This window comes from Giraffa tippelskirchi, chromosome 5, assembly GCF_054371585.1.
Source record: "Giraffa tippelskirchi isolate mGirTip1 chromosome 5, T2T-mGirTip1v1.2.pri, whole genome shotgun sequence".
Classification (NCBI taxonomy): Eukaryota; Metazoa; Chordata; class Mammalia; order Artiodactyla; family Giraffidae; genus Giraffa; species Giraffa tippelskirchi.
In genome coordinates this window covers 111,988,933-112,130,170 of record NC_137279.1, presented here as the reverse complement: position 1 = coordinate 112,130,170, position 141,238 = coordinate 111,988,933, and the positions used below count along the sequence as shown (strand labels likewise).

General features: G+C 48.8%; 3 protein-coding genes and 3 long non-coding RNA genes across 14 annotated transcripts; 4 read left to right on the top strand and 2 right to left on the bottom strand.

Annotated features, from left to right (window-relative positions):
- Positions 1-2,738: 2,738 nt before the first annotated feature.
- Positions 2,739-35,641, top strand: PROK1 (prokineticin 1). The gene is made up of 6 exons (XM_081492802.1): positions 2,739-2,861; positions 3,765-3,850; positions 4,356-4,486; positions 29,499-29,656; positions 32,638-32,763; positions 34,500-35,641. Exons 4-6 carry the CDS (start codon positions 29,585-29,587, stop codon positions 34,617-34,619), a joined length of 318 nt encoding a protein of 105 aa, XP_081348928.1. The 5' UTR covers positions 2,739-2,861; positions 3,765-3,850; positions 4,356-4,486; positions 29,499-29,584; the 3' UTR covers positions 34,620-35,641.
- Positions 35,642-51,772: 16,131 nt separating this feature from the next.
- LOC145507029 (chymosin) lies at positions 51,773-62,109 on the top strand. Its single transcript, XM_081492801.1, has 9 exons — positions 51,773-51,834; positions 54,783-54,933; positions 55,716-55,833; positions 56,619-56,737; positions 58,100-58,299; positions 58,879-58,992; positions 60,294-60,438; positions 61,027-61,125; positions 61,835-62,109. The coding sequence occupies exons 1-9, from the start codon at positions 51,773-51,775 to the stop codon at positions 61,970-61,972; spliced, it is 1,146 nt and encodes a 381-aa protein (XP_081348927.1). The 3' UTR covers positions 61,973-62,109.
- Positions 62,110-81,712: 19,603 nt separating this feature from the next.
- KCNA10 (potassium voltage-gated channel subfamily A member 10) lies at positions 81,713-91,671 on the bottom strand. 6 transcript variants are annotated; one of them, XM_081492793.1, is made up of 2 exons: positions 89,600-91,671; positions 81,713-83,590 (listed from the first exon to the last, which is right to left on the bottom strand). In XM_081492793.1, the coding sequence occupies exon 2, from the start codon at positions 83,353-83,355 to the stop codon at positions 81,823-81,825; it is 1,533 nt and encodes a 510-aa protein (XP_081348919.1). In that variant the 5' UTR covers positions 83,356-83,590; positions 89,600-91,671; the 3' UTR covers positions 81,713-81,822. The 6 variants fall into 6 exon arrangements, with proteins under 6 accessions (XP_081348919.1, XP_081348918.1, XP_081348922.1 ...); XM_081492792.1 differs by having other exon boundaries at positions 89,792-91,671; XM_081492796.1 differs by having other exon boundaries at positions 91,175-91,653.
- A 1,546-nt stretch (positions 91,672-93,217) lies between these two features.
- LOC145507039 (uncharacterized) lies at positions 93,218-120,298 on the top strand. Of its 2 annotated transcripts, none has more exons than XR_014054518.1 (3): positions 93,218-93,370; positions 117,824-117,962; positions 118,470-120,298. It is a non-coding gene; the product is annotated as an uncharacterized LOC145507039 (long non-coding RNA). The 2 variants fall into 2 exon arrangements; XR_014054519.1 differs by lacking the exon at positions 93,218-93,370 and adding an exon at positions 108,765-109,049.
- A 6,623-nt stretch (positions 120,299-126,921) lies between these two features.
- Positions 126,922-129,270, bottom strand: LOC145507033 (uncharacterized). Of its 2 annotated transcripts, XR_014054511.1 has the most exons (4): positions 129,018-129,270; positions 127,679-128,077; positions 127,426-127,506; positions 126,922-127,101 (listed from the first exon to the last, which is right to left on the bottom strand). It is a non-coding gene; the product is annotated as an uncharacterized LOC145507033 (long non-coding RNA). The 2 variants fall into 2 exon arrangements; XR_014054512.1 differs by lacking the exon at positions 127,426-127,506.
- On the top strand, positions 129,009-136,656 carry LOC145507034 (uncharacterized). 2 transcript variants are annotated; one of them, XR_014054514.1, is made up of 4 exons: positions 129,009-130,379; positions 130,598-130,706; positions 133,258-133,455; positions 135,886-136,656. It is a non-coding gene; the product is annotated as an uncharacterized LOC145507034 (long non-coding RNA). The 2 variants fall into 2 exon arrangements; XR_014054513.1 differs by lacking the exon at positions 135,886-136,656 and adding an exon at positions 134,069-134,428.
- Positions 136,657-141,238: the final 4,582 nt, after the last annotated feature.

The following is a 141,238-nucleotide window of genomic DNA, read 5'->3' as shown; positions in this document are numbered from 1 at the left end:
GGGGAGGCGTCTTTACTCATTGTAGAGGCTGAACCAAGGCTGAGGTGTCCCGGTCAGAGAGTCGGGACCGCTGAGATTCTGGGAGGGTAGAGGAGTGGGCCAGCGCAAGGCCATGGGTCACAGCAGCATGCAGGGTGCAGGCTCTGCTGAGGCTCTTCTGGGTCACAGCTGTATGTGGATTCCCCTGGAGGAGAGGGAAGCCAGTGACAGACTCTCAGCAAGACAGAAGCTGGGACATCCAGCATCCAGCCACAGGCAGGCTGCTGTGGCCGCTGAGCCTGAGGGAATGCCATGGCCATGGGCAAGGAAGCTCAGGTGGGGAAGTCCTGGGGACCACAACAAAGTCATCTCAAAAATCCAAGGAGACATGTGCACACCTGAGATCCCAGAAAACCAAGCTTCAGCATTAAATTCCACCAGGGGCAGAAGCACCCTGCAGAGTAAAAGGTCCCCAGAGAGAGGGGCTTCGCTGCCTGCCGTGGCTGCGGACGCACTGCTGAGACAAAGGTCACTTGAGGGCGGCAGTTCTCATCCTCCGAGGCCAGAAGTTAAGTATTCTAATTAATACCACTCTGGATCTGACAGAGATGACTGCTCTGTCCCAGGCTTGTTTGTGGTTTATCCCTGTGATTGATGCTGGTAGCATTTAGATTCTGTCAGGGAGATATTTCATTGATGCCCCATGTGGTGGGAAGGAGACAGCCAGGAAATGCGGTTCCCTGGTCAAGGCATAATCGGAGACGAATCTAAAATGGGGAGAGAAAGGCCCAGGCCTTTCAAGCCTCTCATTGGGGTAGGAGAAGGGGGTGAGGTAGAGGTGGAGGCTCAGGAGGAAGGCACTGACCTGGCACTGTGGCAGGATTCTGTTGTGAAGAAAACGACATATGGAAGAGGCAAGAAGCTTTTTTTTCCCCAAGACTTTTTCATAAAAAGTATCAACACCTGTGTTGGCCAATAGACTTTGCTGGCTAAGACACACAAGAAAGGAACAGCCAGCAAGGAAAACAGTCTTCCTGCTGTTTCTGGGGTCTTTAATGTTCACCCCAAACCACCATGTCTATCTGCCAAGTCTAGCCATTAATCATAAGGCTGATTTCAAAAGTGAAAAGGTTTTTGAATCCCTCAACTAGAAATGATCTTCACCCTGACACCCACAGCACTTTGTAGTCACTGCCAAAGCATAATATTCAAATGTTTAAAAACATGATTTTCATAAAACATGGAATGGGCAAGTTTCAGAGATTTAGAAATTCACGGATGAGGGAACCAAGAAGATGGTAAAGCCAGTTCAAAGGCATTTTGAGGAACTGGGTATTTATAAGCACTTAAAAGGAAATGTTAGTAAAATTTCTAAATTAAAAACAAAACCAGTTGCCCTCACGTATATAGTCAAATGATTTTTGGCAGGCATGCCAAGATTATTCAATGGAGAAAGGACAGTTTGGTTTTTTTTTAAACAAATAGTGCTGGGAAAACTGAACATCCACATGCAAAAGAATGAAGTTGAATTCTTACCTTATACTATGTACAAAAATTAACTCAAAGTGCATCAAAGACCAAAACGGAAAAGCTAAAACTATAGAACTCTTAGAAGAAAGCATAAGGGAAAAGTTTCATAACAGTGGATTTGGCAACGATTTCTTGGATATGACACCCAAAGTATAAGAAACAAAAGAAAAAATAGATAAATTGGACTACACCAAAATTAAAAACTTTTGTGCATGGAAGCATGCTGTCAACAGAGTAAAAAGATAGCCCATGGACTGGGAGTAAACATTTCTAATCATGTATCTGATAAGGGGTTAATACTCAGAATATATAAAAGAACTCCTACAACTCAACAACAAAAATTGAACAACCTGATTTTTTAAAAAGGGCAAAGAACTTGAGTTGGAATTCTCTGAAAAAGACATACAAATGGCTAATAAGCATATGAAAAGATGCTCAACATCGCTAACCATTAGGGAAATGAAAATCAAAACCATAATAAGATGCCTGATACCCATTAGAATAAAAAAATCTCCAAGAAGTAGCAAGTGGGAAGGATCTGGAGAAATTGGAACCCTTGTGCACTGCTGGTGGAACTGTAAAACTGTATATTTGCTGTAGAAAACAGTATGGAAGTTCTACAAAAAATTAGAGTTGTTATATGATCCATCAATCCCACTTCTGGATATATAGCCACAAGAACTGAAAGCAGAGTCTCAAGAGAGATTTGTACACCCAGGTTTGGAGTAGTAGTATTCACAATCGCCAAAAGGTGGAAGCAACCCAAGTATCTATGGACAGATGAATGAATAAGCTAAAAGTGGTGTACATGTACAGTGAAATATTATTCAGCCTTAAAAAGGAAAGAAACTGACACATTCTACAATGTGAATGAGACTTAAGAACAATATGCTAAGTGAAATAAACCAGTCTCATGGACAAATACTGCCTGACTCTGCTTATATAAAATATGTAGAGTAGTCAAATTCATGGAGGCAGAAGGTAGACTGTGGTTGCTAGGTGCTGGCAGGAGGGGAGAGTAGGGAGTTATTGTTTAATGGGTACAGAGTGTCACTGTTGCAGGATGAAAAGAGGCTGGGAGATGGATAGTGGTGATTGTTGCACAACAATGCAAATGTAGTTAATGACCTTGAACTGTGCACTTGAAAATGGTTAAGATGGTAAAATTTTATGTTATGTGTATTTTACCACAATTAAAAAACAAAATATAACTGGTTAATGTCCTACAGGGCAATTAAAAGAATCAATCTTTGATGTTATGCCTTCTATTGGATCAACATTATTTACACCTTTACTTGGCATGATCTACGAGTCAACATGTAACTTCACAGAGTCTGAGCCCTTCATTAATGGTAAATAGATATTCAACAAAGATACATTCCCCTAGATAATTAAATAATCCTTGGATGGGCTTGAGAAACAATGACCAAATGACGTTGGAAGGACTTACTGTCCTCTCATGGCCTGATTTCCAGGTTGTAAATTTTTAGTATTATTTTTTAACATCACAGTCACTTACATCCTTGCATTTCCCACCAGTCCCTCGGGGGAGGGCAGGGGCTCTGTCTTATTCAGCTCTGCCTCCTCACTGTGTGCTCTGGTTTCTTGAATGGGACTGAAGTAGGAATGTTGGGGTAGAGCTGTTGGGAGCAGCAGACTTGTGGTTAGAATGTGTGACCATGACCTTAGTCTCACCCATCAAGTGAGGATATTGCACCTGAGTCCAGGATGCTGTGCTGGGCACTGGGGGGTGCTGTCTAATCTCAGGGTTTCCTTCCAGCTCTAAAATGCTTGGGTCCTACTTTGATCATCATCCACACAAGAAAGGAGTTACTGAATGCAAATACATAAATGAAACATATAATGAACAAACACAAGAGCCCTTTTCAGATGCACATAATACACAGAGGCTTTTTTTTTCTTTCTTTCCTTGCTTTTCTTAGAACCATCCTTGATGCCATGTGATGTCTATGGCCCCAGCTCCTGGGTTGGCTTGGGAGGTGTATAAAGATGTGCTGTTTGTAGTTTTTCTATAGAGGGAACAGCTACAGTTTGCTGGAGGCAGGAGCACCTCCTCTCAGCAACTGGGGGGCCTTGGGTCAGCCATCCTCAGGGGGAATGTACCTGAACCCTCCAAGGCTGCCTCTGAGAAAGGAGACATCACTGTCTTATTACATATACATGAGACTCTCATTGCTGCTTTCAGATAATTTCTTGACAGATTCCGGCTGTCAATCTTGTTTTTCTTATGACAGGAGAAACTCCGGTGATCTATCAAGAAGGTGAAATTATGTGTCCAGCTGAGAACTCTGGACACTCTGGAGCTCATGCAGAAATTAACGTGAGTGATTTGGAGCCAAATTTACACAGCAGAGTGGCCCCAGGCCGGCTCCCTTTGGCTGGAGCTGCTGGGCCACTGGATGTCTTGCACGTGGTGTACGGTATCCCCAAAGGCCTTTGGAGCTGTGCTCAGCCCCATCCTGGTATGCCCTGTGTCCCTGTGCCTCTGCCATGAAAGCCCAGCTGCTTTACTTGGATGTGGGACTTCCACCTTGCAGGGGAATCCGTCTGTCCCCTCTCCTAGCCTGACTTGGCCCCCAACTCGTAAGCACCTACACAGTGCTTTTGAAGGAAATGTCTGCTGGCTGTTTCTGGAGACTGGGTCCCAGTGAGTTGAGTGTCAGTTCACATCAGTCATGGCTACACATGGGCTGGAATCTTGCTGACTGGAGTCCCCAAAGTCCCCCGTGGTCAGCTCTCCCCATGCTTGGGTTGGAGGCATTGCAGGGGGTTTGGGTGGCGAGCTTGAGCGCCTCCCAGCTGTACCATTTCTTGGCATTCACCAGGCTGCCTCATGTCCACTCTAGACCCTCCGTCTCAGCAGAAGAAACCACAAACCTCTCCCGAGCACCACAACCATCTTTTGCTGGCTGCTAAGCACCCCTATGAAGCCAATAACCACCCACCATAAAAAACAGTAAGTCTGCTTTCTCTGTCTAAGCATGCACTGTGGTTAAGGGAGAGGAAACAGAGGCCAGGGGAAGATAATTTGTCCAAGGACGCCAGCTAAAAAGGGACAGAATGAGGATTCCTATTAGTTCTAAATAATTCCAATACTCATGTTCTTTTTCGTTTTCCCTTTCCCACCCTTTTATAATTATTTTAAAGTAACTTTTACTTCATTTCTATTACAAAAGTAATGTGTGCTCAAATAAAAAACAGAAAATGTGGAAATAACATATGAAGACAAAAGAACCAACAAGACAAACCAAACCCAAGGTCATTAGTAATTCCTCCTTGCTGAGATGAAATGTGGACAGTTTAGTTCCTTTCTTTTCCATCTTGTTCTTTGTGTGTGTCCATAAAATGGATTCCCCTGCAAGTTGGAAGTCCCACATCCAAGTAAAGCAGCTGGGCTTTCATGGCACACACATAAAATGGGGTTACATTGTGCATTCCTTTTTTGTATACAGCTTTTTCCACTTAGCCATATAAAGTTAACCTTTGCCCATCAATAAGCCATCTTCAGTCCCAAGCTCATTAACTCATCCAAGTCATGTTCTGTCCAACTTGGTTTTCTTCTGTGTCCAGTCACATGCCTCCTCTCTGGACTGTGCTCCAGGGGACACTGAGCCCTTTTCAGTAGATTGAACTGGTTTGTACATGAAGGGCTTGCTTTGCAAGTGACACATCCTTCTTTTGCCTGTAAATCTATCGAACTCTATTCAAGAGGGACCTGTTATCTTGTTCAGACCCTATGAGAGAGAGGGAGAGTCTTTACCATAAGGATGCTTCAAGGCCATGCGCCCCTACTTCCACCCCTGCAGTGGATGTAGAACCAGAAGGTTAAGTACAGAGGATGAGGCATGGCCCCATTAGGATGGCTGACCCCTTGCAGCCACTCCAGTGTCCATTTCCTGAAGGGAATGAATTGTTGGCCTCTGGAAACAATTCTTAAAGTGATGTTGCATGGATGAACAAGGTAGGAACCATTGACCTTCAAACCTGTATGTGCAAAGGTCTTATTTTCAGCTCAAATTGAAATGAATCACTAACTGAGGGGAAATAAACATTATTTCACTTTGTGGCAAATGCTCTGAGCCTATAGAAATCATCTTGGCCCATGTGTGTGTGTCACACAGCCTCTGTCCAGGGTGGCCACCCAGGTCGGTGACCTCCCTTGGAGGTACTGGTAGCCCAGGGGTGAGGTTCCTAGGCAGGCTTTCCAAGGCTCAGCCCTGGCCTCTTTGCCAAGAGGTATTTGTTTGTTTTTAAAGCAGTTTGTTTCATTAACCACTAGATACCGGAAAGCAATCATCAGCCATAACTCCATTCCCAGCACCAACAGCTCATAGCTCTCAAAGGAAGAACGGTGATTCTGACTTGTTGACCTGAATCAGGATAACAAATACATTGTAGAATTCATTTCTGTGATCAGAGACAAAAACGTACTGGGATTTGAAACTTCCTTGATCCTGAGCCTTCAGTTGTTATCTCATTGACATTTTCTAGGATACTCCCAGCATAAATGAATTATTTCTGAATAGAGTCCCCTGATTAGAAAATACGTGGCATGTGTGGCAACACTTTCCCATCCTGTTCTCATGGCGGACCTCACCGCTCAGTCTCTCTCACAGAGCCCAGAGATGACTTCAGATCTAAGCCTCAATAAGTTTTTCTAGGCAGCCACTATAATCAGTCAGCATTGGCCTATGGAATGAATTCCTTTGACTTTCCTAAATTAGTTGATAATCATAAGCAGGAGCTGTGTGTCAAGTTCTCATTGGAAGGATACTTAGAAGGCCCTCAGGATGTCTTTTTTTGGTTTGTTTGTTTTTCCCAATGAGAATGAGGGCAGAATGTGGAGGTTCCTTAAAAAAGTAAAAATAGAGTTGCCATGCGATCCAGCAATCCCGCTCCTGGGTATGTATCTGGAGAAAACTGAAATTCAAAAAATTCACGCACCCTAATGTTCATAATGGCGCAATTTATAATAACCAGGACGTGGGAGCAACATAAATGCCCATCAACAGATGAATGAATAAAGATGATGTGAGATATATACACAATGAAGTGTTACTCAGCTATAAAAAAGAATGACATAATGTCATCTGAGGCAACAAGGATGGACCTAGAGATTATCACACTAAGTAAAGTAAGTCAGAAAGAGAAGGACAAACATCAATGATATCACTTATATGTGGGATCTATAATATAATACAAATGAACTTATTCACAAAACATAAACAAATGCACAGACATAGAAAATAAATTTATGGTTACCAAGAGGGAAAGCGGGGGAGAGATAAATTAGGAGTTTGGGGGTTAACAGAAACAAACTACTCGAAATGAGACAAACAACAAGGTCCTACGGTGAAAGTGAAAGTGAGGTCGCTCGGTCATGTCTGACTCTTTGCGACCCCATGGACTGCAGCCCACCAGGCTCCTCTGTTCATGGGATTTTCCAGGCAAGAATACTGGAGTGGGTTGCCATTTCCTTCTCCAGGGCATCTTCCCGACCCAGGGATCGAACCCAGGTCTCCCACATTGTAGGCAGATGCTTTACCGTCCAAGCCAACAGCTCCAGCCTGTATAGTACTGTATACTACACTACACTATATACTATACTATAGTACGTCACTACTGTATAGTACAGGGAGCTATAGTCAATATCCTGTAGTAAGCCATAATGGGAAAGAATATGAAAAAGACTATATATATATAATATATATATATATATATGCACTTGCCTGCACATCAGAAACTAATGCAATATTGTAAATCAACTATATTTCAATTAAAAAAGAAGAATGTGGGCAGGAGGTAGCTGAGAAGGGTGGAGGTAGATGGAGAAAGTTGGGTTAAAGAGAGCCACGGGTCTTCATCTGGTCCTACCATTTTCTGATTTAAGACTTGATATGATTCTTCTCTGCTTCCCAGGTAGCACTAGTGGTAAAGACCTGCCTGTCGACACAGGAGACATAAGAGACACGGGTTCCATCCCTAGGTCAGGAAGATTCCCTAGAGGAGGGTATGGCAACCCACTCTGGTTTTCTTGGCTGGAGAATCCCATGGACAGAGGAGCCTGGGGGCTACAGTCCATAGGGTCACACAGAGTTGGACATGACTGAAACGACTAAGCATGCACGCACTCGTGATTCTTCTCACTTGCCACAAGCAACCTCTGTTCCTATCTGTTCCTAAATGAAGCCCTGGGACTTCTCCCATCTCCAGGCAGGGCAGCTTGAAGTGGGGCTGGGGTTTCCTTCTTCCTGAGGGGCGGCAAGGGGCAGAGCTCTGTCCCTGGTGCCTTGCAGCTGGCCCATGCCCTCAGGTCACTGGCCAGTCATGCCTCCCAAGACCCCCTACTTTAAAGGAGTCAACCGTGCTCCATACTCTGCTGACCTCAAGATTTCCTCAAGAAAAGTTGTGTTCAGGACTTCCCTGGTGGTCCGGTGGCTAAGACTCCTCCACGCTCCCAATGCAGGGGGCCCAGGTTTGATCCCTGGTCAAGGAACTATATTCCTCATGCCACAGCTAAGCTGAGTTCAACATGCCACAACTAAAGATCCCTTATGCCACAACTAAGACCTGGCACAGCTAAATGAATACATAAATATTTTTTTTTGAAAGAAAGAAGAGTTAATGTTCGGTCACTAAATCGAACAAGAGGAAAAAAATAGAGGAAAGTAGCACAGGTCCCTCAGCTGAAGAGAGTCCCCAATCTGCCACCAAGAGAATTATTTGTAATTTAACTGCTTTTATTTATTTTAATGAAATATTTCACATGCATGAAAGATCGTGGGTTGAAGAATAATATTAAAACTGTCACCCACCTACTTGCTGCAGCTTCAGAAAATGAAGGATTATTCTTTAATGAGAAGAAGAGAGTGATTCAGGCCTGAGCTGGGCCAGCCCCCCTGTCCCCTGCTTCCCCGGGGCTCTCCAAGAGGATGCAGCTGAGTTATGTTAGTGGGAAATTGGCAAGCTCAGATTTATGACCCAATATATAGCAGCTTCCGTGTATCGCCTTCGTCAATCAGCACCAGCTGGAAATAATACCTGCTTCCTGTCGGCAAGCCCCCTGCCTCTGTGTCCTGACCAGTGGGGCAGGCAGATGGCTCCTGCGACTGTCTGCTCTGATGTTCCATCATCACTGTGTTCAGACCATCCTGAGTTTTATTTTCCACGTGTTTCCATGGCTCATCCTGGGTGAGGGACTGTGGAGTTCTCTCTTTTCCAGGGACTGGTAGACAACCATTTGCTTCCTCACAGACCACAACCTTTTGGGTTTGTGATAGCAAAATGCAGAGTGGGCAGGAGGGCTTGGGTTTTGAGCTTACATTATCTTCTCTAAGCGGATGGATTCCTAATATGAGATGAATTGTTGCATTTTTTCTTTTTCATGTTTTTGCCCTAACCAGGTACCTAGACTTTGTTCCCCAGAGTTGTTGGGACCTTGCTGGTATTTGTAAGTACAAAAGCTGCATTAAAAGAAGCTTTTCACAGTAATTATTATTATAACAACTGTCTGGATGCTGCATACTGAACATCCCTCTGCAACAGACTACTCCCAAGCACACATGACTGTGTTCTTCTCCTGTCCCCATTGCTTCAAACTTGATTAAAAGTCCAAGTTTGGGCACTCAGGTCCTTCCTGAATTCCTGCCTGCTTACCTACCCAATCTAGCCTCTCACTCCTTCACTAAATCGTTCAGTTCAGTTCAGTCGCTCAGTCATGTCCGACTCTTTGCGACCCCATGAATTGCAGCACGCCAGGCCTCTCTGTCCATCACCAACTCCCGGAGTCTACCCAAACCCATGTCCATCGAGTCAGTGATACCATCCAACCATCTCATCCTCTGTCATCCCCTTCTCCTCCTGCCCCTAATCCTTCCCAGCATTAGGTTCTTTTCCAATGAGTCAGCTCTTCACATGAGGTGGCCAAAGTATTGGAGTTTCAGCTTCAACATCAGTCCTTCCAATGAACACCCAGGGCTGATCTCCTTTAGGATGGACTGGTTGGATCTCCTTGCAGTCCAAGGGACTCCCAAGAGTCTTCTCCAACACCACAGTTCAAAAGCATCAATTCTGCGGCACTCAGCTTTCCTAACTGTCCAACTCTCACATCCATATATGACCACTGGAAAAACCATAGCCTTGACTAGATGGACCTTTGTTGGCAAAGTAATGTCTCTTCTTTTTAATATGCTATCTAGGTTGGTCATAACTTTCCTTCCAAGGAATAAGTGTCTTTTAATTTCATGGCTGCTCTCACCATCTGCAGTGATTTTGGAGCCCAAAAAAATAAAGTCTGACACTGTTTCCACTGTTTCCCCATCTATTTCCCATGGAGTGATGGGACCAGATGCCATGATCTTAGTTTTCTTGAATGTTGAGCTTTAAGCCAACTTTTTCACTCTCCTCTCTCACTTTCATCAAAAGGTTTTTTAATTCCGCTTCACTTTCTGCCATAGGGGTGGTGTCATCTGCATATCTGAGGTGATTGATATTTCTCCCGGCAATCTTGATTCCAGCTTGTGTTTCTTCCAGCCCAGCGTTTCTCATGATGTACTCTGCATATACGTTAAATAAGCAGGGTGACAATATACAGCCTTGACGGACTCCTTTTCCTATTTGGAACCAGTCTGTTGTTCCATGTCCAGTTCTAACTGTTGCTTCCTGACCTGCATACAGGTTTCTCAAGAGGCAGGTCAAGTGGTCTGGTATTCCCATCTCTTTCAGAATTTTCCACAGTTCATTGTGATCCACACAGTCAAAGGCTTTGGCATAGTCAATAAAGCAGAAATAGATGTTTTTCTGGAACTCTCTTGCTTTTTCGATGATCCAGCGGATGTTGGCAATTTGATCTCTGGTTCCTCTGCCTTTTCAAAAACCAGCTTGAACATCTGGAATTTCACGGTTCACGTATTGCTGAAGCCTGGCTTGGAGAATTTTGAGCATTACTTTACTAGCATGTGAGATGAGTGCAATTGTGCGGTAGTTTGAGCATTCTTTGGCATTGCCTTTCTTTGGGATTGGGATGAAAACTGACCTTTTCCAGTCCTGTGGCCACTGCTGAGTTTTCCAAATTTGCTGGCATATTGAGTGCAACACTTTCACAGCGTCATCTTTGAGGATTTGAAATAGCTCAACTGGAATTCCATCACCTCCACTAGCTTTGTATATATATATATATATATACACACACATACACATACACACAATGGAATACTACTCAGCCATAAGAAGAATGGAACAATGCCATTTGCACTATATGGATGGACCTAGAGATCATCATACTAAGTGAAGTAAGTCAGAAAGAGAAAGGCAAATGTCTTATGATATCACTTGCATGTGTAATCTAAAATATGACACAAATGAACTTATTTACAAAATGGAAATAGATGCACAGATATGGAAAACAAATTTATGGTTACTATAAGGGAAAGAGGAGAGAGGGATAAATTAGGAATTTGGGGTTAACAGATACATATTACTACATATATAATAGATAACAAGGACTTACTGCATAGCACTTACTGCATATAAGGACTTACTTATATTCAATAGCTTATAGTAAACTACAATGGAAAAGAATATGAAAAAAGAATATATATATTCGGAATCACTTTGCTGTATACCTGAATCTAACACAACATGGTAAATCAACTATACTTCAACAAAAATAAATAAATAAAAGAGTGCTCCTCTTGGCCTCCCCGTTCATAACAGAGTTACTAGGAGTGCATTGTAGAATGCTGGAATGTGGGAGAAAAATGCCTACGAAAGGGTCTGATTTTTGTTGCTGCTACTGACTCAGCCCCAGGCCTCTCCCCGTTTTCCCAACCCATTAGCCTACTGTCCCCAAAGCTGGTCCCCACCCAGGCCTTCCTGGAAATGAAGTCACGGCAACAGCCCCGCAGGACAGTGTTTTGTGACTGCCTTTCCGAGGAGGTTATGCAGGATTTCAACATGCTGTTGCCCTGCCCTGCTGCCCTCAGTGTCTTTCATTTATCTTACTTTCCTCCTTTTTCCTTTTGGTGGTAAAATAGACATAACATAAAATTTTCCATTTTAATCATTTTTGAACATACAGTTCGGTGACATCAGATACTTTATTTCATTCTTGCTCTTAGTAGTCTAAATGAGAACCTCTTTCCTGGGCCAAAGGGGAAAGCCAGCTTGAATGCCCAACGTGTGCATGCTAAGTTGCTTTGTGACCCCATGAACTGTAGCCCACCAAGCTCCTCTCTCCATGGGATTCTCCAGGCAAGAATACTGGAGTGGGTTGCCATTTCCTCCTCCAGGGGATCTTCCCGGCCCAGGGATCGAACCTGAGTCTCCTGCATCTCCTGCATTGGCAGGCAGGTTCTTTACCACTAGTGCCACCTGAGAAGACCTAGATACCCAATATCTCCCATTTATAAATTGGGTTTCTATTCTGTGTTAAAAAGAGACTGAGGCATGTTTTTTTGAGTGTATTTGAACATGTATTAATTTGAGTAAGTACCAAACCAAAGGTGATTAGGAGCACTCCACTGACAGCAGCTGGGGCAAAGTCTTTATAGAGAAGATGCTGAAGCAAAGTGAGATGATTTGCTTGGCTGTAGCCGAAGCGGTTGCCTTACTTGGGAAAGCTGAGTTGTCTGTGAGGAGATCTCCTTAAATGTGTTTTTCTCAGAGTTGAGTGGATTGACTCTGACTTAGGCATGGGGGTGCTTATGTAGCTGCTAAGGCATCAAAGCCACCCCAGTTTAGTGGCCTCCTTGATTAATTTTCCAACCATCACCCGTTTGATAGATGTAAATTTCCTGCTATGCCTGATTTCTCTTAGCAGAAGACTTTTCAGATAAAAACTGAAGTGAGTTCGTCCTGATTTCAGAGTGTGCCAACCTACTCTTGTCAGCACATGTGAGTGAGGGAAGACCGGAGCCTAACATGCCCTTGAAGGCCACTGCTTCTGTGGGGTGGGTACCCCTGATTGACGGGGCACTGGTCTGTAAGTGAGGGGTTTGGGGGCCCAGGTTAGTTAGAGTGAGCATGGATCTTTCCCCAGAAGCTGGAAATTGTTTGGAATGGAGCAAGTTTCCATCTGTGGACAGGGGCCCAATAGTCCTAGTGGGCAGCCCTGGTGTTGGGTGCTTTTGGCCACAAGAACTGGAAAGACCAGACTCAAAGTGGTTTAATATGTGGTCAAATCAAGAATCCAGGTGGTTTTTATCTTTCTGCTCTGTCTTCCTCAGATTGGGCTCTTCCTAAGACTGGTTACCCTGCCAGGCCCAATCCTCCAACCCCAATGGTGCCAGGGGAGACAGGCACAGTGCCACTGGGTATCACTCAGGAGAAAGAAACCACTCCCCAGGCATGGACTTCACATCCTTCTCTTTAGGCTGATTGGACCAGCTTAAGTCCTGTGTCTACGCTGGAGCTACAGTGGTTAAAAGGTGACTGGCGTGTTGAGCTGTTGTGACTGATGAGTATGGTCACTTTCCTGAGTTGCAGTTTATAAGTTCCCTGGGGGTTGTGCTACATAAGAGGAGGTATGCACTGAACACAATTTGGTTTCTGTTAGGGAGAAGGCAATGGCACCCTACTCCAGTACTCTTGCCTGGAAAATCCCATGACGGAGGAGCCTGGTAGGCTACAGTCCATGGGGTCGCTAAGAGTCGGACACGACTGAGCGACTTCACTTTCACTTTTCCCATTTATGTACTGGAGAAGGAAATGGCAACCCACTCCAGTATTCTTGCCTGGAGAATCCCAGGGATGGCGGAGCCTGGTGGGCTGCCATCTGTGGGGTCGCACAGAGTCGGACACGACTGAAGCGACTTAGCAGCAGCAGCAGCAGGGGGAAGAATGTGGGGAATGATCTCCTGGAGCAGTGTTTTTCAAACCATGGTTTATTTAACCCATTGGTGATCATGAAATCATAAATTTATGGCCCATGGGCCAAATTCAGCCCACCACCTATTTTTGTAAATAAAGTTTTATCGGAGCACAGCAGGGCCCATTTCTTTCCTGTTGTCTATGGCAGCTTTCTCACCACAATGGAAACCTTGAGTAGTTGCAACAGAGATTATATGGTCCTCAAAGCTTAAAATACTCACTATCTGGCCCTTTACAGAAAAAGTTTGCTGATCCCTAACTAGAAAGTTGCAATAAGCATTAAAGGATGAATCTGACTAGACTAGAATAGGAACTATCTGGACACACTGCACGTGATAAGAATGAATATTATTGCACGAACCCTTTCTTTCAGTTTTATATGAACATACATCCAGATAATCTGATCACACGGACCACAGCCTTGTCTATCTCAATGAAACTAAGCCATGCCATGTGGGGCCACCCAAGACGGATGGGTCATGGTGGAGAGGTCTGACAGATTGTGGTCCACTGGAGAAGGGCATGGCAAACCACTTCAGTATTCTTGCCTTGAGAACCCCATGAACAGTATGAAAAGGCAAAAGGATAGGACACTGAAAGATGAACTCCCCAGGTCAGTAGGTGCCAAATATGCTAACGGAGATCAGTGGAGAAATAACTCCAGAAAGAATGATGGGATGGAGCCAAAGCAAAAACGATACCCAACTCTGGATGTGACTGGTGATAGACGCAAAGTCCGATGCTGTAAAGAGCAATATTGCATAGGAAGCTGGAATGTTAGGTCCATGAATCAAGGCAAACTGGAAGTGGTCAAACAGGAGATGGCAAGAGTGAACGTTGACATTCTAGGAATCAGCGAACTAAGATGGACTGGAATGGGTGAATTCAACTCAGATGACCATTATATCTACTACCGTGGGCAAGAATCCCTTAGAAGAAATGGAGTAGCCATCATGGTCAACAAAAGAGTCCGAAATGCAGTACTTGGATGCAATCTCAAAAACGACAGAATGATCTCTGTTCGCTTCCAAGGCAAACCATTCAATATCACGGTAATCCAAGTCTATGCCCCGACCAGTAACGCCGAAGAAGCTGAAGTTGAACGATTCTATGAAGACCTACAAGACCTTCTAGAACTAACACCCAAAAAAGATGTCCTTTTCATTATAGGGGACTGGAATGCAAAAGTAGGAAGTCAAGAAACACCTGGCATAACAGGCAGGTTTGGCCTTGGAGTACAGAATGAAGCAGGGCAAAGGCTAATAGAGTTTTGCCACGAGAACGCACTGGTAATAGCAAACACCCTATTCCAACAACACAAGAGAAGACTCTACACGTGGACATCACCAGATGGTCAACACCGAAATCAGATTGATTATATTCTTTGCAGCCAAAGATGGAGAAGCTCTATACAGTCAGCAAAAACAAGACCGGGAGCAGACTGTGGCTCAGATCATGAACTGCTTATTGCCAAATTCAGACTTAAATTGAAGAAAGTAGGGAAAACCACTAGACCATTCAGGTATGACCTAGATCAAATCCCTTATGAGTATACAGTGGAAGTGACAAATAGATTTAAGGGACTAGACCTGATAGACAGAATGCCTGATGAACTATGGACAGAGGTTCATGACATTGTACAGGAGACAGGGATCAAGAAAATCCCTATGGAAAAGAAATGCAAAAAAGCAAAATGGCTGTCTGAGGAGGTCTTACAGATAGCTGGGAAGAGAAGAGAAGCGAAAAGCAAAGGAGAAAAGGAAAGATACTCTCATCTGAATGCAGAGTTCCAAAGAATAGCAAGGAGAGATAAGAAAGCCTTCCTCAGCGATCAGTGCAAACAAATAGAGGAAAACAACAGATTAGGAAAGACTAGAGACCTCTTCAAGAAAATTGGAGATACCAAAGGAACATTTCATGCAAAGATAGGCTCGATAAAGGACAGAAATGGTATGGACCTAACAGAAGCAGAAGATATTAAGAAGAGGTGGCAAGAATACACAGAAGAACTGTACAAAAAAGATCTTCATGACCCAGATAATCACGATGGTGTGATCACTCACCTAGAGCCAGACATCCTGGAATGTGAAGTCAAGTGGGCCTTAGAAAGCATCACTACGAACAAAGCTAGTGGAAGTGATGGAATTCCAGTTGAGCTATTTCAAATCCTCAAAGGTGATGCTGTGAAAGTGCTGCACTCAATATGCCAGCAAATTTGGAAAACTCAGCAGTGGCCACAGGACTGGAAGAGGTCAGTCTTCGTTCCAATCCCAAAGAAAGGCAATGCCAAAGAATGCTCAAACTACCGCACAATTGCACTCATCTCACATGCTAGTAAAGTAATGCTCAAAATTCTCCAAGCCAGGCTTCAGCAATACGTGAACTGTGAACTTCCAGATGTTCAAGCTGGATTTAGAAAAGGCAGAGGAACCAGAGATCAAATTGCCAACATCCGCTGGATCATCGAAAAAGCAAGAGAGTTCCAGAAAAACATCTATTTCTGCTTTATTGACTACGCCAAAGCCTTTGACTGTGTGGATCACAATAAACTGTGGAAAATTCTGAAAGAGATAGGAATACCAAACCACCTGACCTGCCTCTTGAGAAACCTGTATGCAGGTCAGGAAGCAACAGTTAGAACTGGACATGGAACAGACTGGTTCCAAATAGGAAAAGGAGTCCGTCAAGGCTGTATATTGTCACCCTGCTTATTTAACGTATATGCAGAGTACATCATGAGAAACGCTGGGCTGGAAGAAACACAAGCTGGAATCAAGATTGCCAGGAGAAATATCAATAACCTCAGATATGCGGATGACACCACCCTTATGGCAGAAAGTGAAGAAGAACTAAAGAGCCTCTTGATGAAGGTGAAGGAGGAGAGTGAAAAAGTTGGCTTAAAGCTCAACATTCAAGAAAACTAAGATCATGGCATCTGGTCCCATCACTCCATGGGAAATAGATGGGGAAACAGTGGAAACAGTGTCAGACTTTACTTTTTTGGGCTCCAGAATCACTGCTGATGGTGACTGCAGCCATGAAATTAAAAGACGCTTACTACTTGGAAGGAAGGTTATGGCCAACCTAGATAGCATGTTTAAAAGCAGAGACATTACTTTGCCAACAAAAGTCCGTCTAGTCAAGACTATGGTTTTTCCAGTGGTCATGTATGGATGTGAGAGTTGGACGGTTAAGAAAGCTGAGCGCCACAGAATTGATGCTTTTGAACTGTGGTGTTGGAGAAGACTCTTGAGAGTCCCTTGGACTGCAAGGAGATCCAGTCAATCCATCCTAAAGGAGATCAATCCTGGGTGTTCATTGGAAGGACTGATGTTGAAGCTGAAGCTCCAATACTTTGGCCACCTCATGCGAAGGGTTGACTCATTGGAAAAGAACCTAATGCTGGGTAGGATTGGGGGCGGGAGGAGAAGGGGACGACAGAGGATGAGATGGTTGGATGGCATCACCGACTCGATGAACATGGGTTTGGGTAGACTCCGGGAGTTGGTGATGGACAGAGAGGCCTGGCGTGCTGCAATTCATGGGGTCGCAGAGAGTCGGACACGACTGAGCAACTGAACTGAACTGACATCCATATCTGGGGGTGCTGGGCTATAATTTATTTCTTAAGGTGGATCGTGGTAAAAAAGGTTGAAAACCTGCTCTAGAGCACTGTTCATCTTTCTTTCTTTCATTCTTTCTCAATGTATTATTGATACATTAGTTTCAAGTGTACAAAGTAATGATTTTATATCTTGTATACATTGTGAAATATAAGCCCTATTCATTTTTGACATGGAAGTAACTTCTTAAAGAGGTCTGTTTGTAATAGTGCTGTCCCTTGGGTTGGGCGTCCCCTACTTGCCTGAGAGGCTAGGTGCTGAGAGGGTAGGGTAGGAGCCTTGAGTTAACAAGAGGGGCCAAGACACTGTTTTTTGGTAGTGACCGAGGAGTGCTGGGTGAACAGGCAGAGAACAAGTAGGAGTCTGGCCAGGAGAAAGCTGGCAGTGGAGTCAGATTCAGGAGGGTGCATGCTGGGAGGCAGAGGCACACTGGGCAGGGGGCAGGGGTCCCGGCCCTCACTGCAGGCTCTGCCACAGCCGAGTCCAGTAAGTCCCCTGCCTCCTGTTGAGCTGAAGAAAGACTTCAGAGCGATTTCTGTCCTAGCAGTCTGTGATTTTCATAGGGGCATCCCCTTCATTCCATGGATGGAAAACCAAGGACCAGGGGAAACCCCACACCCCACTGAGAACTCAGAGGCAGGGTTAGGGGCTCTGGTCCCTCAGGGACTCTCTACCTACCCTCCTCCTGACCCTGAGTTTTCTTTGGCTCAGGCTCCATCTATGCCTAGGAAGGCGCTTGTGTGAACTGGACCAGATGGGAACTGGCTGGGAGTACTTACCCCTGAATTTCCCTCTCCTGAGAACTCTGCTCTGACTTGCACAAAGAGGAGGAACTCTCTCCAACTGCCCAGGAAAGGGGGTCTAGCCCACCACAGGTTTCCTTGTTTCTAGGCCTCTGGCTTTTAGCAATTGGCCTGCTTGTCTGCCAGCTCTGGGCCATCTTCCTGCTTAACTGGGAGTAATTAGAGTGCAAGTAGGCCGGAGTCACACCACTCTCCCAGACCTCCATGCCCTGCCCTTAGCAAGGCAGCACCAGGGCTGTTTATGGCTGCTGCAACTTCAAAGACACAGTTAGGCTTCCATAGAGGAGTGGCTTTGACATTTATAGGAGAATCTATCAGCTAATGAACCAGAGAAATTTCTGGTGCCTGGGGGATCCTCTTATGGGAAGAAGAAACCCATCCCAGATACTAGGAATGTCCAGAAATTTCTTGGAAATATCCAGGCAAGAGCACATGCTAACCCCATGCTTATTTTTGATGTGACCTCATGACTAGACAGTCAGAGGGCTTGGAGTATGTCCTGGTATAGGAGACCTCAGTAATGACACTCAGATGAGGGGCTCTACCTTAGCAGATGTCCTGGGGGACTGAACTCTCCTTTCTAAAACTGCTTCTAGGGCTTGGAGGGAATATTCAAGACCCAGTGGTCTTTTAACAAGTCAAAGCACAAGTCCTTTGATTAAGTGAATTCATGTGGAACCCCAGAATATGACAGCTGAGAATAGCTGCTCTCTTGGACAGGGTGGGGGACACTTGGTTGGACCTCGTTAGCCATTGGAGGCTCCCCCTTCCCCAGTACAGTCCCTAAGGCACAGTGTCTGCAAATCCCTATTTTGTAGAGGGGTTTTCTTTGATGGCTCAGCTGGTGAAGAATCTGCCTGCAATGTAGGAGAACTGGGTTTGATCCCTGGGTTGGGAAGATCCCCTGGAGAAGGGAGCGGCTATCCACTCCAGTATTCTTGGGCTTCCCTGGTGTCTTAGCTGGTGAAGAATCTCCCTTCAGTGTGGGAGAACTAGGTTTGATCCCTGGGTTGGAAAGATCCTCTGGAGGAGGGCATGGCAACTCACTCCACTATTCTTGCCTGGAGAATCCCATGGACAGAGGAGCCTGGAGGGCTCTTTTCCTGCTGGAATCATCTTCCTTGTCCTGGGTTAAAACCTCCTCCCAGTAACTTCCATACTTTCCTCCCACTTTCATCCTCTGAAGTAACACAGAACAAGCTTCAGCTACCCTCCTTCTAGCATCCTTTCCCCTAAGTAAGAGGCCGGGTAGCATGGTGTTTGGGAGCAGGCATTTAAAGTCAGATTTGGGGTCAGATTCCAGCCTTGTGACTTACCATCTGTTTGACTTGGGTAATTACTGAGCTTCCATTTTCTCAGCTGTGAAATGGGTAATTATATCTCCTCAGGACTGTTGTAAGAATTCAATCAGATGATACTGCAGACAGCTCAGTAGTGGATTACTGCAATGGAAGGTGGCCATCCTGGCTGCTTTTCCAGGCTAAGAATCTGAAGCCCCCTCACCTTGTCCTCACGTTTGGTTGCCATTTCAAAACCCACCCTAAAACAGCCTGCCCACCCACTCTGGCTGCAAATGATGAAGTAGGGAACCAGTGTGGTTCTGGGACTGCCGTCTAGAGCTAGAGGGTATGGAAGCTGATGGGTGACTGGATGGTGGGAGCGAGGCCCTCTCGTGGGCTGGCTGGGGAGACAGGTGACCGGGAAGCTGTGCTTCTGGGTGGGACCCGCGGGCTGCGAGACAGGTGGGATAGGACACTGTCCTGCCAATCATCTAACTCCCAAACTTAACACTTGCATTCCCACTGTTTGGGAACACAGACAGAGAAAGAAGGGCCCCCCAGGCTCTTTTTCCTTTTTTCCTGGGCTGGGCCTTATGGGAAAACTTTCCCCAGGTCTAGACTGTGGAGCATGTCTCTGGGCTCAAGACCCCAGGCTGTCCTGTCCCTCCTGTGTCTCAGAGTCCCTCAAATACAACCCTCCATGGAGCAAGGAAGGAGCTTGCCTGGACAGCAATAAAAAGCCTGGCTTTGGGGGTGAGTGGGAGAGCCCCAGAGGGAAAAGGGGAGGAGGATGGGATGGAATAATGTGGTGGGGTGGGGGGAGACCATGGAGTTTATTAATATCCACTGTGCCCCTTCTTACTGGTTGATCTGCCAGCCTGGCAGTTCCTAGTGCACCCCATCCTGTGTCTGACACTGGCCAAGCACTGATGAGGTACAAACACTGCTTAGGAGGGACCCGCCTGGCTGCCTCCTCTGCAGGGTTCTGCCAAATCAGCATGAATTTTCTTTAACAAGAGCCCCACCCTGAAGACCTGAGAAGATGGTTGCATTACTATGGTTTTCCATGTTAGAGCTACATGATGGGGGCTCTTTCCGGGCCAAGGACAGATATCCCACTTAAGGGAAAGACATCGCAGTTGGCAAGCATGTTAGCACTCCCTTGCCCTTCAGTCCTCTTGAAAACAGGAGGTTGGGGTGGGGTGGGGAGTAAGAGAATCACTGCTGACATAAGCAGCAGAGACAGGATTTGAAACCAGGCTTCTCCATGCTCTACTTGCTCCTCTTCTTCCTCTGCCATATCTGGGTGGAGAGTTTGGGCTCTGCCGCTGTGGCTTCAGGAGATTCTGTAACCTTCTGGGCTGAGCTCATTCTCTGTGGAATGAAGAGGTAGGGAGGGACTAGGTTGTCTTGGGACTCAGACTTGAGGATGAAAATGCCAAAGGGTACCTGCTGTGGATGCTGGTGAGTGTGGAAAGAAAGGCCTTTCTCTTCTATGGTTGGCTTCTCCTGGACACTCTCAGCCAGCCCTGGCCTAGGTATCTCTGGACAGTGATGTCAGTGTTCTTACAATGTCTAGGACTTTATTTTTTATTTTTGAATATTTATTTATTTGGCTGCATTGGGTCTTAGTTGTGGCACGTGAGATCTTTGCTATGGCACACAGGTTTCTCTCTAGTAGTGGCTCGCTGGCTCGGTAGTTGCAGCCTGCAGGCTTAGTTGTCTTGTGGTATGTGGGATCTTAGTTCCCAGACCAGGGATTGCATGGCACTTGCAAGATGGATTCTTAACCACTGGACCACCAGGGAAGTCCATGCCTGGGAATTTAAGCTCCTATGTAGACCATTAGGAATTGTAATGGAGGAGTTTAGCCAAAATAATCAGATGTCACTGAGTCCTCAGATTTCCATAGGGAAAAAAAAAGTGTTCCTTTTTCCTAGAAGAGGTTAGGAATAAACAAATAAACATAAGCTGCAAGTCCCTGGGCCATCTTTAAGAAACCAAGATAAATGAGAGCTTGTCATCCTGCCCGGCCCCTGAGCTATGAGGCTGGGGGACCAGCTGCTTGTTTCTGGTCCCCTGGGTTCATTTGCTCTGGGCCATCTGGGAAGCTTGTTCCCTTTCTGAGATGAGGGTGGAGCAATGTCTCTATTCAAACTCGTTCTTCAGAGAGGCCATCTCTGTGGTGATTGCTTGTAGAGGAGATGGGGTATTTTGATACGCTGTTGGCTGGCCAGAACCTGGCTGTGGGGGTCCCCAGTCCAGGAGCATCCCTGATGGAGCCCCTGCTGGACGGGATGAGGAAGGAGGAGATGAACACCCTTTGTATGAGTGTCTGTGCTAGTTTCCTATGGCTGCCTAACAAGTTGCCACAATTTGGTGGCTTAAAACAACAAAAATGTGTTCTCTCATAGTTCAGAGGCCACAAGTCTAAAATCAAGGTGTCGGCAAGGCTGTGCTCCCTCAGAGGTTCCAAGGGAGAACCTTTCCTTGCCACTTCCAGCTGCTACTAGCTCCTAGCGTTCGTTGGCTTGTGCTAGCGTAACTCCAATCTCTGTCACCATCTTCACATGGCCTTCTCCTTTTCTCTCCCTGATGAGGACACTTGCCAGTAGATTTAGGACCCATTGGTTCACCCAGGGTGATCTTGTGTCAAGATCCTTAACTACATTTGCAAAGATCTTTTCCCTAAATAATTCACAGTTTGGAATGGCATGGGGTCATGACTTTTGGGGGACCACCCTTCATCCTGCGCTAGTGTCTAAGCACCCTGCCCAGTCGTGTCATGTGCTTTTCACAATGCACCTGGGAGAAGGGTATCATTCTCATCTTTCAGAAGAGAAAACTGAGCTCCAGAGAGGTGTGATAACTTGTTCACGTTCATACCTCAGTAGGTGGCTGGACTGGGATGGAAACCTAGGGCTTGTCCATCTAGACGAGAAGAAGGGGGACCAGAATGTGGGAGGTATGGAGGGATGAAGCAGGTTGGCCTGGGGAGGAACTGTGAGTGGTTTCGTGTTGCTGGAGAGGGAAGTGTGTGAGGATGGGGAGTGATGGGGATGAAGCTGGAAGGGGAGCAGAGCTGGGTCATTCATGCCCTTGGCTGCCAGCCCTGGGAGTTTGGGCTTGATCCTGAGGTTGGCAAGGATTCCTTGGAGAACTCTGAATCTCCAAAAATGAAGAGAAGATCTCTGGGTTGTGTGGAAGATGGGTAAGCCTGAAAGGAGGGGGCCGGTCAGGAAGATGACAATAGACTCTGGTGGTGAAGGTGGAAAGCAGGGGAGAGTCTGAGGTCCAGGGAAGGGCTGAGTGACAGAATTACATTACTGATGAGAGCAGGGAAATTCAGGAATCTAGGAAACTCCCAGGTTCAGCCACACACTATGTTGTGGCCACTAACAGAGTAGGGGACACAGCAGGAAGGATGGGGCGGTGGGTGCCCATGCTTTGTAGCTACCTAAGAGCTCTGAACATCTTCTCTGTGTTCAGTTATGAGTCGGGTCCTTCCCAGGGTCCTAGCAGAAGGGCAGGCGTTGGATCTATGCTCTGTAACCAAGCCACGCTGATTCCATTCTGTAGGAATGAAGTTGCAGGAAGAAAGAGGCTCCGTGTGGGGTATGGATGTCAGCAGAGCTGCCCTGAGGGAGATGCCTTCCTTGTTAGCTGACTCTGTGGTGTGGTTCTGGGCATTATTCCTGGACATGCAGTTCCAGTCCATTTCTCAAGACCCCAAGCCACTCAGTGAACTACTTGCTAATCTTTATTAAATTCCCTTTTGCTTAAGCTGGTCAGACGGATTCTGTTATTTGCAACTAATATCCCTGAACAGTATGAGGAGGTACAGAGGTAAGAGTGATGATAAAGGATGCTGGAGGACAGGGGCATGTGAAGGTGAGATGCCCAAGTATCAACCTGTGACATCCAACAGGATATTGGCTAGATAGGCAGGGATGAGGGTGGCTCAGGTGGGGACAGGTCTGGGATCATCAGCACTTAGGTGACCATGAAACCTGTGGAGGGACAAGAGGCTAGTGAGTGTGCAGCCCTAGGGCACCTCTAGAGGAGACTGAAAATGGTGGGGGACTTAGAGAAAACAATGTTGTGAAAAGCAAGAGAGAGGGATTTAAGGAGAGAGTAGGTGCCTTGTCAAAGGCTACAAATGTGCAAGTGAGATGAGGATTGAAAACGGAGTTTTGTATTTGGCCTTTTTGGTTTGTTTTTGTTAATTTTTTAATTTAAAAAATTTTATTGACATATAGTTGATTTATGACATTGTGTTACCTTCTACTATGTATTTGGCATTTAGAGAACAAGGGCGGCTTAGAGGAAGTGGTTTCACTGGTGGGGTGGGAACCGAAGAGAGGCTGGAGAGAGTTGAGGAGGAGACAGGAGGAGAGAAATGGAGCCTAACTTTCTAGAAACCTACACTGCAAGGAAGAAGAGGAGCAGGTGAAAGCTGAAGGAGGGAGTGGGGTCACATTCAAGGGCAAGCTCAAGGGCAGCTGCTTCGAGCAGTGAGCTTGTGCTGTGGATGGTGTCGGGGTGACTGTGGGTGGTCAGTCCAGGTTGCCGAGTGTTTCTTCTTAGGTACTTGATAATCTCTGATACATTGTAGTTGTGTCTTCTCCTTAATTGCATCTTCCAGTTGTAGAAGAAAGAGGTCTGGTGATCAATCATTGTCAACCCACTTAGATAGTTGGGATGGAAGTAACTTGGTGGGGACTTAAGATGCAAGGACTGATTGGAACCTGGTCCTTGGATTTTTAATCCAATTGAGTTCTGAGGATGAGGTAGATAGAGTACAAGTTGTCTGTGGGTTAGGGAGTCTCAGGGGCCCAGTCTCCTTAGACCCGGATCGGAAGCCAGATCACCGTGTGACCCCTTCATGTGGGAACAGCCACCAACAGTGTTAGTCCTGCTGGTTCATCTGACTGCAGACACAGCCCTGTGCCAGCTGTGGCTGGCTGCTTTAGCTGTGTCTGCTTCTTTCTTTTCTTTTTCTGACTTTTTTCCATTTTTTTTTTAAATTGGAGGATAGTTGCTTTACAGTGTTGTGTTGGTCTCTGCCATACAGCAACATGAATCAGCCATAGGTATACATATGTCCCCTCCCTCTTGAACCTCCCTCCCGCTCCCACCCCACACCACCCCTCTAGGTTGTCACAGATCTGCTTCTTTTTGACAATTTCCCCCCCAGATGTGTCCAGCCTAATGATCTAGCTAAGTTTGGCTAGCCTGAACTTATGACCCCATACCCCACCTAAGTCTCCTCACTCTGCCTCAGGAGTTTTTAGCTATTTTTGTACCACGGACGCCTTGGAAGTCTGTGACTCTGAGTGATGCTTTAAAACGTATAAAAATAAATATGTAAGATTGCAAAGAATTATACGGAAATTTAGATGTTGCAAATGATTATATTAAAAACAAATTTATGATATGGTAGCATATGTCCATCTTTATTAATGTATCAAATAACATTGTTGCTGTTCAGTCTCTCAGTCACGTCTGACTCTTTGCAACTCTATGGACTGCAGCACGCCAGGCCTCCCTGTCCTTCACCATCTCCTGGAGTTTGCTCAAACTCATGTCCATTGATCAAATAACATGGCCTGGACTTATAACTACCATAGTTTCAATGTAGTGATGAACAGAAATATTTTGAGCTATTTACCACAATAGCAATACGGTATTAAAAGATCTCTAATTTCTCTTGGTGACAAGGACCCAGGTATGATTAATACTTCCGTGTTTGTGGCCTATGGTTAGAAGAGAAGAATGTTACAATTCACTTAGCAGTGAGTGATAACAGGATGCAATTGTTTTCTCTGCCCAAGTTCATGGATCTTCTGAATTCTGTTCATGAACCATTTGGGGAGCTGTGATCCTTGCTTAAGAACTGCTGGTTTGGATGTGTGGGTTTCCATTGTTTTATTGCTTCTTTCTTTCTTTTTTGGCCGCGCTGCACAGCATGTGAGATCTTGATTTCCTGATCATGGATGGAACCCATGCTTCCTGCTGTGAAGAACAGATTCTTAACCACTGGATGGCAGGGGAAGTCCCTGGTTGCTCCTTTCTTTCTTCACATCTCTCTTAAGTGGGTCAGAGGCAGCTCTCGTTTAATCATTAGCCACTAATGAACCACTAATAAAGTGATCACCTATGTCACAGGCAGGAGCTGTGTGGCCTGTGGACATGCACTCCCTTTCTAGTTTGCAGAGCAATGGCCTCATGGTAGATCTGGAAGGGGTTGCCTCAGATCCCCTAGGAGTCCAAGTTATCCCACGTGTGAGGATGAATGACCTTGGGGACTGTGTCAAGTCAGGCTTCCTGAGCATGTGCCTCTGTCTCAGGGCGTACCTATGCCTGAATGAATGGTTGTGCTTACCACACAGACACACACACCGGCTGTATAAACAGTCCTGTAAAATGATGACATCCGCACCACAGCACTAACGCAGAGAGAGGGAGAAGGTGGCGTTGTGCTGGGTGCTGGGAGGATACTGCTGAAATCCATCTGTGCACAGGAACAGGAGAGCCCTCAGTTCGAAGAGAAAGCAGACCCATTCTGACCCTGACATATGGGAGGCTCTGTGTGAACATCTGCTGACGGGAGTTATTGAGTCAAGAACCCCAAAGCTCCCTAGAGTTTCCTTTGGTATTTCTACCAAGTTGCTGTCGATCCCTTGCGTCCCTCTAACTGGCTGCTTTCAGTTGCTGTTATTCATCCTGCTTGCAGCAGCATTGCTCGCTACCATTCTTCACGCCACTGTGTGTGATAATTAGTTTTGTGTGTTGTGGAGAATGAGGGAAGGGGTGAGAATGGGGGATGAGGTGGAAGGTGGGTGCCAGCCTGAGATCGCTGTTAGCTAACATTGTCTCTTACGAAGTGACCTGTGTGAGACTGGCGACGTGTGCAGGGCACTTGAAGCACACAGGGGCCTCTCTGCCCCTCCCAGCACCCGGCACAATGCCACCCTCTCCCTCTGTAAATTACTGACAGGTGGTGGTCTCTTGGTTCTCCTGTGGCGTGTCTGGCTCAGTGCCATGGTGTACAGATGGGCCATAACCATATCATTTTGATTCCCACCTGGAAGAAGAATTTTACATGAGGGCAGACAGGCCCATCAGTTTAAAAAATTTAATTGAAGTATAGCTGATTAACAATGTTGTGTTAATTTCTGCTGTCCAGCAAAGTGATTCAGTTATACAATATTCTTTTCCATTATGGTTTATTACAAGATATTGAATACAAGTTCCCCATGCTATACAGTCTGACCTTGTTGTTTATCCATTTTACATATAAATGTTAGCCTCTGATAATCCCCAACTCCCAATCCTTCCCTCTTGTCCCCCACTCAGGCCCATCTAATTTTTTTTTAACTTTTCTTTTGTATTGTAGTGTAGCTGATTAAAAATGTTGTGGTAGTTTCAGGTGAACAGTGCAGGGATCCAGCCATACAGGCACATCTATCCATTCTCGTACAAACTCCCTTCCTGTCCAGGCTGCCATATAACATTGAACAGAATTCCCTGTGGTGTACAGTAGGTCCTTGTTGGTTATCCACTTTAAATATAGCAGTGAGTACATGTCCATCCCAAACTCCCTAACTATCCCTTCTGCCCATAGGCCCATCTTTTTAATGATAGAAAATGGCAATAGTTGCAAATGCTGCTGTGTGCTAGGCATCATGCTGAGCACTTCAGCAGCATCATCTCACTTAATTCTCCACAAACCACCAGAGAGATCCTTCAAAGTGTAAATCACATCCTGGCCCTCCTCTGCTCCAAACACTCCAAGGGTGCCCATAACCCTTGCTGTCAGGCCTCCACCATGCCCTGCAAAGTTGGCAGGGTGTGGCCCCGGCTCCTGCTCCAACAGCATCCCTCCCTCTCCCTTCCCCTGTTCTCCACCCTCCTTGTTGCTTCTGGAACTGGCCAAGAAGGCCCTACCACAGGGCCTCTGCACTGCTTCCTCCCCCCAGGCTCTGCCCAGTGCATCCCTTCACTTCCTCAGGGTTCTTAAGTGTCTTCTCAGAGAGACCCTCACCCCATCTAAAGCACCATACCTTGTCATGCTCTGCTGTCCTCTCTGTCTTCCTTTTTATGTTTTTATTTTAAATATTTATTCTTATTTATTTATTTGGCTGCACATGGTCTTAGTTGTGGCATGTGGGATCTAGTTCCCCAACCAGGGATCAAACCCAGGGCCCCAGTATTGAGAGATTAGAGTTGTAGCCACTGGACCACCAGGGGAGTCCCTCTGTCTTCCTTTTTAATAGCACTCAGCACCCCTAGCCATTTTACTATAAATCTATTTGTTTATTTGTCTATTATCTGTCTCCCCCACGTAAGGGTGAGGATCTTGTTTTGCTCACAGGTCTATTTCCAGCGCCAAAAATAGTGCCTTCAATATAGTGAAAAGAAAGTGAAAGTGAAGTCATTCAGTCGTGTCCAACTCTTTGCGACCCCACGGACTGTTGCCCCCGAGGCTCCACCATCTATGGGATTTTCCAGGCAAGAATACTGGAGTGGGTTGCCATTTCCTTCTCCAGGGATCAAACTTGGGACTCCCACATTCCAGGCAGGCTCTTTACTGTCTGAGCCCTTTAATACAGTAGTTGTGACTAAATATATAGTCAATGAATACATAAATAAATGGAAGAATACTCACAAAAGCCCATGATGTAAGAGCTATTCTCACCCTCATGTTACAGATGAGAAAACTGAGGCTAGATTTAGATTCTCACTCTGCTAATGGCTGTGAAGCTGAGCTGCTGTTCTGTTCCCCACTCTCTCACTCATAAACGCTGGTCAGTGTGTCTACCTGGGAGTCACATTCCCTTGAGACACTCTAAGGAAAAAAGTGTTGGATGGATTAATCTGTTTAGGAAATAATTACAAATTGCATTTCCCTGCTTGGTGTTTCAAGTGCTTACTAGTATGTGAAAGGCCCTGAAAAGTCCTGCGGTTAAAAAACAGCTGGTGAAACTGTGTAATCAGTTTCCCAAAGCTTCGACTGTGGAAATCTCATATGTTTGTGTTTGTATGCACCTAACACCTATTAACATACTGCAGCACGAAGAGCTGACTCATTTGAAAAGACCCTGATGCTGGGAAAGATTGAGGGCAGAAGGCGAAGGGGACGACAGAAGATGAGATGGTTAGATGGCACCACTGACTCAATGGACATGGGTTTGGGTAAACTCCAGGAATTGGTGATGGACAGGGAGGCCTGGTGTGCTGTGGTTCATGGGGTCGCAAAGAGTGGGACACGACTGAGTGACTGAACTGAACTGAGGACATATCTTGGGCAATAATGGCTTTTATCACTGTGGAGAGAAGGGACTTTTATCATTGTGGGGATTGTCTGATAAAAGGTCCTGGGAGGTCTCTGGATCAGTTGGTAGGAGAGGCCGTGCCCAGATTCACCTTCCCCAAGACTGGTGTCCAAGCCCACCATGTTTGTCAGCCCCTGGATAAGGTCAACCTCAACCCATAGAAAAGGGAGGCACGTGGCTCCTGGTACCTTAAGCTGCAACCCAGCTCAAGCATGCTTTTCCTCAGGGAACTGTCAACTGGCTCATCCTCTGCCCCCTGGTTCCTGAGCCAAGTGACACTTGGTGTTTGTCCAGAGGCTCTTAGAGGGCAATTCCTTATGAACTTCTCAGGAACATCAACCCCACAAGCCTGGCTTTGTCTTCTCACTGTCTTACATCTCCCTATTGGAATTTTAACCTTCTAGGGCAGCGGTCCCCAACTTTTTTGGCACCAGAGACCAGTTTCATGGAAGATAATTTTTCCATGGACCAGGACCAGGTTGGGGGGTTGGTTTGGGGATGATTTCAAGTACATTACACTTACTGTGCACTTTATTATTATTACATCAGCCCCACCTCAGATCATCAAGCATTAGATTCTGGAGGTTGGGGACCCCTGTTCTAGGGGACCAAGGACACCGCCTTCTCACTATGTTCTCTCAGCCCCTCACTTCGTGCTGAGCCGACAGGAAGTGCCCAGATCATTCTTGTTGGCTTGAGTGTGAAGGAGCCGATGATCCTGGGTTTGGTGCAGGGAGGGGTGAATGGTGATGTTGCAAATCCCTTGATTTATTACCAAAGCCTTCCCCTGGCCCCAAGCAGAATAGAAGGATGCCCCAGAGGCGACAAGGACTGTGGGGTGCGATGCATGAAGCTGACTGGATCACTGCATCCTGAGAGTCAGAGCGACTGTCACTGCCACCGATGGTTCATCTTTATTGGTTTTGATGGTGATTCAATGTCATTAGGGATTCAGGTCTCATCTCCATCTCTGAGATCATCTGAATAACAGTGTGATGGGCAAGAGTGGAGACAAGGCATCCACAGGCAGCCTGTATCGGCTGCTATAAATTTCAGGGGAGAGACTGGCCTTCTGAGCTGGCAGGTTTGAGGTCGAGCGGAGGCAGCGGAGCTGGCAGTGGTTGCCTTCACCCCAAGTGACCATGAGAGGTGCCACGCAAGTCTCAGTGATACTCCTCTTGGTGACCGTGTCCGACTGTGCCGTGATCACCGGGGTAAGTCGTCCAACATTCTCTCTGCCCTGGGTTTTGGGAGGATGTCAGGGTCTGCGTGGGACAGGACCCAGGAACCACACAGGAGACAAACCAAGAGCATGGGAGCCAGCCCCAGACCACACTTCTGAGAGGCACAGGGTTTTCACATTAGTTAGACCTCGATAAAGGGGATCTGCTTCAGAGAAACTGTGTAAATCAAATTCTGCTTTCAATAAATGAGGAGAGCATTACAAAATTCTGAAGTTTGGACCTTTGCTCAAAAGAAGATTTTGAGTAATAATGAATCTTTTATAAAGTGGATTGGCACTCCCTAATTTATCTTTTGTGTAAATTTTAGTTTTCATGCATGGTTTGGTTCACATGTCAAGTGTAATTTACATAGCAAATTGACTTAATTAAAGGCTGTGACCTGATTTAGCTTCTGTTGGGTAAGTTTAATCTTTGCTTTCTCTACTCTTAAGAAAGACAATCTTGAAACTCTTTCTTTCCCGTGCAGTTTAGATGTTTTAACTCTGTGCCCAGTTGATAGGAGTAAGGGTGACACCAACAATTGGCTAAGTGACCCAGAAACAAGTGTCAGATAACAAGTAGAAATCCAGGCCCACTCTGGGTACACCCAGGCAGGCACATTGTAGTATTCAAGACACCCCAATAGTGGTTTTCCCTCAGAAGTTTGACTTTTGACCTTTGACTTCACCTGGACCCACCCTCTCATGGGCACAGGTTGTGTGATGGTGATGGGACCATTCTTTTGAAAACAGGAAGTAATGACTGACCTGGGAGCTTTCTAGATAAAAAGCCAATAGAACAAAAAAAAGAGGGACATTCATTTTTGTTTCAACTTCCTCCAGCTTTTTACACAGAAAATGGAAATGTAGAGAAGGCCAAACCATTCCTGGAACTGGATTAACTGTAATGTTCACAGAAAGCAAAATCTCTTTCTTCTCCCCTTTAGAGGAAAAAGACTGAGTTTCAAAGCAGAACAAACATCAAAGGCAAACCAATGCTTTTGGGACCCAAAGCATAAATACAACTGTCAGGACAGAATTGTACCTAATGCATGTAAACTATCGAAAGCTGCCTTCCTGTTGTGCAGCTTGAAGATTGGGAGGGTGAGAGCAGAGGGTGGAAGCCATGGTTACGCCACCAGGCAGCAGGTTGACCCTGAGTCTGGCCCAGAGGCAGGTCTGGCAGGAGGGAGGACTTAGAGATGGGAAGATGTCTTCCTAGAAGAGCCTCCAAGTTGACCCTTGGGAAAACAGAGAAGAGGGACACACACAGCAGACCCGACCATGAGTAGTCAGGGTAGTTAGAACTGCTCCTTCCACACTCCGAGCCCTGCTGCTGCCCAGTCTGACTCTCGGAAAGAGGCTGGGCTTTACCATCCCCACAGAGCCCTGCTCCCTAGACTGTGACTGTCCCAAATTCAGTCCTGGAGGGTCTCTCCTCCCAAAGGGGGACAGTGATGCCACACCTCTGTGGCAGAAGAGTCAGGTGGAGTCCACTCAGCCCTGACCCTGAGCTTTCAGGAAGCGGCTGGTGTGTGAGACGTGCCCTCACTAGGCTGGAGACCAGGTGACTGCCTATTGAGCAGCCCCAGCATTCCCCACTTTACTGCAGTGTCCCACAAGGCTGCCAGAGGGCGCTCCATGGCCCAATAGAGAAGAAGTGAAGTGAAAGTTGCTCAGTCATGTCTGACTCTTTGCGACTCCATGGACTATACAGTCCATGGAATTCTCCAGGCCACAATACTGGAGTGGGTAGCCTTTCTCTTCTCCAGGGGGATCTTCCCAGCTCAGAGATCGAACCCAGGTCTCTCCCATTGCAGGCAGATTCTTTACCAGCTGAGCAACAAGGGAAGCCCAGTGGAGAAGGGCTAACCCAAACCCAGCTCCCAGCTTCAGCTCAGAGAAGCCACAGATCTCTGAAATGGGAAGGTGGGGTGCTTCACCAGGGTGGCCTCTCCGGAATCTGGAGCAGTTTAGTTCTGTTTTCCTTGTAGGCTTTTGTTTTCCATGTAGGCTTTTGCTTAAAGCGGTTTGTGTGGGTCTTCCCTGGTGGCTCAGATGGTAAAGAATCTGCCTGCAATTCAGGAGATCCGGGTTCAGTCCCTGGCTTGGAAAGATCCCCTGGAGATGGGAAAGGCAACCGACTCCAGTACTCTTGCCTGGAGAATTCTATGGACAGAAGAGCCTGGCGGTCTACAGTCCATGGGGTCGCAAAGAGTCAGACACGACTGAGTGACTAAAACACACATAGATGGCACCTTTCAGAAACCAGGCAGGGCCACTCAGCCCCTGCTCTGGGAGCCCAACCCAGAGGAGTCCATCCTAGAGGAGTTACTATTATTAATCTGTTTTACTGGTAATAAACTGAGGCACAGAGAGGCTAAATAACTTGCCAATTGTCACATAGGGGCCAGGCAGGCCAGCAGAGATGCCCTGGGGGGAAACACCTGTCAGGGGGTGTTGGCCCCTCAGATGAGACTGGGTTTCCAGGGAGGACCGAAAGGGCCATGGTGGGGAGGAGAGGCACTAACCCCGAGTACTGCTGGGTGAGGGCTGGAGGGTCCCTGTCCACAGAAACTTGACACAGACCACCCTGGGGTGCAGGCCATTGGGGCCCTCCCCCTCGAAGAATTCGAGTTAATTCAATCTCATTAGCATCCACTGAGCATCTCCTGGTGCTAGAAAAGCTCTGTCTCCTAAGCTCTAGCCTTGTCAGAGGAGAGCCTCCCCACCAAGTGGCCTCAGAGGAGCTCAGGGGGTTCTCAGATCCAGGTCTGCTGCCCTGCTGAGCCCTGAGCTACCTGCCTCGACAGGAGCAGGGGTGGCATTGCACGGCCCTAGGTGTCCCGGGGGACTGAGGCCTGGGCACTGCTCCCAGCACCCCTCTGAAGGGTTTTCGGATGTACTTTCCCTTCTGGTTTCTCTGGGGTGGTACTCACAGGCACTAATGGCCCCTTTGTCTTCCCCCTGCAGGCCTGTGAGCGGGATATCCAGTGCAGGGCAGGCACCTGCTGTGCGGTCAGCCTGTGGCTGCGCGGGCTGCGGGTGTGCACCCCGCTGGGGCGGGCAGGAGAGGAGTGCCACCCCGGCAGCCACAAGGTACTGCTCACACTGGCTCAAGGCACAAGGCGCTGGACCAGTGTTCTGACTCCAATCTAGGAATTTCTCGCCACCTCCTTACTTTGGGGGCAGTTGGGGTACAGTGGGGTCCTAATCACACAGCCTGTTAGACCTGGAGGCTGGAACCCCAGTTCCTCATTTGCCGAAGGCCCTGGATCTCAGTTACCTCATGCATACAAAGAGGGGAGTAGACTGACACCCCTAAAGTTTCTGATCTGATAAATTCAGATTCTGAGAGTCTCCTGAATGCCCTTTACTGCATAGGGTTCTTCCCTTGGGACTTCCCAGGTGGCTCAGTGGTAAAGAATCCGCCTTCAGTGCAGAAGACGAAGGAGACAGAGTTTCGATCCCTGGGTTGGGAAGATCCTCTGGAGAAGGGAGTGGCAACCCACTCCAGTATTCTTGCCTGGAGAATCCCATGGACAGAGGAGAATGGCAGGCGACAATCCATGGGGTGGCAAAGTGTTTGACACGATTGAGTGAGCACGCACACACACACACACACACCCACATCCTTCCCTCAAGAACACAACGCAGTAAGACTGTAAAGTAGGCTCCCATCCAGAGCCTGAGTATGAGGGGGTGTGCAGGGTGAGGTTGGCCAGGCCCCCATGGCACACACTTTAAGGAGACTCACTCCTCTGTGCCCTAGGCATCCAGCACCCACTCTGCTTTCTGAGGAGCTCCCAGCCCAGAGACCACAGAACGGCCCCACGGCCTTTTTTTTCTGCCTGTCAGGTTGATGCGGCAGCACCTGTGGGCTTGCATCCCCTTCCCTGGGCTTTCTGTAGCCAAGACACCCTGCAAGCTCCTCTGGGGAGCACGCCTGCACCCGGGAGCATCCTCCAACCACGATCCTCCCTGGCACAGCCCTCCTAGGCGTGAGGAGGCTGAGGGGGAGAGGGAGACAGGGCACAGACCTTGTAGCCTTGGGGTATTCCCAAAGTGGGCAGCAGAGGTAATACACCGAGGGCTTACCACGTGCTGACCTTCATACTAAGTGATGTTTTTGCAAGTTTAAACCTCTTTATCATGTAAACCTATTTACAACCATATGTGGTAGCCCCTATTATTAACTCCTTTTACAGATAATAAATTGAAGCACAGGGAGGCTAAATAACTTGCCAGTTGTCACACAGCTGGGAATTGGCAGACCTAATTTGAGCCCAGGCTGTCCGACTTATCTATGCTCCTAACCACTCCTACTCACCCTCCTTGAGGAACCCTCAGTGGCTCAGCCTTCCTGTGGGTGTGAGTCACCCGGCAGGGACCCTGTCCTGTGCAGCTACATCCCTGACACCCACACAGGGTGGAGAGTGTAATGGATGAGCTACAAGTGATATTCAATCACCAGTGTGGGTGTGGATTTGTGAGACAGTGGGTATGCTGGGTCAGCTGGGGGGCCCCGGTGGGTGGTGTGGGGGCTTGTGGGGTTTGGGGGATAGGGGGTGGGCCACATTGCATTGTGGCTGATCACAGTGTCAGAGCTAGATTGCTTGAGTTCAAATCCTGGCTCCTCCACAACCTGGCTGTGCGACCTTGGCATGTTACTTAACCTCTCTGTGCCTCAGTTTCCTCCTCTATAAAAGCCATTATTGTGGTGCTGGGGTGCAGGTGATGAGACATTTCAGCCGGGGCTGCGTTGGCCAGAGGCTCCCCCCGGGGGCCCGCCTCCCTTTGGTGAAGGTGACATCTACTCTCCTCTCTCTCCCCAGGTCCCCTTCTTCAGAAAACGGCAGCACCATGCCTGCCCCTGCCTGCCCAACCTGCTATGTTCCCGTGGCCTGGACGGCAGGTACCGTTGCTCCACCAACTTGAAGAACATCAACTTTTAGGAGTATGTCTGGTCTCAGGATACCCACCGGGGGTGCCGGGCCTCTTTCTGAGCACAACCTGGGCTGCTCTCCCTTGGACTTTTATTTCTGCTGAAAGGCCCAGCCCTGCATCCCCTCTGCTGTCCCACTCCCTGCACTGCTGACCTATGCCCCTGCTCCCTTGCCCACATATGTGCACCGAAGCAGACACACATCACAGGGTTTTACGGTCTGCCCGGCCGGCCTGTGGGGTCCTGGCTGGTGGCTGTGGTCCTGGAGGAAGCCCGTGTGCACTGCTCAGGCCACCTCAGGGGCAGTGAGCAACAGGGACGTACTCCTTCCTTGTGTCTCTTCCTGCCCTGCCCTTCCTCCACCACAGGTGAACTGTCCTCCCTGGGCCCTGCCGCTCCGCTCTGGCATGTGCACTTCTGCCTGCATCAGTGAGCTCGTGGAAGGTGTGGGGCCCCAAGAGGTCAGTCGGCCTCCACACGGCTGCTGTGGGTTCAGCCTGCAGCCAGCCCGCTGGGTCAGAACTGCAGGCCTCCCATGGCCCTCCCAACACATGTTACCAGTTCACAGTGAAGCCCCTGATCCCGCTGCCTCCCAGCGGGATCTGAAATGCAGACAGTGGTGGTTCATGAGGCAGTGAGTGAATTCCCTTCAATAGTCCCCTTCCAAGGGTCAAGAGCAGGTCTGTGTGTGACCTTGAGGAAGCCTCTGGCCTCTGCTCAGCTGGAGGAGGGATGGGGGGGTAGCCGGCAGGCCACTGATTTTGGACACAGGAGGGGACCCAGGACCATGGCCAGGCTGTGTGTGCCCCACATCTATTATAACTACGGCGTTTTCTCCAGAGACTGAGGGCTGCCTGAAGTTCAGAGCAGTTTGTCTGGGTGTTACACCACTGGCCTCCATTTCGTGTACAATCCCAGTCCCCCTCAGCACCTTCCATCTGGACCCTGCCCAAGGCTCGCCCAGGTGTGGTGATGCTGGTAGCCATGTGCACTGACTACTGGTTGCAGAATAAAAGCATGAAAAAGGGTCAAGAGGCTGTGTGTTCCTGCCTTGCCTGGGGACGTGGGGAGGGGGCAGGGCCGGCCTGTGTCCGGGTAGGAGAGGGATGTGACTGGAATCCCTCCTTCCCTCTGGGGCAATTTTTTGGAGAAAGTGGATGCAGAGTCTGTTTGCATGAAGGGTTTGGGGCAGCTCAGTGGGCTCTAGGTGATGAGGAGGGTGTGGCTCAAATGGGTTTCTGGGTTGGAGCCAGGAGGCCCTGTGAGCTGAGCCCTTTTGTCCCTTTTGTTGAGTGTCAAATAGTCGACGCCACCAGGTCACCACGTGTGGGTGAGAAAGTCTGCTTCAGGGACGGGCTGGTGAGGCCCTGAGCCTGCGTCTGAACCAGGGACTGGAGTATCCCCTAAATGCTAGCCCTATGCCCCTTCCTCACCTCAATTCTTAGTCTAGGAAAGTGCAAAATATAAGATGAAAAGTATGTTGTATCCTCTGCCTCTCTGAAGCCTCCAAGGAGACTGGTTTCTGAGTCCTGGGGTCCTGCCCTCCTTTCCTCGCCCTTAACCCTGTCATAACCCCACACAGGGCATGCTCAGGACAGGCTTTACTGCAAGGCTCACCCAGGCCAGGCCTGGGCCCCACACAGGGCTTGCTCTTTGATTTTGGCTCCATTGACAGACACTGGTGCTTGCTCTGCACACCTGCCCTCTTCTTGCAGCCCTTGAGTCTCCTGGCCCCTGACTTTCAGGCTCAGGTAATGGATGTAGAGTTCCTTTCCATGTCCAGGAATCCAGTTTGCCCATCCTGTCCTTTGGATCTCCAGGAACCGCCTGCTGCTGCCAGGTCATGCTGGGTGTGGGGCTTTCCCAGCCAGTCACCCTCTGTAAGCAGAGCTGACCTGGGTGGGGCATCGCTGCAGGAATCAGTGTGATGGAGCAGAGACGCAGGGTGGCTGCAGGCACGAGGGGCCCCGTGGCTGGTGACATGCTGCCTGCCGCTGCCTCTCCATTCCCGTGGGAGCCGGCTAATCTGCAGACCTGTCGATGGGCCAAGCTATCCTTTTAATCTAACATGACTGATTCTCACTTTTTATATCAGAATTTTGAGGAATTGATAATTGGTCTTTGCCCCAGTTCCCTGCTGTTTTTTTTATGAGGATTGAAGAGATCACAGGGGAGGCTAGGGAAGCTAAGGAAAAGTATGTTGTAGTTTGGTTGCTCAGTTGTATCTGATTCTTTTGTGACCCCACAGACTGTAGCCCACCAGGCTCCTCTGTCCACAGGATTTTTCAGGCACCAATACTGGAGTGCATTGCCATTTCCTTCTCCAGGAGATCTTTCCAACCCAGGAATAGAACCCACATCTCCTGTCTTGGCAGGTTGATTCTTTACCATTGAGCCACCAGGGAAGCCAAAGGAAAGTATATTTGTGAGAATTCTTTACATAGGGATATATTCTTCATATTTATGAAAAATATGTCTTATATATATTTTGGTGGCTCAGACAGTAAAGAATCTGCCTGCAATACAGGAGACCTGGGTTCAATCCCTGGGTTGGGAAGATCCCCTGGAGAAGGAAATGGCAACCCCACTCCAGTATTCTTGCCTGGAAAATCCCATGGACAGAGGAGCCTGGTTGGGCTACAGTCTATGGGGTCACAAAGAGTCAGACATGACTGAGTGACTAAAGCTTTCACTTTCTTCATAAATATAGTTATTAAAAGAACCAACTTGTAAGAATAATATACCCACAATAAGAATGTGTTCTAGAAGAATTGAATTAAATTAGAATTAGGTGAAATGGACAGCCCTTCAAGATGTGGGTCCCTTTAGTGACAGCCTGACCGCCCCATATTTGCCCAAATCCCGGGTGGTGCAGTGGTAAAGAATCCTCCTGGCAATGCAGATGATGAAAGAGATGCGGATTCGATCCTGGGTCAGGAAGATTCGCTGGAGAAGGAAATGGCAACCTACTCCAGTATTCTTGCCTGGAAAATCCTATGGACAGAGGAGCCAGGCAGGCTACAGTTCATGGGGTTGCAACGAGCGGGAAAGGACTGCACAAATGCGCTAGGTTTCCTTCTCAGCTGGTGGAGTCTGGTGCCATCTAGTGGCTGACATGGGGGTGGCACAGAAGAGCTGAGGAGGAATAGATGGCAGCATCAGAAAGAAGGAAGCTCTCAGAGCAGATGGGGACCACTCCCCAGACATCCCAGGTGTTATACTCAATCAGAGATTTAGAGGGACAGTGCTTCCACCTGGGTGAAGAGGCATGCCAGGATACATGTTTAATTGCTCTTTTGCTTCCAGTTCCACCCTACAAATTTCTTTCCTGGAAGCCTCTGTCATTTTCCTGTGAGACATTTCCTTTCACGGATTCTCCAGGATTAGAAAAGCGGTGCTGGATGAGGGTCAGAGGAAAATGATTGAATGCTCCCCCTCCCGCCACCTCCCCCTCGCCCCCCGCCCTCCGCCCTCCGCCAGCCTGTCTGTGTGCAGCAGAGCACGGCACAGGAAGAACTGCTTGTCTTCCCAAATCTTCCTTTTCCCTGCTGGTCTCGATGGTTCGTGCTCCCACCGCCCCCTACTACGAAGCCTGAAGCTTGAGGGAAGTCTGGAACTGTCTGTCTCTCTGTTACTGTCCCTTGTCTCTGACTTCCTTGTCAAATGATCACCAAGCTCTCTTTCTTTTATCTCCTTCAAGTCTCTCGGTTCTGCCCCTTTTCCCTCTAGTCCGGGGCTGTCTGAGCCCTCACCCTGCTCGGTATGGTCCATGGCAACTGTTTCTACCTATTCTCTCTGCCTCCAGTTTCTCCTTAGAATCCACCCCTGCATGCCCACCAGTCATCCTTCTAGGCAGCGCATTTGCCCAGTTCTTTCCCCATTGAAAAGTCCCCAAAAGGCTTCTCTGCAACAAAGGAGAAAGCTTGTCTTGTCTGGAAGCAAAAAGCCCCTTGTGGTCTGGCCCGGCCACCCTCTCTCTGCTCTCCTACTGTCTCCACCAGCCTTCCCAGCCTCAGGACTGTCTTGGTTTGTGGAAGATGCCACGTGTATCTTTGTCCAGGCCATTCTGTCTGTGGGGAATGCTCTGCTTTCCTCTCATGTCCTGTGACTTCAAGGCATCCTGCAGATTAACCCACATGCGTCCCCCACCTCCATCTGCATCCATCGACACAAAGTGACTGGGACACATCTCAGGCCCTGAGTTAACCCTTGTTCTTACACATCTCTCATGTCTCGGTCAGCCTCCACTGCAGGAGAAGGAAGGACAGTGTCTGAGTTCTGTTTGTGTTCCCAGGGTTGAATGGTGAAGGTTGTGGCTGGAGCTGCTGCACAGCCAGAGGACAGAGGCTTGGGACAGCTGACCCTGGGTAGCAATAAGGGTGAAATAGGATCCACTCCTTGTTGGCTTCCCCCTCGGTCCTCTGACACCCCTCTCGACCTCCGTAAACTTCCACTGATGTTTTCCACTCAAAGTTTATAAAGAAAGGCTCCTGTGGGAGGCTGGAGCCAGCCACAAGCCTGAGAGAACAGTGCGTGGTTCTCAAGGGGACCACTGGGCCCAGGCCAGCAGGAGGGGCACAGTCTGTGGCCCTCCATCTAGAATATTCTTTCTCTTGTTAGCCCCCTACTTGGAAGGCTCTACTGCCCATGGATCATAGGTATATTAGATTTATTTAAATATGAGTGTGACTTGGAGGAAAAATACGGGTGTGGTTTTTAAAAGGGATCAGAGCCCCCAGAGTGGGCTCACGTCTCACGTCACCAGGGGCAGGAAAAGCCCTTGGCCTAGTGAGGACAGAGGGGCCTTAATCTTGGGACTGAAGATTAGTGAGGAGGATTAACTGAATCTAAGCAGAGAGAAAGGCTGATGAGTAAGAAGCCGTGGGCATAGCTCTGACAGAGACAAGGCACAGAAAAACCTGTGAGATTTCGTCATGAAACTAAGCCCTGAAGACCAAGTAAACAAATCTGTCAAATGGCAGCTTGACATTTTCTTGTCATTTTGCATTTGGCTTGTTTGGCAACTCTCACAGAATTAGCAGCAAAGTTACCTTGCTACCAGGGTGACACAGTGGTTAACAGCACAGACTGCGAGTTTGGACCCTGGTCAGCCTATTTACTGGACAAGTTACTAAGCCTCTCTACCTCGGTTTCCCCATCTGTAAAATGGGCAACAACAATAATAATAGTGTAACTGAGCAGGATCCTATGGGGCTTTGTCTGGACAGACCTCTCCATGTCCTCTGATTGTCTCTTCTTTGTAGAAAAACTTTCACCTCCTAGGTCTTGTTAGAGTTCCAAAGAATAAATTTAATTTGAGAAGTGAGAAAATGCAGAAAAGAAAACAGTCAAACGAGACAAATAATAATAGTTTAGCTATTAAACAAAGTCAAGGACATTTAGTTCCCCCTCAGGGGCTCTACATAATATCTTGAGCCATATCCTTTGAGTTGTTTTGCAGATACTGAAACCCCCACCAGGTGGAAGAAGTTGACTGACTGCATGCTGCCCAGGAGCACAGAGACCCCAGGCGGGTTGGAACTAGAAGGTTGATGATGTTGACTCCCCGTGACCTCACCACTCACCAAAAGAAGAATGTCTATGAGCTGATTACACACCCTGCAACCCTCTCCCTCACCCTGTCTTTATTTTATTTTTCTGGCTGTACCTTGTGGCCTGAGGGATCTTAGTTTCTCAACCAGGGATTGAACCCATGCCCCCTGCAGTGGAAGCATGGAGTTCTAACAATGGAGTCCTCCCCATCAGGGAATTCCTGCTTACCTTGTCTTTAAAAGCCTGCCCCTGGGAAGCCATTGGGGAGTTCAGATCTTCTGAGTCTCAGCTGCCAGGACTTCTTGTTTGGTGCCCTGCAATAAACACTGTACTTTGCTTCACCACACCCTGTTATCTTGGCTCTACTGCACTTGGGCAAAGAGTCCCAAGTTTGGTTCAGTAACTGTAGTACCTGTCCCTTTGGGTTGGTGTGGGGATTAGATGTTAGTGCATGAGAAGAGGAGAAGACAATGGCACCCCACTCCAGAACTCTCGCCTAGAAAATCCCACGGACGGAGGAGCCTGGTAGGCTGTAGTCCATGGGGTTGCTAAGAGTCGGACATGATTCAGTGACTTCACTTTCACTTTTCACTTTCATGCATTGGAGAAGGAAATGGCAACCCACTCCAGTATTCTTGCGTGGTGAATTCCAGGGACGGGGGAGCCTGGTGGGCTGCCATCTATGGGGTCGCACAGAGTCGGACACGACTGAAGCGACTTAGCAGCAGCAGCAGCGGCACGAGAAGAGCTTAGGGCAGCCTTGGCCAGTGGAAGCTCCATGAGGATGTTTTATACATTTTTTGTTTATTTGTGAAGACGTCTCAGCACTGGGATCTGGCTGCCTGACTCACTAAGCCAGTTCCCTGAGGCATCTCCCCTGTGAGAGACTCATAAAACTGCCAGGAAGGAACAAACACCTGGTCTTGGATGTGTTTCACTTTCCCAGAATTTGAACGCAGTAGGAGGAAATCTCAGTTTGTTCGGCCTGTGTACCATTATTATGATGTGGTTTAAAAGCACAGGTTTATGTGGGAAAAGCTTAATAACACTCCATTTGGGAACATAGCTACACAAATCTTATCTAAGAGCTTCTTAATATCCTGCTTAAACATGTGAGTCACTGTTTCCAAGTAAAATGGAATGTTTGCTCAATATGGGCTATGATCTTAATACTGCGTTATACAATTTTTTTTTTCCTAGGAAAAGCATAAGGAGTGTGGGCTCTGAATTTTGTTCTGGTTCTTCTCAGATTGTGTTCGAATTAAACTTGCCAAAGCATGTGTGTCCCCTGAGATAGGCATCTCAGGGCTGGTGACCCCAGGACTAGGAAATGTCGTTTACTCTGTATACTTGCAGTTCCCAAACCATAGTGTACATGGAAGGCCAAAGGGTGATGTTAAAATGCTGTTTCCTGGGTTATCTCCAGAGACTCAGATTCAGTGGGGCCTACAAGAAGCTCCGCTCCAGCTGTGACTGATGCTGGTGGTCCCTGCACCTTCTTTCCCAAGAAACTCTGTCCTACCCGGTCTGTGTCCCCAACCTTTGGAGGAAATAAACATACAGTGAAAGTTTTACTTTTCCCCCCAAGGGACCAAGAGACTAGTTTTCATTAGGAAACGCTCCAGTCAAGCTAGAGCGTGGGCTTAATATTAAAACAAGGACAAGCAAGACAGGAGAGAAGGCAGGGAGAAGGTGATGTGGTCTGCGTCCATCCAAAATTAGGTTTCAAAGTTTGTGCAACTGTCCCTGGGGAAACCTCCATCACTGAAGTGAAACCAAGGAGGAAGAGGAACACAATGAAGGGGCAACGGTAAAGAGAGAGGGGAGGCCCCCCATGGGGCTATAATTTCCGCTCACTTGAAGGCAGACAGCTGGGGCCCCACCTGGAGGCTGGGAAGCCCTGCAGGTGAGGAGGTGGCTCTGGCTGCCCCGAGGTCCCAGCCAAGAGGCAAACATGTGTCCTACGTATGTTCCCAGGCCCCCATCTGGGGCCCAGCTGTAGAGATCTGGACCTGAGCCGCCAAACAGGATGCTCTGTGTCAGCAGGGGATGTTTGGGAGACGAGGCAGCAGAAAATAGGGCCCAGGCCCCTCGGCTCGGGGTTGTCTTGCCCCAGGAGCCTGCTGGGGATGGAGAACTTTGCAAGGAGCCCCATGGGCCGAGGCAGCCCACAGCTCACTTCCAGGTGTGGGGAGGGCACACTCCTCTGAGAGCTCACTGTGGGAACTGCTGTACCTGACCTCACTAGCTTCCAGGGAAGGACACTGAGAAGGGGCTCAATGAAGCCCTGGGAGAGGCAAAGGGATGACCGTTTTGGGGGTCAGGTAGAATTATGCTCTTGGGAGGATTTGGTCCTAGCAGGGTACTGAGCCCCAGCTGGGCTCCCTGTAGAGTCTCTGGCCCCAGGGTCCTCACTGGCAAGGACAGCTGTGGGGTAACTAAGGAGTGCTGTCGGTGGTCTGTTCTCCAGGTGTTTGCTCCTTCCTTCCATTAGGGCCTGTGGGCACTTCTGATCCTGGGCAAAGCTACCTACGGCCACCACGCCCCCGGACAGCCTGCACTCTCCTAGGAGCCCTGGACCAGGGGAGACCCCTGGGGATGGCAAAGTCTGTGGGCCTGGAAGGGCTTCCTTGGTTGCCCCAGAGATGCCCTGAGCCCCTGGGGAGCTTGGGACGATCAGAAATGGGGTCCTGTGCTGCCCCTAGCATCTCCCACCTTCCTTCCCAGATGCTGCTCTCCCCATCCCCCGCCTGCCTTCTCCCCCTCCACGGCATACTCTGTCTTCCCTCTGCCCTTCTGTCCGATGGTCCTGCCCCTCCTGGTGACACTGGGACCAAAGGCTCAGATTCTCAGCTCAGCTCTGTTAGGGGTGAGGCAGCTCTCAGTCTGTTTGCACCTCTCCTACATGCAGACAGTGACTCTGGCCATCTCGCCAGTTTGTTGTGAAGTACACCCCACAGCAATGTGGCCCCAACCCTCCCTGGTGGTGGAGCATGGTGGGGGTTGTTCATTAGGTACCCAGAGTCCTGTGTTCCATCACAGAGATGCTGGATCCCAATTCTTGGAAAGAGGATCCTTGGAAAGCTGGGGTTTTAGCCACAGGAAGAATGTTGGAAAGGTATTAAGCACGGAGACCCCAGGGACCCCCTCTTCTTGGGGTGATCTTGACTCTGCCAACCACTAGCTGCCTGGGGGACCTCAGGGAAACAGCTTCTTTAACCTCAGCTTCCTCCTCAGTGAAATGGCGTTCCCGCTGGAATTTCCCTTCCAGGATTGTCGTGGGGCCAGAATGAGATGGTGTGAACCCCCGGCACGGTGAGCTCATGCACTGACAGCGCTCTGCAGTCTCATAGAGGACTTGTTCTTCTGCCCATAGAAAGTGGGTTTTGTGCCCCTTCAATAAAGGATGGTGTCTACACTAATCAGTCACCAAGAGCAAGTATAGAAACTGGATGGTGAACTTAGGGCAGGATGAAACAGCCTGTGCCCCGTCCCTCCTCACCTATCATGAAATGGGCTAGGTGGCAGGGAGGCTGACCTCCTCCACCTCACAGGGAGGAAGCCAGTTAGAGCCACTCTAGAACCCTCCCTCCCAGTACACCGTTGGTGTCCTTTTAATTTCTTTTTTAATGTTTTAAACACCATCCCAAATAGACCCACCCAGGACTTTAGTGCCTGAAGCAGCCCCTTTCATTCCGTAAACTACCGCACGGAGTCAGCCTGTTTGGTTCAAGGTGAAGATTTTAACCCAGGCTATTTATAATTCCTGCGGTGGAGCGGGTGTCAGTTTCAAAGCAGTCATGCCAGATGTCGGTTTGGAAGCTGAAAGGGAGACAAGCATTATTATAAATTAATGTTGCCAGTGATTAATATTTGATATTTTTAACACGCCTTCATCTTGGAGGAAGAAAATCCCCTTTAATTAGTGTGGCCGGCTGTTGTGCAGTCCTCCCCTTGACGACCAGCTGCCACAGGTCTTCCGGTGTAGCTTCAGGCAAAGATCTCACTGATGGAAGAAAAAGGGAGCCATGAGGTCAGATTGTCTATAGACCTGCCTCTTCAGGCGGGTTCTGTCAGGCTTGGGCATCCTGCACTGCCTTCGCTCAGCCCATCCTTTCTCCTCTGTGCCTCCCACTCCAGTTCTGGGCTGGAGAAACCACAGGTTGGTTCCATCACAGCCTAGGAGTCAGAGATTTCTTTTGAGTCTGGACTCTGCCCGAGCGTGAGGAGGCTCACTGGAGGCCGACAATGTGGGCTTGCCTGCAAACCTGTCTTATTTTGTCTGCACAGTGTAAATATCAAGTGACTTGTATTTAAAATTTGGTATATTTCCCCCAAATCCACATTTCCTATGAAAGTGTTAAAGTGGAAGTGTTAGTCCCTCAGTCATGTTTGATTCTTTGCCACCCCATGGGCTGAAACCCACCAGGCTCTCTGTCCATGAGATTTTTCAGGCAAGAATACTGGAGTGGGTTGCTATTTCCTTCTCCAGGGAGTCTTCCAGACCCAGGGATCGAACTCGGGTCTCCTGCATTGCAGGCAGATTCTCTACCATTTGAGAATGTGGGAAGCCCCAACATTTCTTCTACCTCTTAGAAAATGATGAATCCTGGCATCCTGGAATTGGGTTCCTACAGTGGCACTAACTGGAGGGTGTGGTATTCAGCTGTAGAGGGTTGTTTAGACACATCTGAACTCACCACACCCATGTCGAGGTCTCCGCCACACCTTCCTCAGGGTGGCCACCAGGTGACTGGGGTTTCCATCTGATCTGAAAATAATTTGTTTGATCTACACAGTGCTGGCTGTATTATGCTTAAAAATTTTGGAAGGCAATTAAATTAACTGTGTATTTCTATTTTTTGATATTTACTTTAAAAATTAGAATTGGAAACACAATCTCCAGTTATCATACATACGCATATCGTATTACTTGCTTCACCCATAATTTAGTTAAAGCGAAGATTCTCTGGAAGAACCTCTGGCAGATGATTTCTGCATTACCTGCCTGGCCCCTGTGGGCATCTGAGCTTTCTCCTAGTGCTCAGTGTCACCAATCCTCAGGTTTCTCATCCATTAAATGAGACCCAAGCAGGGTGGAATGGAAAGATCACGGGTTTTGGAGTCAGACTGGTCCTGGATTGAAATCCTGGCAGTATCATATTCTGATTTGGGAGCTGGGTAAGTGACAACTTTGTTAAGCTTCATTTTTCTCATTTGTAAAATATAGGTAAAGATATCCACTCTGTATGTTTTTGGTGGTGATTAGAAGAGAGGAGAAAAATATTAATAATAAGGGCTTATGTTTTTTTAATGCCTACTGTCCACTAAGGGGCTTCCCTGGTGGCTCAGTGGTAAAGAATCCCCCTGCCAATGTAGGAGACTTGTGTTCAATCCCTGGGTGGGGAAGATCCTCTACAGGAGGAAATAGCAACCCACTGCAGTATTCCTTCCTGGGAAATCCCATGAACAGAGGTGCGTGGTGGGCTATACTCCATGGGGTCACAAAAAAGTCGAACACGACTTAGTGATTAAACACCAAGAAGCACATACCATAAATTTAGCATGCTAATCATTTTAAGTGTACAGTTCAGTGGCATTAAGTACATTTGCATTCTGTGCAGCCATCATTACCATCCATCTCCAGACCTATTTTCATCTTGCAAAACTGAAAAATCTATACCCATTAAACAATTACTTCCCATTTCCCTCCTCCCCCCAGGCCTTGACAACCACCATTCTGCTTTCTGTCTTTATGAATCTGACCTCTCTAAGTACACCATATAAGAGAAAATAAAGCAGGTGTGGTCAGATTTCAACATTTTTGATATCTGAGTGAGGGTATCAGGAATTCTTTGTACTATTTCCGTACAATTTATTTCTAAATTATTTCTAAATAAAAAGATTTTAAAGACTCAGACAATCCAAAAACCTCTTCAAATAAATTCCATAGTCATAAGTTTGACATCCAGCACATTCAGAAGGAAGAGGTTATAAACCAAACAGCAATGGAGCATGCTACTCAGCACCCAGAGCCCCACTCCAGGGAAAGCCATTGAGCTGCTATTTTGGGAAGAGGGGCTGGCAGGTTGCTCCTAAATCCCATGTGGGGTTGCTTTTCAAGTAGGGAGTTGAAAGAGGAGGGAAAGTGGGAGGAAGAGAAGAAGAAAGGGATGAGAAGATTCTCTGGTAGAAATCAGGCCCCTCTCAACTGTTCCCCGACTTTCACAAGATGCCTGCACAACATGTTGGGACAAACCAGGGCCAAAAGGGGCCGAAGAAGGTGGCCATGGAGAACACGAACCACCGCAGGACGACAAAACAGAATCTCTCTGTCATGCATCTTGAGATCATGAGTGTTTGCATTATAAATATAGTTTTAAAGAATCACTAAATAGTTGGGGAGGAGAACTCGATCCAAAACTTCAACTTCAAAGGCTTCATGACATTGGATTTGGCGATGATTTCTTGGATTTGATGCCAAAAGCACAAGCAAAGAAACATAAATTAGATTACAGTGAAACAAACAAAAAACATTTGTATATCAAAGGACACGTCAACAGAGTGAAACTGCAATCCACTGAATGGGAGAAAATATTTGCAAACCAAATATCTAAGAAGGGGTTAACATCCAGAATATGCAAAGAATTCCTGCAACTAAACAACACGTAAAAAAACAAGTATTGAAGCCAGAAATTGACATCAATACAAAACTATTACTTAATTTTGACCAAATCCTCTTTCCCAACTATTTGGCGATTCCTTACAACTGTGTTTATAAAGCAAAACACGATCTTAAGATGCATGACCCAGTAATCCAGAGACTTGGTTTGCTGGGGACCCTGAGTCCCGCGTTGGAGTTGGGGGAGGTCACTTATACCCCTCCCTCTCTCCCATTCTGTTCAGGAAGCTGGAATGGGCTTCCCCATTGCATTTTCCCATAACTCACAACGTACTCTCCTGTGTGTGCAGGGCTGGGTCCCCAACCCCAGTGTTCTCATGAGAGGACCCAGCAATTCTGTGATGTGTTGGGCAGACATTCCCAGGGCTCAGGTCGCTTGATGCAGCACAAACAGAGGTATGGGTTTGGAGGCTGGGAGCTGGTCTTCCCTAGATTTCTGCTGACCAAGACTGGAGGACTGGCCAGTATGTCACTCACAGGGATCCCTTTGTGGTCAGGAGGGGAGAAGGGTGGGGACTTCCACACGTGCCAGCAGTATTTTCTAACGTGTTTTCCAGGTTTCCGGCCTTCTGAGATCTCTCTCGGGTGAGCCATTGCAGTTCCTCTGTCCTGCATTAAGGACCCCTGGACTCCTCCCATCTTCTTCAGCCCAAGGCTTGTTGAGTGTAGATGTAATGTGGTCATCTTTGCTGAACTATAGGGTTTTGGTGCTGGGAGGGTCACATGGTCAAACTGAGAGGATGTGCCCCCAAGAATCATATTTTGAGGTACCGATCTATTATTTTTAAAAAATCTCTCATTTGCTCCTTTCTCTTTTCCTCAGGAAAGGAAAAGCCAGCTCTGCCTCTATTTGCCTTAGGGAAGACATGGGCAGGGCAGAAAGCAGAAGGGACTGACAGAGTTTCCAGGTCAGGACGTTTCTCCTGAAGCCCTGGAAGAACCTGGGGCTCCTCAGAGGATGCAGAACCTGGGGCTCCTCAGTGGAAGCAGGGGACTTAGGCAGATTCTGAGTGGTGGGGACCCAGATCCTGCTTCTTGGTGATGGTGCAGGGAGAAGGCAAGGTCAGGGTGGAGGGTCCGTGTGGTTTGTCTGGGGGAATACGACTGAGGCAACTTCCAGAAGACTGGGTTGGCTCAGGTGAGACATGGAGGCAACAGGAACTCAGGCAGGGACAAAGGAAGACCACCACTCGCCCCCCTACCCCTTGCAAACTTGACCGGCTGGAGAGTCATGTGCATCAAAGCACACCTGCAGGGCGCTGCCAAAACGGCTAAGGTGAATTGGCCCCTCAGTCTGGAGGGCTGGGGGCGCAATGCAGAAACTTAATTGATTCCTAGAGCAGAAAAAAGAATTGCTGTTTGGGACACAGCAGAGATGCAGACCAGCTCTGTAAGCTTCTGAATCCCATATTTCACAGACGAAGAATTGAGGCGGGGGAATGACTGAAATGTTCAAGGTCATACAACCTCAGTCGTTTATGTCTCCCCTTTGTAGGAAGCCTAACGAACAGCTGCACTAGACTCTTTTATCTTTGACCCGCACATGACCTTCTCAGTGTCATTGTTTCTACTCTGCAGCAGTAGAAACCGAGGCATGGAGAAGTAAAGGGATTCGCTCAAAGTCACACCACCATGTAGCCAGGGTTCAAACCCAGGATTGTCCCACACATACGTTCCAGAAACCATGCTCCCCTGCAAACCGGCGCTGGTAGAGGAGGTGTCTGGTTCTTTGGATCACAGCAGGGTCACCAACCAGAACCAATCTTTCCTCCACTTGACTGTGGGCTCCCTGGAGGTGGAGATGAAATAAGCCCCCATCTCCATACAGTGTGAGCTCATAGGAGATGCTCAGAGAAGGGTGCATGTTTGACCTTGTTGCTGCTCACGTCTGAGTGGAGGTCACAACATTGGGTACTCTGGAGAGGCTGTCCCTGGGCCCTGATTTTGTTTGAACCACTTTTGTGGGTCAGATCCAGACACAAGGAATCTAAACCAAGGGGAGTTGTCCCCACCTGGCTCTGGGTAACCAGTGATGAAATCTTATCGTGGCTTTTCAAAAAGCTTTTTGAAGTATTTGGCCTGCTTCCCGGGCATTAGCAGTCCTAACATCCTGTGCAGTCTGAGGCAGCCTTCCTGATAGCGCACACTTGAATGCTGTTAGAATGATCCCAATCTCGTGAATAAACATGGAAAAACCAGTGCTTTGGTTCTTGGCTTTGAGGGTCACCTCCAGAGGGAGAGGGGGCTGAGCCTGAGTTTCAAGGCTCATTGTCCAGGAGTGTTTGCTGCTGGGTCATGCTGGGCCACTGGCAACGTGGAGCTGGGGGAAGCGGGGAGATGCTGGGGGTGGGTAGGGTACCGCACTCCTGCCTCATGTGCTGACACCCACAGGTCCCAGCCCCAGGTGCTACAGATGGGCCCACTGCTCATAAGTATGACTGTCCCAAGGGATGTCCAGAGGTTTGGAGCAGTGAGCTTGAAGCAGTGCTGCCCCAGACTTGACACTGTAAACTCATGACCCACCCTCCCTCGCCCCCATAACTTGTCAGGCCCTGTGGTATACTGTAGCACATCAGACCAGGAGTCTTGTGACAGGACTTTTTGTGTGTTCAAGCTCTTTTTCCTCATGGGCAAGACCTCTAACCTCTCCGAGCCTCCATCTCCTCATCTGAGGACATAATATTCCTTAAGAGTGGTGGCAAGATCAATTGTCCATTCATTTGCTCAACCAAGCATTTGTTGAGCATCCACCATGTGTCAATGCTGTGCTGTGCTTAGTTGCTCAGTCATGTCTGACTCTTTGTGACCCCATGGACTCCTTTGTCCATGGGATTCTCCAGGTAAGAATACTGGAGTGAGTTGCCATTACCCCTCCAGGGGATCTTCCCAACCCAGGAATCGAACCCAGGTCTCCCGCATTGCAGGCGGATTCTTTACCATCTGAGCCACCAGGGAAGCCCACCAAGGATCATGCTGGGTGTTGATGTGTGGGGGGAAGCATTGATTGGATGCAGGGCCACTGAGAGAGGACATGCAGGCCCTGGTCTGGCAGGGCAGCCTCCTCAGGGAAGGAAACAAGGAACAAGCTGTACCATTTGGTGGTGTTATTTTCTCTCTACTTCCCTGGCTTTTGGAAAGGGAGGGTGCCGCGATGATGCTGTTAGGGTGTTTTTGGAATACTGAATGTGCCCATGGCTGCTTCCTGGGGCCTGAGAAGCAGCAACGTCTTGGCCTGCTGGGAAAGGACATGGGGGTGGAGCATTGCCATGGCCAGGATGGGGTATGCCTGCCCTCCTGTTGTTTGTTGTTCAGTTGCTAAGTCGTGTCCGACTCTTTGTGACCCCATGGACTGCAGCACACCAGGCTTCCCTGTCCTTCACCATCTCCCAGAGTTTGCTCACACTCATGTCCATTGAGTTGATGATGCCATCCAACCATCTCATCCTCTGTTGACCCCTTCTCCTCCTGCTTTCAATCTTTCCCTTTTGTCTTCCTAAGGCCTATCATAAAACACACAGGTCCACTGTCGACTGGCCTCCTGAGGCCTTTGCACATCAAATACATAAACTTCTGGATCTGTCCCTCTCAGAATCCCCCACCACCCCACCTCCCTGTGTCCAGGGTCCACCTCTCTACTGCCCAGCCTGCCCTCTCTGCTCCAGGTCCATGCCCCCATCTTCCACCTCATCAAGCCTTTCTCACTTTGTAGACCTCTGTCCTGCAGAGTATGGGTGGCTGGCACCTCAGTCTCCCTCACATCCATATCCCAAAGCCCCTGCCTTAACCTGATTTGACCCTGATCTAGTTCATAGTCTCCCTTCACACCTGGGATGTGATCTCCACTTTTGTGGCTGTGTCTTTGTTTTCCCTTTGGCCCTGATTCTCTCCCAGGCTCCAGGCCTGAGAGCATGTCTGGCCTGGACCTTGGAACCCTCTACTTGTCACAAGCCCCTGCATATGTGCCCCTGAGAGACTCTTCCGGGTCCTTTGTGTGTGGCTCAGACGCCTAACCCACCTCCCGACCATCATGTCGTAGCTTCCTCCTTTTCCTCTGTGTGTGGCACACATCTGCCCTCTTCTCCCACCTTCCTCAGGCCTCCCAGTGGCTCACAGGATCTGGCATCTACCCCTCCCCATTCCCAACATTCTTCTAACATGGAACCAAGGGCCACAGCCTTGCGGGGAGCAGGGGTCTTGGGCCTGCATCTCTCTTATTTTTTGGAGCTTTAAAAATTTTTTTATTTTTATTTTTTTGACCATGCCATGTGGTTGCAGGATCTTTGTTCCCTGATCAGGGATCGAACCTGTGCCCCCCGCCCCTCTCACCCCACATTGGAAGCATGGAGGCTTAATCATTGGACCACCAAGGAAGCTCCTGCATCTCTCTTAGATGGAGCTGACAGACTGAACAAGCACCCTTGGCATCAGATGCCCCTTGGGGAGCGGGCTGAGTGGCTTCTGGAAACCTGGGCTGGGAGACTCCTGGACAGGGCAGGCTGGGACTCCTGTGAAGTCAGGCCCAGGAAAGGGAGGCATCAAGGGCTGGAAGGGGCCCATTGAGAACAGGCCTCTTTACTGACCACAAGGTGGGACATGAGATAGGGCTTTGGCAGTGGCCCCACCTGTGTTAGCTCAAGAAGTCCTGTTTGAAAGGGGAAATCAGGTCAGGGAGGCTTGCGTGATATTTTCTGTCCTGAAGACCAGGCATGCGTACCCTTCAACTTTGAAGTCCCCGGGTGGTGGAACCCGTGGCCCTTATCAGAGTGGGTGTTGTGTAGTCTGGGTGCTATCTTAACGTGTTTGTGGAGTGGCCCGAATTTAGGGGCTATCTCTGCAGCTTGGGCTCCCAGCCAGAGGGAGCCCCGCACCCTCTATAAAAGCTGTGGGAGTGGGCCCTGGCTGCAGCGGCCGCCAGACCCAGATCCAAGATGAGGTGTCTCGTGGTGCTGCTTGCTATCTTCGCTCTCTCCCAGGGCGCTGAGATCACAAAGTGAGTGTCAGGCCCCAGATGAGGGGATGGGCATCGCATGCATCTGCTCTGGGTGGGTCTCCCTGGTCTTCCAGCCATCGGTTCCCCTTGGGACATCTCGAGGAAATGCTGCAGGTTCCCAGGATAATCGTTATCAGTCAGTTTTGCCTTTTATGTTGGGGCCTTTTCCTCTAAAGCATTCCCCTATTCTTCAGGGTGTGGTGAACAAGAACAGGGGGTCAGATGGGCTGTGTGGGAATTAAGCACACAGCTTCTGGAGTCAAACTGTCTGATCCTCAGCTTCATCATGAACATAACGTAAACTTGTAAATTTAGGATGACAGAAGTATCCATCTCATAGAGTTGTCCTGAGGGGTAAGTAGTTGCTATTTAGTCGCTAAGTCATGTCCGACTCTTTGTGATCCCATGGACTGTAGCCCACCAGGCTCCTCTCTCCATGGGATTCTCCAGGCAAAAATTGGAGTGGGTTGCCATTCACTTCTCCAGGGGATCTTCTCTACCCAGGAATCAAACCCGAGTCTCCTGCATTGGCAGGCGGATTCTTTACCCAATGAGCCAGGGAAGCCCTCATAAGGGGTATATGAGTTAGTATTTATAAAATGCTCTGAAGCGTGCCTGGCACATTCCTTATGTGTGCATCTGTTAGAGTTCTCTGTTGTGCCACATCCTTTGTGGGTGAAGTTTCCAGGTTCTCCTCCCAAAATTATAACTGGTATTTATTGAGTGCTTGCTACTAGATGCCAGACACTTAACTAGGGCTTTACCTATACTCTCACTAAGCCTCAGGGATTAGGTAAATAATATTTTTTGCATTTCACGGGTGAGGAAACTGCTGTTCAGGGAGGGTCCTTGAGCTGTCCAAGGCCTTGTGATTAGATATGAAGGAGCCAAGACTTGGTCCTAGGTGGACTGGCACTTTTTTTTTTTTTGGCTACACTGTGCAGCATCTGAGATCTTAGTGCCCTAGCCAGGGATCGAACCCATGCCCCCTGCAGCGGAAACATGGATTCTTAACCACTGCACCACCAGGGAAGTCCCCTGGACTGGCACCCTTGCCATGATACCACACTTGACTCTCAGGTTCGAGCTCTGTCAAGGCCCAAGCCCAGGGAAACCTGAATCCATCCCTGGGAAGCAGGGTCCCTAAAAAGGGGTCCGGTGCCTTTCACCAGTGGGCGCTGCTGCTGGTGGTCTTGAAAGTGGAGTTCTTTCAAGTGCCAGGCACCTGGCGGGCTCAGCACAGCATCTGGAGGCAGAAGTGAGGTGGAGGTTTCCGTGGTGGTTGGAGCTGCAAACGTTTAGGGCTGCATTCCTGGTTCTTAGCATGAGGCAGTGGACTGCCTTCGAGCCTTGCTTGCCTTGAGGGTGGCTTTCTGGGTCCTGTGCCGAGACAGGACAGATCAGCAGAGTCGCAGCTACTACTGTGAGAGTCACCAGGCACTCAGCCTGTGGATCCTGAGCTGACTGGGAACCAGAGTTGGAACAAGCAGAAAGACATGGGGACACGGGAAAGGACAGCTGTGGGCTTGCTCCCAGGAGCTCAGCTCAGCCTCCTTCCTTTCAGGCTGAAGTCCTTTTCTGTCATCAGAGACAAAGGCTGAGAAACGTCTGGAGAATCTTTCATTTCTATTAATAGATCAGGTCCCAGCCTTGACAGAGCTCGAACCAGTCACACATGAGGGCTGGGGTGGGGGAGGCACCAGAGGAGAGACCATCATTAATATACGAGGCATTCCATATGGGATCCATCTGAGACGTGAACAACGTGAGAAAACCCATTTTCTTTATGAGTCTTAAACCTGCTGCCCTTTTATTACTCTCAAAGCTCTTTCACACCTGTAGGCTCCAGTTGTCCTTAAAACAGCCCCAGGGAGGAGGACCACGTGACTCAGAGGTGGGTGACATTGGGAACCATCACGCTCTAGTCTTCTACTCTGCAGGAGAGGAAACTAAGAGCTGGAGAGGTTAAGCCACTCAATTCGTCCACAGCAGTGCCTGAGAGTGGCTGGAAAGGAAGAGATAATCCATTTTGCACAGAAGTTGAAGCTCAGAGGGCCTTGACCAGCCACCAGCTGCCCGAGACCGGGTTTCCAACCAGCTTCTGCTGTTTTCCTTCTTGATTCTCTTCCTGCTGATCTGCCTCCATTATCTATCATCTAAACTTTAACCATATTCACTGGGGACCATGCTCTGTGCTGAAACCGTGTGAAGAAATTCCACCCATGTTAGGCTGCCCAGAGAGCAGAGAACAGGGGTTGGCCAAGGGTGGGAGCATAGTCATAGCTTTTTCCAGAGTGTGGGGGACACCATTTTCTTCCCCACACAGTATGTTCCTGGAGGGTAGGGACTGAACCTTTTTCATGTGTCCCTGGTACCCCATACTGTACCTGGCACATAGTAGGTCCACAGCAAGAATTGGAGACTGAATGAGAATATGCCGAGTGTCTTTCAAACCACGGAGCTGCAAACTCATTGTGTGTGTTAGTTGCTCAGTCGTGTCTCTCTTTGTGGCCCCGTGGACTGGAGCCCGTCAGGCTCCTCTGTCCATAGAATTCTCCAGGCAAGAATACTGAAGTGAGCTGCCATTTCCTTCTCCAGAGGATCTCCCTGACCTAGGAATCAAACCTGGATCTCCTGCATTGCAAGCAGGTTCTTTACTGTCTGAGCCACTGTGGAAGCCCAGGCACCAGGGAGGCCCATTAGTGGCTTATAAAATACTTCGATTGAGTCTCCACCAGCGTTAAAAAAGAGAAAGGAGTTGGAAATATCAGAGTGCATTGCAGTTGGTAATGGCCAGCATGGGCTAATGTAGAATACAATTTTTACTTTAGGTAGTGATACAAAAATGGAGACGTGAACTTATGGAGCCCAGAGCCTCTGGGCTCCTCTGAGGCTGGGCGGCCCTGGGGAGATGCCCACCTCATCATTAATTCTTTCCCTCTCCTCAGGATCCCTCTGTACAAAGGCAAGACTCTAAGGAAGGCGTTGAAGGAGCGTGGGCTTCTGGAGGACTTCCTGCAGAAACAGCAGTATGGCATCAGCAGCAAGTACTCTGGCCTCGTGGAGGTGGCCAGCGTGCCCTTGACCAACTACCTGGATGTGAGTGGTTCTGCCAGCCTTCCAGTAATGATCCCCACACAACGTGATGGACACCCCGCTCCCCCTTTCCCTCTTTCAGAAATCAGGGAGCCCTGTGGGGGTGTGTGAGGCCATCTCCCACCCCTCAGTAGCTCTCAGGAAGCAGCAGGCCCTGCAAAACCGGTCCCCCCACCTTCAAGGGTCTGAGCCCAGATGACCTGCCCACAGACAGCATCCCTTGGGGACACATGGTCTGCTGTCAGATCCAGCCTCACACCTGACTTTCCAGGTCCAAGGAACCCATGTCTCAGGCTGACTGGGCAGGGAGGGGGCAGGTGGTGCCCACTGTCAGCTGCCCAGGATGTGACAGGGAGTGCCCCCTATGCCCTCTTCCTTTCTGGGGCCTGTCTCTCTCATCTGTCACTCAGTAAACAACCCACCCCTTTTCTCCCCAGTGCCCGCGTTTCCTTATCTAGGTCATCCCCACCCCCATCCGAGCCCCAGTTTTGACACACAGAGAGAGCTGGAAGGAGATGTGACTGGGGCACCTTGGGTCTGGGGTCTGTACCTAGCCGATGTCCCACCTCTGTGTCCCTGTCCCTGGCAGGTGGCCCAGGCTCCCTACCAGGCAGGGTTTACATTTTGCTCTAGTGTCTGCTCTGGGGGCGATTCCAGCAGGGGTTGCAGGATTTGAGGCCGAAATCACAGAGCCTACAGAACCGAACAGGCTCCGAGCTGGGCATGAACGCTCCCCAGTCCCTCATGTGGTGCTCCCAGCCTGATCTGGTGCTGTCTGTCCTCAGAGTCAGTACTTTGGGAAGATCTACCTTGGGACCCCGCCCCAGGAGTTCACCGTGCTGTTTGACACCGGCTCCTCTGACTTCTGGGTACCCTCTATCTACTGCAAGAGCAATGCCTGCAGTGAGTGACACCCCCGGCCCCACCCACCCCTCTGCTCTGCCAGTCGTGGTCAGGGTGGCCAGGCTTGGGGTGCAATGTGCCTGTGTGTTGTGGGGAGAGCTGGCTTGGACTTTCCCAGACTCCTGGTTGTGTCCTATCTCCTTGCTCAACCCTCCCACTGGCCACAAACTGGGTAGGTGTGCAAATCACAGATCTGATGTATAAAGCACCAGTTAGAAATGGGGGAACTTTGTTTTATATTTTTGGCTCTGTTAGGAGTCAAGGCAGACACCTTACCTTCCTGGGTGCTCAGTTTTTCTTTCCATAAAATAGGACCATGACATGCCAGTCGGTTCTAAGAGAATAAAGTGAGAGGTACTGAGAAAACATTAAATACATGTAAATAATTTATTTCTCCAACCATCTTGGGAGATCGGTGCTCTTTTTATCCTTATTCACTATGTGAGGAACCCAAGGATGAGAGAAGCAGAGAGACTTGTTGGAAATTACAAAGCTGGTATAAGCTAGTCTCTGGAAACCATAGAGATGGCTTTCTTTTTTTCTTTTTGCTTAGAAGTTATGAAGGTAGCACGGGGGGTCAGAGAGGTGGATTGAGCAGAAAAGAATAATTTTCTTGACTGAGCTTTGTGGGATCCAGACAGAACTGGCTGCTTATTTTCAGTAGACAGAATGGTTAGTATTGAGACCATATTCTTACGAGAGCTGGTAAGGATTTAGCCCCTGTTAGCCTTGTCAAGTGGAGAGAAGATGCTTTGGGTCCCACTAACCCTGAGCCTGTGTTCCAGAAAACCACCAGCGCTTCGACCCAAGAAAGTCGTCCACCTTCCAGAACCTGGGCCAGCCCCTGTCTATCCACTATGGCACGGGCAGCATGCAGGGCATCCTGGGCTACGACACCGTCACTGTGAGTGGAACTTGGGGCCAGCCAGTCCTCGCCTTCCCCTGCCCACCAGCCACTGCCCCACCCAGACAACCTGGCTCTGGGCTGTGCCACGGCTGGTGCCAAGGGGCTCTTTGTGTCCTGCCCCTGTGGGTGGCCCCCCTGGGAGAGGACTCTGAGAGGGATTTTAGCCAGCAGCAGCTGTGGGGTGTCCCTCCCTCCCTTCCCCCTCTTCCTTCCCATGTCAGCTCCCACCCCAGAGGCTTCTCTGTGTCCAGTTTCCATCTTCCCACCCCCTTTTTCACTCTTGGCATAGTCACTGTGATCTCATCTTAAATTTAGTTCTTTCAACAACCCTTTATGGCAACCCACTCCAGTATTCTTGCCTGGAGAATCCCAGAGATGGGGGAGCCTGGTGGACTGCCATCTACGGGGTCGCACAGAGTCGGACACGACCGAAGCGACTTAGCAGCAGCAGCAACAACACTTTGAGGAAGCTAGTCTCACCCCCATTGTTCAGACGAGGGACCCAAGGATCAGATGAGCTGATAACTTGCTTGAAGTCACATAGCTGGTGATGGTGGGTGCTGTCAGACCCACGTCTCCACCTCTCTGGATTTGACTTCACTTTATAAGTCATAGAGTAGCGCCTCCTTTCAAGTCAGAAAGCATCTTTGCCCTCTGGACAAGGGCTCCCTTTGCTCTCGGCCCTCTTTGCCTTCTGAAGTACTTGATTTAATGGCCGGCACATAGTAAGTGCCCAATATATGCTAGCATCTTTCCTTCCATCGTCCCCCATCATCTAAAATTAAAATCAAGCAGTATCCCTTGGTGCTCATCAGCTTGCTCTTCCTTGAGTTCTTCCTGGGGTCTGGCTGAAGGCTTTTTTGCTGTGAACCCAAAGGCTCAGAGAAGTACTTGTTCAAAGTCACACAACATGGCAAAGCAAGGATGTACAGCAAGGTCTTTTAGATGCACACTGGGCACATGTTCTTTCTCTCCATCCTGCCGCCCCCACAGCGCTTCCCTGGGAGGTGCCCCAGGTGCAGCCAATGGAAGGGCTGCAGGCCGGCAGAGGGCCTTTGAGCAGCCCTTGTTTCACCCCGTTCTTTAGGCTCACCCTCAATTTCTGCACTGTGAACACTGCTGTCTGTACCCCCACCTGTGCCCTCTCTTCCCCTGCCAATCAGCCCCCTGCCTCATCAGACCAATTCCCTCAAAACCACAGCACAGAGCTGAAAAGGGAGACTTTTCTCGCTTAAGCTCACATAACTACATTGCCCATAGAGGGGAGGGTGGGCTGGCGAAGATGGGCTTGACCTGAGCCCTCTCTGGGTCCTCTGGCCGCAGGGCCCCCTGGTGGAGGTCACTCTGCCTCTCTTGCAGGTCTCCAACATTGTGGACGTCCAGCAGACAGTAGGCCTGAGCACCCAGGAGCCTGGGGATGTCTTCACCTATGCCGAGTTCGACGGGATCCTGGGGATGGCCTACCCCTCGCTCGCCTCAGAGTACTCGATGCCCGTGTTTGACAACATGATGAACAGGCATCTGGTGGCCCAAGACCTGTTCTCGGTTTACATGGACAGGTAGGAGCTGCACCCAGCCTGGGCCGGACTTCCATATCCTGGCAGGGACCATTGACTGAGGAGGGTCCACCTCTCGGGGACACTGCAATTAAAGGACACCAGCATCTAAGCACACCTCTCCTTGTTTCCAGGCACATCTATCCCTCTGTCTAAAGGCCCCAACATGGTTGTGGATGCAGCCAGAGTCCACTGGGCCAGAGTTTGACCTTCATTTCTGGCATTTAAAAATAGAAGCTTGACTCTATCTCTGCATAGGGGATTTTAACCTCTTTTTTTTTTCTTCCAAAGTGATAGGCCTCAGTAATCATTTACTGATGTCATTGAGATTCTCAGACGCTTATAGCAGGCTCTGAGGGAGTTCAGGCTTCTCCTTTCAGTATGCAGGAGATATTAGAGAAGAGCCTGGAGCAGCCAGGAGGCTGGGAGAGCTCATCTGAAGCCTCTGGGGTGGGGGTGGGGGTTGGGAGTAGGAGAAGAGCGGGGAGGGGTCTGAATCGCCTCTGCCCTGTGTGGGGCTGGGATACCTCTTCTCAGAGCCACAGGGTCAGGATCCAATAACATGCCTTTCCTCGGTTTCAGGAATGGCCAGGAGAGCATGCTCACGCTGGGGGCCATTGACCCGTCCTACTACACAGGATCCCTGCACTGGGTACCCGTGACTGTGCAGAAGTACTGGCAGTTCACTGTGGACAGGTGGGTGAGAGGCAGCCGTGGCCCTGCCAGAGGCCGGCTCCAAGTGTGGGGCCGTGAGGATCCAGGGCTCAGCCCAGTAGTTCGTCACATCCAAGCCTGAATCAGATGTTCCAAGGCCAAGGGTCCTTGTTAGTGAGATTGCTGACCATTCATTTACACTTTATTAATAAGATGGTGCTGTGCTGTGCTCAGTCGCTCAGTCATGTCCCAACTCTTTGCGACCCCATGGACTGTAGCCCTCCAGGCTCCTCCATGAAATTCTCCAGGCAAGAATACTGGAGTGTGTTGCATGCCCTGCTCCAGGGGATCTTCCCAACCCAGGGGTCAAACCCAGGTTTCCCACATTGCAGGTGGATTCTTTACCATCTGAGCCACCAGGGAAGCCCAAGAATACTAGAGTGGGTAGTCCAGCCCTTCTCCAGGGGATCTTCCAGACTGAGGAATCAAACTGGAATCTCCTGCATTGCAGGTGGTTTCTTTACCAGCAGAGCTACCAGGGAAGCCTTATCTGGGGTGGTAAACAATCCACCTGCTTCTGCAGGAGACTTAAGAGACGTGGGTTCCTATCTCTGGGTCAGAAAGACCGCCTGGAGAAGGAAATGACAACTCACTCCAGTACTCTTGCCTGAGAATCCAATAGCCAGAGGAGCATGGTGGGCTACGGTCCATAGGGTTGTAAAGAGTCAGACACAACTGAGGCAGCTTAACATGGGCACTGTGCTTATCCAGCACTACTACCTGCCAGGCATTGTGCTGGGCGAGAATATGACTTCTTCATTTGCTCCTCACTTAAATCCTGTAGAGCGGTGCCATAATTATCTTCATTTTGTAATTTACTAACATCGAGTTTGAACCTCATGACCATCCCCTGGGGAAGTCAAGGAAGGGGTGCTAATGACCCATTTTGCAGATGAGAAGCCTGAGTGCAGGAAGGTTGGGGAACTTGCAGCAAGGACATGGCAGGAGAAAACTGGAAACCAGATCTTTGGGCAAAGCGTGCGGTGACCCTCCTACCCCCTCCTTTAGTGCATGTAATTTTGTTGTTTCATTGACCCTTCTGTCCCAGAGAAGGTCAGGTGGCCTCCATTTAGCTACTGCTGGGTTGGGGGAAAATGATTTTGGGTTTTTTTCTCTGAGTTCAGGAAGTTATGGGGGCTCCAGGAAGGAGCCCAAAGAAAAGGACCTGAGATGACTGGGCTTCCTTCCTGCCAAGGTCCCCGGCAGGGGAGGCTAGAAGGGGTCCAAGGAGGGAGGGCTGGATGCTGGACGCGCTGCAAGGCCACCCTGTCTCCCCTCTGCAGTGTCACCATCAGCGGTGTGGTTGTGGCCTGTGAGGGTGGCTGTCAGGCCATCCTGGACACGGGCACCTCCATGCTGGTCGGGCCCAGCAGCGACATCCTCAACATCCAGCACGCCATTGGAGCCACACAGAACCAGTATGGCGAGGTGAGGCCAGACCCTTATCCCCACCTCCCCAGAACCTCCAAAGAGGGAACCCCCTTTGCACATGGAAGCAGTAACAAAGGGAAATGGTGAGGGGCTTGTTCTCCTGCAGGGGGTGGGAGGCCTTCACGATGACCTAGCTCTTCTAGCTTTGGCCACTTGGTGTTGGGGCTCCCATGTCTCGCAGTGACAGCAGTCTGACCTTCTGTCCCCAGAGAGGGTCACACATCCCTGACTCTCTGAGCTTTGCTATGCCCTCCACCGATGAGTCTCCTCGCATTCTCCCTGTCAGCTAAGTGCTCCCAGTGTCCTTGGGAGCTCTGGCCAGGCTTGGAGGGAAACATCGAGGCCAACCCCTCCTTGTCTCCATCCTTGTCTCCAGCTGGTGTCTGTCCCTGGGCTGGATGACAGGTGGTCCCCATCAGTGTGACTCCCTTGAGATCCATGAACTTCCCTGGGGTCCTCTGAGTAGCAGATCCTCCCCTCTGCTCGGCTCCAGTGCAGAGCAAGGGGTCCTTCCTGGGACTTCCTCTGGCAGTCAGATCGCACCCATGGCCCTTCTAAGAGGACTTCCCTCCCTCTGTTCTTTAGTTTGACATCGACTGCAACAGCCTGAGCAGCATGCCCACTGTGGTCTTTGAGATCAATGGCAGAATGTACCCACTGACCCCCTCCGCCTATACCAGCCAGGTATGCATCTCCAGAGAGGAGCCTGGCTTCACCCAGCTCTCCTCCCCCCTCTTGGCAACTCGGCATGTTGGTGATAAGTGGCAAGGCCTAGATGGACAGAGCAGGTTGTACACTTAGACCACCCGGCCCTTCAGAATAAGATGAGACTGTCCTGGGGGCTACCTCATCCTGAGAGAAGTAGGGCAAACCAGAAGGATAGACCCCAGGGCCCAAGGGAGGGTGGGGGCCACTCATAGGAACCTCCATCCGCTGTGCTGGCTTCTAAGCCCTGGGGCCTTGGGCTTTGTTCAGGATTTTTCTTAGTAGCCTGGGCTTTGTGGTCACCCAAACTTTGTCCCTACTACCCTGCTGGCTTCAGCTTTAACCTAATGCTCAGCACCCCAAACAGTCAAGGCCTGGGGTCCCCAGGCCTGCCCTCGGCGGGGAGTCATCAGGGCCGTAGGTGCTGAAAGCAGGAGGGTGGGGGGTTCGGGAGGACAAGTGAGGGGGGAGGGGACCCACTAGATGATCTTGGATTCAGTCACTTTATTTCTGAACATCAATTTCTTCATTTGTTGAGCAGACAAATCTGATACTTCTTTGCTTACCTCCGAAGGTGATTTCAAGGGTGAAGGGAAATAATAGATGAGAGGGTGATGAGGGGGTGGGGTAGGGAAAGACACAGCAACTGGGGTTGGAACCAGCTTCATGTCCCCTTTCCCTTTGCCAGGACCAGGGCTTCTGTACCAGTGGCTTCCAGGGTGAAAATCACTCCCGTCATTGGATCCTGGGGGATGTTTTCATCCGAGAGTATTACAGCGTCTTTGACAGGGCCAACAACCTCGTGGGGCTGGCCAAAGCCATCTGATCACATCGGTGACCAAGAACCTCACTGTCCCCACACACCTGCGCATACACACGCACACATGTGCATGAGCACACAGGCGCACACACAGATGAGGTTTTCAGACAGATGATTCTCAATAAATGTTGTCTTTCTGCAAAGTTTGGCTTCCTTTGGGGCTGAACCTCTGCACCGCTCTGGGGGTGGGATGTGATAGTCATGTGGTGTGTCTAGCAGAGCCGGGGCCACATGCGTAGAGGAGGGTTGAGGAGTTGATAGGTGGAGGCCTTCACAAGGAAATTGGTCATTTCAAAATCAGGTCAGGATTTTAAAAACAAGATCCATCTTGTCTTCCTGTTTCCTCATTCTACATATTTTTAGGGGAGAGAGTGCAGTAAGGAAGACCTTTCTAGGCTGAGATTGTACCTGGGGAACAAGGGCTTGAGGTGGAATTGAGTAGAGAATGTTGGCCCAGGGAGAGAATGGCTCTAGGTCTATGGTCTATTAAGAGAAGGGCTTGACAGCTATTTGGAGAAGACAGTTAGTGGGACAGGCAGAGGGTATCTGGGAAGGTCTGAGGGTCCTGGGGTTGCCACGGGGAAGAACTGCAGCCCAGAGTCCCATCTTCTGTCTTAGAGGCTTCAAACCTGACTCTCCAGTGCCTGAAAAGTGGCTACATTGCAGGGGCAGACCCATGTCCACCAGCTCGGAGAGGCGGACGTGTCTAAGCTCAGCAAGGACCACAGATGTCAGTGAATAGACCACCCAGGCTTACAGGTCCCTGCAGCTCCTCCTGAGCAAGGGAGGGGCCACTGAGGAAATACAAATATCAAGGGGTCAGAACAAGGGCATTTAGGCGTATGTCAGAGGTTTTTCTCCATCATGCTACTTTGAGGTGCTGTAATGGGCAAGCCGACCAATCTCCTGGGGAGGTCCCAGTGCTGGATCCCTTGGCCAGACCTGCACATGTTTATTCCCTCCACCTTCCCTCCCTTCTCTCTGCACCTCTTCTAGTCTTTTCTCCAAAGGGGACAGTGCAATTGATCAGGCTTCACTTTTCTAAACCTCAGCCAGTCTTGTCCCCAGTATGGTGATTGTGCTTTAAGTCACACCTTTATAATAGCTGAACTCTCGGAACAGGGACTGGGGCCACGTTACTACCTAGTCCCTGCCCTCAGCGTATGCTGACCACACGTGCCCTGCAAAGACCTGAGGAACAGGTGTCACGTAGCACATCTCAGAGACCCTGAAGTTACAGGTTTGGCTGTGACACTTCATAAAGGAGACTGTCTTTTAGGAAGGGGGGAGAGGGGCCCCCAGCAGGACCTGTGGATGGTGTCCTATTGATGGGACCCTCTGGGGGTGTCTCCTGGGGTCTTTCCCAATCGTGGTGTGCTGTGCTATGCTAAGTCACTGCAGTCGGATCTGACTCTGTGACCCTATAGACTAGCCCACCAGGCTCCTCTGTCCATGGGATTCTCCAGGCAAGAATACTGGAGTGGGTTGCTATACCCTGCTCCAGGGGATCTTCCTGACCCGGGATCAAACCTATGTTTCCTGCATTGCAGGCAGATTCTTTACCTCTGAGTCACTGGGGAAGCCATACCCAAGGACAAACAAAATGGGGGGCCCAGGGTGGTGGAGGTGCTGTGGCAGTGGCTTTCTGGGTCTGTGGCTGAGCCGCAGAGGGAACTGGGGGCCTCTGGGAGGGAAGGAGCCAGGCTGCACTGTGGAGGGCAACATGGAGGAGGAAGGGCTTAGGCTGCAGTCCCCAGGGAACTGAGGGGCCTGGGATGGGTTGGGGCAGAGGAGACAAAGGAATATCCTGGGACCCCAAGGGCAGAGGACATCCTTGGTGCTCGAGCCTTAACGGTATTGGGAAGTCAAGTGCGGTGCTGAGTAAGTTCTAGCATGCATTAGGTGGCTAGTCTAAGCCTCACTTCTCTTATCTATAATCAGTGCTGCCTGTTTGCCAAGAATGAGACAGAAGTGGGCCATTTTCAGTATTGCTAGGCTTCTTTTAGATTAAAAAAAACAACAACAAAAACTGAACAGACTCACAAAAATTGAAGTATATTTCAATGGATTGCACTTAACAAATTGTATTTTAAACATCCAAACCTCAATTGGAGATAATGTAGAAAGTCCTAAGTATGATAACTTTCACAAATAAGAAGCTTGGGCCAAACGGCCCCCATTGCAACCTCTGCCCACCTGGCCTGGGTGGTGACCTCTGTCCTGAGCGGGCAGCACCCCTCTGGGGCTCATGGGTGATGGCAGCCTCACAGTCTGCTCCTGGAGTTTCTCCTTGCTGCAGAGAAATCTCTGCTTGGAACGTTCTCCACACTCCTACTTCTTTCTCCAACTTTTCATCGTCCTCCAAATCTCCCCTCAGTCCAGACCTCTTCAGGATTCCTGACAAGGGTTTGGCGCTGGCGCCCTCCTGTGGCGCCTGCTGGGCCCAGCCCTTTCCCTAGGGTCCACTTGGCATTTTTATTTTCTTCTGTTTCCCTCAAGGACTGTGGGCTCCCCAGGGGCAGACACTCCTCTCTTTTGTATCTTGGGAGGCCTAACTCATGTAATGTTCCCATCACGTATTGTTGAATGAGTGATTCACTCATTCTCATCAGTCATACTACTTGCTGTTTTTCTCTTGTTTCCTTGCCATCTTTATAACTTATCCACTGCACACTCAGGTACCTTCTCCCTCCCGCTGTGAGCCTGGGGAATGGCTTAGCATGTGCAGGGAGGATGCTGAAGGGGAGAGAAGAAGCCACGCTGTCTGCAGGGTTTTAAGTTTCTGCCAAGGGGCCCACGCCAGGCTCTTCAGCAGGCCCACTTTGCTGGGGAGGTCTGCAAGGTGATGAAGGGGTCTTGCTAGGAGCACATCTGTCATTTGTTTGTGAAGAAGCCAATCTGGAGGCCAGTGAGGAGCTGTGATGCTGGAAGAGACCCTCCAGGGTCGGGTGACTCACTACCGTGTCTCTCACCAGCACTGTCTGCTGACGAGAACCAGGCCAGGAGGGGTGTCCACCCTCTGTGCAGTTGCTGCCCTCTCCCTGCTGTGTGGCCACACCCAGTGCCCTGCAGGGCTGGCCTCTGGGCCTTTGCTCGTGCCATTCCCTTTGCCTGTTTTCTCCCTCCACTCTCTCTGACCTGTGAACTGCTCCCCACCCTTCAAGACCAGCTTTAATTGTCCTGAGGTGACCCCCGTCCAACTCTACCGGACTGCAACCTCCCAGCTTATTAATTGCTCCATGGGGATCTTTACAACAGCATTTATCTTGCCACTTATTTATGACACGTTGGTCTCTGCTCCAGTCCCTGACCGCACAACATCTTTCCTCTCTGAGTCCTCAGCTCCTCAGTGCCCGGGGGGACCTCCAGGCATAATGTGGAGACTTCTGCCTGGTGATATGAGCAGGCAAGTATCTAACCCGGAGGCATGATTCATAAGTGCTGAGACAAGCGAGCTCACACACACAGACACACACACACAGAGACACACATACACACAGAGAGACACACAACAGAGAAACACACACACACACAAAGTCTCCAGGCCTCCTACCAGTCCCTGCCCCACCCCTGCCCCTGAGTACACACAGGCGGAGGCCTCAGGCCCTATTTCCAGCTCCTCTTCCTTCCTTGTCACTCGTTTCCATGCCAGTTCTTTTCATGCTAATGAGAGGAAGCTCTGGCCAGAGAGAAGCTTGGGAAGGAAGTCTTTGAAATGGAAATGTTATGACAAAATGATGGATTGTTTTCCGAGCTATGCAGTTTGTTTCTCCTTTGCTGCCCCCGCAGAAGGGGAGAATATCTCTTTACCAGGAGTGCTGGAGGTTGCCCACATCAGGAAGCCCTAGAGAGCAGGAACTGCAAGTGAAATGCACATCAAGAGCAGGTAGCGGCAGTGGGAAACCTTGGGCAGACAGAGGAACACAGACTGGATATTGCCCAGTAGCCCTGGTTGGAGCAGGCCTGACAGACCAGAGAAGGCAGTAGCTTCCTGCTGAGGCCAGAAGAAACATCTGGCCTGTCCTTCAGCCATGACCACACCCGCCACCCTGCAGGGCTGGCCTCTGGGCCTTTGCTCCTGCCATTCTCTCTGTGCCTTGTCTCCTCCTGTCTCTGACCTGTGAGCTGCTGTTCACCCCTCAAGATTAGCTTAAATGTCTGCTATCTGAGAAGCCCCCCTACTGCACACAGTGTCTACCTTATCCTTCAAACAGTAGGAGTACCCTGGCCACTCAGTTTACTTGAGGCTAATTAGAATTGTCACCTGTCTTGTTTGTTAAAAAAATATATATTTTGAGTACCTACTGGGTATGAAGCACTGTTCTATGCACCATGTCCTTTTGTGAACACAGCACACAGAACCTCCACCCCCAAGGATCCCTGTAGGGAATATGGACTGTGGAGACAAGAAGTGTGTAAATTGGGCAGCGTGTTGGATGGTTTTAAGCTCCACTGGAGAAAGTGGAGTGGAGTGAGATGACTGAGCGCTGTGGGAACATGTTATGTTATAAAGCAAAGTGGGAAGGGTAGGCTCCCTGAAAAGCTGACATGCAAGAGGCTAGAAGGCATACAGATATGAGGGAGGGACAAGCTTTACAGGTAGAAGGAACAATGTGTGAAGATTGTTTGCGTGCGTGCTCAGCGTGTCTGATTGTTTGCAACCCCTCTGGACTGTAGCCTGCCAGGCTCTTCTGTCCATGGAATTCTCCAGGCAATAATACTGGAGTGGGTTGCCATTTCCTGCTCCAGGGGATCTTCTCAACCCAGAAATCAAACCCATGTCTCCTGCATTGGCAGGCAGACTCTTGACCGCTGAGTCACCGGGAAGCCCATTTGAAGATTAATCAGCTCTTAAAAAATAGAAGTTACTGGTAGATAAATATGGGTACATTGGCTTCCCTGATGGATCAGACAGTAAAGAATCTGCCTGCAGTGTGGGAGACCTGGGTTTGATCCCTGGGTTGGGAAGATCCCCTCGAGAAGGAAATGGCAGCCCACTCCAATATTCTTGCCTGGAGAATCCCATGGACAGAGGAGCCTTGAGGGCCACAGTCCGTGGGGTCGCAAAGAGTCGGACACGACTAAACGACTAACACCTCACTTCACTTTGAGAACAAGAGTCGTATCTCAATCCTTTTGCATCCTTCATAGCATTTAGTGTTTTGTTCTGATAATGTATGTTGAATGAATAAACAAACTTCATACCACTTAGAATAATTGTTCTGAAGATGTATGTTGAACGAATAAACATACTCCTAACTCATCTCTAAATTTTTAAAATAATGTGAGGGGTGCTCAGCTCTTGTCCTGGAGTGCCCTCTAGTGACCCAATCTCAGATGCCAGCTTTGCTTACGTCCAGTTTCCTCCTTCCCATGCACAGAGGAGTCTGGCGGGCTACTGTCCATAGGGTCACAAAGAGTCGGACGTGACTAAAGCGACTTAGCACACTCACACCCCAGGCCAGCCAAACAATAGAATTCACTCAATGCCTACTGTGTACAGGACACAGTGCCAGCTTCAGCAGGAGACACGGACACATAGGAGATGCGGTCTCTGCCCTCAAACCTTTCACTCACTGGACTTCTCTCTGGTTAGCTTTTCCCTTTCCAGTCTTTGTTTTCTGGGCCCCTCCATCTCTGACCTCTCTGGATCATCTGTTATATCAGAATTACGTTTTGAGCTAGAGCTGGCCAGGCGAGGATGTGCTGCTGTGTGTGCCCCAGGGGCTTGGGAGCTGTGTCAGCCCTTCTTAGTTGGCAGAACAGCTCTCCTCCAATCCCCGCAAGGAGTTCAAGCTCCAGGGAGCCTGGTGAGCAGCCAGGACCTGCTTCAGGAGATGCTTTCTGGAGTTGGGTTGGTGCTGGTAAGATGCAGACCAAGGTCAGCTCCCTATCCTGGCTGGTGGAATTGTACCTCCTTTTCTGAGACTGCTCAGGCCCTTTGCCACCTCCTCTGGGTGACAGTAAAGCTCCATCAGAGGTGCCAGGCCTTACTCCTTTAGTCCTTGCCCACCCCTCTGGCCTGGGCCACGAAACTTGAGAGTTTCTTTCTTTCCCAGGGTTCCATCTAGCATTGAAACCAGAATAGCTGTGTCCTTGAAGTTTTATTTTTAGGGTCTGTGAGAGGCATCAATGAGCTTTCTAGGCAGCGGCAGCCACAAGTCCTGCAGCTTTGAACCAGGGCCTGGGGAGTCTTATATGCCATTTCCTCCCCACATCCCTCCCCACCGCCAGCGCCCAATCTCAGTCACTGTACCCATCCTAGTTCCCTGAGGACATTTCTCATTAAGAAAGTCATTCATAAGCAATAGAGTGGACTGTGGGAAAACTGGCCATCAAGATGCTCAGGCTTGTGTCCCCAGGACTCCTGGAGTCACCCTGGTGGCCAGTCTCATGACACCAGCTCCTGAGATAATGAAGCAGGCAGCCCTCGGCTGCAGGGGTAGGGTGCTGGGGCCAGAGTTCTAGTGACTGTGCCTGTGGCCCTGGTGGGTTTGAGTAACATGCAAAGAGTAGAGAATTCCCAAGCATGTTTCTGAATTCACACATTTCCGGGGAGTCCCAGACACAGACTAGTTAGGGAGAGAAGTTGGGATCTGAGAAGATTCAAGGAGAGACCTATTGACAGGTTGGCACAGAAGGTGCTCTATGGATACTCTAGCCATTGGTGGGTTATGGATTTGGGCTGGACTCAAAGGGTTTATTTAAATATCCAAGGGAGAGGAAGGGCTTTTTGCCACCCACAGCCTGCTCCCTGGCAAAGTTCACTGGGCACTTGTGCATATGTCTCCCCGGCCTCTTTCTCTCCTTTGACCGCTCAGACCTCTGCATCTTCTTCACCTTAAGAAGTGTCCTGATCTGTTAGGGCTGCTGTAATAAAATACCACAAACTGGGTGCTTTATACAACAGAAATTTATCTCTCTTGGTTTTGGAGGCTGGAAGTCCTAGATCAAGGTGTTGGCAGGCTGTGTTTTTCCGGGGTCCTCTGTCCTTGACTGGCAGATGAGATGGCCACCTCCTTGCTATGTCCTCTCGTGGCCTTTACTCTGTGCCCGCACACCCCTGATATCACTTCTTCTTTTTATAAGGACACCAGTCACATTGGATTAGGGCCCCACCCTTATGACCTCATTTAACCTTAATGACCTCTTTAAAGGCCCTGCCTCCAAGTATAGTCACAATCAGGGTTTGGGCTTCAACATATAGATTTTGGAGGGACGCAGTTCAGTTCATAACAAGTGGCATCCTGAAGGGTGTCCTCCCTTCCCTACTGTGTCTGTCGGCCCCAGAGCATCCAGCTTTTCACCTGTCTTTTCCCATTCAGCTCCTGGGGATGGGGAGTAGGCATGGGGGAATTAAAGCTGCTTGGCCTGCTTGGAAACACTGTAGCTTGTTCTGGGACCGGTCAGGCCCGGAGAGGTGCAAGTACCAGGTGGGCGCCAGTGTGTCTCCCCCAACAGGGGGAGAGGGACCCTGAAAAAGCCCTTGCCGCCCTGGAGGTACTGAGCTAGAGAGGTGAAAGAGGGTGCAATAGGAAACTGCGCATGCATGTTCGGTCACTTCAGTGATGTCCAACTCTTTGCAACCCTATGGGCTGTAGCCCTCAGGATCCTCTGTCCATGAGGTTCTCCAGGCAAGAATACTGGAGTGGGTTGCCATTTCCTTCTCCAGGGGGATCTTTCTGACCCAGGGATTGAACCCACGTCTCCTTTGTTGCCTGCATTGCAGGCAGGTTCTTTACCGCTGAGCCATGGGGGAAGCCTTTCATTAAATATTTATGAAACACACCTAGCACTAGGTGAGAAAGCACCAATGGTGAGGAAAGCATGACCTTCACTCTTTTGGTGCTTTGTAGGGATGGCAGGTATCAAGAGCTTATTGTGGCTAGACTTATTGAGGGAGACCGTATTTTAGAATTTAAATACTCTGTCCCATTGTTCTCTCAATTGGTTGCAGTGTCCTAGAAAATATGGTAATTCTGAAATCAGATTCCATTTGCCAGAATGTTTCTTATGCCAATGAGTGTCCCAGTTTATAGTCTAGAAGGTATGTTCCCAATTCAGCCGTGCTTCCGAGCCCCTGACATGGGCCACGGCTTTGCACTGAGGAAAAGGGAAGCAGGCCGGCTCAGCCGCTCTCTCTGCATGCCCTACCTGGACTCACGGCAGCCTGTCCCTCCCTGCAGCATCCTACGACCAACTTCCTGCAGCTCTGCTACTCCAGAAGGGCCAGCTGGACTTCACCAGGCTCTGGAACACCTACAAAGGTTTTTATAGATTTTTCTCACCCCAGATAAAATGTTATCTTTGTAGTCCCAACAGGGTTCGAGGGAGGATTTGAGAGCTGAAGCCAGAGGGCAGCTGAGAGCCGTGACCTGATGGGGATGTCTTCTGAGCAGGGGAAGTGGCTGCAGGCTGGCCTCATCAGAGGCTCCACAGCAGGCTGGCGAAGAAGCCCTGTCTCTAGGATTTGCCCCTGAAACTTCTGGCAGCTTTGATTATCTCCTTAGGTTTATTGGTGGGCAACCCCCAGCATCTAAGGCCCCGTAGCAGGGGACTCTCATGTCAGGCCTCCTGGTACTGCAGAGGATGTCAGCGTAGGTGGTGGGGCATCACCTATGAGCCTTGACTTCCATCTCCCAAGAAATAAGACCTGCCCCTCCAGGGTGGGCGTGGTTAAGACTCTCTCATTGGAGAGTAGAGGCTAGTGGACCTCACAGGCAAGTCACTTCCCCTTCGGGGATCTCTGATAATCCCTACTGCCTTTACCTCATGGTCCCCTGAAGGGTGCAGCTGCTTCTAACTCTCTGGCCTGGGCAGGGGTGCATGGCTTTAGTTCACAGGCTCTAGATGACTCAAAGGGGAGTATACACGAGCAACAAGTCCCTAGAAGTCAGGCTTAAGCTCTGTGTGTTGACCCACTCTATCTCCATTTCTTTTAACAGGTACCAAACGGTATTAGTTATCTGTTGCTGTTGCAACAAATTGGTACACATTTAGTGACTTGAAACAACACAAACATATTAACTCATCATTTTGGAGGTTGGGAATCCAAAATCGGTCTTAGTGGGCCACAGCTAAGGTGTCAGGAGGGCTGTATTCTCTCAGGGAGCTCTAGAAGAATCCTCCTCTTTGACTTTTCCAGTGACTACAGGCTGTCTGCATTCTTTGGCTCATAGTCTCATCACTCTTTCTTCTGTTGGCACATCTCCTGACTCAGACCTCCCATCTCCTCTAATAAAGACCCTCGTGGGTCCTACATAATCCATGATTATCCTCCCTCCGTCAAGATCCTTAACTTAGTCACATGTGCAGAACCCCTATTGCCATGTTAAAGTAACATATTCAAATATTTCAAGAATCACAGTGTGAACAACTTTGGGGACCATTATGCTTCCTCCCATGTCATCTTATTGCCTTCTGCCCTGAAGCTCATATCCAGACAGTTTCCCTCTTTGAGGTCTCCAAGAAAGGGAGGGTGTAGTAGAGGCACATACCCACCCCACCTGTCTAAGACCCTCCTCCTTGGAAGACTGACACCAGGAATCCACTTCCTTTCAGAGCACACTTTGCCATCTTTCTCATGAAGGTGACCTTTCTTTATGGCTGTTGCTGGACCAGTTCATTAGAATATCATCAAGTATCCCCAACATAGCCCCCCTGCCCCCAAACCGTAGCAGAATGATCTCCTTACATAAACTCAGAGAACCAAGAACTGAAGCCAAGACATCACAGCTGGACACTTGTTCCACAAAACCCTATGCTGCAGTCCTCTTGAGTGTGGGCTATACTGAATGAACTGCTTGTAGCCAATACCTGGAAGTGATGGGGTATCAGTGTCGAGGCTGGTTGGCAAAGACTGTAGATCCCGCCTCACTTGCTTCACTCCTGCCTCTCACTTGCTCACTCGGAGGAAGCAACTTGCCTTTTTGTCTCCTGCCCTATGAAAATGTTCAGCCATCAAGGAACTGAGGGTGACCTTTGGCCAACAGGAAGGACAGGGACTGTCTCCCTCAGTCCAGAAGCCCTGGAGAAACCAAGTCTTGCCGACAAGGACGTGAGTGAGCTTGGAAGCAGATCCCTGCCATCAAGTTGAGCCCCAAGGTGACTGCTGCATCAGCTGATACCTGGAGGCAGCCTCATGAGAGACCCTGAGCCTGTGGGCCCAGCTAAGCTGTGCCTGGGTTCCTTACCCACAGAAACCATGAAATAATACATGCATATTTTAAAAATTACTTATTTATTTATTTGGGTGCACCAGGTCTTGGGTCCTCAAGTGGCTCAGTGGCAAAGAATCTGCCTGCCAATGCAGAAGATTTAAGAGACATGAGTTCAATTTTTGGATCAGGAAGGTCCCCTGGAGGAGGGCATGGCAACCCACTCCAGTATTCCTGCCTGGGGAATCCCATGAACAGAGGAAAGTGGTAGGCTACAGTCCCTAGGGTCACAAAGAGTCAGGTGACTTAGCAGGCATGCATGCACCCACCACAGCATTAATTACTACTGTGGTTATTCCTGTTGTAGAAGGGAATTCTGAGGACGTGGTGAAGTGTCACATGGGAGCTGGAAGGAGGCATCCTTGCTTTTGGGAAAATGCGGTACCATCCTAAGGGTCCCATAGAGGCAGAAGCCCAGAGGCTTGCTCAGGAGTGTTCCAAGTAGCGTGCCACCCTGAGTTCAGGTATGCTGCCACCAAGTGGCAACAGGGACCCTGATTATGTTTTGAACCTTTTTTTTTTTTTTGAGATCTCATGGAGGTGCTCAGGGAAATTCAAAGTCTACTAATTATTTAGTGCTAGTTCTATGAAAGGGGCTTTGTAGTTGACATCTCATCTGATTCTTTTGGCATCTCTAAAAGATATGCCCTAATAGCTCCAAATTATAGTTGAAAGGATTGAGTGTCTGGGAGTGTGAGCAACTTGGACTTGTAATAGAAGGGCTGTCTAGGCCCAGCTCCTTGCATATCCTAACTTTCCAGATCCAACACAGCTATATCTGCTTGTGCTTACCAGCGAGAACAGTGCTCCAAGGCTACTTAACTTAAAAAAGCACCCATCTGTCATTAAAACAGTTGAAGTTGAGCATTTCATTTACAGATGATGTTTTTGAGAAAATTAAAACAAACCTCAAGACATCAGAACACCTCTTCCCTTTATAAGGAACTATTCTTAGTCTTTGCTTTCCCCCTCTTTTTTGCTCCTTTATCCAGTTTCAAAGAGAAGATTGCAGCTCTCTGCTCTTTCTACTTACTTATTTAAGCTTTTTTTTTTTTTTTTAAAGCCTCTTCCGTTATCAACATGCTAGACTTTAGGCCCCAGCCACAAGCCTCCCTTTCCTCTCCATGCCCCCCTGTCACCCCAAAGAACAGAAAGAGAGACACAGGCCTGGCCTCTTCCACCACCCCCTGCAGCGAGGTCCCTGCTCTCCCTAGGACGAGGCCAGATGAGCCTCTCTTTGGGAAATGCAAAACCCTGTTTTCCCCTCTCTGCTCGAAGGGAAACATCTTGGTATTTGATCCTTCAGAACCAAGAAGGAAGCATGACTCTCACTTTGCTCTCCTGGCAGGAGACTTCTCCCAGACTAGAATTTCTGTCAATGCTGGCAGAATTGTCCTCCTGGACTTCAGATTCATTCCCACGTGGATGTGGGGCTTCCAGTGGGGCAGAGTGCCTGGTGGGAGACCGAGCTGTGTCCATAGTCTCCCCTCTGTGGGCCCTATCCCAGGACGGGTTAGTGGATTGAGTCTACATGGGGCTGGGTCCCCTCCAGCCTGAAGGAGCCAGGGAATAGGGGAGTGGAGTTGGCTGTTTACTCACAGGAGAGCTCAGAAAGTTGATGGTTTATCAGGAAGCATAGGCCTCAGACCCATCCTCTGGGGAGGTGGGGAGGGGGAGGGTGCGTGGCTTTCTGGCTCTTCTGTGAAGGCTGTTTCTGCTCCCCAAGGGCAGGGACCCCTTTCAGCCTCTGCAACCCTAGAGCCTTTTTTGGTGTCTGGCTCACAGTGGGGACAGAGTGAGCAAGCCGTCTATGCACCTAAGCAAGTGAATTGGGCACATGGTGGGTGTTCATTGTCTTCTTCTGCTTTGTTATGTTCAATTGCTCAGTCATGTCTGACTCTTTGCAACCCCATGGACTGCAGCACACCAGACTTTCCTGTCCTTCACCATCTCCTGGAGTTTGCTCAAATTCATATCCATTGAGTCAGTGATGCCGTCCAACCATCTCATCCTCTGTCGTCCCCTTCTCCTGCCCTCAATCTTTCCCAGCATCAGGGTCTTTTCCAATAAGTCAACTCTGCATCAGGTGGCCAAATTACTAGTGCTTCAGCTTGAGCATCCATCCTTCCAGCGAATATTCAGGGTTGATTTCCTTTAGGACTGACTGGTTTGATCTTGCTGTCCTTGCTTCTCCTCCTTGGACTCTCAGAAAACAGAGAATTCAGAGCCTGCACAGAAAATTCTGTGTCAAGGAGTTACTTCAACCCAATCTCTTCAGGTGAATGGGTCATGATTATTATCATTTAGGGGAGTGTGGGGGGAATTGGGGACCTCTGGGTTTGCCCTCCTGTGGTCTTCATTCTGCCTTGGATTGCCGCTTTCTCTTCCTCCTTTCCTCCCTTGATTCACTGAGCAACTGTTATGTACCAACATTAAAAAGGCACAGCCATGGCCCTTGAACTCTTTACTACCTGCAAGGGAGTTTTTATCCTAGATTTCATCCATCTCCTCCTACTTGGTAGCATGTTTTACCCTTCAGTAAGGAATTTCATGTTATTTAATTCTCACAATAACCTTGGTAGTTTTGTATTATTCTGCCATGTTTATTTTTCCTGTTATATTTATATTTATTCTTCCCTTTAACAATAGAACTATAGGGTCAGGTGGGAAGGAGGGGACACAGCCCTGTCCCCTCCAGCTCAGAAGAGCAACAGATCAACCCAGAGCCCCTAATGAGGATGGCTGTCATCCCTCTACCTGCCTCCTGACTGACACCTCGGAGCCAGAGTGAAGCTGCATTCATTAGCCGGTGACATTTTGCAGGCAGCTTCTTACCTCCGCTTCCCCTGAGAAGCAATAACAAAAATGTGTCTGATCTTCCTTTTCCCCCATCTCCCCGGCTCTCTGCCTCCCCCAGTTCCTTTTCATCCCTGCGTTTGAGGGCAAACGTTCTCCTGTCTCTAGACTCAGTGGTCTCTGGGGAGACGGGGCAGCTTTCTTCCTCTCACTTCAAAGGGCCTTTGGAGTGCTGCACTCCACGAGGTGAATGCATTTTATTTTTTAGGGGGCTGGAATCAGCTTCTGAGTAGAATCATCTTGGCAGGGATCTCTTTCCTTTCCAACCCAGTACCTACAAGGGAACAAGGGGTGAAGGGTGGGGCTGGGGAGAGGATTGGTGGAGGCCTTGGCACCCGTGGGGGGGTGCATGCTCTCCCCCTCGCCCCCTGCAGCTGCTGTGGAGGCGGGCCTGCAGGACTCCAGGAGAGGAGGGCCTGCGGAAGGGGGCGGGGTGGGCGGCCTGGGCATTAGGGGAAGCAGTCCAAATGGACATGGGAGGTGGGACGTCCAGGATCCTTGAGCAGGGCAGACTTTTGAAGGCTCACTTGCTCCAGTGGGAAGCTTGTGAAGGGGTCCAAGACAGGGAGACCTTCAGAGTGGGGCTCTCAGAGAGAGAAGGGGGTCCCGGCTCTCCTTGCTGTCCTCTCTTCTGTCTGCCAGGCTGAGCAGTCCCAGGGGAAGGGCAGAATGATCTCCCCAAGGGTGACTGGAGTGTGCGCTAGGCCAGGCCTCTCCCGGCCCCTTTCTAACTGTCGCCAGGCCCCAGAGCCCACCCCCATGATGCCTTCAAAGGTCACTTATCGTCACACTCTTTATTAAGAAATATCTTCAGCCTGTAGGTCTAGAATCTGGGGGAGATTGGGAGTAGGGGGAGAATAAGATCTCCCCAGGCCTAGAGAGTGACTTGGTTTGGACTCCTTAGGGTAATTGGGAGGGGGAGCTTGAAGGGACAATTTATTAATTCAAAAAGCAGTGGTTGAACAACTGCTCTCTGCTGTAATAGATCCTGGGAATACAGCGGTGGACTAGACAGATGAAAACCCACTCTAGTATTCTTGCCTGGGATATCTCAAAGACAGAGGAGCCTGGCAGCTGTAGTCCATGGGGTTGCAGAGTCGGACACCACTGAGTGACTAAACAGTCAGAGACAGATGAAAACGCCTATCTTTTGGATCTAACGTGTGAGGAATTAGAGTAATTAGATACAAAGGTGATTAAGTGTGTGTGTGTGTTAGTCACTCATTCATGTCTGACTGCTTGTGACCCTACGGGCTGTAGCCCGCCAGGCTCTTCTGTCCATAGGATTTCCCAGGCAAGAGTACTGGAGTGGGTTGTCATTCCCTTCTCCAGGGGATCTTCCCCATCCAGGTATCGAACTCGGGTTTCCCTCATTGCAGGCAGATTCTTTGCCATCTGAGCCACTGGGAAGCCCTAAAGGTGATTATGTGTATTTATATATTTTTGGTTAGATGGTGATAAGACTGGGTCCTGGGGACTGTGACGCTCCCTCTCCATGGAGAATGCTTGCATGTCCAGACAAAGGCGATGGACAGAAATAATGAGAGCTCTGAAAGTGGTGTGTGAGTCCCCAGGCCCAGTGGGGTTACCATCAGCTTTCCTGCATTTCTCAGTCCTGTGAGTCAATAAAGTCTTCTCTTTTGGTTCCATTTGAGTTGGGTTTCTGCCATCTGCAACTAAAGCGTCTGGCCTGAGGCATTCTTGCACCAGCTCATGCCGCATCAGGGAGTGCTGAGCAAGTCACAGGGAAGGGACCGTGTGTAGAGTAGAGCGAGGGCTAGGCAGGGCCATCAGGAGACAGGCTTCTGGCCAAGCTGGGGAAGCAGGACACACAGCCTGTGCTTGAGCATCTGGGGTGGCAGTGACTCCAGACCACACTGCGGTTGCAGGTCTGTGCCAGGAGGTTGTCCTGGGGATTTTGCAGAGCCTGCCTTCTCAGACGAGTGGCTGAGCTCCTCTGAGTGGCCTCTGCACAGGTGTGGGCCTAGAGGGGCTGGTGTGGTGGGGGTGGAGGCTCCAAACTCAGCTTCTCCAAAGTCCTAGACCTTAGGGAGCGTTGTGGCCCATGTGGAGGCACCACCACCTTTTGTGTACCTCTGGGTGAAGGTGGCTTGAGGGTGACAGACATAGGGCTTGGGTCTTTGAGCGAGAAAGTGGTAGGACAGGGCAACTGGAGTACCATCTATATCTGACCAGCCTGATTTTGGGGTGCCTATGATGATTCCCCCCAGTACAGCAAAGGGAGAAGTTACTTAACTTCCTGAAGTTTCAGTTTCCTTATCTGTAAAACAGAAATAATACTTACCTTATAGCGATTGCTTTGGAGGAAACAAAACACGTGTGTAGAACATTCAGAAGAGGGCAGTTGTTTATTAAGCATGATATTATCCTTACTCCTGCTAGTTTCCCTGCTTTGTATCCATTCATTCTATCTTTATACCGTCTTTGAAATTAACTTTTATCTTTGAGACCAGGTCATGATCTGACTTGGATTGTAAAGCTAGTTCTATACTCACTTGTGCAGTGTTAATTGGTCTAAAATGACAGCTTTTAAAGAGTAACAATTTCTTCCATTTGTGTAGTGCTTTACAGCCAGCCGTAAGCTACTTTTAATAACACTCCATCACTGATTCTTCCCAATAGCCGGGTGAGGCAGGTACAACTCTGTACATTTTTTTTTTTTTAGATTTCGAAATAAGCTCAAAGAGGTTGAGTACAAGTATAAGAATGAGAGAAGTAAGAAGTCACAAAAGGACCTGTCTCAAGCAGAAGGCAGGTCCCAAGCAGCCACTCTGGCAGCCTGTGGAGGTCCTGAGGAGCTTGGTTGGCAAGTTTGGGTAAAAGAGGGCAGCTGGGAGGTCTCTGAAACTACTCCCGGCTGTGTGTCTGTCTGTGTGTGTGTGTTGGGGTTGGGGGATGGCCCCATTTACTGCAAGGTAGGTATTTTTTTATCTCTATTTTCCATATAAGGAAGCTGAGGCTCATTGAGGTCAAAGTGATACAGTTAGTAATAACTCAGCCCAGTCCTTTGATTTCAAATCTAGAAAGCTTCCTAGTCAAAAAATCTTTAAGTTTTTGAAACTCTTTTTGGTTTATAAAGCATTTTTAAAAGAGAATGATGAATAGACACAAATGTTTGTCCTGACTTGCACAGTTCTTTGCAAAGACAGTCAGCATGACATGGTAGAAAAGAAAATACAAGATTTGGAAGCCTTCTGCAAATTATAGCATTCTGTGAAAATGTTTTTGTTGTTTCTCTTACATTATGCATACTTTTACTGTGAAAATTTAAAAGGACACTTTTCGTTCTTTCTGTGTCCTTATTCAGTGGCTATAAATTGTCTGCCACACAGTAGGAGCTCAATCGATATTGATTGGCTGAATGAAGCCTCGGGGCTCCGTTCTGCCCTCCTTAAAGCAGGCTTCTCTGAGCCCAGCTGCTGACCAGTCCTTCCCTCCTTGATAAGAGTGGGAATATCTTTCCTTCTGTGTTTGGCACTTGACCCCCTGGGCAGCCCTGTCCTGTCTGCCCTGCCTCTCTCCATTCTGTTTGTCATGAGCCATCTTGGGTGCTCCACTGTGGACCACAGATCCCAGGGGCTGGGCAGATGGATGGTGAAAGAAACTCCCATAGTCCATCTCCCTTGGTTGTTGGAGAAGAAATAGATGACTCAGTGCAGACACCCAGAGACCATTACACCAGGACTATTGGCAGCAATGACATGGCGGCGGGGGGTGGGGGCGGTGTCTTGGAGGGCTTACTTCTGCAGCCCCACTCCCTGACTCCAACCTGAAGGCCTAGACCTGCTTCCTGGGCATCAGAATCCTCTGATCAGTCCTCTTAACTTCTGGGGATAAATGGATTGACTGGAGAAGAAGAGTGGCCCCCTCTGCCCTGCTAGACTGGACTCTTCCTACAGGATCCCAGAAAGAGAATGGCTGTGGCTCCAGGGCTCTATCTTGATTTCTGGGGACACTGGTCCAGTCTGCTCTGGAGTCTAACTATCTTACTTTGTTTGCATTATGTGAAGCTGTAATGCAGCATGTGGCTCTGGCTCTGAATATGAAATTAGAGAGAATAAGAAAGTAGGGGCCTTAGGTGAAGAGCCTACTTGCTTCCAGGAATATGCCCAGTCTGTATCATAACATAACCCCGCTTCCTCGTTCTGGCAGAGACTGTTCTCTGGGTTAGGATGCTCTGGGTAGGCAGCCTGGTGGGATACATTTTAACATCAAAGAGACCTAGATTCACATCCCTCTCTACTGCTTCCTGGCTGTGTGCCCTTGAACCTCTCTGAACCAGTTTCCTCATATGGAAAAATGAGGGTAATAATATATACTTTGGAGGGCTGACTTGAGAGGGCAAAGGGTTTCTCTGTGGGGAGAGGTTTTAGTATAAAGGATTATGATGACATGGCTCCCAGAAGGCAGAATGTGGGCGTGTGGGCTCTTTTGTTTAATATGCTTTAGATTCTGGGCAAATAGTTTTTGCAAGGGCCCTGGTGTGTATAAAAATTTGCATCATCCCAAATCAGAGTGCCAATCACCATCCTGGCATCTGAGCATATGTGAGCCTGTAAGAGAAATGCCACTCCAGACAGTGGGAGCAATCTGTTCACCAGTCCACCATCCTGGCATTCAAGCCTGGCACAAGACTTCAGGGTAATCCCATAGGTGTGAGTCCAGGGTATCTGGTCAACCCTATGCTTGGAAGTTGAAGGGTGTGAAGAGAATTGGAGAATGATCTCAAGAAGAAAATTGAAAGGGAACTTAGGAAAACTGAGGAAGGTATACCAAAGTTCAGAACCCTGAGGCTCAGGTCTGGGACAGGAGTCCTGCTGGCCCAGCTCCAAGGGCTGTAAAGCCAAGGCCAGATCTTTCTATGACTCAGTGCCAAGTTACATCTTGGAGTTAACATGCAAGAAGGAGATTGAGACTTTAAGAGCAGGATGGAGACTTAAGGTGACTAAGTCCAGCTTCTTAGGGCCTAGACTAAGGACACAGGAGAGGAGAGGATCAGCTTTCTCCCACACCAGCTCATTTGTTAGTCTACCTGGAAGTGGAAGTTGTATGGTGATACCTGGGGCTACAGTGCTGTGTCTCCCAGGGTTGTGTGGAACTGGGTATGTTCCAAGGTTAAATGCTGTGGGTGTATAGTTTGGGTTGTATAAAGTGGAACTGTGCAGTGACCTGCAGCCCAGGGGCATTATTCTGGTGTTGACTCTCCTTTGAGGTGTGACCAGACATTGGTTATTGGGTCCAAGGAAGGCATGGGCCTCCTAACTTGAGGGGTGAGGGGGAATGACAGAGTAGAGACTTCCTTCCTTGCTTTCAGGGGAATCCCAACTCCATTCCCTCATCCTGGGATCATGATGGGCTGAGCAAGATCCTCTCCCAGGAAGGCAGTTCCTCAGCTCCTATGACAACCGCCCTCCTTGGGGATAGGGACTGGCCTCTGCACACATGTCTAAGGGTCCTGCTGCTCCCACCCCAGCTGCTCCACAGGCTACTGGGCAATTCCTGATGACTCGGGGAGCTGAACCCCAAGGTAGGTGGGCCTGTACATTTTCCTGGAGAAGTTCTCTGAGGCCCTGGTATATATACTCCCCACACTCAGGATCCCCAGTGTTTGCACAAATTCATGGAGATGGGTCAAGAGAACATTTCTGCTTGTCCACTGCCCAAGGGAGGGACTGAGGAGCAAGGAGGCCAGGTTGGCATTGCCTCCCAGGCTGCACAGAAATGGGGGACCCCCCCCCCCAGGAAGAGTGTGCTTGTCTGGAAATGTGCCCTCTGGATCCTCTGAAAGACCCCTCGAGTTCCTCTCCCCCTTGTCCTCAGTTCTATCACATTATCCTCATGTGGAAAGAGCACCTGGCTAGCAGGTAGGAGATTTGGGTTCTAGCACTGACTGTTTACTGTTCTGAGAGAGCTTAGGCAAGTCACTGTCTCCTGGTTTGTCTATCTACAATGTGGAAATAATAGTCAAGACCAGCAGATAGGAGATTTGGGTTCCAGCCCTGACTGTTCACGGTTCTGGGCGACCTTAGATAAGTCGCCATCTCCTGGTTTGTTCGTCTGCAACGTGGAAATAATAATCAAGACCAGCAGATAGGAGATTTGGGTTCCAGCCCCGACTGTTCATGGTCATGGGTGACCTTAGGCAAGTCGCTGTCTCCTGGTTTATTCTACAATGTGGAAATAATAGTCACGTCTATTCTACTGGTTATTTTTAGATGCAGTGAGATAATGTAGGTGAAAGGGCTTTGGAAAATGTAAGCAATGCTACACAAGTGTATGGTACTATTATTGAAACAACTCTGAGCTCTTATTCATTGCTCCCAGCCATTACTGGCCTTTCAAGGTGCTTCCTCTTAGGAAGACCAGAGCTAGCGCTTCTTCATCTTCAATGTGACAGTGAATCACCTGGGATCTTGTTAAAATGTAGATTCTGCTTCAGTAGGTCTGAGGTGGGCTTGGAGTCTGCATTTCCTTGCTTCCAGGTGATGACAATATTGCTGGTCTTGGTCACCAGAGGTGAGGTGCAAGGACCTGAACTCCCCCCTCACAGGACCGGAGAATGGAATCTTTCTACAGTCAGTTGAAAAGAAACAGCTGAGAAAATATAGCAGAAGTATCAGTTTGTTAAAATAGTTTCCAATCAAAGATGGTCTTTGGTCACAAATGATATATTTTGGTCTCTGGAAAGACAGAGGGCAAGAGGTGGGAGGAGAGAGAGACAGAGAGACCTGGGAGACTCGGAGCCAAGAGGCCCTGGAGATATCACTTCCTGGACTTCTCTGCAGAGCAGCCACCGTTGGTCTTGCTAAGAGAGTCTGTGCTGCCCATTCTTGAGCCCGCACTGTTGAGAACTTTGTCAATTTCTCCTGGGATGCTCTGCTTCTCCTCATTCTCAGTCTCCCGATGGTAGAAGTAGTTAAAGTTGGAGACAATAACAGGCACAGGGAGGGCAATGGTGAGGACCCCTGCGATGGCACACAGAGTGCCCACGATTTTCCCCCCTGGGGAGGTCGGGCACATGTCCCCATAGCCCACAGTTGTCATGGTGACCACCGCCCACCAGAAGCCATCAGGAATGCTAGAGAAATGGGACTCTGGCTCATCCACCTCGGCAAAGTAGACCGCGCTGGAGAAGAGGATGACGCCAATGAAGAGGAAGAAGATGAGCAGCCCCAGCTCCCGCATGGAAGCCTTCAGTGTCTGCCCCAGGATCTGCAGCCCCTTGGAGTGGCGGGAGAGCTTGAAGATGCGGAAGACCCTCACCAGGCGGATGATCCTCAGGATGGCCAGGGACATGTTCTGCTGGGCACTCGGCTCTGCCTCCTGGACCAGCTCCGTGATGAGGGTTGCAAAGTAGGGGATGATGGAGATGATGTCGATGATGTTCATGATGTTCCTGAAGAAGTCAGTCTTGCTGGGGCAGACCACGAACCGGAGGACCAGTTCGAAGGTGAACCACACAACGCAGGTGGACTCCACCATGAAGAAAGGGTCAGTGAACATGGTGTGGGAGAGGACTGTCTTACTCATGTTGAGGATGGGGTCTCTCACCACCTTCAGCTCCCTATCCTCTCGGAACTCAGGAAGGGTCTCCAGGCAGAAGATGGTGATGGAGATGATTATGACTAAGACGGAGACCACGGCCACACAACGGGCAGCACTGGAGCTCTCAGGGTACTCGAAGAGGAGCCAGAACTGCCGGTGGATGTCATTGGTGGGGAGCAATGTTTCAGGATCTTTGATGAAGCCTTCATCCTCTCGGAACTGGTCCATGGCCTCACTGCCCAGCTCATAGAAGGAGATCTCGTCTGCAAAGACATCGATAGGGACATTGGCCGGGCGCCGGATCTTCCCACCAGATTGGTAATAGTATAGGATCCCATCGAAACTAGGCCGGTTCCTGTCAAAGAAATACTCATTTCTCATGGAGTCAAAGAACTGCATCCTTTTCTCCCGGTCTCCCAGGAGGGTCTCTGGGAACTGATTGAGGGTTCTTAGCTGGGTCTCGAATCTCAGGCCAGCAATGTTGATGATCACCCGCTGGTTTCCTTCATTTAAGACCACCGTCTCAGGCCCTGGGGAATCAACGTAGTCTGGGAGCTTGGAGAAGACCGTCTCATGGCTGGTGCTGTCGTTGATGAGGGTCTTCCAGTTGGAGAAGGGGCTGCTCCCAGGCCGGCCTTTTGGGGTGGTTGGGTCGAAGTCTGTGGCATAGCCTGGCTCTTCCTGGATTTCGTCTGAGTTATCGAAGTTGACCAGAGCAACCTCCATTTCTTTCCAGCCACACACATCCATCCTAGGGGGTCAGGGAAACAGCATGAAGACCCTCAGTCTTCTCAGCCTGCTGTGAGCTGTGGAGAGGAAGAAGGGCATCACCCAAGAGCTAGTATAGGGTTCAGCTGGTTCTTGATCATTGCAGTGAGGTTTACCAATAGGTTAAAAATGGTTTATTTTTAGCTCAGGATGGAACCTTGTGGTTATTTTGGCAACATTCTTCTTGAAACCAGTTTGCACTCTTGGAGTCTTCACACTAACAATGAGAGAAGAAATTGGAAAGACAGAGCCGGACTGAGAGGGGAAAACTTCCTCCACCCAAACAGAGTCTCCATAGGCAATGACAGAGAGAGGTCATAATAATAAAATGTGTAATTTTGTGTTTGTTCAAAGTTCTCCAGTTTACCCAACACTTTTTGTGCCCAATCTCACCCTTAACTCCTTTTTCTCACACTTTATGGCCAGTCCCTTACTTATCCTTTTGGGTATTATATCATCAAAATATGTCTAGAATTGAACCAATTCTTATCACCACCACCACTACCTCTTGGACCCAACTGGGATTCTGCTGGGAAGGATGAAGATGGAGGCTGGGTGGACAAGCACTGTCCTCCCAGCAGTAAGCCTTAGCCCCTCCTCTGTAAGTCAGTCTAGGGTTGTTTAGAGGATACATTAATGGAGATAGCACGTGTAAAATGCCTGGTGGAGAGAGCATTAAGTTATAGCCATTATTTTTGTGAACTTCCCCACATAACAGCAACTTTAGAAGCCAAGAGAAGTAAAAGTGCTAGTTGCTCAGTCATGTCTGACTCTGCAACTCCGTAGGTTGTAGCCTGCCAAGCTCCTCTGTCCATGGAATTCTTCAGGCAAGAATACTGGAGTGGGTGGCCATTTCCTTCTCCAGGGGATATTTCCAACCCAGGGACTGAACCTGAGTCTCCTACATTACAGGCAGATACTTTACTGTCTGAACCACCAGGGAACCCCATAGCCACTGATACTTTTTGGGGCTAAGTCTAAGATTTTTTTTTAAATTTTATTGAAGTATAGTTGATTTAAATGTGTTAATTTCTGCTGTATAGCAAAATGACTCAGTTTTTTATATATATTCTTTTCCGTTACATTTTATCACAGGCTGCTGAAGATAGTTCCTTGTGCTATACAGTAAGACCTTGTTGTTTATCCATCCTATATATACTAGCATTTGCATCTGCTAATCCCAAGCTCCCAATTCTTCCCTAACCTAACTACCTCCAGTCTAGCAACAAGTCTGTTTTCCATCTGTGAGTCTGTTTCTGTTTCATAGATATGTTGATTTGTGTCCTATTTTAGATTCCACATATAAATGATAGCAAATGGCATTTGTCTTTCTATTTCTGACTGACTTCACTTAGTATGATAATCTCTAGATCGATCCATGTTGCTGCAGATGGCATTATTTCATTCTTTTTGATGGCTGAGTAATATTCCATTGAGTTTCTATACTACATGTTCTTTATCCATACATTTGTTGGTGGACATTTAGATTGTTTCCATGTCTTGGCTATCGTAAATGGTGCTGCTATGAACATCAGGGTGCATGTACCTTTTTGAATTATAGTTTTGTCTGGGTATATGCCCAGGAGTGAGATAGCTGGATCATATCACAACTCTAGGTTTTCAAGGAACCTCCATACTGTTTTCCATAATGGCTGCACCAATTTACATTTCCATCAATAGTGTAGAAGAGTTCCCTTTTTCTCCACACCCTCTCCAACACTTATTATTTGTAGACTTTTTAATGATGTCCATTCTGTGAGTCCAAGATGTTTATGGGGAATGATTTCATTGAAAGTCTTTTTAGGCAGTGGAAAGTAAGTAATAGTGTGTGTGTGTGTGTGTGTGTGTGTGTGTGTGTGTGTTTGTGTGTATTGGGGATGGGGTTAAGGATAACATGCCAGTGAGCTTGGATATCCACAAACATAAACTAAGATTCCTTCTTTAGGTCCATTCAAGCTTTGACTTCAGCACAGGAACACTGAAACCAGGCAGGCTGGGGGTGACAGTGGGAGACAGGTAAAGTCTGTAGTGGTTACAGCTTTAAATAGTTTCATTTACAGACAACGAGGGTAACCTGCAGTGCACAGGGTTGTAGTCTTTTCAAAGTGATTCCACATTCACTTATTCACCTTCACTTAAATGACAATAGTCATATGAGGGTGGAAAGTGTTATTTCCATTCATGGGTGGGGAAACTGAGTCACGGGAGCCAAGCGGCCTTCCCAAGTTCACACAATTAGTGGCACAGAGCCCCAACATGAACCTGCCTCCCGGCCTGGTAGACCCACTAGATCAAGGGGCCCTCTGCGTGGAAGCTGAGGCCTCTTGGGGAGCTGCAGCCTGGGGCCTCAGAAGTGTGAGAGTTCAAAACTCGTTCGGTCCCACACCCTCTTTCCTCAGTTCAGGGGCAATGTGTGGGGTGAAGAGCTCAGGTTAGAGTGGCCAGGATGGGTTGAACACCTGTCCCATCTCATGAGAGTGTGTGGCCTTTGCAAGCCACCTAATTTCACTGAACTTCAGCCTCTTGATTGTGGAATTGGGAGGATGTACCCACCACTGAGAGTGTCAGGTACCACGTGAGCTGTAGAGTGTTGGAAGGCAGGATGGAGCCGGGGTTAAGAACTTCTAGACCTGAGCCCGTTGCTGTGAGCTGGAATCCTGGCTCTGCACATGGTCAGCCCTGGAGGAATATTTGCTGTTCCTTCCAAGTGGTCCATGTGATGATTTAGGAGCCCCATGCAATGGCACCCCACTCCAGTACTCTTGCTTGGAAAACCCCATGGACGGAGGAGCCTGGTAGGCTGCAGTCCATGGGGTCGCTAACAGTCGGACACGACTGAGCGACTTGACTTTCACTTTTCCCTTTTATATATTGGAGAAGGAAATGGCAACCCACTCCAGTGTTCTTGCCTGGAGAATCCCAGGGACAGCGGAGCCTGGTGAGCTGCCGTCTATGGGGTCGCACAGAGTCGGACCCGACTGAAGCGACTTAGCAGCAGGAGCAGCAGCTGGGACACTGGGCTGCTGAGCAGAGGTGAGACCTGGAATCCAGTTCTGTGTCTGCCTTGTGAATTCAGAGCTGTACTTTCTGGTTTGGGATCCTGATCCTGGGTGAAGCTTTGGGTTTATTTCCTTCTTGGCGTGAATCCCTCCCCATTTTATCCAGACTGAGAAGAAGGGGTACCATCCGGGGGTCTGGGACAGCTCCAAGTGGCTAGAGTGGGCCCCCTTATTAGGAGCCTGCTCCTTCTTATCAGGGTTTGGGAGGCAATGTGGAGAGGAGGGAGAGCTTCTTGGGCCAAATTAACTTCCTCTCCTGGGAACCAGACCATTTTCCTTCCTCATTCTTGTTCTCCTCTTTGCTGCTTCCACCTCCAGCTCAAAGTGACAGGTACAGGGGTGGCTGAAGAGGGTCAGGTGGTGTAGGAGGGAGAATAGTGTTGAGTTCAGAGTGTTCTGTGGTCTACTGGAGCGTGCTGTACCGTTGCTCCACGTATGCATGCTTAGTTGCTCAGTCTTGTCTGACTCTGCGACCCAATGGACTGTAGCCTGCCAGGCCCCTCTGTTCATAGGATTCTCCAGGCAAGAATACTGGAATGGTTGCCATGTCCTTCTGCAGGGGATCTTCCCAACCCAGGGATTGAACTTGCTTCTCCTGCAAGTCACCTGCATTGCAGGCAGAGTTTTTGTTTTGTTTTGTTTTGTTTTTACCACTGAGCCACTAGGGAAACTGACACGCTGCATTTAGAGTAGTAACTGTTGTTCATTGTGGACAGAAGGAAGAGAATTGGTCTTGGGACAAGAGACCTGGCTTGAGGCTCCACCCTAGCCCTTGTGTGTGTGTGTGTGTTAGTCACTCAGTCATGTCCAACTCTTTGTGACCCCATGGGCTGTAGCCTGCCAGGCTCCTCTGTTCATGGAATTCTCCAGGCAAGAAAACTGGGTGGGTTGCCATTTCCTTCTCCCCCTCAGCCCTCAGGAGTTGTATATTTTTGAGCAAATCACTAGATTCTATGAGCCTTGGGTTTCTGATCCATAAAATGGGAAATATAATGGCAATTCCCACATCAAACAGAACTAAATGAGGTAATGACAGTAAGAACACATAGTGAGCTATTACAAAATTTAAGGAATGACCCTCCCCACTCCCCTCCTCTCTGCCCCATATGTAAAGCAAATGTAACATATGTGTAAGCAGAAAAAAGTTCCATGTCACCTCACATGGCCCCGGGAGGAATTCTCAGCTTACTGCCCTCCTATCCGCTCTCCTGATCCTGCCCCTGTGCCTTTGTGCTGGTTCGGCTCCTCTCAGGCATCCACCTCCCCTTCCTCTGTCTTTCCCCTTCCTCCCTGCCCATTTGGGGGCTGTTTGGATCTGGCTTGTCTGACAAACCTAGCCTGGCCTGTCCAGCTTGGAGAGCCCCCTACCTTCCCTGAGTCTGGATCTCCTTGCCCAGATGGTCCACTTTGCACTCATTTTAGAGTTCCAGCTTCCACAGGTCAGCCTCAGGGCGCCCACTCTCTCGTGAGCTTTGAGAGAGCAGGATAGTGTTTTGCAGTTTTTTCTTCTGCCCTGCACAGTCTTAGGGGGCAAGATTCACATCTGATGATCCCCCTCTGCATCATCCCAGTGCCCAGCTCAATGTGGTGGATAGAGAAATGTCTGATGAGGGTCGGAGGGGGTGTAAGAATTGGTGGGCAGTGCCAAGTTCATACAGGATTGTGGACATGCAGTAAATATTTGTTAAGCAAGTGAATGCGTGAGTGAAAGGAGAAGTGAAAAGTTCACGCTCACGGGAACGGGGATCATCTCTGCTTTGTGCACCATTACGATTCCAGGACCTAGCCCAGTGCTGAGCCCACCCAGAGCTCAGTTAACCTCTGGTGAGTGAATGAAGTGTGGCAGATAGCATCCTGGGCTGGCCATGCCCCCACTGCCTTGATCACTGACTACTTTCATTTCCTTATCAAAATTCCATTTACAAAATCTGTAATAAGAAAATATGCTAGTTAAAGAAGGCAGATAAAAAGGGTACATTTAGAGTAGTTCCATTTAAACACAATTCTAGAAACTGCAAACTAACCTAGAGTGACAGAAAGCTGATCAGCAGTTGCCTGGGGAGGGAGGTGGAGAGAGAGAGGGAAGGATTATCAAGGGGCCAAGGGAACTCTCTATTAAAACAATTAGTTAATTAATTTTTAAAATTGGACTGTAGCTGCTTTATACAGATGTGTCAGTTTCTGCTGTACAGCAGAGTGAATCAGCCATACCTATATACACATCCTGTCTTTTTTGGATTACCTTCCCATTTAGGTCACCACAGAGCACTGAGTAGAGTTCCCTGCGCTCTACAGTATGTTCTCATAAGTTATTTATTTTATGCACAGTAGTGCATATATGTCAAACCCAATCTCTTGATTTATCCCATGCCCCACCCCCATTTCCCTTGGTGCCCATACACTTGTTCTCTATGTCTGTGTCTCTATTTCTGTTTTGCAAATAAGATCATATATACCATTTTTCTAGATTCCACATACATGCCTTAATATACAATATTTGTTTTCCTCTTTCTGAATTACTTTACTCTGTATGACGGTCTCTAGTACATCCACAACTCTGCAAGTGACACAATTTTGTTTGTTTTTGTAGCTGAGTAATATTCCACAATATGGATGTACCACATCTTTATCCACTCCTCTGTCAGTGGATAGCTAGGTTGCTTCCATGTCCTGGCTATTGTAAATAGTGCTGCAATGAACATTGGGGTGTATGTACCTTTCTGAATTATGGTTTTCTCTGGGTACCTGCCCAGGGTACTTGCCATTCTTGGTAGTTTTCCCTGAGTCTTGTATCTTTTCATCTGCCTAGCTTTCTAGGGCTTTGATAGAATGCGACCCCATAGACTATAGCTCAGCAGGCTTCTCTGTCCATGGAATTCTCTAGGCAAGAATACTAGAATGGGTAGCCATTCCCTTCCCCAGGGAATCTTCCCAACCCAAGGGTCAAACCCGGGTCTCCTGCATTGCCTACAGATTCTTTACAGTCTGAGCCACCAGGGAATAGTCCTTGGCTCCATTCATGGTAGCCAAGATGGAAACTGGTTCTGACCTTGGGCCACCCTCCTTCCCCCTCATGGCCCTCTGACAGGCGATGGACATTCTGGGTGTGGTGGGGCACCCTAGTGAGGGTGGAGTTGTGGGGCTAGGGTACTCGGGGGACAGCTCACTTCATGGCGGGCAGTGTCCTGGGGCACTCTACTCGCCGTTCTTGGTAGTTTTCCCTGAGTCTTGTAGCTCTTCATCTGCACACCATTCTAGGGCTTCGATAGAATTACCAGTATTCAAAGCTTAACCCTCACCCCTAGCTGAAGTGATCATTGTATTCAAGAGTCTTCTACAACATCTGATTCCATTCATACCTCTGCCATGCCTGTCACAGTGCCAAGACAGTGTGTTGGGTTGAAATAACCTCTTTTCCCCTCTGAACATACTTGTGTTTCCCTCCATCTAGGTCACTGATTGTGCAGGTCCTGTCCCTTGCATCCCTTCCTTCTGACTTCACCTGAAGATACAACTTTCCTTAAGGAGACAGGGAGGTGCTCTTGCCCTCTTGAGAACCTCCTCACAAGGTTTTGACACATTTTTGGGATCCATGTCTCATCTTTCCAGAGCCCTGTCATCTTCTGGTCCCTTGGCATCTTTGTAGGCAGGGACAGGCTGGTCTACTCACTGTCCCCAGCACATCTTACACCTCGCCCTCTTCTGAACTTTGTTCTTCCTCCCTCAGAGCCAGACTGGCTTGGTTTTGTATCTCAACTCTGCATGCAGTAGGTATGTGGCCTTGGGTAAGTCACCACCTCCATAAACAATGCTTTGTTTCTCTCCAGATGGGTCTACTCATATCTTCCCTCAAGGTTCTTGGGGGAGGAAGAGATAATATATGTTGTGAATAGCATGCAGGGCACATAATAGGCATTCCTAGATGGGAGCTGATACGGTTCACACTCGTCTATCTTGGGAATCCTTCGAGGCTGCCTGGTGTGGAACACAGTGACCCCAGCCTCTTTCCCTCCCTCTGGAGCACCTCAGTTTTGCCCCCAGTCTGCAGACGTGGCTTTGTTGTGCTGGCGGTCTCTTCCTGGACTAAGCTGGGCACTTCCTGTAGACAGGGCTTTGTGGGGGCCCAGCCTTGTGCTGTTCCCAAAACAATGTTCCAAAGATGTCTGAGAGTCTGGCCTCTCAAGTTCACAGTGATCAGGAGCAGTCAGTCGCCCTTGGTTGCCTAGCAACCCTAACACTTCCTACACTTTCAGGTGAGGTGGCAGCCATCCCTGAGTCAGAGACTGGCTGAAAGAAGTCATCATGCAGGCAACTGTGCATGCTGCCGCCCTGAGATCCTCAGGGACGGGAAACTCAGAGTTGCATAGAGGGCGAGCTCAGATGTCACAGGGCTGGGAGCAGTTGGGGGATGAGGAGGTGGGCAAGTGGGCTTGGCACAGGGTGGGTTTCCACTGGTTGTTGTCCAGTGAATAAGAGAATGATTGATGGAGTGGCTGGAAGGCAGAGACTGGCGCTGCCTATGTTCAGACAGAAGAGGGCGTCCTTGTTCTGCTGGACGCAGTCCCTGGCCCACTTTGTGACGATGACTCCACAGTGCCTCTTCCTTCCATCTGGGAGCTGCTTCTCTCCACTCTTTGCTCCAGCCGGGCCTCGGGGCAGCTGACTGTCCCTCCAGGTGGCTCTCACGTTTCTGTCCCTGGTTTCAGCCCTACCATCAGTCCAGCCCTCTCTCTTGTGCTCACCTTGAATGACCGGCCCAGCTTCAGATAGGAGCCTGAAGAGAATAGTTTCTGGTCCTCTCTGCCCAACTAGGGGTCAGGATTGGGACTTCACCCTCCAAGGGCCTCAGTTTCCCCAAGTGAGGAATTGTGAGAGGGAGTCTTAGGCAAGACTTGCTCTCCTAGCCGCCCTCCGGAGCCTTTCCGTCCATAGGGGGAGGTGACCCAAGGACCCTGCTCTCCCAGCCATTCTAGCAGAAGGCAATGGGTGGAAATGGGAGCCTGGGAGGCATCAGAGGGGTAAAGCTGGAAGCTGAGACCAGCATCCTGCTGGGAGACCTGAACCCAATGGGGAAGGTGGAGTCAGCAGGCTGGGGTGAGGGTCTGTAGGGGGTTGGCTCCCTGGGAGCTGGAGGCACTCTTCAGCATAGTTAAAACATCAGGCTCTGGGCAGATGGGAGAGCCCACTCTCAAGCCTGACTTGGCCGCTTACTGTCTTGTGTGATGGAAGACAAGTGGCCTTGCTGGCATCTGCTTCACTAAGTGTGTGATGAGGAAGTGACACCACATAGAAAGCACACAGCAAGTGACAGATGCTCAACAAAGGCTGGTGGCTTGTGTCAGCAGGGCCAGGGGTCAGGGGTAGGGGTGGGATGGCCCTTCTCTGTTCCCTCTTGGGAACTGTTAAAATGTGTGCATCACACCCCCACTGCTGCAGTAGTCGGGCCCTTTTGGAGGCTGTCCCTACTCAGGCCAAGCCTGCAGGTGCAGGCAGGCTCATCAGGGAAGGGGCGGCCTGAGGGCAAGCAGCTCTGGGACCATCTGAGCATGACTGCGTGTATGGCCCGTATTCAAAGCCCCTCACCAGTGGTGAAGGTACTCCCTTCTGTCCACTCCCATCACCTTTGCTCCCGCTGGTCAAGCATTTCTACACAGGATTTGAGTCCCACCATGGTCCTGTGATAATAAGGTACAAGTTATTATCTCCATTTAACAAATAGTGGGGGACTTGCCTGGCAGTCCAGTGGTTAAAACTTCATCAAGGGGTGTGGGTTTGATCCCTGGCAAGGAAACAAGATCCTGCATGCCTCAAGGCCAAAAACTCCCATAAAAACAGAAGCAGTACTGTAACAAATTCAATAAAGATTTTTAAAAATGGTCCATATTAAAAAGAAATCTTAAAAAAAAATAGGGGCACTGAGATCTAGAAAAGCATGTGTGCATGCTAAGTCACTTCAGTCATACCCAACTCTTTGTGACCCTATAGACTGTAGCCCGCCAGGTTCCTCGGTCCACGGGATTTCTTAGGCAAGAATAGTGGAGTGGCCCTCCACCAGGGGATCTTCCCAATTCAGGGATCGAACCTGTGTCTCTTACTTATCCTGCATTGGCAGGTGAGTTCTTTACAACTAGCACCACCTGGGAAGCCCACTAGAAAAGCATGTGACTGGTCAAAGGTCCTTTGGTCACTAAGTTATGGAGCTGTGACTTAAACACATGTGTTCCAGCTGCAAAGCCAACATTTTCCCCTCCAAACTGTAGTCCCACAATAGCAGATCCACTGCTGTCTGTGACCTAGTCTCATTCAGCCAGGGATGCTGCCCAGGACACAGACACACAGAGATATAGATCTATACACTGCCACAGTCACACACAGACACTCACTGCCACAGACCCCCGTAGACATACTCAGGCACACACGTCAACATGGCTACGTGAGCCTTCTCATCCAAATAGTCACAGATACGTGCTTGCTACAAGGGAAATCTCCAAGACACCTGTGCACACAGACAGACATGTGCTCATGTGCAAATATGCAGAGACCCACGTGTGGGCTGCCATGTACAAACCTGCAGCTGCACAAACCACCCACGTCCACAGATGTTTCTGATCCAGGTATGCCCTGACACCCCCGCCCCTGTCTAGTCTGTCTACCTCTTAGAACAGGAGGATGTCCTGTTATTTAGAGTCACTGAAAGAAGACAAGGAGGGCTGGAGGGGCTTGGGAGCCAGTCACGTGGCTCTCTTCCTTGCCAGGGCAGGGTGGGCCCTGTGTGGGCAGTGTGTCTCTCTCCCTGCAGGGACTGCTCAAGGACAGAGCTATCTTTTGAAAGAGACAGAACAATATCTTCATTCGTTGAAATCCTGAGCAACAGCAGCGATGCTGAAAAGAATGATCACAGGATAATTCCTTCCGGCAGGAATGTAAGGGCTTACAAGGTAAGTGCTATTGACCATGAAACTGGAATCTTCCCCCTTGACACTGGGGAAAATACTTCTGCAGCCTTGTTCAAGGTTAGGGATGCACCTGATTTTCTCAGTAACACGTTACAATTCATCATTATAAATTTACTTAAAACCGTCTCATCCCCTTTGCCACCCTCCCAGAAGGCAGCTTGAACAGCGATTACAAGCCTGGATTCTGGAGTCAGTGGGCCTAGGTTTGCAACTATGACCAACTAGTCCTATGCAAGTCAATTATTCTCCTTGCTTCAGTTTCTTGATCTGTAAAATGGGGAGACTACCTATATCTTAGTTCTGTTAAACTGATTAAAGGAGTAAATTGTTTGTAAAACACACAGGTTAGAATAGCACCAGACAGATGGTAAGTTCTACATAAAGGTTGATTATAAAGTGTTTAGGAGCCTGGACCTGCCTGCCACAAGGACTAGCTGCCTTGTCTTGGCCTGGTTTTGAGAGCATAATTGGGGTCTTTTTTCAGTGCCCCATCATTGTCCAAGTGCACAGGCTTTCTCCTCCCAGGCTGTGCTCCCGTCTGGGTCTGTGTTCAGGTAAAACCTTCCTTCTCCTTGATCTTCATACCCCATCAGTTTCTAGACCATGAGGGATCTGCCTTCTTTAGGTCACATCTTGCTGTTCCCACTCCCCTATCCACCTACCTGTTAAGACCTCCCCTCTTGCCTGATTGCCCCCATGGCCTCCCCATGTGGTTACTTCACAGCCAGATGGACCCAGTCTCCCCTGCACAAGGCCTCTAGTGGATTCCTCCATACCCAGATCAACTCCCACCTTCCTCAGCCTGACACGCATCCTGGGCCTTTTTTCTCCTGCACTGTGGTGGGACCCCGCCCTCATCTGGTCTCTGCAGCCTGTCCTGGGGCCTGTGGACACATGTGGTACCCTCCAGAGAACCAGAGAGGAGGGACCAGCTTGACCCCGCTCCACCTGGCAGTCACCCACCACCCCTGCCTGCTTCTCACTGTCCTCTCCCTGCCCCAGGGCAGCCTAGTTCTGGGGAAGCAAGTCCTGGGGCTAAGTGTGGACACGGAACAACAAAATGCCAAATGCTAGCCTCTCCTTTTTGCTAGAACTCTCAATCTTGAGTTATTTTCTTGGGATCACCTCCCTAAAGAACCATTCTGGAACACATAGCTGTGTTTCCAGGATGTATTAAGCTGTATGACCTTGGGCAAGTTACTTAATATCTCTGTGTCTTAACTGCTTTATCTATAAAGCAAAGATAGTAATAACACACATTATTATTATTATCAGAAAGATTTGGGGGAAGGATTCATATCCTCAGATGACCCCAATATCTAGAATGTTGCCTTGCACATAGAAGAACCTTTGTAAATATTGGTTGAATAATTCATTGGTTGGTACACAAAAGCGTGAGCTAGTGGAACGAAGCACTTGTGGTGGAACTGCAGACATCTGGCTGTGTGGGGTGGGGTGGGTGGTGGAAACTGCCTATGTGCCTGATGAAATACCACAGAGGCCATTGTCTGTCCTACTAGACCAAAGCTCTTCTGTTTCTGGATCTGTTCTTCTGTTGGCTCCTATGTGGGACACTGAGCAGGGGGCTCAGGGGCCTCCTTAAGCCCCAAGAAAGCTCTGGAATTTCTGGAGCAGGAATGAACATAGTGGGTGGGGATCCCAGGACAGCTCAGCTTTCTTCTGGTGCAAAGACAAGGCTCAGTTTTAGCTGAGGGATTGAAACTGGTGTTCTTGGAAGGTTCTGAACTAAACAGCCTAGGAATGTGGACCGTCAGAGTGATGCATTTCCCTAAGAACACGCTGGAAACAAGCCTATGTGGAGAGCTCATGCTTGCAGTTTCCCGAGAATGCTTCAGGAGCTCTAGGAGAAAGATGCTTGGGGCCCTTTGATGTGGCGGGTAAGATCCAGGGGCAGAAATCGATGTGTGGATCAAAGGGGAAAATGTGGCCAAGAACTTACCAGCAGGAGCAGTGGATGAGGAGGTGCTTCTGGTTTGGCCTGAGTAGGCTTGGATGCTCCTCTAGATCAGCTCTCCATGGCCGAGGGGATCTGCTGGTCTCCGGGCAGACGGGCAGACTGGCAGGAGGAGCCTGCCCAGCTGATGCCTGGGATTCAGAAATCCTATCCTATGAAATAGGATCGCCTTGGCTGTCTCTCGCTCTGGAGGAAGCTTGAGAGAGAGGATCTAGTGAGGATCAGTGGGCAGGATGCAAAGTGCAGAGCACCAGGGGCAAACCTGGCAAAATGATGGCCCTCCACTTGACAGTTCACAGATCAGATGCTGAGCCCAGAGGCTGAATTAGTTTGACCCAGTGTCCTAAGAGCAAATGATAACATGTAGGCACAGAGGGTGGTGGTGGTGAGTTTGTATCTCCCCATCATTACTCCCAGCTTGTAGGATATTTTGCCCATAAATGGATGATCAAGTCAGGATGGTTTTGCTCAGTGACTGATCCTTGGCACTGAGATTCTTTGACAGGGCCCTGGACTCCATCTGGGCCTCCCCACTCCTGGCCACCTGTGAGAAAGGCTAGGGTAAAGGCACAGCCGGGGACTTGCCTCAGTGCCACTGGGCTTGGGGAATAGAACCCTGACCTGATCAACCAGGGAAGGCTTCTTTCTCCAACTCCAACCAGAATTGCAGGCACCTGGGAGGGCCCTGGCCTGGAGGAGAGAGAAGGTCTCACCCCCAAAGGGCCAATGCAGAGAGAGGGAACAGTCTCAGCTCTTTGCCCTCATCACCTAAATAGGTGCTCTCTTTGCATAACAGCATGAAGAAGAGACAGAAAGGTTGAACAGGACTGCACTGGGGTTAGAAGGCTTGGTGTTGAGTTTACATTTACCAGCTCATCATTTTGAGCTTATCCCTTAATCTTTCTGAGGGACCACAGCACAATGACTCAGCACATGGGCTTTGGAGCCCACTGCCTGGGTCCAAATCCAGGCTCAGCTACAAGCTGTGTGATCTTGGTCAAACTACCTAACCTCTCTGAGCCTCCATTTCTTCATCCATAAATAGTTCATCTGTCACAGCCCTGCTGTGAGATTTAGCTAAATTAATATACATAAAACAACATCTGGCATAGTGATGTAGTAGCCTAGGTGAAGTACACCTTTTGGTTTCAGACATCAGTGCACAGTGCCTTTACTGCCCAAGAGGCCCTGCTGGTGGGTATTTTGGGTGATCTTGGGATAGCAGATCTTTTTGTTCTTTCTCATGGAGGGGCTGGCATGATGCTCTCCTCCATTTTGGAGGAGAGTTGGTGCTCCATGGATCCTGGTGCTCCAAGGAACCTTACCAGTTCCTTGAACTAAAGTCTGAGTTCTGGCTCAGGAAGTGTTTGCGGCCCACCAGAAATACCCTGGCCCCATCCCAGCTCAGCTCCCGTGGACAGGGAGCTGAGACCTTTCTCATCACCAGAGCCTTTCTCATCAATAGCTAATGAGTTCATCAATAAAGGATGCCCTTCTCACCACCACCCCTACCCCCGCAGCCTCTCTCTTCCTGTTATTGCTTCCCCTCAGGGTGGCCTTGCCCTGTGAGGAGTGGACAAGAGAGTAGAGTCTCAGAGGGTAAGGGACTCTGCATGTTTGGCATTTATCCTGCTGCCCAGGGGTGTGCCTGCCTTCTCTGCCCTAGAGATGCCCCTCCTGGAGATGGAGATGGGCTGGCAAGGAATACTGGGGTACTTCTTCCACCTGGGTAGCTGGGCTCAACCTGGCTGGACTCACATCCCTTTCCCTGAGGGCTCTGAGAAGTCGCTTCTGGACACCTGAATCCTGTCTAAGAGGGATAGGGGTAGGGGCCACAGCTTCTCAGTTCCTCTAGGGACATGTCAACTGGTTACACTGTTCATTTACTCAACAGCCAGTTATCGGGCACAGAAGCTGTGCTGGGTGCTTGGATTGTGGGAGAACAAATGTGAACACCTTCCAAGGTGCTCGTGGTCCAGGGGACAGAAACGGTGGATCATACCCCAAAAAGAAGTGTTACTTTGCAGATAAGCTCCAGGCCATGGAGAGGCTCACCATCCCTGAGGGTCTGATTCCTCTGAGCTTGGGAAGGGGTTTTGACAGGGGAAGAGGGGGCTGCTTGTGCTGAGACCCAGTGTGTGTATGAGTCAAGCAGCCCCGCGTCCTGCTATGTGTGGGCAGATGGCTGCTGCCTAGGGTGCTTCTCAGAGGGCACTGCTCCCTCCACCTGCCAGGTGAACAAGGAGGTTAGGTGCCAATAGGGTCATTGGGGTCACAGCTAAAGAACACAATGCCATAAATGCTGGGTAAGAAACAGGACTTTCTATGGGGAGAAAAAATGAGACTCCTGATTGCTATAAAACTATAAATAAACTATCTTTCTCATTTATTTTCTCTTCCTGACATTGCTTCTCTGCTCTATTCTCATTGGCATGGGAACCTGTCATTCTTGTCAAAAGAGTTACTTGGGAACAAAATGCAAACACATTTCAGATGCATGTGCAAAAGTCATGGTGGGGAAAAGGTGCAGGAGATGGAACTTGGAATGGCTCACAAAAACTCTCTGGACAATGAGAAATATTTACAGCAGTTATCATTTATTGAGCACTTACTCTGTGCCAGGTATAGGGCCTAGAAATGAAAATTTCTCAGTCATGTCCAACTCTTTGTGACCCCAAGGACCATAGCCCACCAGGCTCCTCTGTCCATGGGGATTCTCTAGGCAAGAATACTGGAGTGGGTTGCCATGCCCTTCTGCAGGGGATCTTCCCAACCCAGGGATTGGGCCCAGCCTAGTGCTTTAGATATATTATCTCATTTGAATACCCCTCCCTAGCCCCCAGCAATGGCAGCAGATACTATTATTATCTTAAGTAGGGAAACTGAGTCACCAGGGAGGTTTGCTTGCAGAGCTGAAATGTGAATCTACCAATCCTGAGTTCACTTTTGTGGAAGGTATGTAGATGTACAGTGCAGCTGGTAGGTAGGGGGTATGTACGTGGGACTAACTTTGCCTGAAGAAGTTAGTGAGGCTCCCCAGGGAGGTAGCACCTGAGCTTTATAAAGGAAAGGGGCTCCAGGCTGAGAAAAGACACACAGTTGATGGCGTCATCCGTGGAGAGGGGACCTGCAGTGTGATGGCGGGAGTGATCCTCTGACGACTGGAGTGGGAGGTGCTTAGGAAGAGAGTAACCACATGAGGTAGTGTCTACACGAGCCACCCAGGCTCTCCAGTGATGGTGTAGATTGTTCACCAACTGGGGCACCTGCTGGTAGTTTCCACACTCAGCTGAACCTGAGACTGGGCGACAGGAGCCAAGGACCAAGATCCAGGGCACGGTGAGTTCTCTTCTTCATCTGCATCACAGCGCAATCCTTTCTTCCTTCAAAGGAAGTTTTGTCTGCAGGTCCAGTATAGAACACAGACAAAGAGAGGCTGTTCTGCTTGAGATAGGGAAGGGGTGGGGGTCCTGAACTCTGCCTATTGGACCCCTTTATGCCCTGCTCTGTGGAACCTCCCCAGCTCCCTGGAACATGATCTGACACCCATGAGCTAAAGTCCTTACTGTTTTCAATGCTGCCCTCTTGAGGTCTGACCTCCCCAGTCACCCTGCCCCTCCCCCACCTGGATGTGTCTGTGACCCTCTTCTCCCCGCGTGCAGGCCCAGTGATGCAGTCCAGTTTGGTTCTTGCCCAAGAATCTGATCTCCTTGCTCTCCACTATGACCTCTGGCTCTATTACCACCACCTGCTGGAGCAGGACCAGGGGCCGGTTGCCCCCCACTGTCTTACCAATTGGACGTGGAACCATGAAAAATGAACCCCCTATCAGATCCTGGGGCCTCTCAGGCTTCAGTCTGCACCCATCCTTGTGACCTAACCCTCTGTGCTCCAGTTTCTGGGGAAAAAGGATGAGCAGGGCTGCATGCATTTCAAGGGAGCATCCGTCACCAACTATATACTCTCGTACCATACTTGGCATCAAGAGAGAGGGATGGCCTGGGCAGGGGGAGAGGGAGTCAAGGCTGGAAGCAAAAAAGGAGCTGTTTTCTGCATGTGGGAGAACAAGCCACCATCAGATCTGAATGGCTCAGGCTCATGGTTCCAAAGTGCAGACCTGCTTCATCTTAGCCTCTGAAGACGTTAGTGGTGCAAGCAGTTTTTTGTCATTGGAGCACAGGATTGCTCAGCACCTAATGCATGCCCTGGCTCTGTGCTCAGTGCTGGAGACAGAGATGTGGTGGGGGAAACCGGGAAGAGCAAAAGTGTGCGGATCCATGACTGTAAAACGGAAATAGCAAGCACTGCTTCATGCGATATGGAGAGGACTGGATAGATGCTGCATGAGCCAGCACTCAGCTCTGAGCCTGCTGCTTGGGGAAATAAAAGGAGCATCTTTCCTAGGGGATCACAAGAGGTGGGAGCACTTAGATTGGGGTAGAGGAGGGAGAAAAGCAAAAAGAGGAGGGGAAGGTCTCATCTCTCAGGAGCAGCCTGAGCTGAGCCTTGTAAAATAAACAGGATCTTCCAAAGCAGAGAAGAGCTTTGGTTTGTGGAGTAAAAGGAGGGACAGGGAGAAGGGCATTCCATGCATGCACAAAATAGCATGTGCTGAGGAAGGCACTGATGCCTGTGAAAGCCTGGCTTACCTTACAAACTCCAAGCTCAGGAATATCCTGCCTGTATGATGCCAGGGTCCCTTCCATGGAGCGCTATGTAGTGGAGGGCTGCTCTGGACTCAGACACACCTGGGTTCAGGCTCTAGTAGTGTGGCCTTGTGGGCATTTCTTAACTTTTCTGTGTCTCAGTTATTCAATTGTCAAAGGGAGTTTGCAGTTTACATTGCCAGGCTGTTGTGACGTAAGGGTGAGATGATAACACGCCATCATAGGACATGGTCCGTGGGACTTTGTGCTTTTTCTATGAGATGCAGAACCTGAGACTTGGAATTTTGAAGTCGGGAGGTATCAGGAGTGGTCCGCTCCAGCCTCTTCTGAATGTAGGGAGTCCCTCTACAGCAGCCCTGCTGGGGGTCGACCAGACTGTGTGACGCTTCTGGGCTTGTGCAAAGGCCACTGGCCCAGCATAACTCTGGCCATAACCATTTACTGCATCTCATGCTGACCCTGTCCTAGAGGAGAATTAAAAAGGATAAGAGTGGTTAGGAGTAGTGACCACTGGTTCATAGATGCAGAGACTTAGAGGGCACCTTGTAAGTCACTGATCCCAACTTCTGAGTTATCCAGATGCAGAAACGCATGACTTACTCAAGGTCCCCCAGTAAGTTAGCCACAGTTCTCCCGGTTCCCCTGCATAGGGCCGTTCTACAGCAGCCTTTGACTGAGCTGGCTCCAGCCTAGCGACATCACAGGGAATTGACCCATCCCTGCAGGCTCTGCCCTGGGATTTAGAGCTGCAGGCTTGGAGGGTCCCACCCCGAGTGTCACTCTTATCACCATGGCTACCCTGGAACCCTGGAGGTGTGGGATGAACCAGGCAGGACTGAAGGCTGTGAATGGGGTCTGGTCCCTTCATGGTCAGGGACACTGGGGAGAAAGGGCACATAGGGGCTGGCTGGTAGGACGAAACCCACTGACTGGGGTGGGATAGGCTGGCAGCAAGGTTAGGAAGGATGTCATGCTGAGCAATTCCAAGGGTGTGCGACTCCAGCTTAGAAGTTGGTATTGGGGTATGGGCACAATGGCTTGGTGCCTCCACAGGGCAGAGCCCAGAGATCCATGGAGTTCTGCCACCAGGTAGGAGTCAGCATTGGGGTATCTCTTACTCCTGATCCTGAAGGGCAAGAACATGTTAAGAGCAAGGAAGCTAGGGGAAGCGGCCACTGGATAGGTTCCTGGACATGGGTTCAAGCCCAGGGAACCAGACAAGGGTTAGTTGTGGCCTGGCTGAGGTTGCTAGTGGGGTCCGGTGGCCCAGCTGTGGGGACAGAAGCTGCAGAAGCTGGAACCATGCAGACCACAGGCAGAGCCTCCAGAGCACAGCTCACAGAGCTATCAGTTTCGAGGTGCAGCTGAAGGACGGGAGGGCACCCTGGGCCAGCTCTGCTACTCAACTTGCTGGGTGATCTTGGGCAAGCCCTTTGGTCTCCCTGAACTTCGGTTTTTCATCTGCAAACTGGGGATGACAAGCCCTGTGATGCCTGCCTTGTAGTACTGAAGTGATGAACTGTCTTCCATCTCATCATTGAAGTCTTTCATCTGTGGGTCCCCCAGTGTGGTCACCTGGCCTCTGGCTTCCTCTGCGTCCCCCAGTGTTCAGGACAGGACCGTGGCCCACCATGCAGAGAGAGCAAGAGAGGAGACCACAGCTGACCCCAACCTGCGGGGGCCTGGCAGCGAGTGAGGTTTCAGGGAGGGAACAACCCGGTGATAGATGATGCTGCCAGTCCTTGCCCATCTGGCAGCCCGAGCAATTTGCATAAAAACAAAGACAGCTCCAGTGGCATGAAATATTGATGTCCTGAGATTTCTAGAGTGGCATTTCCGACTTGCTCAGAGAGAGCCCAGATCCAGGCCCCCATGGTAATGGCGCCTCCTGCCTGTTGAGGTTGGTTCCAAGAGGGTGCAGGGAGGGAGAGTGCTCGGCTGAGAGGGCCGCCTTGTGTTCATCCATTAGTCTTGGGTTTCAGGTGACCACCACTTCAATCAAACTGGGTTGGAAAAAAACACGTTGGATCAGGTTCTAAGTAGCTCAGTTTCTAGTCAGCTGAAGGCAGATGGGAGCTCGGTCCCCTCAGCAGGTTCCGGCCTCCCTCCCTGACCCTCACAAAACAACCCCACTGACCAACTGGCAACCTTTCAAGAGTGACCGGGTGGGGAACGCGGTGTGCCCCAGCCCTACGGAAGCTCCAGGATGCGAAGGGGTGATTGCGGGGCTGCATTTTCACCAGTGTCCTGCAGGTGGCGCACTAACGAAGAAACTCGCCCACACAGTCAAGCTGAGGTCTTGTAGGTCAGCCCCTGTCTCCGTAATTCACAAGTCCCTCTCCTAACAAAGCAGTAATGAGCAAGGCTGGAGGCCGGGTACCCCTGAATCCTAAGATGGAAAGGGGAGGGTTGTTTAGGCACAGGCACAGCATTTTGGGGGCCAGGGCTCTGTTTATCTCTAGTTTGGCTTCTCCCAGAAGATGGGGGTGGTAGCTGAAAATCTGAGCTCCCGACTCAGCTCTGTCTCCGCAGGCACTGCCTTCTGGTCCAGACCCCTCCATCTCCATCTGCCAAAGGAGCACGAACATGCAGCTCCAGCCAGATTCCGACCGCCAGAGCAGGCCAGTCCTAATAGGTCTCTCCGTGTGAGCGACTCCAGGCTGCGGGCCAAAGCTTAGTCATCTTTATGTCCTCAGCTGCTGGCACACAGGAGGCACCTGAAAAATGTTTGATGAAATTAAGTCTCCAAGTGGGGCGGGGCAAGGCCCAGAGGGCTGACCAATAGGATGAAAGGAGCATCCTCGGGCCAATAGCAAAGTCAGTTAGCCCCTGGCAGAGAGGTTTAATGGGGAGAGGGGTCTTCCGCTCCATGATGGTTGGTTGATGAGAATCAGTAAGCTTCCTCTTTGGCCAGGGGTCCCACCTTTCCTCAGAGCTACAGCAGGCCAGCACTTTGGGGGGGGGGGGGGCGTGTGTGTGTGTGTGTGTGCGCGCGCGCGCGCGCGTCTTCACATGCGTGTGAAATTCTATTTCCTCTTCTTTGAAAATACACAGTCTCAATAGAAAAATCGTAAAAAATAGAAGAGTATAAAGAAAATAGCTACGATGTTCTCAACTAGTTGAGTCATTTCTTAAGGAATATTTTAATTCTAAATATGATTGACTTTGTTGAGGTAGGGGCTGGGAAGTACACGCCCCCCGCCCCATCATTCTGTGAGTATGTGATCACAGACTCTGCACCCAACTGCCTACCCACTTGGCTCACAGATCAAATCCTTTGACCTGGTATTTCCCACTCCTCTGATTTAAAATTAGAACTGCCTGGCTGTTCTGGGTGGGTTCCGAAAGGTCTTTGTGAATGGGCTGAAAAACCTGGATCCCTTTGGGTCATTCTCTTTAGCTTTGTTTGGTGACCCAGCACTGGCAGTGCCCTGCCTATTCACGGCCAGGATACCGACACCTCCTCACTCAATCTGGAGTGAGGAGGAGGAGAGTAGGAGAGAGGGGAGACAGGGTTACAGAAGATCATTCATCTTTCTATGTAGGATCCAGTAAGAAAGACTGTTAACCTAGGGCCTTTTCTTATACCAGAGATTTAAGGATCACTTTCTGAGTGCTTATATGTGCTTGATACTGTTCTAAGCATTTTACAAATGTTATTTTATTTAATCCCACATAACAACTCTTCATTTTTAAAAATTTAACCATTGAGCATCACTATTGTCTTAAGTTAGAAACTTGGGTTATTTTTGACTCCCTCCCATGTCGCATCCTCTATGCCAAGTGATCACTTACTCCTATCACTTTCACCTCCCTGGCATCTCTCCTTTCTGCCCCACCTTCTTGTCTGCCTGGCTGTAGATGCTTTGAAGTGGTCTTTGTATAGTTTCCTCTGTCTTTTCCCTTTCAGTTTTTCCTCCACAGAGCATCCTGAGTTATTGTTCTAGGATGCAAGTCAGATCTGTTACTTCTTTCTTCAGAATTCTTCAATGACTCATCATCTGCTGTGGTGCAAAATTTAAACTCCTTTCATAACATATGTGGATTTTTGTCCCTGAATGTTGGTACTCTCTTCTTGCTTAGCACCGTCATTTTGGGGCTGGGTGAGAGTTTGCAAGAACGCCACATTTCCCAGGCTCCCTTGTAGCTGGGTGTGGTCAAGTGACTAAGGAAGGAGTAAGCGAGGTATTAGCTGGTAGCGTCCTACAAGTCCTGTTTTAAGAGTCAGCCCTCGCACACTCTCTGCTCTGTTGTGTCAAATGGAATAAGATGTCCCTTCTTGACCCTGAGGTCAAGTCTACGCACAGGGAAGCAAGATAGAAAGATCCTGGCTCCCTGCTGGTAGAATCCATACTAGTCCTGGATCATATATCTGGCCTTTATATAAGATAGAAATAATATTCTGTTTTGTTTTTGTTCCTTTCATCAAACTTAATGCAACTAAGCCCACAAGACCAGTCCTACCTCATTGCGCTCCCTGACCTTCCTGCGTGAGTTCTTCAACAATGCCAAGATGACATGCTCCTTGGGCTCTGCCCATACTGTCCTTTGACTTGGGGTGCTTCCCTCAGTCCATTCCCCTGAATCCTGTGTACTTGGCAAACACTCGTGTATCCTTCAAGTCCTGGCTGGAGCATCACCTTGTTTTCAGAGCTTTCTCCAGGTCTTACATATAAGCTCACTCAGGCCCTTTTTCCCTTGTGCTCCTAGAGTACCAGGTCTACTCCTCTACGTGGCAGTCATCATGTTGTAATTGCTTGTGCCTCCTCTTCCTATGTCCAAGGACACTATCTAATTCATCTTTGCATTATCTCTGACTAGCACAGTGTTAATGAACAGTATGTACCTGATCAATTCTTGTTGAATAAATGACTACAGATTTCAGGAAAGCTCCAAACAGAGTTGGTGGGACCCTGGGGAAGTCACAAGTTCTTGGCTCCTGGTAATTCTTCCCCTTGGGTTTGAATTATCTCCAAGCAGCTTCTGAAAAGGCAGCCTGAGAGGTCAGTTCCAAATTTCCTGCATTTTAGGATAGCACTCCCGGCTTACCCTGGGCCATTTAGTCTGTGGTCTGCAGGCCAAGACCCTTCAGCCCTGGCCAATTGTAGAATAAGCTACAACAAGAGGGATGGAGCAGAGACCCCACTGCCAGGACATCCCCGCCCCCCAGAATAGGAATTAAGGCAGGGGGCATGCTGCTTTCCCAGATCAGCAATGAGTGCTGGCCGCTGGCTATGGTGGTGGGGCAGGTGGAGCAGGGCAGGAAAGTGCCAGACAAGGACCTCAAGGAGTCAGCCGGGGCAGGGGTGGGGGGCACTGCTGACTCAGAACTGGGGCAGGCAGAGGTATGGGATCTGATGGTGCAGGAGCATGAGGACCAACCAACCACAGGGTCTGAGAGGCACAGAAGATGCCTAATTCTGTATCAAGGTTCTGCTGGGGCAGGAGGAGTCAGAGAAGTTGAGGGGGGAGAGCGTGCATCTGGAGACAGGGGAATTGGAGTCCATTTTCCAAAATCCTTCAGAGTTTCAGGTTTCCTTGTTTGTGAAATAGATGTTTAAGACCACACCAAGTACCAATGTATGAAGTTTCTTTGTAGTTTCTCCTAGCCCTTCACTTTGGGTTCAACCATGTGCTTTTTTGGCCAGTAGGGGAATTTGAAAGTTTCAGTGTGCCAGTTCCCAGCCTGGGCTTCAGGAGGTCACGGGGGTTTCTGCCTCATTTCCTGCAGCTGTCACTGCCTTCAGAAGACCATACCTTAGCTATCTTGCTGGTCCAAAGAGGGTGACAGCCATGAAGACCAGAGCCTCCTCAACTGAGTACAGTTCAGATCAGATGATTCTCAGCAGACCCCCCAGATATAGGAGCAGGTCTGGCTGAGATCAACTTATCCACAGATGCAGGAAAAGTCATAAATGATTGTGGTTTTAAAGTACTGAGTTTGAGAGTGGTCTGTGATCTTACAAATCTAACTGATAAAATGTCCCTCCTCTAATCCCTAAACTTGGCAAATGAGTAGTAAACACCAATATATGATGGGTCAGAGTAGAGTTACAAAGATAAACTTCAAGAAAGAAAATGCCAGTGAAACCAAAAGGACTTGATGGTAAATGAATTTACACACACATACACACACACACACACAAATACAAGAAGTACCAGTCAGAAGGGAAATTAAAAAATGAAGCAGAAGGAAGGGGAATCAGCCAGGTAAAAGCATCAGAGTTCATCTAACACCCTGTAGTTATTGGGAGGAACTTGCCACTGTCAGGTGAACCCCAATTGTTGAGACGAGTATGGCAGGATAAGAGAGCCTGATGCCATTAAACAATGAAATAACTTAGTTAACTTGTCTTGGCCAGTTCCTCAATGTTTCTATAATTTGACTCCCATGGAGAGACAGGTCAGCTTGAGTAAGTTTCCAATTCTCTTGACAGTTATATTTCTCATTGTGATTTAATTGGCATTCTGGTCTTATTCATTGGTCTTCATGTAAGATTTGTTAGTGTATATGAGTATCCCCAAATCTGATCAAATTTTATTTGGAATCCTGATAGAGTTTGAGTTTATCAATCTGTAAGGATGTGGGCTGGGATCTTGTCAGCAGAGAGCTCATCAAAATAAAAAGCTGCCTCTGATGTTCAGCCAGCTGGCCTCATGTAACCTCTGCATTAATATCCTCCTTTCTTTCCAATTCTATGGCCGATGTTGTTATCCTGGCATTTGTAAGTCTAGGGCAAGATCAGGGGAGTGACTGCTCCTGACTGGTAGGGGAAGTTTGGAGAGGGAGGCACTGAGCTTAATCTATAGATTCAGGGACCCACTGCCTAACAGTATCTTCCTAGTCCCATATAGCTTGCTTAGAAAGACAATCATGGGATGGTGATTGAGGAAGTGTACTTCCAGATCATTTAATCTAAACTTTCACTCTATAGAGATGAATGCTCAGTCTTAGAGAGTTTGGATAAGTTGTCCAGATTTACACAGCCTCTGCCTCCTCCCCATGGGTGGATCCACATTTGGGGGTCATGGATTTGTTCTCACTGTAGTATGGCTGGTTCCACAGAGATAGGGCATGCTGGCCTGAGTGCATCTCTGAGGTAAGGAACCATGCTTGTGTTTAACTCCAAGAACCTGGTGTTGAGACCCCAGTGGGTCTCAACCTGTGCTGCTGACTGGCTGACATTTGGGGTTAGGGGAATGGTCTCTAAATCTTGTTCCCCAGTCCTGGGTTTGACTGGCTGGGGCTTCCCGTCTGCCATCCACTCTTCCAAGCTGTGACCTTGGCAATAGCAATTCACTTACTTGTGCTTCATTACCTGTACTCTCTCTCCAACTGGTCACACTCCCAGAAGGTAATAAGAAAAGCTTTCCCTATTGAGGAGTCATGGAGCTTTCTCTTTCCTTTGTTTTTTTCTACATTTCCCTGTCACCTCAAATATTCTCTCTTGGCACTAATGTTAACCGAACACTGACAGATCATGGAAGCTTTCTGGAGAGGAGCATGGTAATGATCTGTATGTGATTCCAGGTCTCAGAATCATGCAGTGAGAGAGCACAGGGCTGGGGATTAGAAGACCTGAGTTCTAGTGCCCTGGCTTTAGGATGTGAAGAAGGTCATTTGATTCTTCATCTGTAAAGTGAAAAAATGTTGAGCTACTTAATTGCCTCTAACACTAATATTCTGTGATTTCATCTTGAACTCATAAGAATTTCTCATCTACAGAGTTGAAAAACCGTGTATTATTCCCTGATATAGTGAGCTCTGTCCTTGGTGCTGAGATTTGAGGTATTGCATCACCGGCCAGCTTTAGGAAACAAAAATTGGCTTCACAAAATGGAGGCTCTGTTGAAATTTTTGAAAACTTTTAGGATTTGGATTCTAAAATATTTCTTCAACTAGCAGGCTGTAGACCTAGAGCTCAAAGATCTTTCTTAAATCTATTGTTACAGAATTTGACTTGTATCTCCTAAGCCTGCAGAATGGTTTGGCAAAATATCTTTGATAAGCAGTCTATATTTTGATGATATGACCATATAAAGCCTGGATTTTCTGGTATGGTCCCAATTTTCAAATATGCTATCACATTGTTTTCATAAATCACTGCAATGTTCCTGAAATTCTAATATTTTGCCACTTAGACAATATCTCCAGGGTGTCCCTTGGTTATGGAAATAGTTTAATAATCTTTTGTCCAACCATGAGTCTAGGTTTCTGGTTGTTAGGAAAAACTGAAAGAGGGGGACACTGAGCCTGACCTACAGATTCAGAGATGCACCAGCTAAGGTATCTTTCCAGTCTCCTGTGTCTCAGTTAGGAAGACAATCCTGGGGTGGTGACTCAGAACCTGTGCTCCAGATCATTTAGTTCAACCTTCTCACTTTATGATATCTCTTCTGTTGACATTAGAAAGCCTCTGAATAAGAAATTGCCATGATTGTTCTTTTTCACTAAAGAACTTTTGTGATTAGAGACCATTCCTAGGTTATGATACAAACTTTCATTCTAGGGACAAAAAGGCAAAGGAATACACATTTCTGTGTGGGTCATGCCTACTAAATAGCACATAAGAGTTAACAAGGGTAAAACATATGACAAAAGTGATATTTAGATGTCTACATAGCACTAGAGGGCCTGAGTGGTCTCCCTCTGGCCCCACTTAAATGACCAGTTGCTTTGACAAAATAATGGCGACAGAATGGGGATTGTCACGCAGTGAGTGAGTTGGTCATCAGTCTCCTGATGCCGGTGGAAAAGCTGGATAATGGCAGGAAGCCAGTAATGGCCCAAGAGCAATCTATGGGCCCATGTGGAGGGTTTCTCAAAGTTACATGGAAAAAGGTCCCATCTCAGCTTGCTTCTACATTCATCAAAGGCTTTGTTTCTCTGCCTCCCTTGGGATTGAGTTTCATCACTCTGCATACTGGAGAACCCAGCTCAAAGTTGATACCAGATATTTAATTCAGGAAGTGTTTATTGAGTACTTACCCTGTGCTTATTGCTGTGCCTGACCAGGAGGTAGGTACAAGCCTAGGACTGACTGGTAGTGAAGAGTAGTAGGTGAGAGTAGACATCAAGAAAGTGGTGGAGGAGGTCTGAGAGGCAAGAGAAAAGTGAATTCCTGTAAACTTACAGAAAGGAGACAGTGGTATGGGATTATAAGTTTGGACTCTAAAGCCAGTCAGCCCCAGGTTCAAGACCCACTTTAGCTGCTTAATAGCCATGTGACCTTGGGAAGGTCAAGTGACTCCTCCTATGCCCAAACCAAATAATTTGTTTGAGGGGTTGTTTTTGTTTAGTTGCTAAGTTGTGTCTGACTCTTTGCAACCCTAGGGACTGTAGCCCACCAGGCTCCTCTGTCCATGGGATTTCTCAGGCAAGAATACTGGAGTGCATTGCCATTTCCTTCTCTAGGGATCTTCCCATCCCAAGGATTGAATGCGCATCTCCTGCATTGCAGGCAGATAGATTCTTTGCCACTGAGCCACCAGGGAGAGGGGAGGAGGCAGTAAAAATAGCACCCCTCACAAGGTTATTGTTGGAATTAAATATGATAATTTGTGTAAAGGGTTTAATTACATGCACATGAGAGCCCAATAAGAGACAGCCCTCTTTATTACATACATGTGATGTATATATGACATGTGGATTGCTTGAGAACAGTAACCAAATAACTTAAGATCCATGTTGTCATCTCCCTCCTGCCTCCTTGGACTATGAGGTTGTTGAATTTGGTCTTGCATTATCTGTTTTTCCTCAAGGATACATTGGCAGTCTTGTCACACCTTGTCATCTTCTAGGTGGTTGCACATGAATTGTTTGGATATTTGTTCCACATCTTGCCTGGCGCAAACTGAGTTGCTGGCTTTGTACCTGGAGGGTTACCTGGACTCTCAGTATTAGGGTTGTTTCCACCTTCACTCCATCACAGTGCTCAGAGATGCCTCAGTATTCACCCCATTGTGGTCCTTATGGATGGCTCCCATCCTCTGTGACCCTAAATAACCCCTATTGCTTTGGCAAAATAATCACAATTTCATAGGTGCCTTTGGGATGCAAGTCAAAGAGGCCAGCTAGTTATGAAACAGCATCTGAGAGACTTATTTCCTATCCTAATCATGTATGACTTTTCATCCTTCCATCAAAAAAAGCACCTTAATTGTTTTAGTGTAGTTGATCTTTTCAAACAAAGATAGCAGTTAAAAAATATTTCTGTCTTCTCATTGTCTCCTGTTATTCTGTCCTTCAGCTGGGTGGAAGGGGGTAGCTTCAGGGGGTGGGGGTGGTGTGACTTTACCATTTCTCCTTTTTTTCCCTTTAATACTTGGGGGATGTTTTTCTGTTTCTATCTTTCTATGGTAAGATCTTTCATCTTCCTTGTCCCAGCTTTTATCACTACACAACTGAGTATGTTTCTTTTCTATCACTCTTTTGGTCTGATGAAAAATTAATCTGGCAGCATTTCTGTCTAATTTTCAGATCCTTCAGGTGCCCTCTGTCAGCTTTAGATAGCATCACCCTGACCTGAGAATTTGTGCTGCAGTGATACAGCCAACAACAACGACCATAAATAATAATAGCTGCAAATACTGAATCGTTGTAACTGTGCTGGCTACTCCTTCTCATTCTTCTCTGTTGGTTACTCCCAGGCTCCATGAGCACTTAATGTGGGAGGGATCAAGGTCAAGAGGCCAACTAGTTATGAAACAGCATCTAAGAGACTTATTTCCTATCCTAATCATGTATGACTTTTCATCCTTCCATCAAACTAGGCACCTTAATTGTATCATTATAGTTTATCTTGACCTTGAACCCTTGATCTCTTTTCTATCTACCTTGGTTGCCTTGGTGATCTCATCCAGTCTCATGCTTTATATATCTTCTATACGCTGATGATTCTAAAACTATTTTCAGCCCAGACATCTCTCCTGAACTCTAGGCTTGTGTATTTGTTTACCCTTTGTCTCCATTTGGATGGTTACTAGGCATTTTAAAACCAATGTGCCCAAAATGAATCTGATATTTCCCATCAAACCAGCTTCTCTTTCAAAGCTCAGTAAATGGCAACTAAATGGTAAATATACATTTTCTAGTTGGCCAGACCAAAACCTTGGTGCTTGCTTTGACTCTTCATTTTCTCACTTTCTACATCCAATCTATAGCAAGTCATATTGCTCGGCCAATAAAATATATCCAGAACCTGACCTCATCTCACTACCTCCACTGTTCCACCTTAGTTCAAGCCATTATCATCTCTCACTTGGATTATTCCAGTAGCTTCCTTTATACTTGCTCTCCATCCTCCACAGCACAGTCTCCAAGCAGTAGCCAAGGTGAGCTTGTAAAAAATATATAGGGACTTCCCTGGTGGTCCAGTGGCTGAGACACCATGCTTCCAAGGCAGGGGGCCTAGGTTCAATCCCTGTTCAGGGAACATCACACATGCTGCAACTAAGATCAAAGATCCCAAGTGCTGCAACTAAGACTTGGTGAAGCCAAATAAATAAATAAATATTATAAAACAGAAGAGAACAAAAACAATGCATGTCTCTTCTCAAAACCCTCCAATGGCTTCCATGACAGCATACAGGTCAAAGTCCTTTCAACGGCTGTAGAGCCTTACCTACTCTGTGCGTGCTCAGTCGCTTCAGTTGTATCTGGCTCTTTGCTACTCTATGGACTGTATTCCACCAGGCTCCTCTGTCCATGGAATTTTCCAGGCAAGAATATTGAAGAAGTTTCCATGCCCTCCTCCAGGGGATCTTCCCAACCCAGATATTGAACCTGGGTCTCCTGCATTGCAGGAGGATTCTTTACCGCTGAGCCACCAGGGAAGCCAGCCCCTATTATTTCTCTTTTTTCAGGGCTCTCTCTTGCTCACTCTGTTTCAGATCAGCCTCCTTGCTCTTCCTTAGACATGATCACGTGCTTCCTCCTCAAGGCTTTTGCACTTGCTTTCCCCTGATTTGGAATGCTCCAGGTGTTTGCATGGTCACTTCCATCAGGCCATCCCTGGTTACCTGTCCAAAACTGCAGTCCCCATCCCAACTCTACCCTCTCCTTATTTATCTCCTTAGCATTTATCACTATTGCATTTATCTTCCTTCTTTTTTTAAAGATTTTTTTTGATGTGGACCATTTTTAAAGTCTTTATTAAATTTGTTACAATATTACTTCTGTTGTGGGCTCTTGGTTTTCTGGCCATGAAGCATGTGGGATCTTAGCTCCCCAACCAGGGATTGAATCCACACTCCCTGAGTTGGAAGGTGAAGTCTTAAACACCAGACTGCCAAGAAAGTCCCCTGCATTTATCATCTTATCAGCCATTTCCCCTGCTCCATAAAGGCAAGAATATTTTTGTTTTCTCTGCTAGATCCCCCAGTGTCTGACACAGAGTAGGCATTGGGTAGGTATTTGTTGATTGACTTGCTCTGAGATCACGTTATTCATTAACCCATTTAATTCCCACAGCAACATCATGAGCCCCTGTTTTGTACATGAGGAAATTGAGGCACAGAGAGGTTAAGTAACTAGCCCAACATCACACAGCTGGTAGTGACAGAGCTGATATTTCCAGGCAGTCTGTGCTTTACCACGAGGCTCCACTGCCAGGGTGTGGTGTGTGGTTTTCTGTCCCTGTAGCTGGGAGCTGTCATACTCCAACGAGTCAGCACGGGTTGGTCATTATTTTCACTCAGGCTGCGATAACAGAATATCATAGATTGGGTGGCTTAAACAACAGAAATTTATTCTCTTATGGTTCTGGAGGCTAGAAGTCTGAGATCAGGGTGCCGGCTCAGTCACATTCTGATGAGAGTTCTCTCTGTGGCTTACCAATGACCACCTTCTTGCTGGGTGTTCACGAGGCCTTCCCCCAGTGCACGCACTTGGAGGGAGAAAGAGAGCCTCTCTCTTCCTCTTCTTATAAAGCTACCAGTCCCCTTAGCCTAGGACCTATCCTTATGACCTCATTTAACCTTAACTAACTCTTTAAAGTCCTATCTCCAACTATAGTTACAATAAAGGTTAGGAGTTCAACATGAATTTGGGGGTACACAATCCAGTCCATCGGAGAAGGCAATGGCACCCCACTCCAGTACTCTTGCCTGGAAAATCCCATGGACGGAGGAGCCTGGTAGGCTGCAGTCCATGGGGTCGCTAAGAGTCGGACATGACTGAGCGGCTTCACTTTCACTTTTCCCTTTCATGCATTGGAGAAGGAAATGGCAACCCACTCCAGTGTTCTTGCCTGGAGAATCCCAGGGACGGCGGAGACTGGTGGGCTGCCTTCTATGGTGTCGCACAGAGTCGGACACGACTGAAGCGACTTAGCAGCAGCAGCAGCAATCCAGTCCGTACATAGCAGTCATTCTCTGGGTTGAGCAGCCTGAAGTCCAGGAAAGAGGATTCTTATAATCAGGCAGTGACTGTTCTGTTTCACTTGGTTTCATAACAATAATTAGTGGGAGGCTCCTGTTGGCCTTGAAACTGGTTGGGGACAGTGTGAAGAAGTCTCAGTGGATATTGGCTCATTACTATGGTTTGCAGTGTGCCAGGCATGGGCTAAGTGCTTTCCACGCTTTCCTTTAGTCATCTCAACAAGCCTGTGTGATAGATGCTGCTCTTATCCCCATTTTATGAGTGGGAAAACTGAGGCACAGAGAAGTTAACTACCCTGCCTCAGGTCACATAGCTGGTAAGTGGCAGAACCAAGCTGTGGACCCAGATCCATCCGACTCCAAAGCCAAGGCTCTTTAGTTCAAGACTTGTTTGTTTTGGAAAATAATAAGTAAGTTATAAGACTACAGTTCCTTTTCAAGTATATTTCTTATTGTAATATCTGCCTTAAATCAAACACATCTTTTCTTTAAAAAGCAATTTCTTATTTGTCAGTTTCTAGTCTGCATTTATTAGTTATGGAAGAGAATTGGGTCAGGATAATTGGACTTAAACGTGTTTTTCTCTGAAATGTAACATTTCCTAAAAGGTTACCCCAAATGAGGAGAAGATCAGGGTAACATAGCAGAAAGAACTTGCATCAGTTAAGATCTGGATGGTCTAAAGCTCTAGTGTAACCTTGGAGTAGTCACACACTCACACACACACACGCACGCACACACACACACACACACACCTGGGCTTCCACTTTTCCATGAAGAAATGAAGGGCCTGGAAGAGCTGACCTTTGATGTCCCACTCCGTGCTCCAGGTCCCAGAAGCCCTGTTGGAGTCAAGTGGGGATGTCAAGGTCTTTCTGAAGCTGAGTGTGTAGGTGGCTGGAGGAGGGTCCTCTCATTGGTTCTGCTGCTCTGAGGTGGGTGGCAGTGTGGAAGGGGCAATCAGAGAGCCAGGCAAAGGAAGGAATGAGAAACTTGTCTGTTCTCCCCTGGGTGCACAGGCCCAGGGGCAGAAGCTGGGAGAGTGAGAGGTGCCTCTTGCAGTCCCAGTAACTTATGCTTCTATTCTGGAAGAAGTGAAGCCTGTCCACTATGCACCAGTGCTGATTAGAGAATTACCTGAATCACTGCTCCTGCTTTCCTTACATTCCCTGCCAGAGGTTGTCCTCAAATGACCATATATGCGATCTACATTGTTGTTGTTTAGTCATTCAGTCATGTCTGATTCTTTGCAACCCAATGGACTGTAGCACGCCAGGCTCCTCTGTCCATGGGATTCTGCAGGCAAGAATACTGGAATGGGTTGCCATTTCCTTCTCCAGGAGATCTTCCTGACCTGCACCTCCTGCATTGACAGGTGGATTCTTTACCACTGAGCCATCTGGGAAGCCATCTGCAATGTATGAATCCTTCGAATTCCTCCCCATCATTACCTGTGATCCTTACCCCTAGCCTGAGAGTGACGAACTGCTGGCTTTGATCTACACCCCAGAAGCTACCAGCCTTCAGCCAGGCTGGCATCCACATACTTGGGACCTGTCCTCCAGCCGCCAGCCCCGGGGGCTCTGGCTACCCTTGGTCTCTATGTGCGCCATGCCTTCAGCAATCCTTTCTTAACTCCCTCAGCCCATCTGCTGACCTGGTACTTGAGCTGGAGTGATGCTTACCTGGACTCTCCTCTAATTTAAAGATGCATTCAAAGAAGACAAACATAAAAGCACTGCTTTTAATGGCTCACAGTTTCCTTTGAGAAGCAGGAAGTGTCCTGTGTCCCCTTCAGACCCCAGGCTGGAAAGAATGTGAATGTGGGAAGGAAGCTGGGGCCCCTGGCCTGCTTGCTGTGGGTACTGACTCACGTCTTTCTGCACTGAGGACAGCCCTCAGCTTCCTGGAGACAAGGAATGGTGGCCCAGTGAGCAAATCTGCCATAAAGGCATTTTCCAGGGTTGAAAGGCATCTGGGCTGGCCTGGGGATCTGGCCACCCTCCTACCCCTGCCAACTCAGGTCACAGAAAAGGCAGCCAAGCTGTCTTGTATGTTCAGATCACAGACCTGTGCTGGGGTCAGCAGAGCAAGAGAGCCCCCTGGCCTGGGAAAGCTTCCTAGGCAGAGGGGGAGAATGGGGGGCCTAGGAAGGGGATGAGAGAGGGGGCAGGGTGTGACCTAGGGCAAAGGAACTGGCAGGCAAAGAGGGCAGCTTGGAGTAGAAGGGCCTCCGTTTCCCTCCCTTGGCAGCTCGGGCTGGATGGGCCTTTCCAAGCTTTTTTGTCCAACTATGGGGGTAGGGGTACAGGGAACCACAGCTGCCCCTCCTCTCTACTTGCCTGGCTGAAGCCCACATCTGAGGGGCCTGTGCCCAGGGTGGCCAAATTAAAAGTTTGGTGTCAGTGCAATAAACAGTGAATGATTTTTTTAGACTAGTACAGACTAAATATACCTTATGCAATACTTACTAAAAAATGATCCTTTATTTATCTGAAATTCAGATTGAGCTGGATGCCCTACATTTTGATCAGTGAGATCGGAGAGTTCCCTCTGGACCCCAACACAAGCTCTCATGGGTCTGCTTCTCTTGCGCAGCCCCGGCAGCAGGCTTCAGTGCGAACTCCCCTCGATTATGCTAAGTTCTTACAGAGCAGAGGAAGGAGGCTGGCTCCGCAGTGGGACTCTAAGACCTTTCTGACCCTGAAATGCTTTATCCATCTGGCAGGTGGTAGCCTGAACATTCATTATCAGTCTTTGGCAATTAATAAAAATTAGTAGGAAGCCGAGTGGACTGGAAGAAAGAAGCTCTGAACAGGAATTTGACTGCAATTGATAACCTGGTGGGAAGAGGGTAACCTCCCCAAACCTGTGCCCTCCCTCACCTATTGAGTGGACATAAGAAGACCCATTTCATAAGCTTCAATGTAAAAGGAGAAAGATATAATGCATGTACAGGCCATTTGGCACATAGGAAGTGCTTAATACATATTGGTGTTGATAGCTGCCAAGTCATGTCCTACTCTTTTGAGACCCCATGGACTGTAGCCCACCAAGCTCCTCTGTCCATGGGATACTCCAGGCAAGAGTACTGGAATAGGTTGCCATTTCCTTCTCCAGGGGATCTGCCCAACCCAGGGATGGAACCCATGTCTCCTGCATTAGCAGGCAGGTTCTTTGCTACTGAGCCGCCAGGGAAGCCCTTAATACATATTAGTTGATGTGAATTTTAGTGCAAAGAGTAGAAGCTATAGAGAACCTGGAAGGCCCTGGAGAGGGAAGGAACCCACCAAAAGGAAGATGGAGCAGAAGGAGAAGGCATCATCTGGGAATGGCTCTGCCTCTCACACAGTCCTTGCCTTGCTGCTAGTTCTGGCTAGGAGGGCTCAGTGCTCACTCCATCTCCTGCTGTCTAGAAGCCAGGTGACCAGGTGTGAGGGGGAGATTGGAAACAGGCAGACTAGTGTGGGACAGAGAGATGGAGGGACTGGAGGATTGGGGAGGAGTGGCAGAGAGCTCAGGAACATCAGGAGTTGGCTGTGATACCTATGGGGCTAGGAGGAAGGAGACAGGAAGGCTGCAGGCAATCATGGCTACCAGGAAGATAGAAAGAACCATTATCTCTTAGTATATATATGAGTGTCAGTGCAGGAGGACTACATTATGCTCCACATGAAACCCTTTAAAGCTTGAGGCACAAAGCAGGGTCCCCTCTTGGCTGGACCTAATGTGATGCTGTCCTCTAATACAGGGATTATTAACCTGGGTTCAATGGACTTGCTGAAATTATATGAAAAATCTTGTTGTCCTGTATATGTCTATTTTGGGGGGAACAGGTTTATAGTTTTCACTGGACCCCCAAGGTGATCCAGAAAATCTAAGTACCACCACTGTAAACTACTCTGTTAACTCTTATGGACAAAACTGGTCCTTTCTGGGTCTTTTCCATGTCTTTCAAGGATGTGTGCATGCGTGTTAAGTTGCTCAGTCGTGTCTGACTCTTTGTGACTCCATTAACTGTAGCCTGCCGGGCTTCTCTGTCCATGGGATTTCTCCAGCAGAATACTGGAGTGAGTTGGCATGCTCTCTTCCAGGGGATCTTCCCAACCCAGGGATCACACCTACATCTCTCACAGTCTCCTGCACTGGCAGGCAGGTTCTTTAAAGGCTTTCCTGGTGGCTCAGACAGCAAAGAATTCTAGGATGCAGAGGCTGCTTTATCTCTAGGTATGTTTCCTCACCGCCATTCCCCACTTCCACTCCCCAGCTGGCCTCTGTCTACAAAGTGAAACTTTGCAATGATTATTCTGGGGTGTGGTGGGGCCCATGTGAGTTTACTGAATCTCTGGCTTGGGGTATGGGGAGAAGGACCCCTTGAGGGAGATGGGAAGAGCTATTGCTTTCTCTTTCTAGCAAGAAGATGTTCAAAGGTGTTTTTCTGGTCTCTAAACTCACCTGTCAAGCAAAACTCAGGACAGGAGCCAGATAGGAGGTGGCAAATTTGGATCTGGCCATCATCATCCAGGCCCCACCTGGCTGGTGTGCCTGACAGGTGAGCCTAAGACGTGATCTCCTCAGGAGGGGATCCGGAAGACAGAGGAAACAACAGCAGTTCTCACCATATGCTTTGTATTTTCCAAGAAATTAAGCAAAGTTCCTTCCTCCCAGTGAATTTCCTTAACGAGGATATTTTAAAGCCTTGGAAAACATTCTTGTCCTACTTTAATCGTATAAAGACTGTCAGTGCTGGGAGGGAAAGACGGAAGGGAGAGAAAGGGAGAGTGAGAGAGAGGGGTAGAATGAGTGAGTGAGGGACAGAGAGAGAGAAAATGAGAAGAAAGAGGGAGAAGGGAAAGGAGAGATAGAGGAGAAGAGGGGAGATGAGGAGGGAGGAGGGACAAGGAGGAGGAGGGACAAGGAGGAGGAGGGAGGAGAGGGGAGGGAGGAGGGGGAGGGAGCAGGGGGGAAGGAAGAGGAAAGCAAATAGAGAATGTCTTAAGGAATTACAGAGCAGCTCTTTCCTTGAATGAATTCCTCTCCCATTTTCTTCTCTCCCCAGGGTGCTGCTACTCCAGCAGCCTCTCCAAGATGAACCACCTGAGGTCCAGGAAAGGAACCCTTTAACCCCAGGGTCATGCTCTCTCTGGTTCCAGCCTGCCTCCATAGGGAGAATTCTTTGGTGATGGGGCATCCTCCACAAGGTCCCTCATCTGAGGGGAGGGAGTAAGGCAGAGCAAAGCTCTGGAGGATGCAGAAACTTGGACTGTGGTGTCCAGTGTAGGTAACTGTGCCCAAGTGGAAAGTCCATTGCTGAGAGATGCTAGCCATCTCTCAGATGAGATGAGATGCATCTCATCTCTCCTGCAGACCTCTCTCAGCTCCACATCTTAGCTCTCTCCCTGTACCCTGTTGTGACAACTTTACAACCTCAGCATGTCTCCTCACCCCTGCCCAGAGCCAGAGCTGACCCCTGTCCTCAGTCTCCTTGTCAGTCCTGGGTCAGGCCTCAGGGGTTCAGAAGCTCTCCCCGTCAGTGAGGCTGGCATCCTCTTAGAGAGGAACGAAGAGGCACCAGAGGTGGAAGCAGAGGAGTCTTCCATGGGACTTCTATCTGCTTCTGAGATGGAGCCTGAATTCTTCCCCTGCTATTGCCCAGAAACCCCTACTTCTGAGGGAGAAAGTCACCCTGTGGAAACTGAGGTAGCTACGAGCTATTCATTGTACCCTGGACACTCCCTGATGGCTTCTTTCTTTGGCTGGTGTGCAGGCAGAACTGGCCAGAAGACCTCCATTTCAGCCTCTGGTCAGCACTGACTGGACACCTCTCTGTCCTTCCAGATGAGAGCTTCCAGAAGCCCCTAGGTCACCCCCGGAGGGAGTGGGGCCCCACGTGTCTTGCTGTCTCACTTTCCTTGGCTTTAGTGCCTCACAGGACAGATGGAGAACTGGGTCAGGGGAGAGCAGAAGGGAGGAAAACATTGGGAAAATCTACCAGACAGAGCTCTGAAAGGGCAGGGACCCTGCCCTAGTTAACTCTGGGTCCTCAGCACCCAACAGCAGCGGGCAGAGAGAGGACATACAGGAACTGTTGACAATGGAGTGAATGCCCAAAGCCTTGGTCTGCTTATCTGAAAAAAAAAAAAAAAATCTCCAAGGCTCATCTAGCATCAGCATTCTCTGATTTCACAGAAGAGAGTTGTTAGGAAGGGGAGTCTATTTGCCTAAAGTTCTGGGAGTAGATTTTGAAAATGGGCATGATCCTTCCTTGGGAAAGTGAGAGTTTGTTGATTCATTCATTTGACAATGGTGTACGAAACATCTGATTTATTGGGCATAGTATGAGGTGCTGGGGTTACAGTTTATAGTCTAGTCAGGGGGACATGTTTGAGCAAATAATCTTATAGATGAATAGTTTCAAACTGTGACGTCAAAAGCACATCCATATGTCAAAAGCAAAACTTAAGAGGCCTGAGAAGGGTGAACAAGGAGAATAGGAGATTACCAGGCTAGTGTGAGGGTTCTTTTCTTGAGGAAGTGTTGTTTGACAGAGGGGTTGAAGGGCAAGGAAGAGTCAAGTTGGAGAACGAGTCAGGTTGGAGAATGAGTCAAGTGAAAAAGAGAATTCCAGACTGAGGGGTTTTCCCCACAAACATTCGCTCACAGTTGAAAAATGGTTGCTGAAGTTCCAGACATCACATCTAGTTGTGACTACACCCAGGAAAGAAGAAGGAGTGTCTATCTCTGTATCTCTTTTAAAGTAACCTTTCTCAACCCCATCCTAACTACCCCCCCACCAAAAAAAAAAAAAAAACACTTCCCTTCATGTTACTTGCCCAACACTGGTTCATCATATGATGCTACTTGAATAAATACTTGCCAAGAAAATGAGATGATCAGAACTGGTTGAGAAGAATCAAGATTACTATCACTGTCTCTGATTAAGGGACCATTTAACAAAACTGGGGATCTCTTACTAAGAAATCAAGAGTGTGTGTTTTAAGAAGTTAACCCAAAGTATCTGCTAACCATGAGCCAATTCCCCAAATTCTTCCAAGGAGGAAAAAAGACAAGGAAAAACCCCGTGGAACCATCTTCTGAGAGGAAGGTAGGCTGCTCCAGGCTGGAGACCAAGGCTCAGGGATCAATCGAGGCCTTTGTCGTCAGCTTGTCTAAGGTCCTTGAATCTTGGAGCTGCATGCATGCATGCTAAGTCGCTTCAGTCTTATCTGACTCTTTGCGATCCTATGGACCCCAGCCCACCAACTCCTTGGTCCACGGAGTTCTCCAGGCAAGAATACTGGAGTAGGTTGCCATTTCCTTTTCCAGGGGATCTTCCCAACCCAGAGATTGAACCAGCATCTCTTATGTCTCCTGCATTGGCAGGTGGGTTCTTTACCACTAACACAACCAGAAACCTGATGAACACCTAAAGCAGTGGTTATTAAATCCTGTTGGACAGCCAGGTAAACCGAAGAGGGTGTTTAAATACAGATTCTCAGACTCCACGGTGATCTCATAAATCAGAATTCCAGGAAGTGAGGGTCTAGAAATCTGGATTATTAAAGTGGTCACTAGGTGTTATGGATGCTGATAGTCTAGTATCTGGGAACCACAGTGTAATAGTGAAGGCCAGAGACGGGATTGATTTGACCATGGAGAGTTGGCTGACCTCTGCCTGGGGATGAAATTCCTCAGAGGGCCCGTCTTTTGGGCACACTTATGGTTAAGGGAAGGGAGGTGGGGAGGAGCAGCAGGGCCAAAGCCCCGAGACCCAGGATCACTATTCCAGCAGGGTAGGGCACCTCTTTATCTGTGCTGAGCTGGGGGTGGGGAGCATGGAATGATGACCACCTCCTGTTAGCCTGAACCTTAGCCTCACCACATTCAACCCTTCCAACAACTCTGGGGCCAAGGAATCATCATTTCCATTGCAGAGATCAGTAAACCGATGGTCAAAGAGGCTTCCATCAGTTTAGGGCAAGCAGAACTGGGGCTACTCTGCTGGGAAGCCTGTACATCTTGGTCCCTCCACTGGCTTTTCTTCTCAGCCGCCCTTTAGAGATAAACCAAGGCTCGTGTTTTACCGGACTGGCAGGTCAGGCTGAGGTGGCTGCCAGGCGGGCGTCTGTGTCCTGACTTCTGGGCTGTCCCGGCCCCGAGGCAACTTCCCAGCCGCACAGAGCCGGCCAGACCAGCAGAAGGCGCTGCCTGGGTACTGATGCGGCGCCGACGCCGCGAGGAAACCGGAACCAATGGGGTTTTGCCCGCGCATCTTCGTCCAGGTGACTCCCGGAGGCCCAGCCCGCAGGCTGGGTGGCTGGAGGAGGTCTGATTCTCCTCCTTTAACTAAAGGGAGGCGGGCGCTGTGGGCTGGGCCGCTGCGGGTGTGGATGGAGCCGGGGGCTGAGCGGTGGTTTCTGTGGGGACCACTGCCGGCTCTGTGGTCCTCGACTCCGCCTCAGCCTGCTGGTAGGCCCTGGCCAGAGGTCTCCAGCGAGGGGCTTCTGCTGCCTTGGCCTCTGGCCGGGTCACTACCGTCGGATCACATCCCAAAGCATGTGTGTGCATGGCCGGTGAGGGGGGCTGCATAGGGGGAGTGTCCCTTTCTGGTCAATTCTGTGGTCTAGGAACTGATGTTTAGGGCAAGAACACCCCCAGAACACTAGAAGAGGTGATATCACACGGTGGCTAAACCAGCAGACTCTGTTACCACTTCTAGCTGGTCATCTTAGACAATTGATCCCATCACCTTCCATCTGTCTCCTCAGTGGTGCAAGGATGATAATAATAGCTGCCTCCTGGAGCTACCGTGAAGCTCACTGAGTTACCTTTCTATGTAAAATGTTAAGGCAGAGTCTACTATTATTATTATTAAGCCCTGCTTCTGCCCCTCCTTTCCTCAAGCTCAAGGCTGGTCATGGAGCTGTCTGTGGTCCTCACCGCAGCAGGGTCAGGGCCATGAGCTCTCAGGGTTCCTCCACAAGCCAGTGCTGATGGCCTCCCACTTGTAGGCCTACCAGAGAACGGTCCTGATCGAGCATTCCCTTGTCCCTCTTTATAGCTCAGTGAGGTTCAGGAGTCTTGCTTCCAATGATGTTGTGACTCTTGTGAATCCTCAGTGCCCTTCTGTGTACTCCTCAGGGTCTGGGTGAGGTCAGGGGAGACTAGAGCCTTTGCTGAGTGGTGCAGTGAAGTCCTGTGTGTTTGGTGCAACCTTGTTTCCTGGAGATGGGTTCAGCCACTGACCATGTCCTTGAATGACTCTGCATGTTCCTGCCTCAGCTGTGGCTCCCCAGGTCTCCTTGGTGCCTGGGTCTCCTGAAAGGGTTCTTTGCATAAGGCCATTTGGGAAAGGGGTAGCAGTTGGGGTGCCCCGGCAAGCATCTGACAGCATCTCCCAGCTCCCAGGTGGATGTGGGCCCCCTGGCCTACCAGGAGCACACTACTCCACTGCAGACCAGATTCCTAAGCTCCCAGGACATCGCCAATCTCACCAGCACTGGGCTGCCCCCTCCCTGCAGAGTGTGGCAGGAGGAGCCCTGGGCTGGGAGGAGAGAGGCCTGGGGTCTGGCCTAGAACACTGCTGCTTGAGGACTGGGTCCCCTTGGGCAAATCATCTCACCTCTCTGGTCTCAGGATCTTCATTTATCAATGGACATAATGATGGCTGTCCTGCCTGCCCCCAGAGGTTCTCAAGAGACTGTGCACTCAGGTCTTCAATGGGAAAAAGGGCTAAAAGTAGGTTGTGCTCCTACTTCCATTTCCTGTTGAGTTATTGGGTCATCATCAGACACTGGTCACTTCTCAGGGCAGCCAAGTGGTTGCCAAGCAGAGGCAGGGGGAGGCACAGATGAAAGACTTCCTTGATCTTGGGGGATCTCCACCCCCTCTTTTACTGGAGAAACAGAACACACATTCCTGAGGGCAGAGAATGCACAAATATAGACTTCAAAGAAACCCCAAAACATGGTTTTAAATATCCATCTATAAACACACAAAAATTTCCAAACTAACAACAGCTGGAAGTTCAAGTGCTCCAGGATTCTAAATTCATCAAACTTGGGGAGAAGTCAAGGGAGGCTTCCTGGAAGAGGAAACAGGTTTTTTTTTGTTTGTTTGTTTGTTTGTTTTAAGGAACAGAGTACAGAGCAAAGGGTAGTGGGTGATGGTGATGGAGCTCCAGGCCAAGATAACCACATTTATAATCATTTTAAGGTAGGAGAGATTTGGTAGTGGCTCTGGTATTCTTGCCTGGAGAAATCCATGGACACAGGAGCCTGGTGGGCTACAGTCCATGGGGTTGCAAAGAATCGGACACAACTGAGTGACTAACACTTTCACTTTCCTGGAATATAGAGATACTGAAAGAATGAATGATGTTAAAGGAATGGAGAGCAAGTCTCCTTGGTGGGACTGTCAAGTCAGAACAGGAGTTTAGATGGGAGGGTGGATGACTGGGTAGTCTTGTCAAGGCAGCTCCCTCCTAGGGCCCAACTCAATATGGCCCATTGTCTTAGGTGAGTTTTCCAAGGGAAAAAGATTTTGAGACAGAACTTTGCATGCAGGAGGATTATTGGGAAGGGCAGTTGGTACAGCACTTTGGAGGCATTGGGCTGAGGGGGAGGCTGAACTGGAATCAGTTGTACAGAGTGGGGAGCTCTGGACCTTTCCAAGAGACTCCTGTTTGAGGCTGGGGAGCCAAAATCTCTATGTCCCTCCATCAATCACTGGATGCAGGCTGCCCTGGGGTATAAGCTTAGGGGAGGCAGGCCCCTTCCTCAGAGGGCAGTGCTGGAGAGGGACTCAGCTCTGATCTGTCAGCCACTGTGGGAATGAGTGCCTCTATCATGCAGGGGAGGTCTGGTGACGTACCACAACACTCCCGTCACCCATCGTGATGGGGGTAGGAGGGGACCCCCGCAGTGTCTGATGCCCCCGACTGGGCTCCAAGACCAAGGTTAGCATCTCAGATTTGTTTGAGACAGGTTGATTTGGTTCCTTTTTCTAACTGCCCCTTTTATAGAATGTTAAAGTTAGAAGTGAATTTTGAGACCATTGGATACAATAATCTTCACCCTGGGTGAAGGATACATTTCAGAATCATCCAGAGGCTTCTGCAAACTGTCCTCAGTAGATTCTGATGTGCTCTGATCCTGTCATTGCTCTAAGACTAGACTATAAGCTCAGTAAGGCTGGGGCTCTCTGTCTTGCACAGTTGCTGAAACCCTGGGTCCCAACACAGCGCATGACTGTGACACTGCCTCCTTCTCAGTCTCCTCTTTTGCCACTCCTTCATTTGTCTCCTATGCTTCAGTCACTGTGCCCTTGCCTTTGCACAGACTATCCCGTTTGTCAGGACCCCCTCCCCCTGGAATAGGTGTCCCCCTTCTGACCAGGTGAGCTAATGTAAGCACTGGGCTCAGAGCGGTGCCAGATGTGGTGAGCCCCGTGGAAATGCTAGTATTGCTGTCATCCGATTCTCCATTGGCATGCTTTGTTCATCACTGTTCCCAAATGAACCAACTTTTTGTTTCAGTGGTTTGTCCTCAGCAACAAACTAGCCTTGGGTAAGCAGGCACCACATTCTTTATCATTGTATCCACAGCAGCTAGTACAGTACCTGGCACAGAATAGGTGCTTAATAAACACATGTGGGATGAGTGGAAGAATTAGGCTCTGGGGGATACAATGTGAGAAAATTGACTCTGAAGTCTTTTAATAAGGGGGCTAATTGAGTGAGAGTAACGGACACTAGGCAGGTGTGGCCTCATTATTAACCTACTGAATAAACTCTGAATTTTGAGTGAATAACTTAGTACATGGATGGATGGAGTGTGGGCTGGACAGGTAGATGGGTAAATGGATAGATGGTGAAGAGCCATTAATAGATGGATGACTGGATGGATAGAAGGATAGATGGATGTTACCCTGTGTGGAGGAAGGCCAGGGTAGAGTGAAGAGTCCAGGGGGAGGAAGGATGGGTAGGAGAGGGCTTTTGATTTCACACAGGCCAAGTCAGCCAGATTTGAATTGGAGTGGGGGAGTCTGATCTTGCTCAAGTAAGATGTGGGAAAGAGCTGCTCCTGTGTGTTTATACCTGCAGGGAAAGTACTGGGTCGGGGGGCATGGCTCATTCTGACACATCCTTGAGATCAGTGTAAAGGCAGGCAGAATTGAGAAGCTTCCGGTTGCTGAGTCAGGGGTGGAGATGGGCTCTTGGGGTGTGGGCTTAACTGGAGGAGGTCTGGGGTCTTAGAGCCAGGGCCAATGGCCTCTGTCCCTCAAGGGTGGTGGCAGAGAATTCCCAAAGGAAGAGAATCGAGGCAAGTGAGAACCCCCCTGTATGAGATGGTGGAGGGTCTGTGACCCCAGAGAGTGTGGCTGACGCAGATCTGTACTCTGTTTCAGGGAATACTTGTTCTGGAAAGGCTTGTGTCTTCTATCAGTTAGGTAAGCAGGCACTTGGTCAGTCCAGTTGCCCATCCAATTAGCTGGTCAGTCAGTCTAGCATGCAGAAATTGTTTGTCCAACAGCCACCTGGAGGGGGCATTGAGTCGGCAGGTAGGAGCATGTTCTGTGTGCACCTTGCAGGCTGACATGAGTTCTAGGTGCTATGGGCAGAGGGAGTCAGAAAGGGAAGAGAGCGACCAGGTCTCTGCTCTGGTGAGCCTCTGGTTCTTAATGGGGCAGAACTTCATCCTTAGAGACCATTGGAAATGTACTTGGGGGTTGAGTGTAAAAGAACCTTGAGGGTAGGTGCTGCATAAGGAAGGGCCAGGGAGGCCAAGTATCCTGCAATGAAGGATGATCCTACACAACCAAGGATGATCTCAATCCAAAAGCCAATACGGTCCCCTTTGAGAAATACTGTGTCTAGTCTGTGAAATGAAAATATCTCCTGTCATATCAATAAACAAGAAATGTCACAGCCATCAGCAATTTCTGGCCTCTAAATATGAATGAGGGCTCCCAAAATTGTTATACAGTGGATGCTGTTGCCCCCCACCCTCCATGGTGATTGCTGAGGAGCTAGGGGAATGCAAGAAATAGCCAACTGCCACTCCTCAAGGTGAACAAGGAAACAGGATTGGCCAGAGATAGCTGATAGCCCAACAGCTTCCTCCATCCATGGAATTTTCCAGGCAAGAATACTGGAGTGGGTTGCCATTTCCTTCTCCAGGGGATCTCCCCGACCCAGGGATCGAACCAGGGTCTTCTGCATTGCAGGCAGCTGCTTTACCATCTGAGCCACTAAGGAAGCCCCTGAGGTGCATATAAAAGGAATGAATTCAGTGACCCCAGAGGCTTGCATCTTCCCATACAAAGAATGCTAAATTCTTTAACTTGATACCTGATCTTTGCTGTTCAGACTCTCTGCTCCCTTTGTTGCAAACTTGTATACAGCCTGACTTCCCTCCTGCCTCCTTGAAGCAATTTTCTCAGAGCTACTGAGATGCTGTCTCCTGGGCTCGGAATCCTAAACATTCCCAGCAAATAAAATAAGTCTTTACTTTCAGGTTGTATGTATTTTTTTAGTACAGACATCGAATGAAACATTTTATACAAATGATTCGCATGGTTTTTCTGCAACCTTGCACCTTCTACACACCCAGCCCTCTAGTGACCTCTTCTCTCTCTCCTCTGGAAGATGCTGTGGTTGCTAACTTGGAAAGTTCTCAGAGTGCCATGAGCTGTGGAGAGGGAGGTGACAAGCAAGTGAGAAGCAGAAACACCATCTGCCTATGGGTATGGCTTCCTCGGCAGCGAGTGGTTGGACCACAAGGCCCGAGGGGGTGGGCTTCTGGGAAGTACATGTGGGGGGGCGGTGGGGCGGGGTCCTTCCCTGTCCACAGTGCTCAAGGCCTCCAGAGCCTACCAGCAGAAACCAGAGGTCTGCAGGAGCTGGGTGAGTGCCCCAGCTCAGTGAGGAGAGAGGGCAGTGACCCAGATGCTGCCTGTCCACTGTGGGTTCCAGAGACATACCACCCCCATCCCATCTTGGTCTCTTCCCTCACCTCAGAACTGGTCTGTCTTGTGCAGGCGGGCAGGCAGGGAGGGAGCCTGGCAGGAGGCTGCCTCTCCCAACACCACACGTCCTGGAAGGACAAATGTGAAAATATAAAAAGCCTCTGGTCCTGAGGCTGGATCACACGGATCACATGGCTGGGTGGCCTGTCACCCTGGCTGTTAGGTTTTTACGTCTGAGAAGGTTGAGGTGCTGACTGCAGCCAAGACTCAGGGGAGAACTGGGCTTGGTAAGAATGATACCTCAATCTGCAGAGTTCATCCTCATGTGCTTTCTGGGATATGCCTGCCAGCACCAGAGGGTAGGCCAGGTTTTATTTTCATATCCATTTCTCAGATGGGAAAATTGAGGCTTGGGTCCATGGCTGGCTAGTGGTGTTGTGACTCAGACCCATGTCTGCTGAGTCTTGGCTCCTTGATGGCAGGATCCAGCTCTTTCCTTGGCTAGGAGCTGGAGTAGGGAGTGATCACCCAGAGGCCTTTTTCCTAGGGCAAGTTCTGCAGAGGTTGTGCTGCAGCCCAGCAGAGATGCTGTGTGAGCAAAAGAGGTCTGCCCTTCAGGGCCACTCCACGGGCTGGATTTGGTGCCCCGCAGGACTGGGAAATTTTCATACTGTGGTGCTGGAGAAGACTCTTGAGAGTCTGTTGGATTGCAAAGAGATCAAACCAGTAAATCATAAAAGAAATCAACCCTTAATGTTCAATTGGAAGGACTGATACTGAAGCTGAAGCTCCAATATGTTGGCCACCTGATTCAAAGAGCCAATCCATCAGAAAATATCCTGATACTGGGAAAGATTAAAGGCAAAAAGAGAAGTAGGCAGCAGAGGCTGTGATGGTTAGATAGCATCCCTGACTCAATAGACATGAATTTGAACAAACTCCAGGAGATAGAGAAGGACAGAGGAGTATGGCGTGCTGTAGTCCATGGGGTCTCAAAGAGTCGGACACGACTTAGTGACTGAACAACAAGACTCGGGACCACAGTGACAGTCATCTCAGAGGGGACAGTGGACCTCTGTAGTGACAGGCAGCTTGCAAGGGATTTGGTGGTCTCGGCAGGCCACATCCCTGGTGTCGGGTGGCAGCCAATGAGGGAGAAGGGGTGGCTTGGCTGGGCTTGGTAAAGCTGGGTCTGGGCTGTTGGGCTCCTTACTGAGTATCTGCTCACCACTCCCTCCCCGATGCTGGGGACCCCAGGGAGCCAGGACAGGGGCCACACTGCTCAGGCCACCTAGGGTTCCCCCAACAGTCAGAAGCCTCTTCCTCTGGCTTCCTCAAGAGCTCTGCTTAATGCCCATAGATTGCCTTGGGGCTCCCCTGGGTCTCTGCTCGGCCCAGCAGCCCCGGCCAGGATGAGAGTGAGCGGTCAATAATTCATATTCTGCTCCCACTCACTTCCCCTGCTTGGCTGCCTGTAAATATATCACAGGTTTCAGAGGGCAGAGCTGGCTGGGCAGAGACTCCCAGGACTGGCTTGAGGAAGCCACACCCTTTCCCAGAGGCTGCTGACCACACCCCGGGCAGGAGAGGAGCCCGGCCTGAAGCTTCGGGGATGGAGGGGCTGCCCAGAGATACTGACCAGACTGGCTGTGGTGTGGTCGGTGGGCATGTGGCGCTGGGGCACACTCTTCATGGACCCACACGCCTGCTACAGACAGGGCCTAAGGAGGGCTGCCTGGCAGGGAGTGCTGCAGCCCTGGGTCCAGCCTTGGAGGCTGTCTTCAACTCCACCTTCTCCCTGGACTCCCACATCTTTCGGGGTTTAGCCTCTCCTCACCCTGTGCCCTGCGTGTCACTCATCCAGCTCCAGGCCTTGATCATCTTCCTGGACTGTCTGCCCAGCAGCACTGGTCACGCCCATCCACCCTGTGACCACGCCCAGTCACTCTGTGACCACGCCCAGTCACTGTGACCACGCCCAGCCTGAGTCCCTGAAACAGAAATCTGACCTTGCCAGTCCCTTGTTTCAGGGCCTCCCCAGGCTCCAGGTGGCCCTCATGGAGGAATCCACTTTTCCCAACAGGCAGAGCTGGTACACCAGAACTTAGATCCCCCTTCTTAGCCCCTCAGCTTGCTCTCTCTGCTCTAGTTCAGTCCGGCCTCACTGTTCCCACACCTCATGCTCTCTCCCACCTTCTAGCTTGTTCTAGTGTCCCTCTGCCAAGGGTGATAGGGGACCAATCTCATGGCTCCATGAGTCTGCAAATTGGTCCTGAGGGTTGCTCTACTGTTCTAGGGACAAGACTACCATCCTGTGTAACACTGAGGGGGGCCCAGGGTGGTCCTGGGGCCAATTCCCAGCTCTGCCAATTGCTTGTCTCTAGTTGTGACTTGTATCATATTCTGAACCTTGATGTGTGGATCTATAAAATGGGAAAAGTAACACCTGCCCCAGAGAATAGTTGTGAGGCTTGGAGATAAGGTTTAGAAAGCACACAGCCCAGTTCATGCACGGGACTGGACTCTGGTCAGGCTAGCTGCGTTGTTAATCTGCCATCTGGGGACAGTACACAGCAGGGTTTCTCTCAGGGAGGGAACAGGCTACCTGTTCTGTGGACAGGAACCAAAGAAATAGCAGAGGGCCAGTGGTCCTAAGAGCTCTCTGAGGGGTCTCATGGTAGGTAGTATATCTGGGAGACCTGGGGGAAAGTGAAGGAAGGAGGAGAATCCAAGATAAAGGGCACTACTGCAGAGAAATGGGGCTGGGCCTCACTGAGACTGTCTAGGGAGAACATAAGATGTATCTCACAACTGTCCACCTGACAGTGTGCATTTATCCACCGGCTCTTCTGTCCCGTTGGTTGAGTGTTGCCTCTAAGGGCATTGGCTTCCTGAGCCTATGGACTCCATAGGCATGTGTGCTGAACAAGGTCCCACTGGTGTCCACAATGGCACGGAAACCGTGGAGCAGAGAGGGGAAGACTTATGGAGAGTACTGGAGGTAAGTCCAAGGCCACGCAAACAGAGGAGGGGGCGAGACCAGGGTGCTTACTGTGGGAAGGAGGTTGAGGAGGTGGACGTATGGTCGGGAGTCGGGGGGTGGGGCATACTGTGACCTGCTCTCTGCCCTTTTCCCACCCCATCCCACTCCACCCATCCCATCCCATCCCATCCCATCCCATTCCATTCCACAACAATAGTTTATTGACCATCCACTAGGTGCCACAAAGCAACCAGACCCATCTAAAACAACCAGCTCCTCTTCTGCTTCTACCCTGGGCTTGGAGGTAACTTGGAGCCAAATCAGCACCTGAGGCAGATCTGGCAGGTGGGTGGCCCTTTCTTCAGGTTGTGGGGAGCAGTGGGGTGAGGTCTTCCCTCAGGTTTCTTCTTCTTGGAACTGGAGAGGACTTCCTTCCTTCTCCCAGGGCACCGGCCTTCCTGCTGGCCTTAAAAGGACAGGCACTCCCCTGGAAAAGCTCTGTCTTCCCGACATTAGGTAGGCGTCCTTGGTAGTGCCGGTGGAGGCGAGATTTAAGTCCAGTCTGTGGACTTCCCAGAGTGGATGTGTGTGGGCTCCTCCCTCACTGTCTGCATATGTACTTAGAACTAAAAAAGGTATTTTTTTTTTCTTCTTCTTTCATTTTCTTGAAAACATCTCCAAAAAACTGGTGTGAGTAGCAATACTTGAAAATCTATCCATCCACTCATCTAGACAGTTTCCCTGGCCTGGGGCTTCCTCATTCTGAAATATCCAGCCTGAATTCATCATCCTGAAACATCCTCAGGCCTACTTCAGCCATTCCCTTATTTTGTGTCCCTGGATGAAGTCACAACCCTGAAGCCCAGTGGCCTCTTCTGTAAGCCAGAAGCTGTTAGTCATGATCACAGTGACCTCACAGGGTCGCTAAGGTGCTGAGATGAGAGTCTGAATGTGTAAGATCTCTGCTAACAATGAACTGGTGTACAGACAGAAGGCATCTACCTCTCTTTATCCCTTTTGTCACCTTCATTGTCTTTACAATGGTCATCCTCAGCAGCAGGGAAGAGTAACATTTCTTATAGCAGAGTGGGCTTTGCTGATGCCCTTGGAAACCCCTGTCTGAAGTAGGCCACACATGGGCTGTCTGGGGGAAATGGATTGAATCGGTGATCATCTTCATCAGGGGTCTGCTTCAGAGGTGGGTCCACGGGAACCTTAACCCACACTTCCGCTGGGCTCTCCACTGAGATGGCCTAGGCCTCCCTGGCTATACATAGCTTGGTGATGTGAAAGGCATAGAGGCAGGAACTTCAAAGGAAGCTGCAGCTAATGAAAAATTCAAGCTAATTGTTCATTAAAAAGCCCTGTCTGCTTTGGATGGGATCCTCTAGGCCGGGGAGGGGGATGTGGGGTGGCCTGTGGCTACCGTCAGCTTGTCAGGAGAACCCAAGAGCAGGGGCTGGAGAGGATGGGGAGCTTCCTGGGCAGGCAGCCAAGGGCTGCATCTCTGGTGTCTGCATTTGGGGGAGGGGGAGGCTCCACAGAAGCTCTGGCTTCCATTGTGCTAAAGCACAATGCCTCTGCCTAAACAGCTAAGTCTGTGTGGCTGGCGGGTGCCTTGTGTGTGTGTGCTGAGAGGTGTGCAGAGGAAGAGGGAAGATAGAGAAGTATCCTGTTAAGTCTCCAGGATAAGTCAAGACCCACTGGGGATGGGTCAGTGATTGGAGAAACACTTTCTCCCACCCTGGTATAAAGAGTGCCCATTCTCTGGGCAGTGGGCTTCGCCTGAGGTGTGCCTGCTCTGAGGCAGGGGAAACAGGAAATGTGTTTGGTAGTGAAGGTAACTAGGGAGGAGTTAACTCAAGGATATCGGTCCCTGCTGAGGCCCCCTGGCTGGGATAATGTGAGCTCCGAGTTAGAATTATGTGACAGGCATAGCTGAGATGAGCGGGGGCGGCCAGGATGTGGAGGGGAAGGGTGCTCATTGTGTGGATCCTGGGAGCAGTCCCAGAGGCATGGATGGAGAGTGGGGAGATTAGCTCAGACTACTTGATAAACGTATTGAGGTTGCAAGAAGTGGCCTCGAGGATCAGCTCGAAAGTTGAAAGCAGAGAAGACAGAGGCGTGTAGGGGGATGCCTGTGGGTCTGGAGAGGTGAGATGGCACCATGGAATTTGAGATTCCAGAGGTCATGTGGAGAGCAGTTCCAGCCCTAAAACTGCACTTGAGGTATAGTGAGGAAGGGCTACACTTTCCCAGGCCAAGGCTAAATGAGAAAGCTGGTCTCCTTGATGGTGTTTCCCAGAGTCGAAGCACATTAGGGGGCATGTTGTTGTTTTTCAGTCACCCAGTCATGTCCAGCTCTTTGTGATCCCACGGACAGCAGCACGCCAGGCTTCTCTGTCCCTCACCATCTCCCAGAGATTGCTCAAGTTCATGTCCATTGCATCAGTGATGCCATCCAGCCATCTCATCCTCTGATGTCCCCTTCTCCTTCTGCCCTCAATCTTTCCCAGCATCAGGGACTTTTCCAGTGAGTCAGCTGTTCACATCAGATGACCAAAATACTGAAATTTCAGCTTCAGCATCAGTCCTTCCAAGGAGTATTCAGGGTTGATTTCCCTTAAGACTGACTGGTTTGATCTCCTTGGGGGCATACTTTTGGGTAAAACTCTGTCAAGCTGGTTTTCATCTATTTACCTGACACTGACCTCTCTTGTTGAGTATAATCTGTACCCCAAGATTTCCTCACTGTAGAGAAAAATATTTTTCAATGTGGCAAGTGGAGACGTCAGTCCTCCCTGAGCCTGGAGGCACACAGATTGGAGTCCAAATCCTGAGTATAAACTGTGTCCCTAATACCGTGGAACTGATGTTTGGTGATGTCACCTTTCAGATCTGGGTTTTCCATTGGTAAGATGTGGACAAGCAGTAGTGCCCACCTTGGAACTGTGGTGTGGCCTGAATGAAACAAAAGTTCCTGTGTGATATCTGGCATGTAAGTACATGCTCATACCCTGTGATGAATGGATGGCTTTCTGAATCTGGCATCTTTTAACGGTGCAGAGGAAAAATTCTCATCCCTCTGGTGAAGGTAAGGAAAATGACCAAGGATTCTGGGAGACCTTCTCTTTGAGGTGGCCTCAAACTTTGTGAAGTTTCTTCTCTTGAAATGTCTACAGCCTGAGCTTTTCCAGCAAAGGCTTTGGAGCTGACCTTCCTACAGGAGGATTCCAGGGGCAGGGAGACCTGGTTAGATGCAGAGACAGGAACCTGTCCTGGGAGGAGGGGAGGGATGAAAAGTGGGAGGAGGTGGAGGTGGGACACTTCTGTATGAAAGTCTGGAGAGGTCACTGTTTTGTGTGGTTTCTGAAGATTAAACAAGTGGAAACAGGCCTAGGTTCATGCACCATGAAGGCTAAGGGTGGACTTAGAAGAAAATTCCTAATGAGTTGGTTGTCTCATTTCCATCCTGAGAGATTATTCCTAAAATTGAGGCTATTCTTGATAGTCTGGTTTAGGAGAAAACACAGTCATGAAGACCTCTCCATTGTTCTATTTCATTGCTTTCTAAAGTAAACAGGATGCTGTCTATGGGGTTGCACAGAGTCGGACATGACTGAAGCGACTTAGCAGCAGCAGCAGCAGCAAAGTAAACAGGGGGCTTCCCAGGTGATGCAGTGGTAAAAATCTGCTTTCCAATACAGGAGATGAAAGAGGCATGTGTTCGATCCCTGGGTCTGGAAGATCCCCTGGAGAAGGAAATGTCAACCCATTCCAGTAGCTCAGTTGGTAAAGAATCTGCCTGCAATACAGGATACCCGGGTTCAATTCCAGGGTCAGGAAGATGTTCCAGAGAAGGAAATGGCAACCCCTTCAGTATTTTTGCCTGGAGAATCCCATGGACAGAGGAGCCTGGCAGGCTACAGTCCATGGGGTTGCAAGAGTCTGACACGACTTAGCAACTAAACCACCACCACCAAAATAAACAGGTCATAGAGGAATACAGTTTTGCAAAAGATTCAAACAATGCATACATTAGCAAATAAAGTAAATGGTGAACATCCTCTTGGTTCCCAAGTTACCTCTTTCATTTCTGCTTCCTTCCAGAGGGACACCACTCTTCACAGTTTGATGTGTGTTCTTTCAGAATCTTGCCCATACATTTATATGTATATGTTGTTCTTTAGTTACTAAGTCGTGTCTGACTCTTTGCGACCCCATGGACTGTAGCCTGCCAAGTTCCTCTGTTCATGTTTAAAACAGATATAAAGCTTTTAAGTATGATATTTGTATTGTTCTGTAACATATTTTTCTATGAAATATGTTTGAAGATCTTCCCATATTTTACATACAGATTGGCCTTAATTAAAAAAATGCCTTCAAAGTATTCCATAATACAAATTATAATTTTAAACCACTTTTCATGAATATTTGGTGTGTACTCTAATTGTATATGAAGTGGAGCATCATAAAAATTGTTAATTAACCATTTAAATTTATTTTTTTTACTGACTTGCCTATTCATAATTTTTGCCCATTTTTATTTATATTGGGTGTTTGGTCTTTTATAATTGATTTTAGGTTATTACCTAAAGTATAGACGTTAATATTTTGTGTGTTATATATATTGCAAATATTTTCTCCCATCCTCTCATTTCTTTTCTTGGTTTATAAGTCTTGCACAAATTTGGAAGTAGTTAAATCTGTCAGCTATGTTTTTTATGGCTTTCCAATATTATGTTTTGTTTAGGAAGCCCTTTCTCAGCCCAAGATTAAATTATTTTGTATTATCATGTAATATTTTAGCTTCTCTGGTGGTTCAGAGGGTAAAGAATCCTCCTGCAATGCAGGAGACCCGGGTTCAATCCCTGGGTTGGGAAGATCCCTTGGAGAAGAAAATGGCTACCTACTCTTAAAGTAGTGTTTCACTTTGGATATTTTGACATACTTGGAATTAATTTTGGCCAGTGGTGTGAATATGTTATTTATTTGTTGTTAGAGCATGTTAAGGTTGTAGATGGACAAAGGCAAATACTGGCCAATATAATTCCAAACAACAAAGAAATGTTTAGTTTTGAAATTGTGTGATTATATGTTTAAATTTTAGAAGGCCAGTTTTTAAAAATTTCAAAATATTTGTTATAATAAATTTAAACAATGCAGAAATACATAATGTAAAAAGCAAGAGGCTTCGAGCTTCCCCATCCAATCCTCCTTTGAATGAATTGAATTTTTTTGTAACAAACTTATTTTATAAAAGTAGGACATATATTTGTCAGCTATTTAAATTTCTTCTTCTATGAATTACCTCTTTGTATCCTTTATCTATTCTTTTCTTCCACTGGGTTATCTTTTTCTTATTGGTTTGTAAGCAATCTTTTTATATAAAGACATAAACTGTTTGATTATTATACATGTTCCCAGTATTTTGGAAGTTCCGGTCTGTGATAATTATCTATTAGATCACAACACTTATAATCAATTTTTGTTCCATTCATTAATTTATTAATTCATTTTTCAGGAGCTGAACAATATAATGAGAAAGATGATGAAACTAAGAATAAAAAGATCTAGGTATGTGACTTGGCACATCCACAAATTAACTGTTAGTGTAAGTCACTAACGGTCTCCGTGCCATCAGTGTTCTTGTCTGCAGGAGGAAGATATTGTGCCAAGCTCTAGGATCTCTGAATTTTATAGTTTTTATTATTCAGCTGCTGTGTTTGCAATGGCCTTATTTTTTGGACAAGGATAGGCAGATTCACATCCTGAATATTTTGTGCTCAAGTTTATGTTAGTGATTCTGATCCCCTAGCAAATATGCTGACCTGAAAACTGGGAAGGTGAGTAGCAGCTGGAGAGCAGAAAGGCAGACAGTTCCCAGTCCCCAGAGGTGACACAGAAGAGAGGGAGAAGCAGGTGATGGGAGACCTGATATCTTAGACAAGTCAGTTTTCCCATCTTAGCCCCAGATGTTGATCTGGAAAGTGGGATCGAGGATGATGAGTGACTAGGGATCTCTGAGCTTCCCGCCATCTCTGCTGTCCTGTGGTGGCTCAAGGAAGTGACAGGCAGTGCTCCTGTGGCTGCTAGGCTGGCAGTTTGGCCACTTCCCCTCCTCCCTCCCTGTGGGGCTACATCCCTCTCCCTCTCCCTCCCTAACGCACTGTGCCCAGCAGATTCTGTGTTAGGCATAGATCTGGTCTGGCCGTTAGTGCTGCATCTGTCTGAGCAACCTGAGAACAAGACTTCTCAACAACTTTTTAAAAACCTTAATAAAAATTCTAATCTCCCTACACTCTGTTAATTATTGTATATGCTCGTTGTAGAAAAAAAGAAGTTCATAAAGTAAGTAAAGCATCCTCATATTTGGAGACATCTACTGTTAGCATTTTGCCACTGTTCCTTCTAGTCCTTCTATGTGTTTTTTCTTTATATATTGTATACACAATCTTGTATCCTAAATTTTTCACTTGCAGCGTAATTATTTGTTTCATTAAACATTCTCCATAAGCATCATTTATAATCACTATATATCAGTGAGGTGGGACATTTTATTTTTTAAAAATGTCTTCACATGTATATGAGCTTTTTGTCCCCAAAACAATACTGGAGAAGAGAAGTTGTGGTTATGTCTATTGCAGAGAAGGACAGTGAAGCTCAAGGCAATTACTACCATTTGCCCAGGTTACAGAGCTGGTCAGCTGCAAGGTGGAGCAACTCTGTAGCTGACATCTGCAATGGGCATTTACAGTTCACTGTGTTATCACACTTATTCACTTCTTCCCAATTCTGTAATGAACGTGGCCAGGGATTACCATTCCCTTTACTGACTGCTGGGAAAATTGAGTGATCCCCCTTGAGGACACAGAACATCACTGGTAGGACCAGGACCGGACCCTCCTTTTTAGACTCCAGATTTCATGCACTTGCATTCTCAAGTGAGGACTCTTTCCACTAAATTCCCAGTGCAACGGGAAATTTGAATGATGCTGGTTGGCAGCAAGATTTCAGAAATGAGAGGTCAGGGTTGTTGTTGGAAAGAAAACCAATCCTCTAATCAATCCAGACATCATTTATTTATAATTATAGAGGCTCAAAGAAGGTGCACGTCAGCAAGGAGGAGGAGGAGGAGGAAGCATCAGAATTCATCTCAGAAGGAGCTGAGGGTGTCCTGCTGCAGGGAGGGCTGGGCATGGGGAGGTTGGGAGGGGCAGGGATGGGTGCACACAACTGGTGGGAGGACCCAGCCTGGCATCTCCCCTGGGCCAACAGGATAGGCCTTGGGGAGTGCTCCTTCCTCTGTCTTTTTGTATTAGATTCTTTAAAAGAAATGTGCTTTATCCACCTCGCCCCTTTCTCTCCACGCCCTTGACTCCTCTGGACAGAAATAACCTGAAAGAAACTGCTCTGTTGGCCAGAGCAAATGATAGTTTCAGTGTTTCTCCAGAAAGCACTGGTCTCAGCTTGATTTTTGCAGAGCTGACCTGTCAGTCTGATTTTCCCTCAACACTGAGACTGCTCAGGTCCCTGGCCTGGGCCTCAGGAATGGGGAGTGTGAGAGGTTGTCCCCTCCCAGCCCATTCGCTGATCTCAGAACAGCAGATGGGCCTCAGGGTGAGGTGGGAGGGCAGCACTGCCCTGGGGGCAGTCAGGAAGCCTGGGTTTCTGTCCAGCTCAGCCTTGCACACTGAGTTCTCTGGGACTATCTTCTCTGACAAACCCTCAATTTCTTTTTCATACTGTTCATGGGGTTCTCAAGGCAAGAATGCTGAAGTGGTTTGTCATTCCCTTCTCCAGTGGACCATGTTTTGTCGGAACTCTCCATCATGACTCTTCCATCTTGGATGGCCCTATACAGCATGGCTCATAGTTTCATTAAGTTACACAAAGCTGGAATCATGTGATCATTTTAGTTAGTTTTCTGTGATTGTGGTTTTTATTCTGCCTGCCCTCTGACAGATGAGGATGAGATCTGTGCAAGTTCCTGATGGAGTTGGACCATAAAGAAGGCTGAGCGCCAAGGAATTGATGTTTTTGAACTGTGAAGCTAGAGAAGACTCTTGAGAGTCCCTTGGACTGCAAGGAGATCAACCAGTCAGTCCTAAATCATCCCTGAATATTCATTGGAAGGACTGATGCTAAAGCCGAAGCTCCAAAACTTTGGCCACCTGATGGGAAAGATTGACAGCAAGAAGAGAAGGGGACCACAGAGGATGAGATGATTGGATGGCACCACTGACTCAATGGACATGAGTTTGAGCAAACTCCAGGAGATAGTGAAGAACAGGGAAGCCTGGTGTGCTGCAGTCCATGGGGTCACAAAGAGTCAGAAATGACTGAGTGGCTAAACAACAACAATTTCCTTATGTAGAAAATGAGGGGGTTGGAGTAGATGGTGTTCAGGGCCTGTGTTGGCTCTGGTGTTCCTTTATTCACCTGGAGACAGTACAGCTTACAGGACAAGCATGTGGATTCTGGAGCCTGGGCTTGCATCGCATTCCATCATGAGCTATCTGTCCGCTGACTCGTTTGGAACAAGTCACTCAACCTCTTCTGCCTCTCTTTCCCCATCTATGCAATGGGACCATCTTTTCCTCACTGCATAGTTAAGTGGGTGAATTTGGTGAAACTCATGGCACAGTAAGTGCTTTTAAATGTCTTAAGTAAATACATATTACTGTTGAGTTCGAGGGAAGATCAGAGTGGGTTCTAGATTGCCCTGCTCTCTCTGACAAGGCGCACAGCTCGTGGTGTGTGTGCAGCCGGTGTTCAGGGTTGTTTCTTCCTGTCTGAGAACAGCTGAAATTCTGTAGAGCATTGTCACGTCATCCGGGAGCATCAGGATTGACCAGAGGCTCTGCACAGCCAGCTCTCTTCCCAGAAATAATGCCAGTAACTATTTTAGATGCTTTCAAAGAGCCTGCGTCCTGCATGTTTTGGTTGAATCCTCTCTCAACCCTGGAAGGCACTTGTTGATGATCACCCTGAGCTCATGGGTTAAAGCAGAGGCTCACAGGAGTGCGTGGCTAGGAATGATGGTGTGGCACCCAGCTTGCCCTGTCTGCTTCTGTGGCACAGGTCTGGAGCCGAGACCTTCTGTCCTCTGGGGGACCTGTGCTTGAGATCACCCTGAGGAGCACAAAGGAGCTGAGGCTGCGAGGGGGACTGACTTTGTGCGAGGCCAAAGGTCTTGGGTGCCCTTAAAAACTGATTCTTACTGACCATATAGAAAAGGTATAGACTTATCATGCTTTTAAAATGCACTTCCCTTTTGTTGAACATTTGGGCTATTTTCCATTTTAAGATACTATGATATACCTATTAACCTAGTAGGAAATAATCATTTCAGAACTTGAGAAGCAGTTTCATGTATATTGCTGATCGCTCCTTAAGTTGGTCCAGTTTTTCAAAAGAATAATCCAGTAATATTTAAGAATTATAAAATTCTTTCTACCCTTTGACCTAATAATTCAGCTTCTGAGAATATACTCCAAGGAAATAGCCTCAAAGAGAAAAAAGAAAGTAATTTGTACTTGCTTGCTCTTTGAAATGCTATTTATAAAAATTGGAAGCAACCCAAATGCCTAGCCATCAGGGTTTGGCTTAAAACTCCATGGTATATTTACATTCTAAAATATGATAGAGCTGTTTAAACTGACAAATATGGGAACTATGTCAAGGCCTGGACAAATATGTATATACAAAATAATGGTAAGTGGAAAAAGAAGAAGTAGTATGTTTTTTCTGATGACAATTATGCAAAACATAGACCAATATTTGTTCCATGAATTGACAAAGATGAGATGCAAGTAGGCTTTAATTTTAATAGTCATCAGATAGATTAAACTTACAGTAAAAATTACTGTAAAAAACTTACAGTAAAAATGACTTCTTTCATACATGTAGATGAATAGAGCCAACTACATAATTTGCAGGGCTCATTGCTTAATGAGAATGTGGGGTACCTTGTTCAAAAACCAAGAATTTCACAGGGAACTCTGCTCAACATTCTATGACAACCTAAATGGGGAAAGGAATCTGGAAAAGAATAGATGCATGAATATGTATAACTGAATCACTTTGCTGTACACCTGAAACTAACACAATATTGTTAATCAACTATACACCAATATAAAATTTAAACATTTTTTAAATGTTAAATAAATAACTAAAACCACTTTGGAAAAAAAAGAGAGAGAGAATTTCGAGATGGTGACAACAGAGCTTTAAAACACGTGGAGTCCTGTGTGACTGCACTTTGCTGTTCACTAGGTCCCCCATGCTGCTTCCTTGAGTTTCATTCACTCGCCCACCCACTCCTTCATTCAGCATTTATTCCTTCATCTGGGTGCGATGCTGAGTGATGAGGACACAGAGAGGAAAAAAAACGCAGAAGCTTAGGTCCTCTCACAAAGACAAAGGAATACCTGATTGTAGGACATTTTGATAAAAACTGTAATAGGTTTGGACTAAAGGTTTAGACAGCACAGAGGGGCAGTGGAACCTGGGGCTCTTCTGGAGGAGTGGACTGACACCTGAGTCAGGAGGAGGCAGTGCCTTGATGAAAACAATGAAGTGTTCTGTGGTACCCAGCAAACATCTTGCTCTGAAAAGCCCGGGTGAGAATGGTATGTTCGGGAGCCCCAAGCAGCAGCTTTACAGAGCAATATCCCAAGATCCCTGGCTCAGAGGAAAAGAATCTGCTTGCCTGTGCAGGAGACACAAGAGATGTGGGTTTGATCCCTGGGTTGGGAAGATCCCGTGGAGAAGAAAATGGCAACCCACTCCAATATTCTTGCCTGGAAAAATCCCATGAACAGAGGACACTGGCAGGCTACAAAGAGATGGCAAAGAGTCAGACATGACTGAGA

What these genes read in the sequence shown, in the direction of transcription:
- PROK1 (XM_081492802.1), top strand. Translation starts at nt 29,585, where the DNA reads ATGAGAGGTGCCACGCAAGTCTCAGTGATACTCCTCTTGGTGACCGTG. An exon ending in ACTGTGCCGTGATCACCGGG is followed by an intron (nt 29,657 to 32,637) that starts GTAAGTCGTCCA and finishes TTCCCCCTGCAG; the next exon opens with GCCTGTGAGCGGGATATCCA. An exon ending in GCCACCCCGGCAGCCACAAG is followed by an intron (nt 32,764 to 34,499) that starts GTACTGCTCACA and finishes CTCTCTCCCCAG; the next exon opens with GTCCCCTTCTTCAGAAAACG.
- LOC145507029 (XM_081492801.1), top strand. Translation starts at nt 51,773, where the DNA reads ATGAGGTGTCTCGTGGTGCTGCTTGCTATCTTCGCTCTCTCCCAGGGC. An exon ending in TGGCAGTTCACTGTGGACAG is followed by an intron (nt 58,993 to 60,293) that starts GTGGGTGAGAGG and finishes TCCCCTCTGCAG; the next exon opens with TGTCACCATCAGCGGTGTGG. An exon ending in CACAGAACCAGTATGGCGAG is followed by an intron (nt 60,439 to 61,026) that starts GTGAGGCCAGAC and finishes TCTGTTCTTTAG; the next exon opens with TTTGACATCGACTGCAACAG.
- KCNA10 (XM_081492793.1), bottom strand. Translation starts at nt 83,355, where the DNA reads ATGGATGTGTGTGGCTGGAAAGAAATGGAGGTTGCTCTGGTCAACTTC.